General features: G+C 55.1%; 47 protein-coding genes across 47 annotated transcripts; 24 read left to right on the plus strand and 23 right to left on the minus strand.

The window, feature by feature from the left end:
• Nucleotides 1–2688: 2688 nt before the first annotated feature.
• On the minus strand, nt 2689–3045 carry PHYSODRAFT_490130 (hypothetical protein; the record flags this gene model as incomplete). Its single annotated transcript, XM_009524470.1, has 1 exon — nt 2689–3045. One exon carries the CDS (start codon nt 3043–3045, stop codon nt 2689–2691), a length of 357 nt encoding a protein of 118 aa, XP_009522765.1.
• Nucleotides 3046–9436: 6391 nt separating this feature from the next.
• Nucleotides 9437–10918, plus strand: PHYSODRAFT_492501 (hypothetical protein; the record flags this gene model as incomplete). Its single annotated transcript, XM_009524471.1, has 3 exons — nt 9437–10432; nt 10514–10666; nt 10733–10918. 3 exons carry the CDS (start codon nt 9437–9439, stop codon nt 10916–10918), a joined length of 1335 nt encoding a protein of 444 aa, XP_009522766.1.
• A 1592-nt stretch (nt 10919–12510) lies between these two features.
• PHYSODRAFT_491856 (hypothetical protein) lies at nt 12511–13506 on the minus strand (the record flags this gene model as incomplete). Its single annotated transcript, XM_009524472.1, has 1 exon — nt 12511–13506. The coding sequence occupies one exon, from the start codon at nt 13504–13506 to the stop codon at nt 12511–12513; it is 996 nt and encodes a 331-aa protein (XP_009522767.1).
• A 978-nt stretch (nt 13507–14484) lies between these two features.
• Nucleotides 14485–17093, minus strand: PHYSODRAFT_312886 (hypothetical protein; the record flags this gene model as incomplete). Its single annotated transcript, XM_009524473.1, has 3 exons — nt 14485–16113; nt 16162–16984; nt 17029–17093. 3 exons carry the CDS (start codon nt 17091–17093, stop codon nt 14485–14487), a joined length of 2517 nt encoding a protein of 838 aa, XP_009522768.1.
• Nucleotides 17094–18466: 1373 nt separating this feature from the next.
• Nucleotides 18467–21174, minus strand: PHYSODRAFT_312887 (hypothetical protein; the record flags this gene model as incomplete). Its single annotated transcript, XM_009524474.1, has 2 exons — nt 18467–18495; nt 18531–21174. 2 exons carry the CDS (start codon nt 21172–21174, stop codon nt 18467–18469), a joined length of 2673 nt encoding a protein of 890 aa, XP_009522769.1.
• Nucleotides 21175–21375: 201 nt separating this feature from the next.
• On the plus strand, nt 21376–22632 carry PHYSODRAFT_494163 (hypothetical protein; the record flags this gene model as incomplete). The annotated part of the gene is made up of 2 exons (XM_009524475.1): nt 21376–21654; nt 21721–22632. 2 exons carry the CDS (start codon nt 21376–21378, stop codon nt 22630–22632), a joined length of 1191 nt encoding a protein of 396 aa, XP_009522770.1.
• A 47-nt stretch (nt 22633–22679) lies between these two features.
• On the minus strand, nt 22680–24600 carry PHYSODRAFT_350488 (hypothetical protein; the record flags this gene model as incomplete). Its single annotated transcript, XM_009524476.1, has 10 exons — nt 22680–22856; nt 22936–23060; nt 23129–23228; nt 23305–23373; nt 23449–23787; nt 23849–23965; nt 24049–24138; nt 24219–24311; nt 24384–24521; nt 24589–24600. The coding sequence occupies 10 exons, from the start codon at nt 24598–24600 to the stop codon at nt 22680–22682; spliced, it is 1260 nt and encodes a 419-aa protein (XP_009522771.1).
• Nucleotides 24601–24829: 229 nt separating this feature from the next.
• On the plus strand, nt 24830–26131 carry PHYSODRAFT_345380 (hypothetical protein; the record flags this gene model as incomplete). The annotated part of the gene is made up of 5 exons (XM_009524477.1): nt 24830–25213; nt 25293–25529; nt 25611–25671; nt 25707–25816; nt 25895–26131. The coding sequence occupies 5 exons, from the start codon at nt 24830–24832 to the stop codon at nt 26129–26131; spliced, it is 1029 nt and encodes a 342-aa protein (XP_009522772.1).
• A 179-nt stretch (nt 26132–26310) lies between these two features.
• PHYSODRAFT_354260 (hypothetical protein) lies at nt 26311–27774 on the plus strand. The gene is made up of 6 exons (XM_009524478.1): nt 26311–26865; nt 26931–26981; nt 27061–27159; nt 27238–27273; nt 27354–27384; nt 27468–27774. The coding sequence occupies exons 1-6, from the start codon at nt 26330–26332 to the stop codon at nt 27468–27470; spliced, it is 756 nt and encodes a 251-aa protein (XP_009522773.1). The 5' UTR covers nt 26311–26329; the 3' UTR covers nt 27471–27774.
• Nucleotides 27775–28788: 1014 nt separating this feature from the next.
• Nucleotides 28789–29529, plus strand: PHYSODRAFT_365986 (hypothetical protein; the record flags this gene model as incomplete). The annotated part of the gene is made up of 1 exon (XM_009524479.1): nt 28789–29529. A coding segment is annotated over one exon (741 nt), but the record flags the coding sequence as incomplete, so codon positions are not given.
• A 128-nt stretch (nt 29530–29657) lies between these two features.
• Nucleotides 29658–31001, minus strand: PHYSODRAFT_264554 (hypothetical protein; the record flags this gene model as incomplete). The annotated part of the gene is made up of 2 exons (XM_009524480.1): nt 29658–30671; nt 30771–31001. 2 exons carry the CDS (start codon nt 30999–31001, stop codon nt 29658–29660), a joined length of 1245 nt encoding a protein of 414 aa, XP_009522775.1.
• A 493-nt stretch (nt 31002–31494) lies between these two features.
• On the minus strand, nt 31495–33495 carry PHYSODRAFT_489952 (hypothetical protein; the record flags this gene model as incomplete). Its single annotated transcript, XM_009524481.1, has 5 exons — nt 31495–32268; nt 32323–32605; nt 32681–32908; nt 32984–33279; nt 33415–33495. 5 exons carry the CDS (start codon nt 33493–33495, stop codon nt 31495–31497), a joined length of 1662 nt encoding a protein of 553 aa, XP_009522776.1.
• A 682-nt stretch (nt 33496–34177) lies between these two features.
• PHYSODRAFT_328219 (hypothetical protein) lies at nt 34178–34944 on the minus strand (the record flags this gene model as incomplete). Its single annotated transcript, XM_009524482.1, has 2 exons — nt 34178–34573; nt 34708–34944. The coding sequence occupies 2 exons, from the start codon at nt 34942–34944 to the stop codon at nt 34178–34180; spliced, it is 633 nt and encodes a 210-aa protein (XP_009522777.1).
• A 236-nt stretch (nt 34945–35180) lies between these two features.
• Nucleotides 35181–36818, plus strand: PHYSODRAFT_328220 (hypothetical protein; the record flags this gene model as incomplete). The annotated part of the gene is made up of 1 exon (XM_009524483.1): nt 35181–36818. One exon carries the CDS (start codon nt 35181–35183, stop codon nt 36816–36818), a length of 1638 nt encoding a protein of 545 aa, XP_009522778.1.
• Nucleotides 36819–37146: 328 nt separating this feature from the next.
• PHYSODRAFT_489243 (hypothetical protein) lies at nt 37147–38076 on the minus strand (the record flags this gene model as incomplete). The annotated part of the gene is made up of 1 exon (XM_009524484.1): nt 37147–38076. The coding sequence occupies one exon, from the start codon at nt 38074–38076 to the stop codon at nt 37147–37149; it is 930 nt and encodes a 309-aa protein (XP_009522779.1).
• Nucleotides 38077–39480: 1404 nt separating this feature from the next.
• On the plus strand, nt 39481–40212 carry PHYSODRAFT_264453 (hypothetical protein; the record flags this gene model as incomplete). Its single annotated transcript, XM_009524485.1, has 1 exon — nt 39481–40212. One exon carries the CDS (start codon nt 39481–39483, stop codon nt 40210–40212), a length of 732 nt encoding a protein of 243 aa, XP_009522780.1.
• A 1375-nt stretch (nt 40213–41587) lies between these two features.
• Nucleotides 41588–42517, plus strand: PHYSODRAFT_496725 (hypothetical protein; the record flags this gene model as incomplete). The annotated part of the gene is made up of 2 exons (XM_009524486.1): nt 41588–42087; nt 42142–42517. The coding sequence occupies 2 exons, from the start codon at nt 41588–41590 to the stop codon at nt 42515–42517; spliced, it is 876 nt and encodes a 291-aa protein (XP_009522781.1).
• Nucleotides 42518–43201: 684 nt separating this feature from the next.
• Nucleotides 43202–43873, minus strand: PHYSODRAFT_264462 (hypothetical protein; the record flags this gene model as incomplete). Its single annotated transcript, XM_009524487.1, has 1 exon — nt 43202–43873. One exon carries the CDS (start codon nt 43871–43873, stop codon nt 43202–43204), a length of 672 nt encoding a protein of 223 aa, XP_009522782.1.
• A 172-nt stretch (nt 43874–44045) lies between these two features.
• On the minus strand, nt 44046–45569 carry PHYSODRAFT_328225 (CopII vesicle protein; the record flags this gene model as incomplete). The annotated part of the gene is made up of 5 exons (XM_009524488.1): nt 44046–44135; nt 44216–44328; nt 44397–44457; nt 44523–44605; nt 44687–45569. 5 exons carry the CDS (start codon nt 45567–45569, stop codon nt 44046–44048), a joined length of 1230 nt encoding a protein of 409 aa, XP_009522783.1.
• An 807-nt stretch (nt 45570–46376) lies between these two features.
• On the plus strand, nt 46377–46733 carry PHYSODRAFT_495059 (hypothetical protein; the record flags this gene model as incomplete). Its single annotated transcript, XM_009524489.1, has 1 exon — nt 46377–46733. A coding segment is annotated over one exon (357 nt), but the record flags the coding sequence as incomplete, so codon positions are not given.
• Nucleotides 46734–46912: 179 nt separating this feature from the next.
• Nucleotides 46913–47882, plus strand: PHYSODRAFT_488903 (hypothetical protein; the record flags this gene model as incomplete). The annotated part of the gene is made up of 3 exons (XM_009524490.1): nt 46913–46992; nt 47061–47279; nt 47366–47882. 3 exons carry the CDS (start codon nt 46913–46915, stop codon nt 47880–47882), a joined length of 816 nt encoding a protein of 271 aa, XP_009522785.1.
• Nucleotides 47883–47916: 34 nt separating this feature from the next.
• On the minus strand, nt 47917–49830 carry PHYSODRAFT_543563 (hypothetical protein; the record flags this gene model as incomplete). Its single annotated transcript, XM_009524491.1, has 1 exon — nt 47917–49830. One exon carries the CDS (start codon nt 49828–49830, stop codon nt 48052–48054), a length of 1779 nt encoding a protein of 592 aa, XP_009522786.1. The 3' UTR covers nt 47917–48051.
• Nucleotides 49831–51162: 1332 nt separating this feature from the next.
• PHYSODRAFT_558599 (hypothetical protein) lies at nt 51163–51962 on the plus strand (the record flags this gene model as incomplete). Its single annotated transcript, XM_009524492.1, has 2 exons — nt 51163–51722; nt 51807–51962. The coding sequence occupies exons 1-2, from the start codon at nt 51312–51314 to the stop codon at nt 51960–51962; spliced, it is 567 nt and encodes a 188-aa protein (XP_009522787.1). The 5' UTR covers nt 51163–51311.
• Nucleotides 51963–52222: 260 nt separating this feature from the next.
• Nucleotides 52223–54019, plus strand: PHYSODRAFT_490868 (hypothetical protein; the record flags this gene model as incomplete). The annotated part of the gene is made up of 2 exons (XM_009524493.1): nt 52223–53588; nt 53679–54019. 2 exons carry the CDS (start codon nt 52223–52225, stop codon nt 54017–54019), a joined length of 1707 nt encoding a protein of 568 aa, XP_009522788.1.
• A 2405-nt stretch (nt 54020–56424) lies between these two features.
• On the plus strand, nt 56425–56664 carry PHYSODRAFT_465360 (hypothetical protein; the record flags this gene model as incomplete). The annotated part of the gene is made up of 1 exon (XM_009524494.1): nt 56425–56664. A coding segment is annotated over one exon (240 nt), but the record flags the coding sequence as incomplete, so codon positions are not given.
• A 318-nt stretch (nt 56665–56982) lies between these two features.
• PHYSODRAFT_264509 (hypothetical protein) lies at nt 56983–57439 on the plus strand (the record flags this gene model as incomplete). The annotated part of the gene is made up of 1 exon (XM_009524495.1): nt 56983–57439. A coding segment is annotated over one exon (457 nt), but the record flags the coding sequence as incomplete, so codon positions are not given.
• Nucleotides 57440–59427: 1988 nt separating this feature from the next.
• Nucleotides 59428–59763, minus strand: PHYSODRAFT_414580 (hypothetical protein; the record flags this gene model as incomplete). The annotated part of the gene is made up of 1 exon (XM_009524496.1): nt 59428–59763. A coding segment is annotated over one exon (336 nt), but the record flags the coding sequence as incomplete, so codon positions are not given.
• Nucleotides 59764–62363: 2600 nt separating this feature from the next.
• Nucleotides 62364–63328, minus strand: PHYSODRAFT_264525 (hypothetical protein; the record flags this gene model as incomplete). Its single annotated transcript, XM_009524497.1, has 2 exons — nt 62364–62790; nt 62934–63328. The coding sequence occupies 2 exons, from the start codon at nt 63326–63328 to the stop codon at nt 62364–62366; spliced, it is 822 nt and encodes a 273-aa protein (XP_009522792.1).
• Nucleotides 63329–63962: 634 nt separating this feature from the next.
• PHYSODRAFT_328233 (hypothetical protein) lies at nt 63963–65488 on the plus strand (the record flags this gene model as incomplete). The annotated part of the gene is made up of 3 exons (XM_009524498.1): nt 63963–64302; nt 64402–64484; nt 64664–65488. The coding sequence occupies 3 exons, from the start codon at nt 63963–63965 to the stop codon at nt 65486–65488; spliced, it is 1248 nt and encodes a 415-aa protein (XP_009522793.1).
• A 4285-nt stretch (nt 65489–69773) lies between these two features.
• Nucleotides 69774–70511, plus strand: PHYSODRAFT_264493 (hypothetical protein; the record flags this gene model as incomplete). The annotated part of the gene is made up of 3 exons (XM_009524499.1): nt 69774–69984; nt 70017–70365; nt 70496–70511. 3 exons carry the CDS (start codon nt 69774–69776, stop codon nt 70509–70511), a joined length of 576 nt encoding a protein of 191 aa, XP_009522794.1.
• Nucleotides 70512–78516: 8005 nt separating this feature from the next.
• PHYSODRAFT_264492 (hypothetical protein) lies at nt 78517–78930 on the plus strand (the record flags this gene model as incomplete). The annotated part of the gene is made up of 1 exon (XM_009524500.1): nt 78517–78930. The coding sequence occupies one exon, from the start codon at nt 78517–78519 to the stop codon at nt 78928–78930; it is 414 nt and encodes a 137-aa protein (XP_009522795.1).
• Nucleotides 78931–80464: 1534 nt separating this feature from the next.
• On the plus strand, nt 80465–81069 carry PHYSODRAFT_264549 (hypothetical protein; the record flags this gene model as incomplete). The annotated part of the gene is made up of 1 exon (XM_009524501.1): nt 80465–81069. A coding segment is annotated over one exon (605 nt), but the record flags the coding sequence as incomplete, so codon positions are not given.
• Nucleotides 81070–82452: 1383 nt separating this feature from the next.
• On the plus strand, nt 82453–84123 carry PHYSODRAFT_298350 (hypothetical protein; the record flags this gene model as incomplete). Its single annotated transcript, XM_009524502.1, has 4 exons — nt 82453–82914; nt 83102–83456; nt 83562–83674; nt 83707–84123. The coding sequence occupies 4 exons, from the start codon at nt 82453–82455 to the stop codon at nt 84121–84123; spliced, it is 1347 nt and encodes a 448-aa protein (XP_009522797.1).
• Nucleotides 84124–87980: 3857 nt separating this feature from the next.
• PHYSODRAFT_328238 (hypothetical protein) lies at nt 87981–91157 on the minus strand (the record flags this gene model as incomplete). Its single annotated transcript, XM_009524503.1, has 5 exons — nt 87981–88082; nt 90488–90544; nt 90633–90804; nt 90889–90996; nt 91132–91157. The coding sequence occupies 5 exons, from the start codon at nt 91155–91157 to the stop codon at nt 87981–87983; spliced, it is 465 nt and encodes a 154-aa protein (XP_009522798.1).
• Nucleotides 91158–95122: 3965 nt separating this feature from the next.
• PHYSODRAFT_264535 (hypothetical protein) lies at nt 95123–95782 on the plus strand (the record flags this gene model as incomplete). The annotated part of the gene is made up of 3 exons (XM_009524504.1): nt 95123–95221; nt 95286–95738; nt 95774–95782. 3 exons carry the CDS (start codon nt 95123–95125, stop codon nt 95780–95782), a joined length of 561 nt encoding a protein of 186 aa, XP_009522799.1.
• Nucleotides 95783–104348: 8566 nt separating this feature from the next.
• PHYSODRAFT_408591 (hypothetical protein) lies at nt 104349–104768 on the plus strand (the record flags this gene model as incomplete). Its single annotated transcript, XM_009524505.1, has 1 exon — nt 104349–104768. A coding segment is annotated over one exon (420 nt), but the record flags the coding sequence as incomplete, so codon positions are not given.
• Nucleotides 104769–108174: 3406 nt separating this feature from the next.
• Nucleotides 108175–108495, minus strand: PHYSODRAFT_328240 (hypothetical protein; the record flags this gene model as incomplete). Its single annotated transcript, XM_009524506.1, has 2 exons — nt 108175–108407; nt 108477–108495. 2 exons carry the CDS (start codon nt 108493–108495, stop codon nt 108175–108177), a joined length of 252 nt encoding a protein of 83 aa, XP_009522801.1.
• Nucleotides 108496–111724: 3229 nt separating this feature from the next.
• Nucleotides 111725–112030, minus strand: PHYSODRAFT_496102 (hypothetical protein; the record flags this gene model as incomplete). Its single annotated transcript, XM_009524507.1, has 1 exon — nt 111725–112030. One exon carries the CDS (start codon nt 112028–112030, stop codon nt 111725–111727), a length of 306 nt encoding a protein of 101 aa, XP_009522802.1.
• Nucleotides 112031–113274: 1244 nt separating this feature from the next.
• On the minus strand, nt 113275–113487 carry PHYSODRAFT_465859 (hypothetical protein; the record flags this gene model as incomplete). The annotated part of the gene is made up of 1 exon (XM_009524508.1): nt 113275–113487. A coding segment is annotated over one exon (213 nt), but the record flags the coding sequence as incomplete, so codon positions are not given.
• A 916-nt stretch (nt 113488–114403) lies between these two features.
• On the minus strand, nt 114404–115038 carry PHYSODRAFT_490915 (hypothetical protein; the record flags this gene model as incomplete). The annotated part of the gene is made up of 2 exons (XM_009524509.1): nt 114404–114894; nt 114969–115038. 2 exons carry the CDS (start codon nt 115036–115038, stop codon nt 114404–114406), a joined length of 561 nt encoding a protein of 186 aa, XP_009522804.1.
• Nucleotides 115039–115142: 104 nt separating this feature from the next.
• On the minus strand, nt 115143–116795 carry PHYSODRAFT_496942 (hypothetical protein; the record flags this gene model as incomplete). Its single annotated transcript, XM_009524510.1, has 2 exons — nt 115143–116559; nt 116689–116795. The coding sequence occupies 2 exons, from the start codon at nt 116793–116795 to the stop codon at nt 115143–115145; spliced, it is 1524 nt and encodes a 507-aa protein (XP_009522805.1).
• A 490-nt stretch (nt 116796–117285) lies between these two features.
• Nucleotides 117286–119362, minus strand: PHYSODRAFT_462719 (hypothetical protein; the record flags this gene model as incomplete). The annotated part of the gene is made up of 6 exons (XM_009524511.1): nt 117286–118071; nt 118123–118578; nt 118681–118867; nt 118930–118985; nt 119074–119149; nt 119223–119362. Coding segments are annotated over 6 exons (1701 nt in total), but the record flags the coding sequence as incomplete, so codon positions are not given.
• Nucleotides 119363–119434: 72 nt separating this feature from the next.
• On the minus strand, nt 119435–121840 carry PHYSODRAFT_460966 (hypothetical protein; the record flags this gene model as incomplete). Its single annotated transcript, XM_009524512.1, has 7 exons — nt 119435–119836; nt 120088–120147; nt 120222–120310; nt 120383–120966; nt 121033–121277; nt 121373–121664; nt 121764–121840. Coding segments are annotated over 7 exons (1749 nt in total), but the record flags the coding sequence as incomplete, so codon positions are not given.
• Nucleotides 121841–123387: 1547 nt separating this feature from the next.
• PHYSODRAFT_328245 (hypothetical protein) lies at nt 123388–123786 on the plus strand (the record flags this gene model as incomplete). The annotated part of the gene is made up of 1 exon (XM_009524513.1): nt 123388–123786. The coding sequence occupies one exon, from the start codon at nt 123388–123390 to the stop codon at nt 123784–123786; it is 399 nt and encodes a 132-aa protein (XP_009522808.1).
• A 588-nt stretch (nt 123787–124374) lies between these two features.
• Nucleotides 124375–125731, plus strand: PHYSODRAFT_558605 (hypothetical protein; the record flags this gene model as incomplete). Its single annotated transcript, XM_009524514.1, has 2 exons — nt 124375–125521; nt 125585–125731. Exons 1-2 carry the CDS (start codon nt 124430–124432, stop codon nt 125729–125731), a joined length of 1239 nt encoding a protein of 412 aa, XP_009522809.1. The 5' UTR covers nt 124375–124429.
• A 1236-nt stretch (nt 125732–126967) lies between these two features.
• Nucleotides 126968–128197, plus strand: PHYSODRAFT_264516 (hypothetical protein; the record flags this gene model as incomplete). The annotated part of the gene is made up of 2 exons (XM_009524515.1): nt 126968–127075; nt 127163–128197. The coding sequence occupies 2 exons, from the start codon at nt 126968–126970 to the stop codon at nt 128195–128197; spliced, it is 1143 nt and encodes a 380-aa protein (XP_009522810.1).
• A 1514-nt stretch (nt 128198–129711) lies between these two features.
• Nucleotides 129712–131579, minus strand: PHYSODRAFT_558610 (hypothetical protein; the record flags this gene model as incomplete). The annotated part of the gene is given in 2 exon segments (XM_009524516.1): nt 129712–131466; nt 131481–131579. 1 exon segment carries the CDS (start codon nt 131455–131457, stop codon nt 129712–129714), a length of 1746 nt encoding a protein of 581 aa, XP_009522811.1. The 5' UTR covers nt 131458–131466; nt 131481–131579.
• Between the last annotated feature and the right edge of the window lie 129 nt (nt 131580–131708).

Below are 131708 nucleotides of genomic sequence, written 5' to 3' on the forward strand. Positions count from 1 at the left end.
TTTCGAAGTTGCGGTGCGGACCAGTGCGTCTACGTGAAGGGCACGGACGGCAGGTATGTGTACGTATGCCTCTACGTGGACGACATGATCATCGCGGCCAAAACGAAAAAGGAAATTGAGGAAGTCAAGGTGGCGCTTAAGAGCTCGTTCAAGATGAAGGATCTGGGCGAAGCTTCGTTTATCCTCGGGATGGAGATCAACCACGACTACTCGACCAAGACGCTGATGATCAGGCAGACGCGTTACATTGACGACGTGGTGAAGAGGTTCAACCAGCAGGACGCCAAGGTGGTGGTAAACCCATGTGAGTCGGGCATGAAGCTGACGAAGGCTCAGCAACCGAAGACTCCAACCGAACTTTCGGTAATGCAGCCGAGACCTTACCGAGCACTCGTCGGATGCTTGTTATACATCACCACGTGCACTCGTCCGGATGTGGCTTACATAGTCACGCAGCTGTCACGTTTTCTGGAGAATCCCGGGCAGCAACATTGAAGTCCGCGATCCGAGTACTGAGGTATCTGAAGGGCACCCGAGACCGAGGTATCGTTTACAATGGCAACGAAGGCGAGGTTTCGGTTGAGGCGTACACAGACGCGGACTGGGGCATCAATCTCGCCGACCGTCGCTCGGTGTCGGGAACGATGGTGATGATCAGTGGAGCGCCGGTGGTCTTCAAGTCGAAGTATCAGCGCACGGTGGCGCTAAGCTCGGCGGGGGCCGAGTACATGGCACTCAGCCTATGTACCCAGGAGGTGTTGTGGGCCCGCGCCATGTTGAAGGACTTGGGTCATGAGCAAGTGGGAGCTACTCAAGTGTGGGAGGACAACCAAGGTGCGATTGCGCTGGCGAGCAACGCTGGCTACAATGCTCGGACGAAGCATGTCGACATCAAGCATCACTTCATCCGAGAGAACGTGGCGCGAGGCATCATCAAGGTGGATTACGTCTCAACGAAGGCTCTGCTTGCGGACATGCTGACGAAGGCGGTGGGGACCAAGCGCCTGTAGTATCTACTCGAAGCGAGCGGAGTCATCGGACAGAGTTCTCAGGCAGAGGCTTCGGACCGAGGCTTCGGCCAGACCGCTCAGCACTAGCGGCGAGTGGGAGTGTTGGCTTTGAGCGTCGCCAGTGCACGCGAGAGTGACGAAGGTACGACCGAGGACTCATGCAGAGATGACTACAAGAAGAACGAAGTGACGGCAGGCATGACACGTGCCTGGCCACGATGTGATTGGACCAACCGAGGACTCACCGAAGTCTCGGTTGGGTATACCATACTGGAATCAAGTCAAGTCTGGCGGGCGCTAATCAATGTGATGAGAGGCAACAAGGAGAGCAAGGTGGACAACGGGGAGAGGAGGACAGTAAAGTTGATTTAGGCTTAACAGTAAATCTCACTTCGGCATTTGCCCTCTTCACCACAAGCAACAGCAAAACCAACAGTTCCTAATCATTGTTCAATGAGGACTGCGAATCTCCCCGCCGTGCCCCCAAATTCTACTTGGCTACGCCTACAGCAGGAAAACTGTGCATCCAATTAGTGAGACCAGGGTAATCGTCACCATCTCTGTCGCTACATGTCACCATCACTGTCGTTACGTATAGAATTTCTTTCGACAACCCGATTACGGCGATGTGAGCCACAAGTCTATCGGGTACATACAGTTTTGCTAGGTTACATGCTCAATTTCCTTACGGCGTTCGAGTTTATACTACCATGGAGTATTCCGACGTTTCCATCAGCTCATTATCGGGTAACATGGTCAGAGAAGGCTATGTTGCTGCGCCTTTTCAAATCACTTAGCACTCGTTTCTTCACGTCCCACATTGATGCATTCGCAATATGCTCCAAGCATTTTCGAGGACAAGAACAACCACGGACGTTTGCTTGCTGCATTCACCGTCCCATAATGGGTGCATATTCCCTTGAGGCAGAGCATATACCCCACATCCGTTGATGCACGAACAGCCAGGTGCACCGATTGCTTGTTAGATGCCACCGTTAGCACCATGTTCTCCTCTTACATGCAGTTGCGACTGACTCGGCGGGGTAAGGCAATGCACGTGCAACCACTCGTAGATGCAGTCCGTAGATAAATATTTACTTGGAGTACATCCGCTGACATTGAGTTTTCATCTTCAAACTCACAATCTTCCCCGTCCAGGATGGAGGTGGTCTCGAATTTATTCTTCACTCGGACCAAGATGAACGAAACCCGTTGGCCAGAGAAAATCGGGATCACCACAGCGGAATCCTTGTGATCTCGACGAAGCACACCAGCAGCTCGGCGACCCAGCAGCATCCACAACATCTCCTCCGTGGGTTCTTCGAGCAGGTCAGTGAATTGAGCAAAACTCATCTTCCAGTGTTTTAACTAATCCAACCAAGAGGACTGTTCCCCAGAGAGCATGACCCCACAACGCGAACTCACCAGCCAGAGGAGGGAATGGCAATGTTTCCTCCGTTCATACTCACGCACAATTTGGACGTCTTTCAACGAGATCCCAAGCCAAGGACGAGCGCTGCTGTATCCACCTACACCTACGAGATTACCGGAATATATGCATTTTCTGCAACCACGGATTTCGTGCAACAACCGGTGTAAAAACTAAAACCCCGCCTCAACCAACATTTGCCCTGCAGCAAACAATACTATTTAGGTGCAAATTGCGACTGAAACATTTTTATTTGGTAGTCTTAGCCTTAAGTTGGGCTGCTGGTGGCTTCGTAACAGTGAAACGGCCATCACTAGTGCGAGGGCCGATCGGAACAAGGCCGGCTTTCATAAAACCTCTCCTAATGGTAACATCAGAAATGGACTCCCACGCTTTCACTACTATCGACGTGATAAACTTACGCCGCTCTCGGGGGGTTGTGCTGTGGTCGCTGTCGCAGTGCTGGTGGGCGTACAGCTCACGACACTCGCGCTTGAAGCCAGCCATCACGGCCACGTCCATGGGCTGGGCCAGCATCGTGGCGCCTGGCGGGACGAATTCCACGTCGGTCATGGCGTCCTCAAGATGAGTACGCACGGTGCTCATCTTGTGAACCTCTTTAAGCTGTCCAACAGGAGCACATGACAGAAGGTCACTGACGGCTTCCATACCTAAACCAATACAATTTCAATTAGTAAGCAAATACAAAAGCAAAAACATTAAAATAATATTTACCTCCTTGATCCACTCCAACATGACTCGCTCATCGCAATATGCATTCTTCTGCACTGCTAACACGACCTCGCCTTCCTTGTGCAGAGTGTTCATGTGCACTTCCGCCTCGACCTTGCACCCCTGCACCCCGGCAAATACGATGAACGGTGGCAACTTCACGCCCACACAAAAAAAACACTTGCGCGGAATGAGTTTTCCGACATTCCTACCCCATACATAAAAAGCTAAAGTTAGAACAAAAAAATCTAAAAAAATGGAGATCAAATTATCCATACCTTGACCAACGTCAGCATCTCGATCGCCTTGGAACGTGATCGTCGTCTTGGGGTTCATGTCCACGTAAATTGAAGTCTGGTCCATGTTAAAAAGGTGCTTGTATTTCTCGTATCCCTGTACGCGCTTATTTCCCGTCCGCTGTACAAAACGTTTATTCTGGGATAGCAGTAAAGCTGCTACATCCGATTATTTGAAGCCGATCAGATGAAGCCTCTCGTTGAAGTAGAGCTTACTCTGACTGAAATAACACCTCAATAGTAGCCCCTCGCAGTCACTATCAAGAAATTTGTATGGAAATAGCTCGAACCCTATAAAATGATTTTCGGTCGCCTTGAGACGTTGTTTCGGTCCGAGGAAGTCGAATCTCTGTATTAGGACTTTGTATGGGCTCGTCATCGGAAGCAACTTCTTTTTGCTGAAACAACATTTGGCAGTTATTCTGTGTTAATTGGCCAATGATCGACCACCTTGGGTAAAACAAAGGTAGTCGACAAATTTTCTGGAGAATTTTAGATTTGATTTTTTCTGAGGACTATGGTGACTTTTGAAGTGGGATCATACCAAAAAGTACGAGTTCATACCAGAATCTACGAGTTAATACCGAACAGTACGAGTTCATACGAAAATATACGAGTTCATACTAAAACATACGACTTCATACCAAAAGGTACGATGTGTGTGTACAATAAAGTACGACCTGGTCGGCTTCTCGCCACGTGTTCACTTTCAAATCGGCGCGATGGAAGCACACTTTGCGGTGCTTGGCCATGTTCGACTTCGCCACGAGCTTAGGGCACGTAGGGCACTTGCCCTTCGGTGGACCTTTCTACGACTGAGAGCCGGAACTCCCATTCAGGATTCCTCGATGCTTAGTGGTCAATATTATTTTTGGCTGATCTCGCATATGATTGGCTGAAATAAAATGTTATTTGGCGTTATTTCAGGGAAAGAAGTTAACATCAAAAGAAATGGGATACAGTGGAATCAGGTATTTAGATACTTAAATAGATCCGAACCGATGGTTTGTGGACGTTGGACATGCAAAAGGAGTTGAACGTGCTATTGTGCCTGGCGAGCATGGTCATTGGCGCAGGTTGGAGGTGCTGCAGTCGCCGCTGTGGCTTTGCCAGCGCTCGCTCGCGACGTCACCAGAACTTCATTTCACGGATAAGGTGCCGATTGCTAAGAATTATTTGTTTTTTAAGAATGGTTTAAAAGCCATATTACTTATATTTACTAGTGTATTAAAAATTCTGCAGACCGTTCCCATTTCCACAAGGCCCGTGCTGTGCTGCAGAAGCCGAAGCTCTCCATCTTTTCGCACACCATCGACCTGCCCTTCATCGGTGAGAGATCAGAACTATCGATATATTTTTGGTAAATATGGAGCAAATATTTTGTCGTAGTGAAATACCTTCGAGATGCGTCGACGGAGTCGCAGGGGAACAATCGCCAAGATTCCCAAAAAAAGAAGAACACGACGGTGCGTATACCAGCGTTAACGCCTTGTTGTTGCATTTACTTGCATTTGCAGGTGCCACCTACTGTCGCTAGTACCACCCGGACAAGCAGACAAATGAAATGCGCGAGGTCATGAAGGTGGAGTTCATAATGGAGACTCCACCAGCAGGGTTTTATTAAAAACAATGGATGATCGGAGCCAATCTTCATCATGGTCACGGGTGGCGGATCGTGAGAAGCAAGACGCGCTTGGGGCATCGCGTACGTGGAACTGTTCCTTCGAGCTATTATTTTATGGGTTTATGCTGACAGTGCTGCGTTTTTGCCGTTCGTGTAGCAATTTCGGTGAGGTTGCTCGTTTCGCAAGACGACGTCGAGGGCTCGCTGATGAACTGGGTGGTTTTCATGGCGGCGCTGGCGTGGGCATCACCCCGATCCTCGTACGTATTAGCTGCACACTGTCAGTGGTCAAGGTGGCTGGTGCGAGACTGCTATTCTTCTGCGGGCAATGCCCGCAGAAGAAGCAGTCCTCGCGCATTCAATCGAGAAGGTATTTGGTACGGTGACTGCATGCTTGCTACGCAATGTTCCATAGAATTGACTTTATAGTATTATTTCGGAGTATTTTCTGTGAGTGTGCAGTTGGCCAGAGTATTTGGCGAAGTAACCTATGGCGTATTATTTACTCCATAATGTTAGGATTAACAAGCAAAACGGATACAGGTACATTTTTCCCGCTTTTATACCAGTAATTGTAAAGTACAGAAGTCACTCTGACGCTGTGACTTGCTACCCTTCAACTCGCCGCGCGATTTTGTGAAGTTGTCATGCGAACTACCAAGCTATCCCAGCCTACACATAGCTCTAGTTGATCCAGACACTGACCTTTAATTCCAGCAGGAAACGGTATCGGACCTTGCAGGCTCGAAACTGTTGCTAGGTCGACCCATACAGCTCGAGAAAGAGCTACAACAAGGACACAATGTACGGCGTCGCGGCCGTATTGTGTCGATTCGGACTGCGTCCGCATCCCAAACCGGATGTAGTGACGCGAGGCGGCAGATTTCATGGACGTTCTCAGCTACGCTTCCTACACGAACGACAGTCATATCACGAGCTACCCGTCAGAGACTGCTCTAGCGTTTGGCGCGACACACTTGTGGCATCAGCTCCAGTCGAAGTCTCTGGAGAAGCACCTCTTACCAGCTCTCTCGGAGTTGCTAATGCAGCTAGACGTGGAAGTCGGTGACGGCGGCGAGATCGCTACTTATATCTTCTTGTTGCTGGCGATGGACGCGACTACTTTGCGTGGCTACAATAGGAAGCGTAAAAGCGAAAAAGGATTTTGTGTTCGCGGGCCAATGGGGCACGGTGAGGTCGTTTCTCGATATCCTGACCACTTCAACTACTACCTTGTTCGGTGGCGAAACTGAGCATGAGCGTTCCTCGTTGTGCATCGTCGAGTTGGTGGCCACCAGCACCAGACTAATGCTACCATGGGTGTTTTTCCGCTTAAACAGCGTTTCATTCCGAGGCCTTGTGCAAACGTTCATAGTCTGGCTTCCCAAGTACGCACCCCAGCGATCTCGCCTCGTCGGCAGCGATAACAAGCAACCGATTGTGGGGATCGTCACATATTTCGCTCCGATCAGCAGTAGCTGTGTGTTTTGAGCCACGGATGCTCGCTTGTCAGCTTCCGTATCGGTGAACAAGTCTAGCCATTGCCTGTCCACCTTGCCCCAGTGCTGTTGCGCGTACTTCCAGGGTGGGGCATTTCATCAAGGAAAACGAGACGGTTCGTCAAGGCGATTTGAAAACGGTGGTTCATCAAGGGCGTTTCTATAATCGGCCATAAATCGAGTCAAAAAGATCATCCGGACAAATTGCTAGACTTGTTCATTGCCCGATGGGCTTCATGCATACCAGGTGAGACTTCGAGATGAAGCTCTTGGTGTCGTGCAGTCTCTGCGTGGACATCAGGTAAAATCTCACTGACGACTGCGCAGCGATCAGAGACCAAGTGTAAACCGCGAATATTCACTGTAGTCGCACACCAGCGCAGAATGTGCTCCATCTCGTCGACGTCGACGCAGTCGCGCGAATGTGCATCGGCCTAGGCCTGATAAGCGGACTCCGCTTATCAGGCCAACTCCGCTTAAAGCGGAGCTGCGCGTTGATCTACTTGTATCACAGGGTTGCCAAGGAAGGAATTTGCTGGCCTGCCATTGCCGTCGCCTACAAGTTCATGGAAAGCAGGCCCTAACAGGTACAGCCCAAAGCGCAAGCAACGCGTACATGTACAGTGGGGCTGGTAGCAACCATCAGCGGTGTAAACCGCTCCCAGCGGGGGTCCCACTTCCTAACTGATCAACCTTCGAAGTGCTCGTTTAAATCTGCTGTGCCGACAATAACGGTGCCTTTGTAATCGATTGTATGCAGGCTAGGAGGCATTCCAAGCTACTACAATAAAAAATAACATTGAGGTTACTCTAACAAGTAGCCACCGAGCAATACATATTGAAACTTTTCATGTTTTACGCTGGGCCTTTCGGTCGCGACTCGTGACAAGGAATGCCACTCATCATCTCCTCGGCATCGAATGAAGGCGGGGATCGCGGTGGGAGCAACTTTTAGACTGTGCGTGCTAGAACAAAACCACCCTGGACATACAGCTAGGTTCAGTACGAAATATTGCCCCTCAGCCCCGTTATATACCATTTCCGTTGTTGCTGCGGGTACCAGGCTAGCCTAAACGACTCCACCGTCGAATGTACCCTTCTCGCGATGCGTGACGGCGAATTCAGCTGCAGGATGCAGCGTTGGTTGCCTTCCACGCATGTACTTGACGTTCAGGTGTCATAGTTCTCTGTTGTACACTGCAATTCGGTAGACTGCCGCTCACAGCAAAACTTAGCTACATGTATCACAATACCATTCCATGAATCTTGCCGGTAGTTATCAAGCATATCGGACTATTGTTCGACACACACCGTACGTTGCGCTTTTATTCTTTGCTGGGAGACGATAATTAATGCTGCTGCGATGCCCAGCGGTATAATTGGCGACAAGCCCAATGCGTGCCAGTTTTCTCGCCAAGTATAACTGACTACGGACGCGGTATCCAAATGTGATGGCTCGTTGGAGATAAGTGTGTTGTTATGTTGTCGATATCCATGATAGGCAGGTCGTATCCTAAGCGGCTAAGCTAATACCGCTCGATAGTTGGGTAGCTCGAAGGCCGCGACAACGGCTACGGACGCAATGCTGATGTGAACAACGAGAATAAGGTGGGCGGCTGACCGCGGCAAGCGCCTCGGGGCTTGGCTCCGTCATCAGGTGCTTGGTCTTGCAGTACAGCCCGCATGGGAAGACCAGCCAGACTGCCTTAACGGTGCTGCGCTGTTGGACCTCGCTGCTAATGCAAAGTCGCACGGTCTCAGAGCTACTCATGTGAATCGCGTCTCGGTGACGCGCTCGAGTTCAACTAACTAACTATCAGGACGACAATATGGTCAACTCCTTTTACGGTTGCAACATCGATTCGTAGCAGTAAGCTTACAGATACAAGTTGTTGAATGTTGCGTCATTATTAAATACAATCTGTCTGGCGCGGCTGTAGTGTATGCGGGTCGGACGAAAAGCAGGTTGGGCTTACAAGCTCTTGAAGAGGTACTGCATCAACGCACTTGGCAGCTTCAGGTTCGGGCTCATCCGTTTGACGGGTGGCGTAGACCTCCCGCACGTCCGCGAAACACTCGTACAAGCAAATTTGGCCAAAGATCATGCAGGCTGAACGTCAACAGCAGTACGGCGATGTTCGCCTAGCAATGTGGTAAAGAAACTTGATGGACGACCGAAATCCTCATTGGCGCACTTCCGTCATAATGCGTTGATGAACCTACTCTGCTATACAAATCCTCGACGAGCCACCCTTTTTTTGCGGTCCTTGACGAGCCGCCACGATTACTCGATGAAAAGCCCGTCCCGTACTTCCATGTATCAGGCAGGCGTGTAGTTAGTTCTTCATTTGTCGCTCGGTCGCCAAAGAAGAAGTCTGCTAGGTGGGGGCGTCGCCAATGGGAATCCCGGCGATTTTTGCTCGTCGCGAGTGCACACGTACAGCACCCGCTGAAGGACCAACGTTGAGCGCAGCAGCCGAGTCGTTCGCTGTCATTTTGACCAGCTCGTTCAGCATCCGACTCTTAACGAAGCCGGAGCTCTGCGTCAGCGACGTGCACGGAGCCAAATAGTTGCTCGGCTTGTTCTCATAGGCCACCCAGACTGGGCGTGCATTGGTGCCGACCACATCGATCGATTGATGGTTCCTCGCGAGCTGCAGCACTCAAGTTGAAGTGGTCTTGTTCCTTATACCGACCATTTACGTTACTGCGGCTTCGCAAACAAATTCTTCACCCCACTATTGCCCATACTGACTCCAAGTCTGCTCACCTTGAAGTCAGTTCTACCGTATCCCGCCAGTTTTCTGCCGATTTGCATCCATCATCACCACCATCACAGTTCAAAGATGCAGGCCGCGTCCAAGCTCCCGTCGCTCGCCCCCGCGCTGCGCCACGCGCGCGGCATCTCGCAGCGCGTGCGCACGCTGCCCCCGAACGTGTTCGCCGAGTTCTCCGCCTTAGCCGCGCAGCACGGCGCCGTGAACCTGGGCCAGGGCTTCCCGTCCTTCGAGACGCCGCAGTTTGTCAAGCAGGCGGCCATCGACGCCATCACGGACGGCAACAACCAGTACACGCGCCCCGGCGGCCACGTGAGCTACGTGGGGACGCTGGCCGAGATGTACGCGCCGCTGCTGGGCCGCGAGCTGGACCCGCTGCGCGAGGTCGTGACCTTCAACGGCGCGCAGGAGGGCATCGCGTCCATCATGGCGGCGCTGCTCGAGCCCGGGGACGAGGTGCTCACGCTCGAGCCCTACTTCGACGCCTACGTGACCGTCTCGCAGCTGCACGGCGTGCGCGCGCGGGGCGTGCCCTTCCGCTTCGCGCCGGCCAAGCGCGCGGCCTTCCTGAGCCAGGACGCGCACGTGGACGCGACCTTCTCGTCGCGCGACTTCGAGCTGGACCTGGACGCGCTCGAGCGGATGATCACGCCGCAGACCAAGATGCTGGTGCTCAACACGCCGCACAACCCCACGGGCAAGGTGCTGTCCAGGGAGGAGCTCGCGCAGCTCGCGCGCGTGCTCGAGCGCCACCCGAACGTGGTCGTGCTGGCCGACGAGGTGTACGAGTTCATGACGTACGACGGCCTCGAGCACGAGCGCATCGCCGCGCTGCCCGGTTTCTTCGACCGGACCATCTCGCTCTTCAGCGCCGGCAAGACCTTCTCCTGCACGGGCTGGCGCACGGGCTACGCCGTGGGGCCGGCGCACCTGGTGGGGGGAATCATCAAGGCCCACAGCACTGTGCCCTTCTGCGGCACCACGCCGCTGGAGGTGGCGCTGGCCTCGGCGTTCCGAGAGGCCAAGCACAACGGCTACTACGACGAGCTGAGGGAGACGCTGCAGGTACGGAGGATACATTTACGTTAACGTATTCTCTAGAGTACACTTACTAACTAACATTACATGCCGATTACTTTGCTGCAGGCCAAGCGCAACCGCCTGTGCGACGCGCTGCAGGCGTACAACTGGCGCCCGATCGTGCCGGAGGGAGGCTACTTTGTCTGCTGCAACGTCGAGGGGCTGCCGTTCTACGACGAGTTCCGCGGCATCGAGATCACGCCGGACACGCCCAAGACGGTGCGTTCCTACTTCGTGTTTGTTGGTTTGTGTCAGGGTCATGAACCTAACTCGTTGGGTCTGTAGGAGTTCCCGGACTACCAGTTCGCGTACAAGCTGGCGAAGGCCGGCCACCTCGCGGTGATCCCGACGTCGCCCTTCTTCAGCCGCCCGGAGAACCGCCTGGCCCCGGGCGTTGTGCGTCTCGCCTTCTGCAAGGACGACAAGACGCTGGACGACTCCATCCGCGTGATCGAGTCCCTCAAGAACTAGGCGCTCGGCCAGAATCGCACATAGAGCAACGTAGATGTCGCATCTGTAAGCCTCGCCGTCACCTCCAGTCTTGAGAAATGCTGCTCAACGCCGCTCGACATTTTGTTGGAAGTACTACGAATCTTCTCCGCTGTTATCTTTGAAATCAACAGCTGCATCCGTCTCCAATTCATCATGTTAAGCGCTACTTATTCGAATCGATCTTCGAAATGTGATTGACACCACTATCTGGATGCTCTACACCTTTGCCCGGCCATAGTTGGCCTAATTTGCAAGCAAAGTTGTCATGAATATTGGAGGTACCAGAGAGTACATTACATTCCCTAAAGTATGACTTTCGTTTCATTCAAAGTTGTCTAATTCCCATCGAGAGGTACATGCACCACATGTAGCCGCAAAGCACGTCTCACCCCCTGCTCAGTGAGGGGCGGTCTCAACGCGCCCCCATGTTCCCCTCCTTGAGAGATCGCGCGCGTACAGCTGCCGCTTGATGAAGGGCATGCCGACGCGGATCGGACACTCAAGAAGCTGCACGCACGCACACACGCCTTCGCCTTCGCCATCTTGCCTCTGTGCTGGCGTCACTTCGCAGTGCGAAGTTCGCACTTTATCAGAGTACGCCAAAGGTCTTGAGTTTGCGAGGGAAAATGTGTATTACGTCAACAGTCGTTGGTGGGAATTAGACAACTTTGAATGAAACGAAAGTCATACTTTAGGGAATGTAATGTACTCTGGTATCTCCAACATTCATGACAACTTTGCTTGCAAATTAGGCCAACTATGGCCGGGCAAAGGTGTAGTCATGGCGAATTCAGACGTTTCCAATAGCTCGGTCGCGGGCAACACCGACAAGTGATCTTTAGAACCCGAGTTGCTGCGTCGTTCCAAATCACTTGCCACGCGCTTCCTCACATCCCACCACGCTGCATTCGCAAGCTGCTCGAGGCATTTCGGCGTATTCTTCGACAAGAATGCCCACGGACTTGAGATTTCGGCGTCCACGCTGGTACGTGTCTGACATATGCCCCCAAGGCAAAGCGTGTACCCAACAGCATTGTCCATTACCTTCGTCGGTACGTTTGCCTTTTTCGCTTGCCGCGCTCAAGTTTTGGTCGCGGTTGCTGGTACCGATGCGCGTCATATCCACGTACATCTGAGCAGGAATCTTGTTCGTGGGTTTATCGCGCAGATCAATACTGACGTGGATCACATCGCGAGGCTCTATCTTCGCCCACAAACTCTCGTTATGGGGCACGCAGGCCCTCCCCTTAATTAAGTCGCTGGCCTCAAACTCGTTGTTCACTTGAACTGAAATGAAGGAGACCCGTTGACCGAAGAAGATCGGTTAAAACAATGGAACCCTTTTGGTCACGTCGAAGCACACCAACAGATCGGCGGCCTAGCAGCAGCCAAAGCGTATTCTCCGTCGGCTCTCGAGCAGGTCAGTGACTTGCACAAAGCTCATCTTCCAGTTTTCCCACTGATGCATCCAGGCGTCACAATGCCTCCTTTCATCGTGTGCGACATCATCCAACGACAAAGTTTTCAGCTTTGCCAACGAGTCGAATTGGTCAGAGCATCCAGAAACAATCTCACTGTGCAAAATTGGCCTGCGAACACGAATTCTGCTCCGAATTCCCTTCGCCATTGTGCGTACGCATAGTAGTCGCATCCATTGCTGGTAAAAGGAAGATATGCGCCGCGACCTCGCCGATATCACCCGTTTCCACGACCCATTGCATGACCATTTCCTCGAAAGCAGGTAAAAGATGCTTCTCCAGCGATTTCGACTTCAGCTGATACCACAGACGTGCCGCGCCAAACGCTAAAACAGGTTCCGACGGGTAGCCCGTGATATGACTGTCGTTCGTGTAGGATATGTAGCTGAGGACGCTCATGAAATCGGCCACCGCGCGCGTTGCTAGATCGGTTTTGGGGTGAGGACGGAGTCCGAGTCGGCGCAGCAGTGCGGCGACGCCGTACCGTGTGTCCTTGTTGTAGCTCTCGTCGACATTCATGGGTCGGCCCATCAAAAACTTGGTAGCTGCGAGGTCGGAGATCGCTTTGTGCTGGAACTGGACGTGGGTATCCGGCTTTATAGATGATTTCCAAAGTGGGCGCCCCATCGACAAAAGCGCGTTCCATTGCTCCGTTGAGTCATCACTGGTAACATTGGTCCTGTATGAGCGTGTAGCGGATTCTAAGCTTTGTCGAAACACATCCATCGTGTGCGTCAGTACAAACGCGGGAATTAGTGCCATCCCCGCCTCCGGCGCGATAACTCGGGAGGAGGGGTCTGACTTCATCGAAGGAAATACATTGTGTACGCTCGAGTTCGTGTCGACAAGTACCATAAAGATGCCACCACGGGAGTTCTGCTTGAACAGAGTTTCGTTCGCCCTCTTCAGAGCTCTGCGCACGCGTCGGTGGCACGAGTCTCCGTTGAAATCGCACTTGCGCAGAAGTGATCTCGCTTCATCGACAGCGACAACAAGCAGCCGATCCTGAGAGTTGCCACAGCACTTGCTCAGAGCGCCAGAAGGTTTACGGATGGCAGCGGTAGCGCTCGCATCAGCTCTTTGATCCATGAACAAGTCCGGCCACAGATTGCCTACCTCATCCCAGTGTTCTTGCGCGTACTTCCACGTGTCTAGCAGTCGTGTAGTTAGGTCCTCCTCAGTCAATCCGTCGACGAAAAAGAAATCTGCTAGTCCAGGCGTGGACAACGGATAACCGGAAGACTTGTGCTCATCCCGAGTACACACCGCATGCTAATAGAACTTTCTGCGCTGGCCAAGTCATCTGCCGTCATCTTGGCCACCTCGTACAGCAATCGACTCTTGACGAAGCCCGAGCTCTGCACCAGCGTCGTGCATGGGGCCAAATAGTTGTTTGGGTTGGTCTTGTAAGCAATCCAGCATCGCACGAGATACGCGTGAAAATCCACATGTGCCGCGCCCTTGTACGTAGCTTTGAAAGCCACCTGGAGACGCTTGAGCTCAGTCTCGCTCAGCAACGCAGTTGAAGCGGCAGTTGAGGCGGATGCCAACAGCGTTCTTGCGTGGACTGTCAGAAGGTTGCAAACTTCCACTGTGGGGTTTATGCTGTCCGCAAGATTGTACTTAGTGATGATGGAGCCCATTATGTTGGTTATTTGGTCGGCAACGGATTTCTCCCTTGCAGCGTCCACCTCGTCAACCTCCAGCAGCTGCATCCCAATCCCCTCGACTCTTGGCACACGCTCGTTCAGCTTCTTGAACACAAACTGCGACAGCGCGCACGAGAAACTAGTTTCCGCGTCCATGGAATCTGGCACTCGTCTCTTTGAGCAAACTTTTGTAAGGTGGGCGGTTCTCGTTCCTTGAAACTTGAAGGAAATTGATCCCCCGGAAACTGATGTAAATAGGCCCCCGCTGAGGGAGGCGCTGCAGGTTGGAATACCTTTACGTTAACTTATTCTCTAGAGTACACTTACTAACTAACATTACATGGCGCTTTAGTTTGTTGGCTTGTGTCGTCCCATGACGCTCATACTCGCCGTCGCCTCCAGTCTTAGAAGATGCTGCTCAACGCCGCTCGACATTTTGTTGGACGTGCTTCCGAATCTCCTCCGCTGTAAGCTCCGAAATCCACGGCAGCATCCGCCTCCAATGCATTTCGTTAAACTTGAGCACAGGCACCTGCCCCGCCGCGAAGTTCTTGAAGCGAAAACTCAGCGACAGCGCACTGCCCAGCGACAGCGCGGGAATCGTGCGGAAGAACTGGAGCCGCGACGCAAAGTCCGCGTCCAAGCCTCTGACAACCGCGCCGCTGAAATCAGGGCGACACTGGCTCGGGGATGGCAACTCGTACCCTTCCGCGAGCTCCTGGTGGGCGAGTTGGTGCAGTTGCGCGCACAACGACTCGATACGGGGCTGGACAACTACGGTCACACTCGGACGCTGTCTCAATCGCTGCATCTCCGGTGAGTCGCCTCCGTCGTGGACAATCGCCACGATGATCTTCTTGTGCATCGCCAGCAGTGTGCCGATTCGCCGGCTCTTGACAATGTTTTGAGCTGGAGCCGATAGAGCCAACTCATGCAGTTGCTGAAGTGTCAGGAACACCACGGCCGTGCGCACACTGAGCAGAGCGTCCGCTTCCAGTGAATCCTCGATGGCAACGGTGCACTCGCCATGCTTTCCCGACAAAAATGTAGGAAACCCGCCAGATCGCGAGAAAGCCGAGCTGGTGAAGATTATCCACTTTGGCTGGTTCGGCCCAGGCTTGGTCGACTTCTGCGCTGTCAGATCAACGGTAGGTGTCGCGGGGTGACGCACTGTCTGAGGAGGAGGAGGGGGTGCCTGCCCACCCTTTGTCGATGATCCCAACAAGCTAATTGAGGGGGCAGCTACTTCGTCCTGGTGTGTCTCCGTAGACATCAGAGCTGCAGCAGAGGTAAATTCATGCTCACTGGCACCGTGGGAGGTATTTGTCGGCTGAAAAGTTTTCGCGGATGGCGCTTGCTGTTGAGGCGGATGCCCTTGCGCCTGCCGCAGTTTCGCTTGACGCCGTTCTTCCAACTTCTTCAAAGCCTTCAAGCGATTAGCTTCGATCTTCTTCTGTAGCTCATCTTGACCTGTGTCTTGAGTGCGACTCACAGATTGGGCAGAACCCACAGCTGGCACACCCGTACCAGATCTCGGTCTCGTCGAAACAGTGCTGGTAGCGCTCGGAAGAGATCCGTTAGCACCAAGCAAGCTAAAGCTAGGTGGAGCCACCTCTGAATCCACAACCCCGCCATCGCTCTTTTCACTCGCGTCTTCGTCATTCTCTTGGATACTTTGGAGTGGTGCGCCAGCCAGCAAGTTAAAGCTGGGGGAAGGCTCCGCCTCTATCGCACTGTCGTCTCCATCTGACTCAGTAACTGTAGCTGAAGCGCTAAGCGGAGCTGACAACCCCGGCGGGGTTGCTGCGGTGTTGCCGGGGGTCACGGGTGCACGAGAGCGAGGACGCGAGCGCGGCCTTGGGGACGGCGTTGTTTCCGCTTCACTTCCCGGTCCATGGTGCATCTCCTCCAAGCAAGCGCGAATGATTCCATTCGACGGAAGAGCTCCCAATTGCCGTCCACCTCGACGAAGCAACAGAGGCGAGTTCTGCGACTCAAAAAGCGACCGGGCGTAGATGGCGCGCATGTTCGGGCTGTACTTCTTCCGCTTCTTCTTCGTCTTCCCGCTGTCGTCTCCAGTGACTTCAGGAGATACCACCGACTGCGAGTACAGTAGCTGCGACGAGTCATTAATGAAAGAGTCGTCGGCCGCGTCTCTGTAGTCATCACCATAGTCGTCTTCATCATCGTCATCATCGTTCGCTCCGCCTCGAACATCCGCCGTATCATCAATATACGCAGCCGCCAGAGCTCGAGACGTTTCTCGACGTCGCTTTGACCGTCTGATGCGCTTCTGCCACGGCGAAGTCGAGGCTGGGGATGCCTTGGTTCCTGGTTGTGAGAACATTTGCGATTGAGTCGCATCGTACTTCCGCTTCAGTCGCCGGAATGTCTTGTACTTCTTCTTCGCCTCGGCAGACGAAGGCGAAGCCAACAGGTGGCTCGGAGACGTCATTTTCGTCGCGGAAGTCGGAAGTGGGGGCTTCGGCGACCGAGCTTTGGCTGCTGGCGGAGTCTTTTGGTTCTCCGGGACATTTATCGGTGCTGTGGAGTTACGGTGCAGCGGGCAGTACGCCAGGAAAAGCGTGCCACTTCCAACGTCTTCTTCGCCAGGAGGGTCCAGCTGGTCCATTCGATAATGCGCGTAGGCAGCACAACTTACATGAAAAGCAGTTAGGCATCGCTTGTGCGCGCACTGGATAATTCCTTTCCCCTTTTTGGAGTGACACAAGGAGCAGTCGAGCGTCGCGCGGTCCGGGTCCAAGCTGCTCAGCGCTCCAAAAATCAGCATGTCGTCTTCACCCTGCTCCACGCGAAACTCGGGGATCCACAAGAAGCACTGCACGTGCACCCACTTCCCGCACTGGGTTCGTTTAAACGCGCCTCCATGGAGCGGGCAGAGCTGGCAGCGCGGCCGGCTTTTGTTTGTTTTCTTTCCATTAGCCCGGACCTCCGTGCAGACGTCGCAAAACCACTTGTCACTGGGCACGACTCGGATCCCGTAGCAAAATTGATGGACCGACACATTGCACCCGTCACAAAACACGATCGGGTCATCGTCGTACGACTCACTCTCGAGGCAAACAGCGCAGCAGCCTTCGTCATCTTCTTGTTCTGGCTCCGCGATCTTCTGGGTTGGTCGCTGAGAGGCGACGACGTTCTCTGCTTCTTGAATACCAGTATTTGCTGGCACCACAGCTTCTTCTGGCTGTACCTTCTCCTCCACAACAGTTGGACACTCCTCCTTCTCCGTGAGATCGACGATGGTCGCATTTTGGTCAGGTTTTGCCGTGATCTCCTCCTTAATCGAAGATTTCGTTTCATTCTCCGTGAGATCGACGATGGTAGCATCTTGGCCAGGTTTTACCGCAATCTCCTCCTTAATTGAAGGTTTTGTTTCATTGGCTTCGTCCACTTCATCGCCATCAGTACCATCTTCGGCCGGTTGGGACCCTCCCTCTTGCGGAGCCGCAACTACAGGGTTTTGCGACTTGCAAGACTTGCTAGGAGAGGCCTCCTCCGTTGTGGAGAGAGGAGGAAGCAGTGCAAAGGAGAATGCATAAGGTTCCTCTTCGCCTTGGTCATCATCGTCCGATCCACTCTCGGCTCCATTGCCGATACCCGAGCTGGTCGCTTGAGGAGGGAGTAAAGCGAACGAAAATGCCGGGGCGTCTCCGTCATCCACCGGCGACGTTGCATCCTGATCTGAAGACTGTCCATTATCCGGAGCTGGGGGAACTTCCAGATGCCCCGAGCCTTGCTTTTGATTTGATTCGTCTCCACCCATGTCGTCCTCATCAAATTGCAACTGCCGCGTGCTGCGTGGACGAGGGGCACTCGAAAGCTGCTGTGTAGCCTCTGTGGCATCACTCACTTCAACTGGCGCTTCTTGGCATATAGTGTCGGGCACGCGAGAAGGGGGGCGTGGGGAATCAGACGTGAGAGTTTGAGATAACGTCGCCGACATTTGCTGAGAGTTCGCCTCGGCCTCAGGGTGTGTTGCAGTATCGTGATCATCAGGCACGCTAGGCACATTGCCCACAGGCTGCACTCCTTCTGCATCTGCAACAACCTCACTTGTAACAACCACCCCATGCTCTTGCGTTACGACTTCTTCACTCGGGTCGACCTTTTGCTTCTTTCCTGTGGGACTTTCGCCTTCTAGCTGACGCTTGCTGCTTTCCTTGGGCTGTTCAATCTCCTCGACAACAGGAGCAAATTGTGTTGCAGAATCAACAAACTGGGGGCTGAAGTGCATGTCAATACTACCCAATGACTCGTCCATAGCGCTGAAGGACTCCTCGGGCTTATTCTCAATGTCACCACCATCAGGGGTGCTTGCTTGACGCCAAGGAGAGCCCATGCCACTGTCAGTATCTGCATCAGCATTCGTAGCCACGCTAGACCTGCGTAAGCGCTTGCTTGCCTCCTTCGTAGAGTCAGGCTGTGCTGCGTTGCTCGAACCCGCTTTGTTTCCAGCATCATCACTCTTGTCATCGTCATCCGAATCTGAGTCCATAACCTCTTCCACGCCATTTATCTTCCGCACCACAGACTGGAGAATTAATGAGCGAGCAGAGTAACCTACTCGAGAGCTCACGCCTTTCCGCCCAAGGCATCGCGGCTGGCGTCGAAGTAAATGCTTTCGGTTAGCCACGACCGGAAACAGCTTATTCCTTGAGCTTGACGCAAAGTTTGGCGGGAAGTACTTCATCAGCGCTACTGCTCGCTCCGCATCGCTCAGCTGCCATAGATCAGGATCGACTTGTGGTGTCGCAGTCTTACCACCGACCTGGGACGCATGAAAGGTTGGGATATTCATCTCCAACTCTTTCAAAGCCGGGCAAATGCCGGTTGGTATCATACGAGGGCACTTGGAATACTTGAACTTGTTCTTGTATGTTGTCAGCGCGCGACTCACAGTCTTGGCAGCTGACGCACTCCGCGCCAACTTCTTCTGCTCGTCACCTTCCGTTACCAAGATGATGACCCTGCCCACGCGCTTACGTCCGGTTCTTCCCATTCGTTGAATCATTCGTACCGGAGAGGTAAGTGCGTCAAATGATACGATGAGATCAACCTCGCCAATATCCAGACCCTCCTCAGCAATGCAGGTTGCCACCAGAACGTTGAACTCGCCCAGCCGAAACCTGCGCACGATTTCCTGCTGCACCTTTTGAGTTTGACCCTTGTTCTCTTTGGACTTGCCTGACGAGCCTTGGCCAATGAATGGTTGCACATTCAGGAGCGGCGACAGCGGGCGCAGTAGCGCTACAATCTCCGACACACTTACTCGGTACTGCGTGAAAACGATCGCGCGCGTGCTGGATCCAGCTGCGGAATGGCGCTGAAAATGCTCCAGGAGGACCTCACGAAGCTTGACAAGTTTGGGATGGCTCGCAGTGTTGGCAGAGCTGGTGGCTCCTTCAGTGACTCCCAGACTCAACTCAAGAGACTGAAACTCCGACGACTGCAGCATCTCCCTCTTTGACCAGGACATCTTGCCCTTCTTTCGCTCCTCTGCCCAATTCAGAATCTGGTCGCGGAAGCTGCTGAGTCCGTGGCCTGTCAAGAGGCTTTTGGCGTGCAAAAGGCTCACCAGCAGCGCTAAGTCGCTTTCAGCGCTGCGACTTGAGGCGTAGCTGGGGCTCTTGCGAAATCTCTCGCGCGCTTGCAGTACATGCCAGCTGGAGAGCTTCTCGGGGTCGGCGAACGGGATGATGTTGCCTCGTAGAAGTCGCTGGATGATCGGCGTGAAGCACTTCAAGAACATGGTCTTCACCTCCACGATCTGAGCTCCGAGACGACAGACAATCACCTCCTCCTGGCGCGCGTGCGTGTATTTCTTCACGTCCGGATCGTCCGCCGAGCGGCTCTCGATGTGCGAGATGCGTAGGTTGGCCACCACGTCTTGGATCACGTCGAACTTGGCGCCGGGGGTGGCAGACAGCGCCAGGATCCGGAAGAACGGCGTCTTGGCCTCGATCATCTGCACCACGCAGCAGTACGCGTAGTTGCCCGTCGCTCGATGAGCTTCGTCCACCACAATGCACACGAACTTTTCTGCAGCACAGACGCCTTGTCGTAGGTCGTTCTGCAAGCTCTGTGGGGTGCAGAAGAACACGCGCCGGGAGTTCCAGAGCACGCGGCGCATCGTCGGCGGCACGTTGCCCTGCAGCTCCGCCGTGTCGGGCAACGGAATGCCCATGATCTCGTGGCAGGCCTTGATCTGCTGAGCCACGAGCGGCTTCGTCGGCGCCATGAAGACGATCTTGCCGGTCGGGAACCACCGGTAGAAGTTGTACATGACCACGGCGGCCACCAGCGTCTTGCCCAGCCCCGTCGGCAGCGACACGAGCGTGTTGTGGTACAGCGCCTTCTCCGCGATCGTGAGCTGGTAGTCGCGGATCGAGTAGTTGGTCGGGTACACGAAGTGCTGCGCCGCCTCGTAGTCGATCTGCGGAAAGTTCGACCTCGCCACGACGTCCAGGTACCGCGTCTTGGCCTGCGCGTCCTCTCCTGCCGCGTGTCTCGGCAGCTGGACGGGCGACTGTGAAGCCGCTCTAGTAGCTGCTGTAGTGCTTTGGCCTGAGCGTCTCGAGGTGAGCACGAGTCCCGATCCTGCGGCTGCGGGCGTCAACGTCGTCTGCTGCGAGCTCCGCACTGGCTGCTGCTCTCTGCTAGAGAACGGGGACGGCTCGATGCGTGTCACGTCCTGTTCGTGTGGCTCTTGCTGCTGCTGCTGCTGTTGTTGTTGCTGTCTCTGCTGCGAGGGCGGCACGACCACGGGCGCCGAGGTCCCGTCGAACGAGAGTCGCGCCTGCACGGTCTTCCTGCCCGCTGCAGCTCCAGTCACAGAGCTAGATCTGGGTGGCGACGTCAGCGCCTGGTACGTCTGGCCGCGCGGCGTGCCGCATACTTGGCACGCGGCGCTGGACGCCTCGTTCCGCAGCGTACACGAGCGGCAGCTCCATGGCGCGGCAGTTGCTGGTGCTGGCGCTGCAGCTGCGGCTGAGGGCCCGCTCTGGTGGCTGTGGCTCTGCAGGTGGCGCGTCTCCAGCGCCGCGATCTCCGACAGCAGCGCGTCGTCCCACTCGTCCTCCTCCATGCGCCTCCAGCGGCGGTCAGAGCGACTCAAGCGAGCACCTTGCCTTGCCTTGTCTGGGTGGAGTAATAAGCCTTGCTCTTGCAACGCGGAAATATTTTGACCAATCATATCCCTAACAGTAGGTATCCATGCCTAAATTTAGCCAATCGCCAGTCGGTTACCGGGCCAGCTCACTATCGGATCATCAGCGTAGCATCGAGCATGGCTCCTCGGGGCGAGCGCGAGTGCGGCGTGCTGTGCCGCTACTTCTTCCAGCAGATGCTGCTGGAGGCGGACGACGCGCGGCTGGAGGAGTTCGCGTCGTCGCTGCTGCTGTCCGCGCGCCCGACGCTGGGCGAGCTGCGCCGCAAGTTCCCGTTCGAGGGCGCGTACCACTTCCGCCTCCAGGTCGACCTGGACGCCAGTACCTACTGCTGGAGGGACCTCACGGACGAGAGCCGCCCGCTGCCCGTGGCCAGCAGCGGGGAGATCCGCGTCAAGGTCCTGCAGCTGGAGACGGCGACGGCGGCCCCCGGTGGCGCCGTCGCCGACCAGACGCCGCCTCAGCCCGTGCAGGAGGAGCTCGTGGACGTGCCCGAGGACCGACAGTTCGGCGCCTTCTTCCACTGGCAGAACAAGCCGCAGGTGGAGCAGGGCTACCCCATGCCGCAGCCTCAGCAGCACCAAAAGCAGCACCAGCAGGACGTGGGCAGCGTGCTCTTCGGCGTCAAGAAGGCGCTGGCCTCCAAGATGAAGGGCTCGGCCGTGGCGCAGACGCTGCAGAAGCACTCGGCGCAAATGTGGGAGAAGGTCACGGCCGCCGCGGGCGTGGGAGGGGCCTCAGGCAACGCGCCGCCGACGGCCGCGTCCTTGGCGCAGCTCGCGAAGCTCATTGGAGCCATGAAGGCCCCGCTGCATCCGGGCAACCCCGAGCATGTCGAGATGCTGCAGCGACTCTGGACCTCGTGCTTCGACACGCAGCCGTTCGCCATGACGAGCGCGGAGTGGAATCGACTGGGCTTCCGCCACGGAGACCCCGTGAGGGAGTTGCAGTTTTTGCTGCCGCTGCAGTGCCTCGTATTCTTCCATGAGGTGCATCGCACCGTGGCTCTCCCCATTCTGAACGACCAGAGCGGACCGGAAGCCTACTCCTACGCGATGGTTGGGTCCCAGATCACGTACGTGCTGTTGGACCTGCTGCAGCTGAGAGATGGAGGCTGTCTGGGATCCGAGCGGCCGTTCTGGAGGCTGTTTGAAGACCCGATGGCGTTCTTCGAGCTCTTCTGCATCTCGTTCCGGGCCTTCGATGCATCCTGGAAGCTCAACTCGACCAACTCGTCCGACATCAGCTTCCACCTCAACTACGTTGGCGACTTCGCGCAGGAGCTGCTTCGTCGGGGCCCCGAGAACGTGGCCAGTCTCGTCGAGCACGCCTACCAGTTGCAGAACTGCTATGTAGACACACACGAATCCAACTGAACTAGCGAGCGTGATAAACTATGCAATATATACCCATTGATTCCACGTTATGGCTGCACGGGGACGGCCAGCATTGCACCAATAAGCTCCTCCATGGTCGGCGTTGTTGCTGTGGTGGACGCCACGGATCCGGGGAACGCGTCACGGAGCTTCTTCATGATCGACTCGCGCTTCTCCGGTGTGTCCATCTGAGCAAACACTGCGCTCTCCCTCACTTTATCCGCCTGATAAGCAAAAGGTGAAACCAAGAGTTAGTTAGTTGCGTGCGTGGACACCCTGTCAAACATGCGTATCGTGTCGTACCAGAGTGGAGTCCCGCAGACCGCGGATGAGTGTTTCCTGCACGTCTCGGAAGACAAAGAATGCTCCAGAAGTGCTGATGCTGACGATGGTGGGGTCAACCTGGGTCGGCGACTCACGGATGCCCACTACATAGAGGAAGGTACGACCTTTAGTACAGCTGCGTTCAATGGGATCAACGCGATAAACAGCTTACCGCAAACCAACGAGCAGCCGGGTAGCAGCATTCGGAAGCGCACAAGTCTTCGCTCACTTTGGATAGCGTAGATCTGCCCACTCCAAGTGCAGACCACAATCTGCAAGCACGAACCAATCCAGTCAAACTTCAGTCCCAGCGGTAAGAAGCATTTCACGCTTCTCCTCGTGACGTACCGCGTCCTGACGGTCTCCTCCCGGTGCAGTCATCTCGAGCCTGTCGGCATTCACCACCGCCTCTGGCAACTGAGCAAAAGATAATGAACTGTAATCAGACGCCGAGCGAGCACACGCTAGCAACACGACACTTATCTGACGCACCTGAAAATCCCATTGTCTCTCTCCGGACGACGAGAACAGCGACACCAGGCCAGTCATAGACACAAGGGCAATCATGCCTCGCTCGCCGCCCAGCTCGATATCGCCGACCACAAAAGTGATGCCGTCCCTGTCATGAGGAGGGCCATTCCAAGGTGTGATCTCTCGCTTGTCAGCAGGTTCTTCCGCGCTCGGTCCACGGATACAAAACACCTCTCCCGAGAAGCACCGAGCCAAGAGCTGAGGCGCAGCGTCCGGATTCGATTGGGTGGAGTGCAGCACCAGCAGCGTCTCGATCTCGTCATTGATCTCCATCTGAGCAACCTGCGAGTACTCTGCCAGCTAGAAAAGCTTGGTAAGCTTATATCACTTCCAACAAAAACGGATAGGCTCATGCACACACCTCGTCGGGGTCTCCATGGTCAACATTAGGCTTGTAGACGTACACTCGCCCATCGCGCGTCGCAGCGACGAGCTCGTCCCCAAAGTGAATGACGTCGCAGATATTGAGGGCCACATTCTACCCAGTAGGCCAAAAATGCACAGCGAATCAGTCGACTATTGCACAACCCACACAACAACCACACCCGTTTATCGTCGTACAAACTCCGAGCACAGCTGCAGCACGTCAGCGCCCTCCACCGAGCGGAACACGGAGCATTTCCCCTCCGCCGTCGCCACAATAACTCGAGTCTACATCCGCAATTACCAACCGATAAAACACATCCGCACCGCTTTTGCTCCTCCACCATTAACAGCCCTGTGTCACTCACGTCGCCTACTACGAACGAGTCGTCCAGACAAATGGACGTCACGGATCCGTTCACCTCGCAGCTTCGCCACTGCACGAGTCGGTCCCCCTCAATCTGCAGCAGCCCCCCAGTCAGCAGTAGTTAGTGTGCTAGTTAGTGCAGTGTATGGGGCAGCCTGCAGCGCACCTTGAAGACCGAGACCTTGCCCAGGATAGAGCCGAAGAGCAGCTCCGTGGCGCCGTCGCCGTCCACGTCCCCCACGGCGTGCGCCATGGGCAGGATCTTCCCGTCCAGCTGCGCCGCATACGTCGGCGTCAACTCCAGCTGCACGCAGAGTTGCGCCGCAAACGTCAGCACCTGGGGCCTCGAGAGCGAGTACCATACCGCGTACCTGTCCGCGCATTATCGGAGCTGCTCGTTCGAGCCAAAAAGGGCCCGTTACAATCGACGTGATCTACGCGATCTTAGCGGTATATCCGTTATCACAGGTCACTACGAAAATTCTTACTATTGCTGTACACCATCTTGAAGTTATGCGTTCTCACAGTCAACGGTTGCACAACCACCTCGGTCGGTCATTAGCTCTTCCGCCGCTCGCCGCGCACGTCCGTCCGCCCTCCTCCTCCTGCCCGATGCTGTCGCTCGCGTTCAAGCTCCGCCCGGCCGTCCGCGCGCCTCTGCTGCGCGCCGCGGCGCTCTCCACGACCGGCGGCAAGGGCCCGTTCGCCCGCTCGCGCAAGCAGCAGCAGCACAGCGCCGCCGCGTCCGCCGAGCAATCGGAGCTGGAGCTCACCCGCCTGGCCGTCATCGGCGGCGGCAACATGGCCGAGGCCATCATCACGGGCGTGCTCACGGAGGGGCTCATCCCCAGCTCCAAGGTCGTGGTCTCGGACCCGAACCCGGCCATGCGCGGCAAGTACGCCAAGCTCAACGTCGAGACGCACACGCGCAACAGCTCGGCGGTCAAGGACGCGGACGTGATCCTCGTGGCCGTCAAGCCGCAGGTGGTCGACGACGTACGTGGCTGCAATGCTCTATGATACAGCGTTGTTGGCTGCTTTATTCATTGGTGTCGCTGTGCTGCGCTGTGGCTAGGTGCTCCGAGCGGTGAAGGCGGCCATGGACCCGGAGGCGCTCGTGATCTCGGTCGTGGCCGGCCAGAGCATCAAGCAGCTGCAGAAGATGCTGGGCCAGAACAGCCACATCATCCGCACCATGCCCAACACGCCGGCCATGATCGGAGAGGGCACGACGGTCTGGGCGCAGTCGGCGGAGGTCACAAGCGTGCAGCACGAGCTGACCAAGCAGATCCTCGGATCCTTTGGCGTCGAGGTGCGGCGGCTGACCTGACTGGAGAAGTTATGTCTAATGTTTCTGCAGTGACTCTAATCGCTTGTGTATTGTTTGGTGCAGGTGTTTGTCGACGACGAGAACGCGCTGGACATGGCGACGGCGCTGTCCGGATCCGGCCCGGGTGAGTCTCATACTGCCTTGTGTTCATTGTCGCAGTTGCGCCCGTATGCCAACACTTCAGTGATGACGCAGCCTACTTCTTCCTCGTGGCGGAGGCAATGATCGACACTGGCGTGCACATGGGCTTCTCCCGGCCAGTGGCCACGGTACGGACCCTCCTCCTCTTGCCGTGTTGACTAGCGATTGAGTTGTAAACGAACGACATTGTCGGTTACTCTCTGCAGAAACTGGTGCAGCAGACGATGCTCGGCTCCGCGCTGTATATGCAGTCGGAGGACGTGCACCCAGTGGAGCTGCGGAATAACATCACGAGTCCCGGCGGCACCACGGCCGCGGGCCTGTACCGCGCCGAGAAGAACGGTTTCCGCGCCGTGATCGCCGACTCCATCTGGGCCGCGTACGAGCGCTGCCTCGAGCTCGGCTCCTCCGAGCCCATCCAGCGCCAGCGCCCGCGCTCCTAAGGCTGAAGTATTAATACCAACCAGCTAGAAAATGACCCCATCGTAACTGCCAAATTGAAGTGGGGTCCCATCGCGCCCCATCATTGGTCACTTCCGACCCCCCCTGCCGCATACTCCATGCGCTAGCCCAGTTTGCGCGCCCTCGCCAGCCACAAAACCGCCATCACCCCTCTGACCTCCTCGTCCCTCGTGGCACTAATGGGTCGTCGCTCCGCCTCCCCGCGCCGCAGCCGCAGCCGCAGCCGCAGTCCGCGCCGCTCGCGCCCGCGCAGCCGCAGCAACAGCCGCTCCAGGGACCGGCGCCGCCCGTCGCGCTCCCGCTCGCGCGACCGCCGGAGAGAGCGCAGCCGCAGCCGCGACAGACGCGGAGGAGGCGACCGACGCGGACGCTCGCGCTCCGCCGACCGGCGCGGAGGAGGCGGCCGCCGCCAAGAGCCCATCAGCCTGCTGGTGCGCAACCTGTCGCCCGAGACGACGCAGGACGAGCTGCGCCGCGCCTTCTCGCGCCGCGCGGGCGACATCCTGGACGTGTACATCCCCAAGGAGTACAACTCGAACCGGCCGCGGGGCTTCGCCTTCATCGAGTTCGCCGACTCGCGCGTGGGCCGCGACATCAAGTTCGAGATGGACCGCACGCAGCTCGGCGACCGCGAGATCGCCGTGCTCTTCGCCAAGCAGCACCGCAAGAGTCCGCAGGAGATGCGCCGCATCCTCAACCTCCCGGCCGAGGGATCGTACGTCGTCGGCTGCTGTGGATGTGTCTGGCAATGTATTGATCTTTATGTGTCTGTCCTTCCAGGCCGAGACGTTCGCCGCGCCGACGCTCCAAGTCTCGCTCGCGCTCGCCGAGGTGGGAGCTTTGCCTTGTCTTCCTTGACCCCCCCTGTGTGACGTGTGACTGATGTGTGTTTGTGTGTTTATGGATGCAGACGCAGCGCCAGTCCTGGAGACAAGCGCCGGTCGGTTTCTCCTCGAGGCTCGCCGCGCGCGTCGCCCTCCCCGCGTCGTGCTTCTCCGTCGCCCAAGCGGTGAGGATTGCCTGCTTGAAAGCGTGTGGTTTGCTGCGTTGCGTCGGTACTGACAGTGCTGTGTGGTGTTCAAAACAGTGACGAGAGCATCGCTGGCCGAAGTCCCTCTGCTGAGTACGTACTGGGATGAGAGAGAAATTTCTGGTGTCTGGAGAGATACTGACGGTTGTTGTTGTGGTTTGTTGCGTCTACAGGGTTACTAAGGGCGAAGAGACTGTGTCCGAGGTAATGAATGGTCGTTTGGATGTACGGTGGTGCTGTAAGCTCTGTACTAAGCGTGTTGCTGTCGTGTTGGTGTCTACTTGCAGTGAGCTGGGATCTGTCCATAAGCAGATTGCATCCCCTGGACACGATACTCCTATAGCGCGGATTCGACATGCTCAAAGGATGCCGCAGGTCTCAACGAGATCAAGGCGAAGATGAGGCGGCCCAGCAGAAACAGGAACGGGGAAAGAGCCTTGCATTTTAACTCGATCAAGAATGTTTCATGACGATGCTTGCGTTCGAAGATGGCGCCGCCAAGGTTCAAGATGGCGGTGTTTGTGCTGACCAAGAATGTGAATCAAGGGCAAGGCAACAGCAACAGGTTGATCACAACGGACAAGCTCACGCCAGCAGCAGAGGCCCCTATGTGCTGGACGTCGACTATTATCTCCCTCGTCGTAAGCGGAGACAACAAACGGCACGGAGCACGCGCGCACTAAATGTGCGGACAGCTTGTAATCCGGCGCTCCTAACTCCAATAGCATGCCTGGCTTGGTTGCGAGCTCTCTTGCGAATTGATCTTTGCCACCGTGTGGTAGCGGAACCTGAAAAAAATGGCATAGAGAATGCTGCTTGTGTTTTGAACAAGTCATCAACTGGCCTAGAGAGGAGAATTATGCACGGATGTCCGACACGTTATCGTGTTAATGACGGCAGTAACATGTGGGTTCCCTCAGTCTGTGCTCGCTCACAGAAATCGTTTCACAGTACGGTATACCGCGGTGGAACCTGAGGGAAATATTAGCTTGGGGGTGGGCGTAGTAGAGCGCCTGCTTCAGCATGATAGACTTACAAGCAAAGCCTCGAGTCGAGGGCCTCGACTACATGTATCAATGATAGTCGCGGCACAGTCGGGCTTCACGTCAACAGAATTGGCTCACGCAATCCTGAACACAACAAACCGCATCAACAATTTCGGCGTGAAGTTGATGCAGCATTGTGATTTCAGGACATAAGCAAACCGCAACTGATCACGTGTACTTTGTTATTTCTACCGAATCCTCCGCAGTTCGCAATTTGGTCAACTAGAACAAAGCCCCCAGGATAGGAATGCTGGGAAGACCCGAGATGCGAGTGTACGGGGGTCCCCCACAGCGGTTGCCCCCATTTTCAGCATTCAACCTGCTGGAAGAAGCGAAGAACGAAGACGAGAGCTCGCCCCGACGTCTTGCCACACTGTTCACAAGGAAACGCGACGTGTTGGGCCTGTTTGACACCGAAGCATCAGTGGTAACACCCCTCCCCGAGCAGCCTGCCATCTTCACACCCGTCATCATTCCAGCCGGCGATACAATGGACAAGAGGAAACCAAGTCCTGGAGTCAAGAAGCCCAAACCGAAGCGAGTTCGACCCCAGACAGAGCTACGACGTGAACAGTGCCGGACTAGCCAAGCTCGATACCGGAGCCGACAACGCGACTTCGTTGATGACCTCAAAGAAAATGTCCGAAGCCTTTGTGAGGAAGTGCAGAAACTGAGTGCCCAGCACCACACAATCTGCTACGGCATCCATACCCAGCTCAACGTCTGGAGCATTGCCGCTGAGTACTTCCGCCTCCTTTGTTATGGGTTTATCCTGCCAATGAACGGGATGGAGATCGCCGGTGCATCGTCGATTTCTTCACACATGCCCACCCTTCAAGATCAAGATAGCTTTTTGAGGGCCGCAGTGTCACCCCACGTAGCGCTCGGAGAGATGAACGCAGTCGATGCTCTACTCGAGCAGTGGCGACGCTATTCGACTTACTTCGGCAACCTTCACCTCAAGCTGATGCAGATGGAAGAGCAATCTCTTGGAGCCTTGGCCGTCTCGGCCGTTTTGAGTATTACAATCAAGGAGATAACGCTGCGGCGCGTGTTTCCTCATCTGTTGGGGTCAACACGCACCAATGGCGCCGACCCTGGTTCGGGAAATCTGTCGTTGTGCACTCGCCTTCTTGGCCAGCGACTCGAATGCCGCTGCTCGCTTCGCTTTCTGTGGGATGAGTCGACCGCACAAGTAACACGATTGGATTCGACGATGGATTTGGTGACGCCTTTGCTCTGGGTGCTTGGTAACCTTCAAGATGTCAGCGTGGTGCTTGATAAGGCTCTCATTAGTTCGGAGAACGCGATTATTGATCAGTAGTGAGGTGCACGCGAAATGATTAACGTAGTTTGCTCGAGAATGTAGCGTTCGTTCAATGCACTGAAGAAACAATAATCGACGCATCAACGATATATCCATTTAACCTGCTACCCTCCGATGAGAATCATCGGGCGGTTCTTCGCTTTTGACAGGCCATACATGTCTCCATGACCGCCTAGCGCAAACTTCTTCCGCTTTACTGCTACGTCGACAATAGCGCGGATGTCCTTGTCCGCGATGTTGTGACGCATGGCGTCCCGCAAGCTGACCTCGGTGTTCCCGAAGAGGCAAACCTTCAAGTTCCCATCGGCAGTCAGTCGAAGTCGATTACACGAGCCGCAAAAGTGTTCACTCATAGACGTGATAAAACCAAACTGCCCTTTAAATCCTGGGACGTGGAATGCTTTCGACGTGTCATTCGCGCCATCCTGCAGCTTCTTCACGGTGGGGAACTCGGCCTTGATAATGTCCATCATCTCCTTGAACGGGACGAACGTCTCGTCATTCCACCTGTTGCTGTCGAACGGCATCCACTCGATAAAGCGCACGTCCACTGCGTGCTTCTCCGTGAAAGCCACAAAGTCCACAACTTCGTCCAGATTGAAATGCCGCTGCACCACGCAGTTAATCTTGAGCGGGGTGAACCCCAGCGTCTGCGCTTCCATAATGGAATTCATGACCCGCGTGAATCCTCGACGCCTCGTGATGTGAGCAAACTTCTCCGGCTGCAAGGTGTCCAAGCTGATGTTCAGTCTATCCGCGCCTGCTTGCTGCAACGCCAGCAGCTTTCTCTGCAGCGTGATGCCATTCGTCGTGACCCCCACCGACTCGATGCCCGGAATCGCTCTCAGCTGAGTCACCAATTCCACCAAATCTCGCCGAAGCAGCGGCTCGCCACCCGTGAGCCGAATCCTCTTCACGCCAGAAGAGGCAAAGAGCTTCGCCAATCGGATGATCTCGGGCGTGGTCAGGAGGTCTCCTGTGGGCTGCAAGGGCACCCCCTCCTCCGGCATGCAGTACCGACACCTCAAATTGCAGCGCTCGGTTAGCGAAATACGCAGATAAGTGTGAGCTCGCCCGAATCGGTCCACTAGCTGTGCAGGTGCTGGTTCTTCTCTAGACTTCAATGCACAGCGAGTGAGTCAAACAGTCCGTCAGAGTGTCATTCTCTCGCTCTTGTTAACCTCTTGAGCCCCCCACTGAGTGTATCAGAGCCGTACCGATTGTCGGATCTCTGCCAGAATCTGGCGGATCTGCTGCAGCGATTCTTCTGGGCTTGAAGTGCTCGGCTGGACCTGTGTGCCGCTGGAGTTGCCCTTGGGTCGACTGTTCGAGAGGAAGTCGTGCAGACTCAGACCTTCCTTCACCTGGCGCTTCCATTCGGCGCGAGTGCTGAGAGCAGCGCTGCAGCGAGCGGTGCGTCTTGGCAAGGCCGAGACTAGGCGGTGCATTGCGTGGTGTCCAGTTCTGGGGGGCGTGGGGATGTGGCCGGCGGAGGGAAAGTGTTGAATGCGAAATTGGTAAACGAGGTGGTAGTACTCGTTGTGTAGTACTTTGAACTATAAAGTACTCGGATAGTATCGACAACTAACTGTATAATTTGATCAATTCGAGCAAGCACTACTAGTACTACTGCAAAATCTACTACTATTGTTAAAATACGAATTAATACTATCGAGTTGCTAATGTTCATGGTGCAAAACGACAAGCCCAAACAGCTTCATCATGCATGTGCTTATCTAATTCACGTGGAGGACGCAGGAACAAGTGGACAATGTGTCCTGCATACGTGAGACTTCTTGGCACATGTAGAAGTATGTACTCACAATACTATGATACATGTGAATATTAGCGCAATAGCAGATATGATCCCTTAATTTAAAATCATGCCGTATTAGTCATACGATATGAATCATAACCCATGCCTTTCAAAAAGCGTCAACATTACACTGCACCGTAATCGTCTTCAAGCCGCTGACGCAGCAGCAGGCGCTTGGTGAGCTTCGCCCAGCGCTTGAGCACAAGCTTGCAGTTGTGCTCAATTGCCTTCTCGATGGTCTGCTGCTGTCTCTCGGCGTGGGCGTCCAGCAGCGTGGCCTCGTGGCTCTGTGCCACAATGATGCCTGCCACTTTGGGCATGGTGCGTCCGTTGCGCACCTCGAAACCCACCACTGCCGGCGCAAAGTCGATGCCCAACGACTCAGCAATGGTATCGATGCGGGGCAGACGCAGATGGACCGCGCCTCGAGGAACGTGGGCCGAGCTCCAGATCTCGATGTTCCCGTACTGGTTCTTGGGGACGCGGCCGTCGACCATGGGCGGAGGCTCGAACTCGGTCGTCTGCCATAAGCCGAAGAGCGCACCACCAGCACCAGATTTGCCGTCTTCGCCGTCACTGCCATCGCTCTCGCCGGCGGGTTTGGAGCTGGGGTCGCTGCCTCGTGACTTCCACTTGGCAGGCTTCTCCCGCTCGCTCTCCTTCACTACACGGCCGAGACGACGCCATTTGAAGGCGGACTGCAGCGGCTGTATATGTTCCCGCAGAAACACAGGCTGGCCGTTGAACAACCCCACCACCTTCCGTGGATGAAGACACTCGAGCTGTCCGAGATGGCGCTCCAGGCAGTACAAGTGGTGCTTTCGGAACCCTTCCACGCTCGTGGGCATGCCCTCGTCGAGCTTCAATGTCTCCAGCGACTTCTTCTCATCCTCGAGAGCCTTCTCCACGTCTTCAGGCTTCAAAAAAGTCGCCGATGCTGTTTCTGCGGATACACCACGTTGGATCATTGCGTCGTCATTGAACCGCTCGATCACTTGCTTCAGCCACGAATCAGCAAGACGCAACTCTAAGCTCTTGCTCCATTGCACTGTATATCGGGAAGTTACGTCCACCAGCAACTCGTTATCTTGGATGCTGATAACATACGAGAAGCGCGCTGCCTTGCCTCGCAGCGGCTCAACCTCCTGAGGCCGTCCAACAAGCCGACGCACAACATCCACGTGGATCCAGCTCTTGGTCTTTTCGTCCAAAACTTCACACCACAGCCAAAACACTCTGTCGACAGCTGCTCCACTCTCCGGGTCCAACTCCTCCTCGACTTCTTTCTCCTCTTCATCGCCGTCATCCGACCCGATCTTCTTCTTCTTCTTTAGTATCGTGTCTGCGATCTTCCGTGCCCGTCGTCGCTTGGTTGGTTTCTGCTTGAACGACGACTCGAACGCCTTCCCCTTTTGCACCAACAACGGGTCCAACGCACACGTCAAGCGATAACGCAACTGGAGAGCTCCACACAACGCAGCAAACAGCACTGTGAGCTCATAGTCGCGTCCTTTTCGAGCGAAGAAGAAGTTCATAAGGCTGGACTCCGTCATCAGTTCCCCCTGAGCAGTCTCCTCCTGCACCTCATCTGCCAGTCGAAACTCGCGATTGAACCACCGAACCAGCAGCTCCAAAGAGTAGGAAAGCGGCTGCTGCTTCATCTCTGCGAAGAAATCCACATCGCTGCCGGCGGTCAGAGACAGCAGCAGACCCCGCAGCAATTGCGAGCGGCTCACTGTGCTCCATTTGATGCGGGTGGCCAACAGAACCAATAGATGCGTCTGGTGCAGCGCCTTCTCTCGCTCCTTCTCGTCCTTCGTGAGACGGATGGGCGCCCGTCGCCTTTTGCGAGCTACTGAGGCTGCGTCCTGTTCGGCCAACGACTGGTTCACTTGGTCCCAGTCAATTTGCTGCAGAGTTGGCGCCGACTCGGACGTCTCAGGCGCAGCGTCGCTGGTTGGGGCGGTCTCGTGGGTCTCTGGAGGGGAATTGGGGGCCTCCGGCTGAGAGGTTGGAGGGTCAGAGGCGGGCTGCGATGTCTGGACGTCCTCCCAGTCCACGTCGTCCTCTTCCTCGTCGTCCAGCTCGCCTTCAGAGTACGCGAATTCCTCCTCGTCGTCGTCCATTGTGCTGGTACTGTAGTTCGTAGCCATCTTCAGGAGCACATGGAAGTTGTGTAGAATCAGTTAGTTTTGTGCCAAGATGTTGAAATACAGTACATTCCATCATCACCTCTTCGGCATAGGTTCTGCGGTGGTGTTGGGCAGACTGGTGCTTGAGTCGCGCTCGTCAAAAGCTCCTCGGCCTGCTAAACGAAGGACAGCCGCTTCAAGCTCTTCGCGAGGCGCGGATGGGCCTTGTGTGCTTCTACGTGGCCTTCGGAGGCCGTGGACTCAACGAAGCGCTGCTCCGCCGCGTGAACGAGTCGGTCAAGGCGTTCTCATCCACTCGGTTGTGGACGGGGTGCACTTCTTGCGTCTGGCCTCGACATGGACAGTTCGCACATTGATAATGTGGTGGGTTTGCTCTCGAAGGTAGTTGCTGAAAACTCAAAGTGGCAGAAGCTTCGGAGAGGCATTGCATCGAGTGTGTAGACTCGGTTCATACCATAATATTACCAACATGGCAACACGATCTTCTTTTCCCGCCCTCTCTTTTTATTGTTTTTGTTGTTATCTATTGTTTCTGGTTGTAGTTTTTCCCCTCTTGTTTCTGCTGTGCTTTCTTATTGCCTTCAAATGCAGTTATGTGTTGCTTCATCGGCTTTTGCTAATACCAAGCCGCAATACTGTGATCGGTAAGATCGTTTTAACGAGCCCTTCCCAGCTTCATGTCCACACGGAGTCTCTGCACGCGCTCGCTGAGCTGCTCCAGAACAGGCGTGTCGTCTTCGTCAGCCAGTGTGCGCTGGCACTTCTTTATGGCCTGACCCATATAGCGCGTGATCCGACGAGTGGCATCTCGTCCGAGCGTCTCGTCGTCGCGCTTGGCATCCAACAGGTAGCTAGTGAATGTTGTGTTGTCACGATGACCCGTAAGCGAGTCGCCGAGGAACTTCCAGACCGCTCTGCCCTTGATGCAGTTCGTGCTCGAACGCGTAAGTGCCAGGTTGTCAAGCTCGTTGACAACATTGTCTCGAAGGAAATCCGTGGCCAACAAGAAGTCATCTTCCCGGCGAAGCTCGTCGAGCTGGAGCGCACGTGGCTGTTGGAATATGCAATCAGACAGTGTCAAGTCCCAGCCCGAAGAGACGACGACCGGGGCGCCTGTATGGTGTAACGGTCTAACAAGCTATGTTCTACAGCTATGTTGTGAGTTCAATCCCCGCGGCGCCCTACCTTTTCCAACAGTGGCGATCGCAAGTTCAGCGCCTTGCGGTTGTAGATGTCTTTGCCGCCATTGCGGGCGACGACGTCGTCTTCAACTCGAGCACGGAGTCCTGGCGCGATCGGGTCGAGCACATGAGGGCGGATCAGGCGGATTGACGGGTCATGGGCCGCGCAGCAATAGTCGTAGTCGAGTTTGGCGTGGTTCGTGCATGACTTCCGCGTGTCGACCTCGAAGCCTTGGCGCATGGGGCGGCCTTGCCAATCGTGATGGCGGCAATAGCCCTGATCGTCAAGCCCCCGGTCAATCTTGCAACGAACCCCGTTGGGCTTACATCCCTTGCAGACTTGGACCATCGCGCTGCTGCTGTCGTCCTAATCTCGACTTGGGAATTTGAGAATGAGCACTGCACGACTCCTCACTTCAACTTGTAACCGTTCTGTGCCCATTCTCCCAATTGTACCCCTTCGGTACAAAATTCGTCATGCCCTGCCGCGGCGTGACCACGCAGGGCAAGCCGTGCGCCATCTCGTTCGGCCTCGACGCCGACGGCTACTGCAAGTATCACGCGCGTGACGCTGCGCAGTGTCTCGGCATCGCCCGCACCTCGGGCCAGCGCTGCCGAGTCAAATGGGACCTCGACGAGGCCGGCTACTGCGCGCACCATCGGTCTCAAGCGCCGGTGCCTCCCGTCTCCGCCACCCCCGGCGCGTGTCATGGCGTGACCAAGCGCGGCTCGCCGTGCTCCGTCACGTGGAATCTGGACGCCGACGGCTTCTGCAAGTACCACGCGCCCAACGCCAGCCAGTGCAAGGGCATCGCGCGCGCCTCTGGCCGCCGCTGCAAGGTCAAATGGGGGCTGGACGCCCGCGGCTACTGCCAGTTCCACCAGCGGGTGGACGCCCCCGTCACGGGACAGTGCGCGGCCGTGCTGCCCAATACAGGACGGCGCTGTCCCCAGACGGTGGGGATCGATGCCGACGGGTTCTGCACAGCTCATCGCGTCGTCAAGACGGAGCTGCCGCTGTGTATGGGGGTGCTGCCGGGCTCGGACCAGCGCTGTAGGAATAACGCGAAGACAGGGTACGACTACTGCTGCGCGGCGCACGACCCCAAGTTCGCGGCGTCTTTTGTGCCTCCGAGTCTGTTCAACGACCCGGGACTCAGGAGCAGCGTGGAGGCGGATATCGTCAAGAAGTTCAAGGGGCGGGACCTGTACCATGGAGACAAGCTGGACTTGAATACCGTGGGGGCAGTGGAGCTGGACCATATTCTAGAGAAGCAGTGCTTCGCGTACGCCTTCCAGCGCGTTGAGTTCCGAGCTGGAGAGGAGGAGGCACAGGATGTGGCGTTCATGCTGCGGGAGGAGATCGTCAACGAACTGCCGAATTTGTGTTTAACGCGCGCGACCACGAACAAGATGAAAGGGGCCGCTATCTCAAGGTTCCTCGACGACTCGCTGACGGGCCACCGAGGACTGAAGATGTTCACGGACTACATGCTGGCCGAGAAACGCGACGACACTCGTCTCGCGCGAGACGTGACTCGGAGGATTCGAAGCGAAATGGGCTCTGCCCTTCGAAGGTGTCAGTGGAAATTAGCTGACGAGGGGGAAACGCCTGCTCTGGATGCACTTAGCGCTGAATTACAGCAGTTATACGTGGATATGGACCTCCACACTTCACATACTGGCAAGACAAAGCCAAAGACGGCCGTGGCGGTGGAGACCAAGGCTCCAGTAGAAGACAAAGATGAGGAGTACGTTCTGGTTGACTCAGCGACAGCAGACACCTGGACTGTGGTGGACATCAAGCGCTCCGTTAAAGTTGAAGTGACTCAGCCCAAGCTAAGCGCGGATGCAAAGCCGTTCGTACCGGGGGCAGTTCAATCGGGTTCAAGCTCTATAGTGGCTGGCGTGGCAGTCGATCACATCAAACGCGAGCCAGACAAGGTTAAGAGCGAAATAAGTGTGAATATTGCCTCGGGAAGGGATAAGGCTGACTGCATGAAGACGAATCAAGCGACAAGGACGCCGAAAAGTGAAACGCAGGACAGGCAGCTTGCATCGGAGCCGTCCCCTGAAGGTGAAATGAAAGAAGAGAAGAAAACTGCACAGAGGTGAACATGGGAGTAGAACATGTAGAAATACATGAAGGCGATGCACAACATTTTTTTGCCAGCTCTCACGAGCTGACCTTTTTATTTAAGTATTTGGTTTTCTTGTGATCTTGTTTTTCTGGGGTTTCTTTCTCTTCTAATGCAGTGGCCCGCGCACGGGCCTGTGACGATACCGGCTTCTGTTCATTGTCAAGCCGACGGACAAGATCGGTGAGATCTCTGTACGGCGCTTCAACGAGTTCCATGCACTCATAGAAGTTTTCGTGGCTGCTCACACGGCAGCAACATCCACGACGACTTGTGGTCGCCCATTGCGCTCCAACTCAAAGAAATTAGCACGCGTGTGGCACGCTGCAGATGGGGAGCAGCTTGGAGATTTTGTCGAAAGTTGGACGATCCTCGGGCCGCTGGCTCCAGCAGCGCTCGATGATTCGCTTCAACGCGGGCGTAACCTTCTTGTCGCGAACCTGCGGGCGGTTCCCCTCCTTCGCGAACAGAACTGCAGCGAACGGACCCTTGCCCACGAACTGGCGGAGGTTCTGCTGGTACGGCTCCTCTTCGTGCAGCACCTCGTTCATCAGCACGCCGAACGAGTACACGTCCGTCTTCTCGTTGGCGATCACGCTCGAGCTGAGCAGCTCCGGGGCCATGTACGCCGCGGTACCTCCGGTGATGCCCTCGTAGTCGACGTCGTCGTCGCCGTCGCTGCTGGCACCGCCGAGCATATGCGACGACGTGGTGCTGGCCGCCTTGGCACGGAACGTGGCGAGCCCGAAGTCAGCAATCTTGGCGTGGAAGTCGTCGGTGACCAGCACATTCTGCGGCTTCAGGTCGCCATGCGTGACGTTGCACTCGTGCAGCTGCGCCATGCCGTAGGCGATGGCCAGCAGGATGTTGAGCTTGACGCGGCCGTCCGTCATCTTGGCCTCGGTGCGCGGGTCCTCGCAGTAGTGCAGCAGGTAGCTGAGACTGCCCTTGGGCACGTACTCCATGACGAGGCTCACGGGGTTGAGCGTGTAGCCGTAGAGCTGCACGATGTTGGGGTGGTCGCCGAGCATACCGAGGATGAGCGTTTCGCGGACGAACATCTTGCGCTCCTTCTTGGTGAGTTTGGCGGCGTGCAGCTTCTTGACGGCCACGTCCTTCGCGCTCCACTTGCCCTTGTACACGGTGCCGAAGCCGCCGTGGCCGAGCGGCTCGGCGTCCTGGTCGATGTCCAGGTCGTTGTCGAAGTCGAGCTGCGTGACGCTGCTCTTGGGCATGAAGCTGTCGTCGCCGGCGTCGTCGTCCACGTTGGCGAAGGCTTCTCGCAGGTTTGCGGTGGCACGGACTGGCTCGGGCTCGGAGACCATTTCGACGGGCATGTCGCGCTGCTGCTGCATGAGGCGGTCGAAGAGCTGATCCTCGAGGCGCTTGGTGTTGTAGTAGTCGTCTCGCTTGTCCTCTTGGGTCAAGGCCGGTGATCCCCCGATGAAGTGGCGCGCGACGGCCTTGGTCATGTCCGGGGATCCGTCCTTGAGGCATGGGACCCATGCCGGGAGGTCGTCGGCTGGGTGCCAGCGTTGAGCTTGGCTCTGGACCCAGTCCTTGGCTTTGGTCGTGCGCAGGTCGGGGGCTCCAGCTTTCGTGACGGGGACGTTGGTAGGGATTCCCTGCATTCGAGTCTGTGGCTTCGCACCCTTGCAGTTCTTGGCTCCGCGTTTGGGCTTGTTGCCAGAGTCCAATGCAAGCTTCTCCATTTTCGCGACGACTTCCCGAGACGACTTGTACCGCATATCCAGCGCTCCCGACTTCGTGTAGTGTAGTCCACTACTGGAAGGCGCTGGGGGAGGGACTGCAGCCGCCTTGTTGAGCTGCTGGGCGACTGCTTGAGAGCTCTTGTACCTCATGTCCAGCGCGCCTGACTTTGTGTAGTGCAGGTTGTCTGATGGTCTCGCAGCCGGAGCTGCAGCCGCCTGCGCGACGGCAGCGCGTGAGCTGGAGTAGCGCATGTCCAAGCCGCCGCTCTTGGTGTAGTGCAGCTCCGAGGCGGACGAGCGACTGCTCGTTCTCGCGGGCTTTGAGTAAGAAGACGAGGTGGAAGCGCTGGCGCCTGCGTAGTAGCCAGACGCCACCGCGTCGCGGGAGCTGCTGTAGCGCATGTCCAGGGCGCCGCTCTTGGTGTAGTGGAGGCCTGAAGAGGAGGAGGAGGAAGAGGAAGATCGGCCGCTGCGGCTGTCTCCCCCTCCGTAGCTCGAGTAGCCTCCTCCCCCGCCGCCGGAATACCCCGAAGAGACGGCGGCGCGCGAGCTGCTGTAGCGCATGTCGAGCGCCCCACTCTTCGTGTAGTGGAGGCTCATGCTGGCGGCTGGCTACGTAAACTTGCTGAAGTTGCTGCTTGGCTCAGGCTTGACGGGCTTGGCTTGGGCGCGGATGGGAAAGTGAGGCTCTTGCGCGATGCTTGAGCAAGCGGAAATGACAGGGATTTGTGTAGCCATATGTCAGTCCGCTTCAACATGCGAATCAGATGCCACTTTGCATCACTTGCTGGAGCTTGATGGAGAGATTGGTCTTGCCATGACTACGCGATGGAAGACGTCGCCCATTCCTCATTCTGCCAGCAGAAGCAAACATCCAAGCTAAGACACTCCTTCGTAGCGCTCTCGCTCTCTCTCTCTCTACTCGCGATGCTCAGCTCGTACTACCTGGCAGAAAAGCACGTGGGCCACTGGTTCGCTCGCGTATTCAGCGACTGCCTCAAGGGAAAGCATGAAGACGATGAAGAATCGTACGTGGAGTGGGTCTCCTGCGTGAACAAGAAGGTCGCTAGCGGGATCGCGCTGACTCCAGTGCCTCCTATCGGCATTTCGCCCGTTCACCTGCAGCCTTGCACCCCCGCACTGGTATTCAACAACAACAGGGCTGGCACTCCATGTCCAGAGAAGGACGTCCTGGACGCAGCGCTTTGGACCGAAACCAATCGGCTGGTCAACGCTGCGGCGGCTTGGCAGATTCGCCGCGTCATGCCCATTGAAGCTGCTGCGTTGGATGAGGCTGCATTGGCCAAGATGACTTCGCCGGAGCTTGCTCGGCGCTTCAAGATCTTCCCGATCCTCATGGTGCTGCGTGGAGACAACGAGATGCTACGCCAGCTTCCACTTGAACTCTTGTCGTCCGAAGCCTTTGCGGGGCTTACGCTACTTGAACGACGCGCCATCCATAACGTGCTTGCGGAGCGGCCAATCGGATGGACTAAGGCTCAACGTTCGCTTTACGCTGATCGAGAACGCGAACTAGTTGCTGCTGCTACGGAACATCCAAGTGGGACATCCTACGAGGCGCTGTACTCGAATGTCCACCTGTCAATTGCGTACTCGGCGTATGCCCAAGAACCGCGTGGGTGGCACAATGAGATGTGAAGGTGATTAGTTGGTAGTGACCATTTCCGTAAAGCAGCCACTCAATGAATGAAGTCAGCAGCAGACCCTTCCTTCGTCCTTACGAATAGTCCTCCAAACTGTGGACAGCTTGCTGTCCTCTCGTCCTCCGCATTAATATGGTGGACATTCAGGATAAGACCCGGGGGTTTAGAACTGAGGAGATCTCGAATATCGACAATGAATCCCAACACTCGATGAGAGTGATCACTTCCCGATTTCCAACGAAGCAAACAGCTAAGCTAACAGCAAGACCTTCTTCTACAGACACTCAAGCCCACCAGGATCTGCCAACATGAGCGATCTACACTACACGAAGAGTGGAGCTCTGGACATGCGCTACAGCAGTTCACGAGCTGCAGTGGCCGCGGGGTATTCATCCTCGTCAAGCTCCTACTCGACACCAAGCTACTCGAGACCGAGTTACAGCAGCTCATCGTCGTCGGGTCTGCACTACACCAAATCGGGTGCCCTGGACATGCGCTACAGCAGCTCCCGCGACGCGGTGGCGTCTGGCTACTACGCAGGCGCCAGCGCTTCCACCTCGTCTTCTTACTCAAAGCCCGCGAGAACGAGCAGTCGCTCGTCCGCCTCGGAGCTGCACTACACCAAGAGCGGCGGCTTGGACATGCGCTACTCCAGCTCACGCGCTGCCGTCGCGCAGGCGGCTGCAGCTCCGGCTGCGAGACCATCAGACAACCTGCACTACACAAAGTCAGGCGCGCTGGACATGAGGTACAAGAGCTCTCAAGCAGTCGCCCAGCAGCTCAACAAGGCGGCTGCAGTCCCTCCCCCAGCGCCTTCCAGTAGTGGACTACACTACACGAAGTCGGGAGCGCTGGATATGCGGTACAAGTCGTCTCGGGAAGTCGTCGCGAAAATGGAGAAGCTTGCATTGGACTCTGGCAACAAGCCCAAACGCGGAGCCAAGAACTGCAAGGGTGCGAAGCCACAGACTCGAATGCAGGGAATCCCTACCAACGTCCCCGTCACGAAAGCTGGAGCCCCCGACCTGCGCACGACCAAAGCCAAGGACTGGGTCCAGAGCCAAGCTCAACGCTGGCACCCAGCCGACGACCTCCCGGCATGGGTCCCATGCCTCAAGGACGGATCCCCGGACATGACCAAGGCCGTCGCGCGCCACTTCATCGGGGGATCACCGGCCTTGACCCAAGAGGACAAGCGAGACGACTACTACAACACCAAGCGCCTCGAGGATCAGCTCTTCGACCGCCTCATGCAGCAGCAGCGCGACATGCCCGTCGAAATGGTCTCCGAGCCCGAGCCAGTCCGTGCCACCGCAAACCTGCGAGAAGCCTTCGCCAACGTGGACGACGACGCCGGCGACGACAGCTTCATGCCCAAGAGCAGCGTCACGCAGCTCGACTTCGACAACGACCTGGACATCGACCAGGACGCCGAGCCGCTCGGCCACGGCGGCTTCGGCACCGTGTACAAGGGCAAGTGGAGCGCGAAGGACGTGGCCGTCAAGAAGCTGCACGCCGCCAAACTCACCAAGAAGGAGCGCAAGATGTTCGTCCGCGAAACGCTCATCCTCGGTATGCTCGGCGACCACCCCAACATCGTGCAGCTCTACGGCTACACGCTCAACCCCGTGAGCCTCGTCATGGAGTACGTGCCCAAGGGCAGTCTCAGCTACCTGCTGCACTACTGCGAGGACCCGCGCACCGAGGCCAAGATGACGGACGGCCGCGTCAAGCTCAACATCCTGCTGGCCATCGCCTACGGCATGGCGCAGCTGCACGAGTGCAACGTCACGCATGGCGACCTGAAGCCGCAGAATGTGCTGGTCACCGACGACTTCCACGCCAAGATTGCTGACTTCGGGCTCGCCACGTTCCGTGCCAAGGCGGCCAGCACCACGTCGTCGCATATGCTCGGCGGTGCCAGCAGCGACGGCGACGACGACGTCGACTACGAGGGCATCACCGGAGGTACCGCGGCGTACATGGCCCCGGAGCTGCTCAGCTCGAGCGTGATCGCCAACGAGAAGACGGACGTGTACTCGTTCGGCGTGCTGATGAACGAGGTGCTGCACGAAGAGGAGCCGTACCAGCAGAACCTCCGCCAGTTCGTGGGCAAGGGTCCGTTCGCTGCAGTTCTGTTCGCGAAGGAGGGGAACCGCCCGCAGATTCGCGACAAGAAGGTTACGCCCGCGTTGAAGCGAATCATTCAGCGCTGCTGGAGCCAGCGAGCTGGTGATCGACCCACTTTCGCTGAAGTCGCCAGATTGCTTAGCAAGTGCAGTGTCCCCCACGCTTGCTAAGTAACCGGGAAGTCGCCCCAAGCAATGCGACCACTTCCTTTGACAGCGTGCTGCCCTTCGATGTCTTGAGAGAAGCTTGGTATGAAATGTCGAATGTAAACCCATAACGTTTGTTAACCCTTGCCAGGTTGTTGACTTGACGATGAGTCATTCTTCCAGTCGCCCACGGAGCTCCGAGAGTGACTTAGTACCTTTCGAAGACGGAAGGCTGTGGTGGCCACGCGCAGGGTTGCTCGACATCCATGCCTGCTCGCCTATCAGCCACATCCGCGGATCCACCCTTAACTGCCGCTGTGACTGTCCGCGTAGAATTCGATCCAGCGTCTGCGCGTTGATCCTCTACTGTTGCTTGAATGTCATGCATCTGGTTTTCTAGACGACCGAGGCGGGTTTCCACACTAGACATCTTGCCCATTAGCGCGCTCGACATCTCGCTCATCTGGCGACTGAGGTCACTGATGGCCTTTGCCAACTTCTCTGTATCGTGCGAGCAACTGCATGGCTGCTGTTGCTGAGGTAACTCCACTCTGCTATCTGCTTGCACTCTGTCACCTCCAGCGAAACTTCCCTCGCTCATGCTCCGCGCACTCTCACTTGCAAACCTCACACCAACCTACATGCACCACAGCACAACAGAGATCCCCGTCAGCTCAGCCCTTGCATCCACTCCTCTTATTGTCCACTTCAACGTACAGGTGGAGCACTGCCGCCATCTTGCTGCACCGCAAAGGTTGGCGTCGGCGGAGGCACCACTCGCTCTGCAGCCCCATTAACTTGCACTGGCGTCTCGCTTGACGCCCGTCGGACGCGTCGTCGAGCCGTCTGCTCTCCTTCACTCTGCTGCTGCTTGAGGTGCTGCAATATGCTGGCTGCGTGGTTGGCCACCGCGCTGGGCAGCACGTGGTTCTCCACCGTCGGCTGGAGCTCTCGCCGGCCCCTGGCGGCCGCCTGGGGCGGGGACCACACGGCCTCCTCCCTGCGCTTGAGTCTCTGCAGCTCCTGGCGCTTCTGCGCCACTGCCGCCGCCGCGTCCGCCACGATCGCGAGTCTGCGCGCCACGAACTGCTTGGACAGGAACTGCGGCACGCTCAGCGACGGGAAGCAGCGGAACTCGTCGCGCAGCAGGCGGAAGGCGCTCTCCACGAAGCGCGCGTCCGTCTTGCCGTACAGGTCGTAGCCCCTGTCCACGAGGAACTGCGCCACGGCCCGCGACGAGTCCAGCAGCACGAAGTGCAGCACGCGCAGCAGGTCGGCCACGTCCCCATCCTCGAGGCGCAGCGCGCTCAGCTGCGGGTACTGGGCGGCGCGCAGCAGCTTCCGGAGCCGCTCGGCGGCATTGCGCACTTCCTCCCCCATTTGTAATATGGGATTATTGTATGTAGGGGTAATTGTGTACTTAAGGAAGCATATGTTGTGGACAACGGAGGACAGAACAACATGGATTTTGAAAAATGTGAATCGACAGTCTATGGCCATTGGCGTCCTTCGCTACGTAGTACTTGTATTCTGCTGCAGGGGATTGATTGCCTTAGCCGAACTTGGTCGCGCCGCTGTTGGTGGACACACGACGACGCACGTGCAGCGAGTTGTACATGAACGAGTCCACGAAGCCCGCGATCTGAAGGAAGGCATGACGCAAACGAAACAAGTGTGAGTGCGAGAGCGAGCGGCAAGTTGCTGTAGGAGCCCAGAACGCACCGAGATGACTCCGCCGACGATGGCACAAACCTTGGTCAGGAAGTGGGTGAACGGCATGCGATCGTTCTCCACCTTCACCATGAATGGAGACAGGTCAAACACGAAGAAGGTGCCTGCGTAGTCCGCAAATAAGTAGGTTAGAAACAAGATCATGATTCGCGAACCCAGAGGCATTTCGTACCAGGGAGCGACGTCATCTGACCGCGCGGGTTCAGGTAGTTGCCCTGCTGGGTGACGGAGAACTGGCACAACAACATTGAGGTTAGTCAAAGGGCATTTAGAGTGAGTTGAGGGCGTTGTGACGCACCTGGTACGAGTGAATCGTGTTCTCGTCGATGTCGCTGTAAATCGTAGGCACAATCTTGATGTAGTACTGGAACACGCCGCCAGCTACATATCAAAACACGCACACGAGATTCAGATCGTCAAAACGCCACCTGTCATCGCACAAACAACGCCAAGTCCACTTACATTGCTCCGCGATCTTGGAGACGCCGTCAAGGGGCCCTGCAACTCCTGGCATCGGCTCGCCGAAGGACAAGCTGTGGATGATGTGACTCGAGTTGTACGTGTGTTCCTGTCCGGGACGGAACTGGTGCACGAGTCGTCCCTGGCGGTGAAACGTGCGTCCGAGAGCGACGTGGAAGTTGCCAGCCACGCGGTTCACGAACATCTTGCCCGTGAACCGGCATCCCTCACCGTCCTGCGCGAGCTTCTCAGCCTCCATTATCTCGCGCACGCACTGCTCCTTCTGCTCGGCGTCCTCAAGCGAGAAGTCGCTGTAGATGAAGGCCTCCTTCACGTCCTCGCACGTGTTGCAGCACTCTTTGCCCGCCGGGTGCTGAGCCCCGTGGCAGCTGCCGCAGTATCCCTCGGGCAGCGCAGTCTTGGCCTGCTCCTCCGCGCCCTCGTCCGTGATCATGGAGATGGGGCGGCCGATGGTGTTGCCGTCGGCGTCCAGCCGCGTCTTGACGACGGTCTGGTGCATATTGACCTGCAGCTCGCCGGCCACGTCCATGGCGTTGATGTGCGCGTCGCGGCAGTTGACGGCCAGGAAGCTCACGTCCAGGTTCACCTGCAGCTTTTCGCCCAGCGACGAGTCCACGACCATGTGCTCGTGCGTGTTGAGGCTCCAGTACGCGCTCAGCTCCGACAGGAAGAGGATGGCCATGACGATGCCCGCCACGATTGACACCGTGGCGCCGAACTCCGTCTGCACCTTGAACTCGCGGTGCATCTTCGGGTACACGTCCACCTTCTTCAGCACGCGGCGCGCCGAGCGGGTCACGGCGCTCTCACCGTCGCCCAGGCCGCCGTCGTCCACGTCGCTCTTGACAGCGCGTTGCCGCATCATCTTGGCTCCGGTCGGTGGTCACTGACCTTTTGCGGCCGCGTGGCTCGGATTTTGTATTGGGATCCGTTGAAGCGACATTCGTGCGACATATCAAGAGTCAGACGCGGTGTGGGCCACACTGTTGTCTTTGTTCGTGCAACACGCCAGCGTTTCCCACTGCAGCTCACTATGAGCCCAATTGCTGAGCGGCCGCCGACGGAAGAGGGACCTGGACGTCGCTGCGTGACCGACTGACCGAAGAATTGACACGTGACAGTTATGGCGTCGTCCGTGCCGAGAGAGGAGGAAGAAGATGACGACGCGTGGGCGCTGGAGCTCGAGGAGGAACTGGACCTCGCAGGTACTTTGCTTTAGTATCGGTCGATCTGGGCATGCTGTTGATCTCTTCGAGATGGAGACGAACTTAAGGGCGGCTGCGCAATATATTGCAGGTACGGCAAGTGCGGGCGATGCAGCTCATGGCTTGGAGATGAAGCTGGAGGAGAAAGCGAAGGCGTCGGCTCGACCTTCGGTAGCAGCCTCGCTGCCGCAGGAGGTGCTCGCTCTGATCATCAGCTTCGGCCAAGTGGGGCGGGTGTGCAAGTCATGGAGTCTCGCGAGCGTCTCCGTTGCGCGACGTCGCTTCTCTTCCAGAATGACCGATATTCTGCGTCCCTTGGACTCGAACGCCGTGGCGGTGGCGCTGGACGTGGAGGCGGAGCTCTACGCTGCCTATGGACAAAGGTGTGAGGGATATTGGGGATATGAGCTTGGATTAAAAGGCTAACTTGTGTGTACGTGGTCAACCGCAACAGCTACTCGCTGACGAAAGCGTACGCGCACAAGGCGCGGACGCTGTTATTTAATCTCAAGGACTCGCGCAATGTCGATCTGCGCAACCGCCTGGTGTCGGGCGAGCTGCCCTCGCACAGCCTCGTGCGCATGAACGGCCGCGACATGGCCAACCCGCAGCTGGTGCGCCAGCGCAAGGAGTGGATCAGGAAGCGCACGCACGAGGTGATGCGGGACGGCCGCGAGGCCGAGGGCTTCGAGTCGGACCTGTTCGAGTGCCGCAACTGTGGCAGCTCGCGCACGCGCTATCGCCAGTGGCGCCGCAAGGCCGTGGTGGATCGCACGCGGATTATCGTCATTTGCCTCCGTTGCCCGAACCGATGGGAGCTCTAGGTAGAACACTTGTAGAATAAATGCAAAGGGGTCGACTGGATCATAGCATTGGTGCCAGCTTTGGGCGATGTACAGTAGTTTTACCATGTTGAAGTGTATGAAGTGGCACTAAATCGTCGTCGCACAGTACGGACAGATGGGTACACAGCCCAGCCTCACTTGACGACCAACCCATGGCCATGAGTAGCTCCCCGCAGACGCCGCAGCAACCCGATGACTACGAGGACTTCTTCAGCACGGACCTGTTCGTGAACCGCGAGTGCGTTTCTTGCTGTCTTTGTTGCACTGTATTCCTCGTTCTTATGGCTGACTTTTGGTGCCGCGCAGCTACGAGACGCAGGAGTTCGACTTCGGCGTCGTCAAGCAGCAGCTCTTGTGCTCCCATGCCGCCTCCACAGACCACGACCTGACCGGCCAAGTGGTGTGGCCGGTCTCGGCCTTCCTGGCCTGGTACCTCGTGACCCACCGCGAGGAGATCGCTGGCAAGACGGTGGTGGAGCTCGGCGCCGGCGCTGGGCTCAGCGGACTCGTCGCCTCTCAGTTCGCGTGCGTTGACTGCTGCGTTGGGATGCCCTGCTCATGAGTACTAGTTGACGTGCGGGGCTGTGTATCTTGGGGGCAATAATTTGTAGAGCCCACACCGCTCTAACGGACGGCAACGACATCGTGCTGGAGCTGCTGGAGGAGAACGCCGAAGCCAACGCCGACTCCAGCAAAGTGCAGGCGCTGCCGCTGCTCTGGGGCGACCACGAGAGCGTGGAAGCCTTCGAGCGAGCGTTCCCGCACCCCGTGGACGTGCTCATCGGCGCCGACGTCGTCTGTTGGCCCATTCTGGTCAAGCCCATTCTTCAGACCATCAAGTATCTGCTGCTTCGGTCGCGGAACCCGCTGGAGACCAAGTTCTGCTGCGGCTTCGTGTGCCGCGCGCAGTCCACCGAGGACCTGCTGTTCAAGGAGGCCGTGGCCTTCGGCTTCCGCTTCGAGCGCGTCAGAGACGACGATTTCCTCCCCACGCCGCGACCTGCAGACGTCACCTCGAACCGCGAGCTGCAGCTGATCGTGTTCTCGCTCGACCCGCAGAAGCCCAACTGGAACGAACCTGTGCGCTTCGCGGACGCGGAGCTCACGAATCTGCAGACAGCATGCTAGAGCTAGCTACACTAGATACACGTGGATACTCGATACATTTTCACTGCGCCGCAGCTCGATGTATAAGTTATGGGCTGGCTCATTAGCCCCCCGTTAAATAGTGGAAGCAGGCAGCATGTGCCGCCTGCCACCGCTCACATCTACAAACGCTCACTCTCGCGTCTTCAAACTAAACTACCTCTTCGTCCGAGAGCTGCTCGTCGCACGAGCTTTCGTCTTCGCTGACGTGGCCCTCACGGATTCGTTGCTGCCGCTTTGCCTGCCACACGCGCTCCTGGTAGACAGCGGTGGCGATCAAGCGCTTGGCTGACTCGTTGTCCACGCTGTTGTCACTGTACGAGATCTGGGAGAGAACGGGGCACACCAGCTTGCCGACGGTGCGGCCCAGCATCTCCATGCTCGTCGACGTCAGGTAGTTCATTTCAATCCCCAGGAAGCGAAGCTTGCGCAACTGCCCGCTCTCCATCGCGTACAGCACGTGGTGGAAACTCGAGTCAGTGATCGTATTGCCGCCCAAGCACAGCTCCGTGAGGTTGGGTGCGCAGCCGTCAGCCAGAGCGTGACACAAGCTGCGAATCCCGTCCTCGCCGATGAAGTTGCGACGCAAATCCAGCCTCGTAAGCTTCGGGCAAACCTGTGAGCGCAGCATCTGTGCCACCTTCGTGGCTCCGTAGTCACCGAAGCTGTTGCCAGGAAGACACAGCTCCTCTATCCGCGGGCAACAGCCCAGCATCAAAGTGTTGACCAGGACGTCGGCCTCTCCGTCCGCCTCCTCGTTCGTGAACAGACACGTGATACTCAAGCGGGTGAGTCCCGGGAACGTGTTCTGACGCATCTGCTCCGCCATTGACAGCACAATCTGCTCGTGGTCATCGTGCGTCACGACGAACCGCTGCGGGCAGTTCATCGCCCGCATCGACAGCTTTCCAAACGTCATCCCCGCTGACAGCGACACGATCTCTAAGTGCCGCAGGTGAATGCACTCGCGAAGAATCGAGGCCTTACCATCCGTCCGCGTGGCAAGCGCCCTTTGAACGGCGTTGCAGCTCAACTGCAGCGACGTCACAAAGAGCGGGGCCAGCGCGCAGGCAACGCGGCATACTGCGCGCGAGCGCATGATCTGCACGCCGTCCACGTAGCTCCAGATGATCTTGCTCAGCTCCTCGTATCCGCGGAACAGCAGCACGCCCAGTTCGATCGGCTTGCGCTTCTCCTCCAACTCGGTCTCTGGCTCCTCCTCGGGCATCAGCGAGATGCGCATCCGCTTGCGCGCGTCGTTAGCATCCGCGCGGCGTCCGCACGGGTCCGTCTCGTCCAAGCTGCGCTTGTGGATCAAGTTCGAAATGCGCGGCAGCGTCCGTCCGTTGTCGACTACAGCGGACGGCGACGCTGCGCCAATAGACGACGAGCTGAACGCCCGCCCCGCCATCTGAGCGGCCTGCGTCGGGTGCACCACAGGCGACACCGTCGGCGGGCAGCGCGCGCGTGCGCTGATGTTCCCAGCCGGCGCACACATGGCGGGTGTCGGCATCGCTCTTGCTGGAGCTGCTGCGCCCGTCTCGCTGGCCGGTGGCGTGGTGGCCGTGGCTCGGCGGATCTTCTTGTTGACGATGCCGGCCGTCATCGCCTGCACGCGGCGCGCCAGACTGTCCATGTTGACGTACTCGAGCAGCGACGCCGAGTGGATGAACATGAGCACCTCGAGCTTGCGCGCCAGCACCCACGTCTTGCTGAGGTCGGCCGCCGCGCCCGCGGCCTGATGCTGCGCGAGCACGAGCTGCGCGTTGCGCGCCAGGAGCTGGCCGATGCGCGTGAGGATCGTGCGGCGGTGCATCATGTGCTCGCGGCGCTGCCACGTGAGCGGCCGCGGCAGGCTGCGCGCCGCGAAGACGGCGTTGTTGGGCTGGATCTCCAGCGGCGGTAGGAACGCGCTCGCGACGTCCGCCATGGCTCCTGCGTCCTGATGTGGGTCCTGTACGTGCTGAGGTCCTGTGCCTGTGGGTATGCGGCCTAACTGCCTGCGCGCCGGTCGGCGGGAGTGCGGAGGCGGCGAGCGAGCTGCGCTGTCGATGGCCCCGTTCAAGATGTGGCGCCTGCGAAGCGGGCCGGAACGCGCGAGACTGGCTTCCAGTATCGCCCATAGTCAAACCAAGTCGGAGAAGGTGTTTAGACACGCGCACCAGCCGGTTTCACCCGCACCGGGGCCCTGACATCGGTCCTCGCTCACCGCCGACATTTGAGCCAACAAACTCACTTGTACATTGCCTCTTGGCGCAGCTTTGTGCAGGTAGGACTTCCTAGCGTGCGTGTGTCCATGCAGCCACGCAGGGACATCTACATCTAGCGCTGCAGTCTCGGTGCTTTGAGCTGCCCTCCCTCCTCGGCGGAGATTTTTCCACATGCTGGCGAAATGTTAAATAGCGGCCGTTACTGACGCCGCCGAAATCGTATTCGCCCCGAGTCGTGCGGCTGGTGAGGCAAGCCGCGCCTGGGGCATAGCTGCAGGGAGCAAGCCGCAAGGCAGGTTCATTAAGATGCAATGAAGGGCTTCTCTGTCTAGGCCACAGCAGCGCTTGAGGCCAGCATGTTTGGATCACCGTCAAAAATGCGCGACATGCCCGCTTTGGGGCGATCCGTTCGCACGGAGCCGCAGTCTTTTGATCTTTGGCTGGAGACCGCCCCCACCGCCCGCTTGGTACATGTATGAACTGCAGAGTCCTACTACCTGCACAGAGACCCAGTACTCTGGATCTGGCCGCGCTGTTTCGTGGAGTGCACCAGCACGTTCACGTGAGCTCCTCGGACAGAGATCTCGGCCTTATACGTACCTCCGGACGCGTGCGGGCGCCTCGTAGGCCTTCATCCTAAACCGACATCGGCTCCCAGCAGCTCAAGATTCATGGTTTAATCGACGCTTTCTTCTTCCTTAATCCTGCCCCTCCTCCTTCTTCTTGCCGTTCGTCAACAGAGCAATACCCACCAACTTTACTAGTTGAACCGTAAAATTAGAAGGTACATTCTAGAATCTGACGCTTCAACTGGAGAAGAATGACACACCGCTCGATGGGGTCCTGGCGGCGCTTCCTGCGCGCGCTGCTGCTGCTGCAATCGCTCGCTGTAGCCGCCGCCTCCAGCGTGTGGGAGCACTCCTTCCCGGCAGACCAACTGCCGCATACGCAGCGAGCTTCAGCTTCAGCTTCAGCGCCCGCCGCCTCCAACTACAACGAGAGCACGGCCGTGTACCTGGCGCACGTGACGTCCGTCTCGTACTGCCAGGAGCAGCATATTATCCACTGGAACTGCCAGCCGTGCGCGTTTGTACCGCCGCTAGAGGGCGTCACAGTGGTCGAGGACTCCAAGGACAACTTCCAGGGCCTCGTGGGCTACTCGCGGCTCTACGACGCGCTGGTGGTCGCCTTCCGAGGCAGCATGGACGTCAACAACTGGCTGGACAACCTCACGTTCCTCAAGAGACGCGCCTACGCGCAGTTCCCCGGCGTCATGGTGCACGAGGGTTTCTACTGGGCTTACCGCTCCGTCGCCACGCAGGTGCTCTCCACACTGCACGCGCTCCGTAAGCAGCACCCCAAGGCGGCGCTCATGGTCGCAGGCCACTCACTGGGCGGAGCAGTCGCGGCGATCTGCGCCTTCGAGCTCGAGTACATAGAGAAGATGCCGGTCAAGGCGCTCTACACTTTTGGGAAGCCCCGAGTGGGCAACACGAACTTCAGCGGCAGACTACGCAACGCCAGCATGGAGGTCTACCGCGTGACGCACTTCCAAGACGCCGTGCCGCACCTGCCCCCAACGTGGACGGGGTTTGAGCATCCAACGGAAGAGGTGCGTGTGGTGGCTTGACTGTTGAGCTGCACAAACTCTGGAGCTATAATAACTGTGTGGTTGTTGCTGTGGCTGCGCTTATAGATCTTCTACGACGAGTTCTCCGCTAGCTATCGCAACTGCAGTCAGACGGACGGCGAAGACCCGAAGTGCTCCAACTCGTGCTCGCCGTTTAGCTGTACGAGCATCGTGGACCACCTCACCTACTTGAACATCACGATGAGCCATCTTATCTGCTAAAATCAACGAAGCCAACTCCGGAACGTACACCACCACCACCCACACTTTGACTACCCTGCCCAATCCTGCAGACATTTGTGTGGATTTCCTGCTGTAGGTTCCACACGGTCCTGAGGAGCCATATTCCTGGAAGCGGTAAGTGCGGAAGAGCTATATTTGATCGATTGGAAAATGCCGGCTCCATTCGCCGGCTACAACGAGACCTGCCACGGCAGACACACGCGGTTTGCCCTCATCGTACCCCACTACTAATAGCGAACATGTCGATGAGGAAGTCTCCTGGCCTTCGGTTGCAGACATCGATCGTGCAAGATAATATTCCAGTGGAAGTCGCCGCCGGTTTGTTCGTGGGTTCCATTCACGCCGCCTTCAACGTCGAAGCTCTCAAGGCCAACAAGATATCGCACGTGCTCAATCTCGCGGGCAGCTACGCGACGTTCCCCGAGGACTTCACGTACCTAAGTCTAAGTATCCGTGACAAGGAATACGCCAGTTTACTGAGCTGCCTCCCCATTGCTGCGGTATTTATCGACGCTGGACTGAAGCAAGGCGGCGTGCTTGTGCATTGCGCCGGCGGACGTTCAAGATCCCCTGCAGTCGCGATGGCGTTCCTGATGATGAAGCAGCAGATGTTGTACTCCACTATTTCAGCTCACGTGAAGGCACTGCGGCCGGTTGTGAGTCTAAACGTTGGCTTTGACGCTCAGCTCAAGTGCCTCGAGACCGCGAGTGGTGACGTTTTCATCGCAAACCAGCATCTTCTCAAGGCGCGCTTAGCACGGCTGGCCCAACAGCACCAAGACGGCGAGCTTAATAGCGAGGTGGCCAGGAAGCGCCGCCAGTCGCAGCAAGCGTCGGATCCACCCCCGCTCTTGAAAAAGCAGTCGTCAATTGAGATGTTAGCCTCTGGCTGTGACGATCGAGGAATGCTGGGCGAAAGAGTACCGAGCGGATTCTGTCTTTCGCTTCCCCGGGGGTCAAGATGTTCCAAAGCGACACCAGAGAAGCCTGCCGCGTCCTTTATTCCAGCGTTGCGCTCCATGGGGACCATGTATGGCTGTCAATCGTGCGGAGAAAGCCTGTTCTGCGCGGGTGCCATTGTTCATCACCACGACCTGTCGAAACTCACGGGCAAATCTTATTCTGATGGGGGTAGCACGTGCTTTTTGGGGGCTTTACGGGGACAGGTAGACGGCAATGGCACGAGCGGTTCACCAACGAATTCGTCGACTGGTGAAGAGCAAGTTGTCGTCACGACAAGAAACACCGTCACGAAGAAACCATTGCTCGCCAAGCTGCGTCTAAGGCCTCACAGCCCCAGCGTAACTGTGGGAACTGGTTCACACACAGGACCCTCCGACGATTGTAGCAAGAGAAAGAGTGCGTCACCAGTGCTCAGTAAACCGAGTCTCGATCCTGAGGCAGAAGGGCAATCGGGAACCTCCCCTCAGTCGCTGCAAATTTTGCAACCTGCTCGACGCCCCGCCACGGAAGAAAACAAGCGAACGAGTTCGGCGACGTTTTCTCCGAACAAAGTGAACGGCGAGCCCAAAAAGAAGTCGGGAGCTGGTTTGTGGCGTTCTCTTACGTCTTTCAAAGCCCAAAAACGCACTGCGAAGGATCCGAGTTGTGAAACCCTCCACAAGGGAATCCCCGAGCTGCAAAAGCCCAGTGTACCTCCTTTCATTTCCGAGGACACAAGACCATCGGGGGTAGGCCAAACCCCCGCCCATTTGATATTCCTGAAGCGCAACGCCGTCGACTGGCATCGGAACATCCAGCAACTTGTGGAGGTCAGTACCGTGTCTCAAGCTCATAGCGGGTCTACAGAGGAACAAATGACACGGTTAGTTGACGAAGACTCGACAGCGATGGTGGCATTGAACGACTGCAAGCAGTGGTTTGTGGATCCTCAGCCCTGGACACTTGATCAAGCGACCACACACACAGAGGGGGCAATCCATTGTCCAAGAGAAGAATGCAAAGCTATCGTTGGCGAGTGGCGGTGGGAAGGCTTAAGGTGCGAGAAAGTTGCTTGGTATTTTGCTGCCGAATGAAAAGTTCGCTAACTCTTTTGATCCGCAGATTCGCGTGTGGTGGCAGTGTCGCTCCCGCTTTCGTCATGAAGCGAGATGCTGTCTGCGTTTTGGGAAACATGACCTCACAGTCGTCGGAGCTCATGGTCATTGCCAGTAGCGAGATGCACCGAGAAACATAAGCTCATTATAAACCTGTTCATCCTGGCTATTTTATTCAAAACACCGACCTAAGAATGCTATGCAGGTTCTCATCAGTTTGCAAAGCGCATCATCTCACTATGATTATCTAGAGCTTCATCTTCGTCTGCAGCGAACTGTTGTGCTGGATAATTGGTTTGTGGTTTCGAGATAGCCTTCGACTGCTTGAATCTTGACATGGGCATTGCTGTCCCGAGTGGTAGCAACACGCTCTCACCTAGCAATCCGTCATCACTCGGTCTGAACATTGTCGATCTTTCGATAAGTTTGTGGGTCACGGTGATTGAAGGAACCAAATACAGCACAACGCATACCCAATTCGTTGTTGGGGCTCTGTTGCATGTTTTTCGAGCGGATTGTCTTCGTTTGATGCCTGATAGCATAGCATAACATACATGTTATATGAACTGCGGTGAAAACATTTACTATGCCGCGTACAGCCCCAGAACCAACCTTGTCTGTGTCCGTCCTTGCGGGTGAACCTAGCGAAAGCACAGAGGGCGAGGTTTCCTCTTGATGGATGAAGTTTGGCTTCATGTATGTACTCTGCATTCACAGCTCCACTTTAGCTTCAATCTCAACAACGAAGACATTGCAGAACACAAACCTGAGCTTTGGTGTGTCTTTGCTTCGCCGCTAAGTCTAGCTACGCAAGTACGTTCAAACACAAGAACCACGTTATGTACATTGCATGAATTGCAACTGAAAAGGTAGAAGCGTTTGTCAACCTCGGCTGTAAGTCGGTGAAGCGCTGCCAAGTCCTCGTAAAAAGCGACAGACCGCGCACCGAATCCGGGCTCCCGGAAAACAGACTCGAAAATGGAGGGTGGAGAGCTAAAACTGGGGGTGTATGGCTCCGATCCTCCGCAACTCGAGGGCGTGAAGGCCGAGTTATCGTGCACAAGATCCGGTGCAGCTGCTCCTGCACTAATCCCCGCTGTGGTCGCTTTCGTCGGTGACGCCAGCTGTGTTCCCTGGTGCTGAGGGTCCACCACCGGCACATGCCGCATTACGTCTGTACATTGGGGTGATTGGGCGAGCGGAGGAAAATCAGGTGCTGCCTGCTCTTGCTGTGGATGGTGCTTCCTGCTCGCTGCTTCTCGTTCACGCTCCTTGGTGCCAAGATGCCAGTCAGCCGGTGCAATAGGCCAAAGGACACAATTGACCGGACAATTCCCTCACCAGCATGTCCAGCTCCTCGCGCTGCTCTTGCTGCTTGCGCGCTTTCTCCTGCTCCTGCTTAGCTTGTTTCTGTAAAACCTGCAAAGGGGGGGGATTGGTTTGGTTACGCTCTCTGTTGTCTAATGTTGTAGATACGATTCACGTAGCACACGTACCTGCTCCTGGAGCTGTGCAGCGTAGTCTCGTTGCTGGTTAGCCTTTTCCTCCCGCTCCCACGCAGAAGCTCCATGTAGCACATTGCGACGAGCCATTCGGCGTATATTTTGTTAGTTGAAGCGGCACTGCACTAGGATCAGGATTTGGCACACTACCAAATTATTCTGGGCTCAAATTTAGTCTGGCTTCAAAATTAGTCAGGGCCAGACTAATTCGTGTCCGAGCAAAAATTGACGTCTTCATTTTTAGTCTGGCTAAAACTGTTCATAATTAGTATAAGGTAAGGTGCCAGTTTCGTGCCTACAACCAGTTCCGTGCCTACTTGTTTTAGCCAATTAGCATTTTCTCCTTGTTAAACTCTCGTAGTCTATTGGTAGATTTTTCCAGCGTCACATGCAATTTCCGGTGATGAGCCTCCTAGGATTTGCATAGCATACAAAAATGCTATCAAAAAGAGGCAGGAAACTGGCAGCTCACTCCAAATCAACAAGCTTTTCAAAACAATAACAAGAAGTTCTGCAAAATTTACACGGACCAGCGTGAAGTACATAAATTCAGCCCAATCGCGCAGATTTAGCGGGTGCAATCAGATTTCAGAATGGACAATTCAATGAAAAGTTATGCCACAGCAAGCCCGCAAGTTCGAAGGACGGCACGAAACTGGCAGAAGACCTTACCCCGATTCTAGTCCATCTCTACCTAACCCCTTAGCTACCAGACCATTCCTGAGGGGTCCACTTGGACCTCTTCCAGAGCCTATCAAATCGTTGCATTTGAATTTTTAAACTAATCAGAGGGATCACGAGAATGGCCGGTTTCCTTTGAAATCAACATCCCCCTCAAATTTGATTCCCCCTCGTGTTCTTAACATGGAGGACGTCGAGAGCTTCGAGAGCGTCGAGAGCATGTGCGGCTGGTGCGGCGCACCGGAGTGCGACTGGCTGCGCTATGGTGGCGAGCTCGAGGAGGCAGGAAAGCGTCTGCAGGGCAAGCTGGCGAGAAAGAGGCACCGCAACCGTGCTATCCGCATATCGCTGCGTCGATTGTATCTCTATGCTAAAAACGGAAACATGAAGGGGGACGCCCCAGCATGCATCACTCGACGCCTCAACCAACTTTGGCCGGACAACACGATGGTGGGTAAATTACGTGCAGCAGCGACTGCATACGGCTTGATCCACCCATTCTGCTTGCGGTAGGCGGAGCCGGCTGCGCCGTGCTCTCCTGCAACATCGCGGGGCTGTGATGGACCGAGCTGCGCTTGCGCGTCGGCCGCGCCACATTGCATGGTCAGTGGTACTGTTGAGACGCACACCACCAGCATCCCCGAGATACACACCTCCAGCATCCCCGAGATACACACCACCAGCATCCCCGAGATACACGTCCACAGCGCCTCCTCGATGCATGGCCACTGCGCCGCAAACTGCACCGCCTTGTAGACTGCTAAAAAAAATAATCAAGGTAAAATAACTGTAAGACATCGAATTGATTTTAATCGATCTAAAAATATTGAAGGTTCTGTAATTAAAATTTTATATAATCCAAATCGTTCTGCAAATATTGCCTATATTAAAAATGATTTTAAATCTTATTTAATTTCAGCACCAGAAGGTTTAAAAATTAATCAATATATAAAAAGTTCACCTAATGCTGAATTAAAAGTAGGTAATGCTTTACCATTACAAAATATACCAATAGGTAGTTTAATCCATAATATTAGTTTATATCCCCAATCTCGTGGAAAATTAATAAGAAGCGCTGGTACTTCTGCCCAATTAATTAAAAATAATAATAATAAATATGCTAGAATTCGTTTAAATTCAGGTGAATTAAAATTAATGTTATCAACTTGTTATGCAACATTAGGTATTGTATCTAATATTAACCATAAAAAATTAAATTAGGTAAAGCTGGACGTTCACGTACATGGGATTTACGAAAAACACAACCTTATGAAGTTTATGATCAATTAGAATTTGATGTACCTGTAGGAACAAATGGTGATTATTATGATCGTTATTTAATAAGAATTGAAGAAATGTGACAATCAATTCGAATTATTTTACAAATACTTAATAAAATACGTCACTGGCGTCGGGATGTTCGTCATCAGCGCTGTGTTGCTCGTCGTCAGCATCGTCGAGGGTGGGATCTGTATGCACTAGGCGGTCCCAGTCTTCAACGAGCGCTTCAAGTGCAATGCCCTCGATGCTGTAGTCCTGTTGAAGCTCGAGCGCGTCCCAATCTCCGCCAACTCCTGCTTCCATTGTTCCGATGTGCTCGCCGGTCGCCAAAAACCTGAATGGCATTTATACCGTTGGTATCAGCTTGTTACGAACCGAATCCGTTGGTCTGGCTAGCACACGGTAGGGGTCCCAATGGACCCCTGTCCGATACGAGTATGGCTCGTCTTATGGCCAGCAACATTTCGTCCAATAGAAATCGTGGATTTGCCTCTCTTACGGGTCCCTATGGACCCGTCGGTGGTCCGGTAGCTAAAGGGCTAATAAGTACTTTGGTTGAAAAACGAGCCAATTTACCAGATTTCGTACACACAGAACCTGATATCTGCAAGTTGTAATAGATACCTGAATGAACAAGGCATCCAACCCATAGTTTAGCCTTCTCTAACCAATAGAGAAGCAACATCTGCGATGATTTAGTCTTTTTTTCTTCAAAGCCACGATAATATATAGCTATACTATTAATACATACTACCTCCGGTCCGAAAAATAATATACATTCACCAAATTGAACTATTAGTGACAGACCAATCAGAATGAAGGTAATATTTAGGCTTAATATTACCGCTACCAAACCGACGTTTTAGGCTAAAGCATCGACAGCCGCAACCGCCTCAGCCGAACACGGCAAACAGCGAGGCAGGCTACCATTCCTGGTCAGGGCATCTTTTCTCAGGTGTGGGATGTTGTCCAGCAATAGATGCCTCAAGTACGCTCTGCAGCGTAGGGAAGCACTTGTTGGTGGTGGCACTTGACATCTCCTCAAACGCGGCATTCACGGCCGCGATGAGCCCATCGACGTCCTGCGTCTGCTTCCTGTACTGCAGCGACTGCAGCGAGCAGAACCAGCTCAAGTCGAGCACGTTGAAGTCAGGGCTTCGCGGCGGCTGGTTGGCGAACTTAATCGACCAGCCCCCGCTGCAGCCGCTGCTTTCACTGCATTCCGCTCCGAGGCACGGTGAGGCGGGGCGTTGTCCTGCTGTACGATCACCTCTTCCTTACCTATATAAAAATAGTTCTAATAAAAATAGTCAGCATAAAACATAATAAATCAAGTTGCAAAACAATTACCTGGCCAAACTCGCTTGATCGCGGGGATTACGTGCTGCGTCAGCATGCGCTCGTAGACGTCCTTCGTCATCTCGACTGGGGTCGTGACCGGAGTACCCTTCGGGCGGTTCTTGCTGCTGCGGACAGCCAACTCGGTTTCCACCACGGGCCACAGTCCCACCTTTCCGTCAAAGGTCATGCGCTGGTGCTCGTCATACCGTGGCCGCGCGACCGCTACCAAAAACATTACCTTTGTTCGGTGGTTCTTGTTCTTGGTGACGGCGCGCGACGCAGGCTCGTCGCTCGTAAGGTAGTAAGTGTTGCGGTTCCGGTGCACGTAGAACTACTTTTCGTCAACATGCATCACATTCTGCATGTCATCGAATTGGTATCCGCGATCACCTAAATGACAGACATTACATTACATATCGTCAGGCATTACACATATTACTCGTAACAGATAACTAGGCAGTCAACGCTCTTACCAGGAATCTTCGTCACAAAAGTCCGAACAAACTGACGGCGCTGCGCCATGTGCTCCGGCGTGAGCAGCGGCTTCGGCACAACCGTGACTCGCCTGACCACGCTTCGCTCCTGCAAGCGTCGGAAGAGCTGGGTCCGCGGGATACCTGTGGCGGCGGCGAGACCACGCAGCGTGGTCCGACTCTCCACCGGAGCCGACGCAATCTTGGCCTTGATAGCCCCATCTGTGTAGGCCCGGGGCCGGCCGCGGTTGCTCGGCCGTTGCACGGCAATAGTGGCGCGGCCACTCCACAGCTTGTGCACTGTGTTGCGATGGCAACCAAATCGTGCTGCAGCCTCCGAGATGCCCCCCCGTGGAAGCTTTCCACAGGTGGCCATGCCAGAGAGGAACAGCACGATCTCCAGCTTCGTAGCAAGCGACAGATCTTTGGCGTTAGGGGTGCGCGGCATCTTGGGGGTCCTTGGCAGAAATTGGTTTGTGGGACTGTGTTTTGGCGCGAGTTGCGCAAGGAGCTTTGGAGCCACCAGGGCTGCAAAAAATTAATGGCTCAGAGTCAACAAATTAAAAAATATAATTTTGTCCAATCGGAACGTAAAACAAAATTATGTGTACACATCATAGTTGAAGTGGCCATTGTTTTTCACACCGGAGGTAGTACTACGTAGTATAAATACTCGAAAATGCGTAGAAATGTATCATTTCACAAAAATATAAATTTTCTTACTGGAAAACGGACATTTGTAGATATTCATAATTAGTCTGAGTTCAACATTAGTCTGTCACTGTTGGGGTCAGACTCATAATTGTGAGCAATGAAAATCTGCTATTCAGATTTAGTCTGGGCCAGGCTAATTACTGTAGGTACTGTAGTGTCCTGCAGAGTAGCGATAGTAGCGCTAATATCACTATTATTGTTATAGTCGCTGGGGTCTGACCCTCTTAGTAGTGATATCGCTATAGTAGCGAGGTAACTACTGTAGTAGTGATAATACCGCACTTAACAAAAAACTGTTTTTTGAAATCTTGAAACTGCACTCATCTTAGCCAAAAACTTTAACAAAAACTGCAATTTTTGTGTTAAGATTTTGCACAATACTGCAGTCTTTTTGTTAACACTTATTTTGTGAAGTACGGTAGTAGTGCTAATATTACTACTACCTTTCCGAACTGCAACCCACGTAAGATCCTCAGTTCCTCGAGTCCTCTGTCGAGCGAGGTCTTGAAGGAATAAAACAGAATGAATGTCGGAAGAGTTCCAAAATGATTTAAAACGATTAGCTTTTGTCCCCCCACAATCTCAATCCGATCTCGATACTGAGAAAACTAAATCGAAATGAAATAAAAAGCTACTGTGAAAACGCCTGCTACAAGTCGCGCATGGCGTCTGAAAATCGGCGTGCGGGACAGCAATCACGTTTTACCCATCGTTGTCGTCGTGGCATGGGTTGTTGCGAATCTCTTCGTGATCTCAAAGGTTGGAGCGTAGCCGTTCGCTCGTTAAGCACGGAAATAAAAACGTTCTGCTCGTTTAGCATGGAAATGAGTCGGTTCATTCTTTTCAATTCCAGCTCGATTTTGCTTCCACGCTTCCTGTTCCTCTTGGCCACGAGTGAGCTTGTCCCAATACCTCTGCTCCTGACTCTTGATCAATGCCGTGTGGGTTTGAACACGTGGCGTTCGTCGTTCTAAGAGTGTACCCCCGATGCTGCTAGCATTCTTCAAATGCTGTCCGTTCCTAGGCTCTTAGATAAATGTTGCGTGCTGCATCAGTCTCCGACACAACGTTAATAGAAGACGCGGGATGACCGTCCGCTTGAACGACGCGATGACCTTCATCTTGCGTACTTCTCAGCTGCGAGCGAAAGGCCTCGACAAAGATCTCAGAGATAGCAATGACCATTGCCTCTTGTCTCCGGTCTAACTCTGCAATATGGCGCCACGTGGGCCCTTGCCAGCTCCTTCCTTCTCTGAATCGGGCGGGTATTGCCATTGATTTCACTTTTTTTCAGCGCCGCAGTCATTTCTGCAACGACAGAGGATTCGATAGCAGCCAACATGTCTCGGCAGTCTTGGAACGTAGGAAACTGGTAGCTGTTGGGAAGTACACCGTAGGCGACAGTGTTCATATTGCAACGAGTGAACTTGGTAGCTTTAGCGAATAAAACGTTCTGGTTGTCCGCTGTAACGGAGTTACACGCACAAGTGGCTACAGTCACTTGTTACTCTAACAGATGCGATGTCTGTTAGAGGTTTGAACACTTCCTCGACCTCGGTGTAAGGTACACCAATGGCTACATACATTTACGACCACCACGACGGGTGGTCCATACACATTTAGGATTCCTATTGGCTGAAAGCAGCATCTTTTAGCCAATGAGTGACTTGCATGTTAGCAGATCACACATTGGCTAAAAGATGCCTTACACCGAGGTCGAGGAAGTGTACATTTAGAGGAAGTCAGAAACACAAAACAAAAATAGCAGTTCTCATCTTTTACCAAAACCCGCTACTTGTAGTCTTTATCTTGTTTAAAGTATACTCGTGGATCTCGAGTATACTTAACTCAAGTAGAAGAAACCTACGCTTCTTCCTACACGTGCGCATACGTGTAAGCCGTAGTAGTGAGCCAAGGTAGGCCCATTACACCTGGTTGCACTTTGTAGTCCGTCCAACGACCGACTACCTGAACGTTCGTACGGAGCTGTACGAACGAGGAGCCGATAACCTTTTCACGTGCCCAGAAGTGCCCATGGAAAGATCCACTTCGCCTGCAACTCATGTTGCACGCGCTGACTGCCTCCACCTGTCGGACCCAGAGTGGGAGGCACTCCAAAGACTAGCAACTATGTCGGAAGAGAGGGTGAACCTCTCCTCCGGTGGCTTGTCGAACTAGACACTGCCATTGCAGCTCGACGTATCGTCGACCCGTTGTCCAAGGTTGCGTTCGCCATGTTATGTCTTGGCGGACGAGCGAGAAGTTGGGCGTATGGGCGCCGACTCTCTGATCCTACGTGCTTCAGCACGTACGAGGGTTTCAAGGAAGAGCTCAGACAAGCGTTTGAGCCCCCGCAAAACGAGTTCCGGTCGAGGGCAGAGTTCCTCGACCTACAGCAGGGTAAGCATGATGTTCATGCGGGAAACGCTTGTTTTGGGCAAGCTTGATCGTTCCTTGCGGAGGCAAAACAATCTTCTGCTTCTTCACTTGCTTCACCTCCTTCTTAGTCGCAACGCCCTTTGCATAGCCCGATCGGTCCGTCTGGATGGTGCCGGTCAAGTACAGGCGTCGGTGCAGCAGCTCTAGTGCTAGCTTGACCGACGTGTAGAAGCGATCCGTGACTACTAGACGCCACAGTGACGTCGTCGAGGGCGGGCAAAGCGCATTCATGTTTCTCAGAACCGCAGCTTCACCGGTGTTGTTGTCCTTGGGCACTGGCGTCTGTAGATGGGTCTTCGCTCCGCAGTAGAATTCGATTCTGTAGTACAGCAAGCTTATGTCAGCTTATGGTGAACCAAAGCGATGAATCAAAAGGTACTTATGGTGACTTGGAGCCAACATAAGCACTTCAGCAAAACAAAAGCTGAGGAAGGCTAACCTTCCTCAACTTCAGTCACATACCTCAGACAATACGCTGTTTCAGCACACGCCGCGACGAACACCTTCGTGCCCCACTTGTGGCGCTTGTCCTTGTTGAATTGACGCGTCGGATTGTAGCGAGAGCGAGAGGGTAGTGTGGCTTCATCGAAGCTGATCACTGGGAGCACGCGATACCCGCGAGCAAAGGTTCGCTGCAGCACGTCCACCACCGGCCGAATCTTCCACGCGCGATCGATGCTTGCCCTTGGCGACTTGTTGTTCGAGAAGTGGAGGTAACCCATCACGTGAAAGATCCGATTCTTGGGCATGAATAGGTAGAACCGGTTGGAAGGGATCGCCCCAACTGGCTTCGTCGACCAGTGCGCCGCAATACCTTTCCGAATGGGCATCAACATGCGCGCGATAAGCAGCCCCATCACGGTGACAACCTCCTATGGCTGGATCTCCGGCACCCGCGCAAGCCGACGCCGAATCTCGCCCAAATCTCCCACTTGCACGCCGGCGCGTCGCTGCTGCGAATGAATTGCTCTCGCTCTCTGTGGAATCGACTGCGTGTGGTACGTGTCGCTTTCCTTGGCAATCTGCGTCCACAACTTCGGCGGATAAAGTAGAACAGTAGCGCTAACGGATCGTCCCCCCACGTCACTTGGTCCGTACGGCCTATCGTACAAGTCCTTGTAAGTGGGGTCTGGGCCTAACTTGGCTGGGTCTAAAACGAACAATACAGAAGTTAGTTATGTTCACCCTTAGGTTGGATACACCGAACATGTCTATGCATTTATGTTGGATATGAACAACATAACCCGTCGTGGTGGTCGTAAATGTATGTAGCCTTTGGTGTGTCTACACCAAGGTCGAGAAAGTCTTTCGAACCTCTAACAGACGTCGTGTCTGTTAGGGTTACAAGTGACTGTAGCCACTTGTGCGTGTAACCCTGTTACACCCCCCCCCCTTAAGGTTAGACGCGCCGAGTCACGGCACGTAAATCAGGGAATTGACCATTCGTCAATTCTTCACGTTGGGAGAAAGAAAACTCGAGCTCATTCCGCAATGAGCTCGCCTCAGAAGAAGACCGACGCTGCAGCAGAGGGGAAGTCCTCCGCCGGGATAGAGACTCTCTCTATCCCCGAGTACCGCGAGCGTCTCAAAGCAAAGCGTGACGCTCTTGCTACCAAGGCTGCGGCGGGGACAACTCAACCAGAGATTGTCCTCGAAGGTTCATCTGTAGTCAACGACGCCGTTGACTTCGAAGACGACGACGTGGAGATGGAAGAGGGCGAGGCCTCTTCTAGGAAGCGCAAGGAGTCTATCGACAGCGATAGTCTCGACCCGCATGCCGGGTCGAGACGCCCTCGTGAAGGAGACGACTCGGACGCTTCGAGCTCGAAGCGTTCGCGCGGCGAGAGCGACACTCTGCTCTCTGCTGCTGGGGCTTGAAGCTCCCCGCGTGAGGTGGCGCCTTCAAGCTCTCCGCGCGCTGCCTGAGCAGCGCGCGATCCGTGGATGCCGTCTGCGTCAGAGATCGCAGACCGTATGGGCAACACTGTGCCTCCAAACGAAATCCCGCTGTACGTATGTAGCGGTATCCATGACGATACTGTTGCGGAGGAGCAGCACTTTGATCCGTTAACGAATCAAAGGCGCGATTATTACATCGGGCTCTTCCACGAGCTCCAATAATTCTCCAGCAAGAAGACTTCTTCTCGCAGCAGAGCGCCTGACTTTGTCAAAGTTGGAACGCTTTTGTTGAGAACTTCAACAAGAAGCCGGCTGCTTACCGCGAGCGGGTTAAGCATGCCCGTGAACGCTTCGAGACATTCTCGACGCGCGGGCGGCTGGAGCAGCTCCACAGATCCTCTGTGGACGCTGGTATTCCATGCGCTGTGCCCGAAGGCCAACAGTGCACGTTGTGTCTTCCGGGTGCGGCGCGCTTGAGCGACCGCGACCTAAACGGGCACACGACGATTCGTGTACCTGCGAGTCTCAAGGATCTCCGTGCCAAGTTCTTGGCACGTGAGGAACGCGACGATCGTGGGACCTCGGGCGCTGTAGGTGACCACAGCGCTCGCACTACCTTCGCGTCGGCAGTGCGTGGTGAGCTTCGTACGCCCTCACCATTTCCGGAACGTCCTGCAGCAGGACGTCCCGTGGCTCCCATGTATCTTGGTGGGGCGGAAACCCTCTCCAACGAATACGATAACGAACCGGCTGCCGGTTCGTTTTCGGGATACTATGGTTCACAATACGCTCAACAATCCAGCGTGTTGAGCCGCGGGCGTCGCGGATCGGAGGCGGCGGTGGTGGGAACACGCCCCGGGTATGGTCAACCTGGGGTTGACCTTGGCCCGACGCTCGAGGAGCGGGTCGCTGCTGTGGAACAGAATCAGAGCCGGAACTTCGCCGCTCTGAAGCAGGAGGTGGCGATCCTGAGGGCTCAAGTCGCTCAGGCCTCGCAGACCGCGTCGGACATCTCTGTCGACGTGGGAGGTCGCGTCGCACGCTTGGCCCAGCGCGTTCACGCGCTGGAGCAGAGGTTCGCTCCCGCTGGGGCATCCGCTTCGGGCCAGCCAAGCTAGGTGGCTCGTGCTGCCGGTATGGCTTCAGCCGCCCGACGTAAAAGGTCGGATGGATGCGCATGCTAGATGGAATATCTAGCGTGTAGGCGTTGCCGTGCCGTACCAACACCGTGAACGGCCCGATGAAGCGCGGAGCGAGCTTGCTCTCCCCGAAGTCGGAAACGGCATGTTTAGGCAGGTTTTGAGTTGCTAACAAAACCAATGAACCCTTCTTGAATTCATTAGTGTTGCCCCTACCATCATTGTCTGCGTTCAGCTTCTGTCGGTCGACAGAAGCTGCGATAGCGTCTTGGACAAACCGAATGACGGCTTGTCTGCGCTGCACGAAGTTGATTGCGTCCGAGCTGAACGAGTTCAGCTCGTTTCTAGCAGTAGGCCCGGCCTCTGCGTTCGTCTTCGAGGTGTCTGTGCCCTACACAGACCCGTTCTTCTCCTTCTTCTTGCTCTTGTCGGCGTCTGTGCCCTGCACAGACGCGCGCTTCTTCTTCTTCTTGCGCGTAGTCGCGGCTGACACTGTACAAGTGTCAGCGGCATTCTGCGGCTGCTGCGTTGCAGTCGTAGATCCTCCCCCACTTAAGGAAGGAGCCACCATCCCGGGTAGACTCGGGAGGCGTGGGTGCCTGATGGCATTCACGTAGAACGGTGTATGCCCGGTCGAGGCATGTACCGAGTTGTTGATGGCGAACTCTGCCATCGGCAGACACTCGCTCCAGTGTTGGAACGAGTGAGCGTAGCTCTTAAGCACGTCAACGAGCACGCGGTTAACGCACTCGGTCTGCCCGTCCGTCTGCGGATGGTCCGCAGTCGACATCGAAAGTTGACTCCCAAGAAGTGTAAACACTTCTTGCCAAAAGTGTGCAGTGAAGCGCGGGTCTCGATCCGAGACAATGTCGATCGGCATGCCATGGTGTTTGAACGCCATGTCAACGAACAGACGCGCCGTCTGTTTCGCAGTCACTTCAGCGGGTACCGCAGCAAGATGTACCATCTTGCTGAAGCGGTCAACAAAGACCACAACGCCCGTGTTCCCCTGGCTGTCCGGGGGAAGACCGAACACGAAGTCCAAAGACATGGACTGCCAACACTCCCGTGGAGTTGGTTGTGACTGCAAGGGAGCCTGCGCGAAAGGCGCAGGCTTCACACGTTGACAAACCTCGCAAGCACGGACGTACTTGCGCACCCAGTTATACTGGTGGGCCCAGTAGAAGTCTCGCGTGAGAAGAAGGTATGTCTTCTCACGGCCCGGATGCCCCGCAGTCGGTGCATCGTGATACTCATACATGATCCTGAGTCGCAGGTCATGGTCATTGGGTACGACAACGCGGTCCGCGTTGTCGTCGACTGCACTGTAGAGTAATAACCCGTCGTGCACCCGGTAACGGTGTGCACGAGCACGAAGACGCTTCGGCAGCTTCTGATGAGCTTGGTCAGAAGGCGCTGAGCCGTAGGCCAGCAAGAGCTTCGCGTCCGCGTCGTGCGCGTACGCGACCTTCACGTCGTCCAACAGTGACGACGTCGGGGTGCTCGATCGCATGGCGTCAATGGCATTGACGTCGGCATCAGTCGTGACGTAGTCAGGTCGACGCGAGAGTGCGTCGGCCACCACATTGAGTATTCCGGGTTTGTACTCAACCCGGAAGTTATACTCGGCGAAGAATGAGAGCCATCTCGCCATCCGTTGCGAGATGTGCGGCGACTTCACAGCCGTCCGCAGCGGCGCGTGGTCCATATAGACCACGAACGGCTTGCTTCCGAGTAGATACACTCGGAACTTCGCGAGTGCGTACTTCATGGCAAGGAGTTCCTTGTCATGCACCGGGTAGTTGCGCTCAACTGGCTTCAGCTGACGCGATTGGTAGTAGACGACACGATCACGACCCTCGTGATCGTGCTGCATCAACGCACATCCGATTGTGAAGTCGGATGCGTCACACACAACGTGGAATGGGCGATCTTGGTCGGCCACCGCCAAGATCGGCGCCTCAGTCAAGCCCCGCTTGACTGCATCGAAGGCCTGCTGACACTCAGCAGTCCAAACCCACTCGGCGTCCTTCTTCAGGAGCTGTGACAGCGGGCGTATCATGCCCGCGTAGTCCTTCACGTACTTGCACAAGTACGCGACCAAGCCAAGGAACTGCCGCAGTTCCTTGACGTTCGACGGCGTTGACCACTAATTGATCACTCTGACCTTCTCAGGGTCAGGGCGGACACCGTTCTTCCCAACGAGACGCCCGAGCACGAGTATCTCGCTCGCCCCGAAGATACACTTCTTCAGGTTCGCATAGAGCTTGTGTTTGCGCACGAGCGCAAGCAGCTTCCGGAGATGCACCTTGTGCATCTCAACATCGCTCATCCCGTCCGCAGCCCGGCTGTGGACGAACACATCGTCGAAGTAGCTCGATGCGAAGTCGCGCACCGAGCGCAACAAGTGCGTCACGCACCTGTTGAAGGTCGCAGGGGCGTTCTTCAGACCCTGCGGCATCACTAGCCACTCCCAGAGCATGCCGCTCGGCGTGCTCACAGCCGTGAGAGGGATATCGCTCTCATGCATGAGGATCTGATAGAACCCATCGCGCAGATCAAGAGCACTGTAGATAGTGCTCCTGGCCATCGAATCGATGATGACATCTTTTCGAGGTATCGGTGTCTGCGCCGGTATCGTCGCATCGTTCAGCTTGTTGTATGCATGAACGATGCGCCAGCCGCCCTGTGGCTTCTTGACACAGAACGTCGGAGCACTGTGCGGGGACTTCGATTCCCGCACTTGTCCAGCTTTGCGACGACTCTCAAAGAAGTCGTCGATCGCCATGACCTGCTCTCGCGGCAGTGGCCACTGCCGCGTGACACAGTACTTCGTCCCCGGCACGAGATCAATTTCGTGCTGGATGCCCTTGTCCTGCGGAAGCTCCGCAGGGATCTCTTCCGGAAGCACGTCCGCGTGCTCCCGTAAGATCTCGTAGTAGGGACTCGTCTTCAACGAGTCCCAGCTCTGCGCGCTCCTTCTTCGTCTTCGCACTGAGAGTGTCCTCACTCTCAGTGGTGGTCTGAATAAAGAACTGCCTCAGTTCTTCATTCTCGCTCTTCGTTCTCTCGATGTCCGAGAGAATGCATATTTGCTCGATGCGTCCATCGTGCAAGTCACGCGCGAAGCGTTTCCAGCTCATGACCGGAAGCGAAGTCAACTCCGACGCTTGCGTCGGAGGGTTAGCGAGAGTCATCTCCCTGTACCGGAACCCGGCACAGGTACGCGTCAAGATGTTCAACGCCTCGATGTCCGGCTTCTCAGCCTCCGTCTGCCCGGCAGACATTTCTTGTAGCTTCTCGGCCCCAGGCCGAGACTTGCGCAGCGACCTTCGCATGCGCCGTCTTCTTGTTTTGCGGAGCCCGGCTCCGCTTGGTTCTTGACCTCGTCCAGGCCCAGCCGTGGACAGGCGTTCTTCTTCAGTACCGCCGGCGGGTTCATCCCGCGGGCGAGCGACTTCAAGCCCGGCTTGGTCGCCCGGCGCTTCGTCGTGCAGCCCGGCTGCATGACAGCATGCAAGTTTTTCCGGTGCGGGACGTTTGCAACTGTCCGCGCCGCCTGCAGCGTCGGCTCCCGGAGCCGACATGCCTTCTTCACCTCGACGCCTGTTGTTGGCGGAGCCCTTCGTTACAAAGGGTGCGTCGACTCCCGGAGTCGACGCGAAACTTCTTTTCGCAGCGCCGGTTCCCGGAGCCGACACGCCATCTTCACCTCGACGCCAACCATTGGCGGAGACCCCCATTACGGAGGGTGCGTCGGCTCCCCGAGCCGACGAACCAAATTCACCCAAGCTATCGACTCCCGGAGTCGATGCGACTTCAATACCTCGACGCCAGCCATTGGCGGAGTCCCCCATTACCGAGAGTGCGTCGACTCCCTGAGTCGATATGATTGGCTCGTCGACTCCCCGAGTAGACGGAGCATCGTCACCCTTCCCCCTTAACCCCTTACTTCCCAACGGTTGCACCGTAGATCATAAGGGGTGTATAGCTCCTGTCGGTTTTTTCGCAACGTCTCTGTTATGTTGGAGGGTACAACATAAGAAAATTTAAATCTTGAAATTTGTATGTACGTACTGTCACTGCATACCCATAATGAAATCAAGATAATAGGTTGAGTAGAAAATGGCCATTTGCACAGGTCTAGGTGTCGCTCAGAGAGATTCGGTTGAAGGTGATATAGATTGGACTTGTCATCCACCTCAACCCCAGTGGCCGCCATCCACTCACCACTCATTTCAGAAAACACTGCGGCGAGAGCAAGATGGTCGGCGCGTCAGGCAAGACACCACGCTACGAGCTTACAGCGCGGGAGCGGCAGCTCTACCTGGAAGGGCTGCTGAGTGAACGGCACGCGCGCCGTGTCCGCCGCGCGCAGGAGAAGGGCGCGCAAGGAGGCGGCAAGACGAAGCGGGCGAAGAAGGCAACGAGGAAGAGGGCTGCCAAGCACACGACGGCGGCGATGGAGACGCGCTGTCCAAGGAAACACCCGGTGCTATGGCGGCAGCGGTGGGCGTGTCGATGGCTGCCGCCGAAGCGAAGGTGACGCCGCAGAACGATGAACCCGCGCGTGTCGCGGACGAGGCCAAGGAGACGGCAGGCAGCGAGGAGGCGACGCCGGAGCCTGTCGTGGAGGAGATGCTGTCAGACATGCTGGCTGCTGTTGCTGATGCAGGCATCGCTGCTGCCGAACGGACCCCACCTCCCGTTGGCAACCCGCGCAAGCGACGCCGAGCGCTTCTGCAAGAAGAGAGCGCAGACGAGGACGGCGCTTCGGGCGGCGACGGCGCTTCAGATGTCGAGAGGGCTTCGGCTGGCGGTAGCGCAGCGGTGGACATCCCGCTTGCGCCTCTGTCGTGTGTTGTCGACGGTGATGCGAACATGATGTCCGCGGGGGTCGATGCATATACGTGTTTGAATTCCGACGAGGACATGTGTAACAGGGTTACACGCACAAGTGGCTACAGTCACTTGTAACTCTAACAGACACGACGTCTGTTAGAGGTTCGAAAGACTTTCTCGACCTTGGTGTAGACACACCAAAGGCTACATACATTTACGACCACCACGACGGGTGGTCCATAGAGACTTAGGATTCCTATTGGCTGAGAGCAGCATCTCTTAGCCAATGAGCGACATGTATAGCATTGGAATTCTGCCAACCAGCCGTTGGCAGATTCCTATCTTAGAATATTACATTTAGACGAAGTCAGAAACATAAAACAAAAATAGCAGTTCTCATTTTAACCCAAAAACATTATTTGGATCGTTTATTTAGATTAATCTATACTCGGAGGCCCGAGTATAATTAACTCTAATTTAAACTAAGCTACGCTTCCTCACATACACGCGCACACGTGTAAGCTAAAGTAGTGGGCCAAAGTAGGCCCATTACACCTGGTAGCACTTTGTAGTCCGCCCAACGACCGACTACCTGAGTTTGTACGTCACCGCACGAACGCGGAGCTGAGAAACTTCCCATGGATACAGAGGTGCCCATGGAAAGCTCCACTACGCGTGCAACTCACGTTGCACGCGCTGACTGTCCCCACCTGTCGGATCCAGAGTGGGAGGCTCTCCAACGACTGTCAACAGTCATTGGTGAGACGGCTGTTGCTACGATGCTGCGTACGCTAACGCCGACAGAGCAACACGGCGTTGCTCTGGGTTTCATCCTGAAGGAGCAACGCGATGTTGCTGCTACTACCACGGTGTCGTCCGGGACGACACCACGCGCGCAATCGCTAAAGCTCAATGTGAGTAACTATGTCGGAAGAGAGGGTGAACCTCTCCTCCGTTGGCTTGTCGAACTCGACACTGCCATTGCGGCTCGACGTATCATCAACCCGTTGTCGAAGGTTGAGTTCGCCATGTTATGTCTTGGCGGACGTGCTAGAAGTTGGGCGTATGGACGCCGACTCTCTGATCCTACGTGCTTTAGCACGTACGAGGGTTTCAAGGAAGAGCTCAGACAAGCGTTTGAGCCACCGCAAAACGAGTTCCGGTCGAGGGCGGAGTTCCTCGACCTGCAGCAGGGCAAGCATGATGCCCATGCTTTTGAAGGGGCTGAGAGATGGGCCTGTGAAGACCTATCTCTTCCGTGAGTACCCGAGTACTCTCGAAGCTGCAATTACTCTTGAAATGCAGGAGGAGTTTAGCCTGCGGCAGGCTAAGCTGCATGCACACGTGCCGAGGCCACAGCCACGCCCGGTAGTGAGGACGGGAGGCCCAGAACCCATGGATCTCTCGAGTGCTGCAACTGCTGGACCCCAGCAGTCGCAGAGAAACAATGTGCGATGCTACCGTTGCGGTAGAGTCGGTCACTTTGCTCGGGAGTGCACGGCCCCCGTGCGCCAGCAGGGTGGCTATCGCGGCGGTGCCGGGCACCGTCGCAACCAAACAAAAAACACTGGACGCCAGTAGGCGCGGGGCGCCCTACTGGTAATGCCGTTCCGCGTGCCGACCTTGGACACGCGACACTGAGGACCGCAGCCCCCAGTGAGGTTCATTCTCACTGCAAGAACCAAGATGACAAGCCTGACCTTGTCATCCTGAATGTGAACTCGATGAGAGCAAGCGGCTCTCTCCGTGCTTTGATAGATTCTAGCGCGTCGAAGAACTTTGTTCGACTGCGAAGTCTATCAAGGCTTGACTTCGAGGATTTATAGATACCTCGAAGTATGTTGGAAGTACGACTGGCAACGGGTGCCGTCGTGAAGACCGAGAAGCGCATGGTACGCGTATGAAGATCAAGAGTTTGTCGAGACCTTTATCGTCCTGTATTGGCATGCCGTGGCTTGCACGGCATGATCCGGTCATCGATTTGGAGAAGCGCACTCTCGTTCGTTTCGGTCGCGACAGCGAAACAGTGAGCGATGGACCTGTTGCCGCTACGCACGCACCGACAGGTGCGCGCGACTCCCCACTCGAGACAGCGCCTAATGCCGCTGTCCCGGAGCGAGCACGCGCGCAAGAGCAGCTAGCGTCGGCGATGCCGCCGGCAGCTAATGAAGGAAATGTGTTGACCTCGGAGGTCGACACCCGCTTTTTAGCGAATCAGAATACGTCTCCAACCTCAAGGGGCGTGGGTGACGCACATGTGTCACATATGTCAGTCCCCACGACTGAAGGGACGCGGATGACGTAAACATTTTCCATGTTTCAGCCAGAGAGGCTGAAGTACGGATTGAGGCGAAACTGATTGGATCACCACTGAGAGCGAGGACACTCTCAGTGCGAAGACGAAGAAGGAGCGCGTAGAGCTGGGACTCGTTGAAGACGAGTCCCTACTACGAGATCTTACGGGAGCACGCGGACGTGCTTCCGGAAGAGATCCCTGCGGAGCTTCCGCAGGACAAGGGCATCCAGCACGAAATTGATCTCGTGCCGGGGACGAAGTACTGTGTCACGCGGCAGTGGCCACTGCCGCGAGAGCAGGTCAAGGCGATCGACGACTTCTTTGAGAGTCGTCGCAAAGCTGGACAAGTGCGGGAATCGAAGTCCCCGCACAGTGCTCCGACGTTCTGTGTCAAGAAGCCACAGGGCGGCTGGCGCATCGTTCATGCATACAACAAGCTGAACGATGCGACGATACCGGCGCAGACACCGATACCTCGAAAAGATGTCATCATCGATTCGATGGCCAGGAGCACTATCTACAGTGCTCTTGATCTGCGCGATGGGTTCTATCAGATCCTCATGCATGAGAGCGATATCCCTCTCACGGCTGTGAGCACGCCGAGCGGCATGCTCTGGGAGTGGCTAGTGATGCCGCAGGGTCTGAAGAACGCCCCTGCGACCTTCAACAGGTGCGTGACGCACTTGTTGCGCTCGGTGCGCGACTTCGCATCGAGCTACTTCGACGATGTGTTCGTCCACAGCCGGGCTGCGGACGGGATGAGCGATGTTGAGATGCACAAGGTGCATCTCCGGAAGCTGCTTGCGCTCGTGCGCAAACACAAGCTCTATGCGAACCTGAAGAAGTGTATCTTCGGGGCGAGCGAGATACTCGTGCTCGGGCGTCTCGTTGGGAAGAACGGTGTCCGCCCTGACCCTGAGAAGGTCAGAGTGATCAATTAGTGGTCAACGCCGTCGAACGTCAAGGAACTGCGGCAGTTCCTTGGCTTGGTCGCGTACTTGTGCAAGTACGTGAAGGACTACGCGGGCATGATACGCCCGCTGTCACAGCTCCTGAAGAAGGACGCCGAGTGGGTTTGGACTGCTGAGTGTCAGCAGGCCTTCGATGCAGTCAAGCGGGGCTTGACTGAGGCGCCGATCTTGGCGGTGGCCGACCAAGATCGCCCATTCCACGTTGTGTGTGACGCATCCGACTTCACAATCGGATGTGCGTTGATGCAGCACGATCACGAGGGTCGTGATCGTGTCGTCTACTACCAATCGCGTCAGCTGAAGCCAGTTGAGCGCAACTACCCGGTGCATGACAAGGAACTCCTTGCCATGAAGTACGCACTCGCGAAGTTCCGAGTGTATCTACTCGGAAGCAAGCCGTTCGTGGTCTATATGGACCACGCGCCGCTGCGGACGGCTGTGAAGTCGCCGCACATCTCGCAACGGATGGCGAGATGGCTCTCATTCTTCGCCGAGTATAACTTCCGGGTTGAGTACAAACCCGGAATACTCAATGTGGTGGCCGACGCACTCTCGCGTCGACCTGACTACGTCACGACTGATGCCGACGTCAATGCCATTGACGCCATGCGATCGAGCACCCCGACGTCGTCACTGTTGGACGACGTGAAGGTCGCGTACGCGCACGACGCGGACGCGAAGCTCTTGCTGGCCTACGGCTCAGCGCCTTCTGACCAAGCTCATCAGAAGCTGCCGAAGCGTCTTCGTGCTCGTGCACACCGTTACCGGGTGCACGACGGGTTATTACTCTACAGTGCAGTCGACGACAACGCGGACCGCGTTGTCGTACCCAATGACCATGACCTGCGACTCAGGATCATGTATGAGTATCACGATGCACCGACTGCGGGGCATCCGGGCCGTGAGAAGACATACCTTCTTCTCACGCGAGACTTCTACTGGGCCCACCAGTATAACTGGGTGCGCAAGTACGTCCGTGCTTGCGAGGTTTGTCAACGTGTGAAGCCTGCGCCTTTCGCGCAGGCTCCCTTGCAGTCACAACCAACTCCACGGGAGTGTTGGCAGTCCATGTCTTTGGACTTCGTGTTCGGTCTTCCCCCGGACAGCCAGGGGAACACGGGCGTTGTGGTCTTTGTTGACCGCTTCAGCAAGATGGTACATCTTGCTGCGGTACCCGCTGAAGTGACTGCGAAACAGACGGCGCGTCTGTTCGTTGACATGGCGTTCAAACACCATGGCATGCCGATCGACATTGTCTCGGATCGAGACCCGCGCTTCACTGCACACTTTTGGCAAGAAGTGTTTACACTTCTTGGGAGTCAACTTTCGATGTCGACTGCGGACCATCCGCAGACGGACGGGCAGACCGAGTGCGTTAACCGCGTGCTCGTTGACGTGCTTAAGAGCTACGCTCACTCGTTCCAACACTGGAGCGAGTGTCTGCCGATGGCAGAGTTCGCCATCAACAACTCGGTACATGCCTCGACCGGGCATACACCGTTCTACGTGAATGCCATCAGGCACCCACGCCTCCCGAGTCTACCCGGGATGGTGGCTCCTTCCTTAAGTGGGGGAGGATCTACGACTGCAACGCAGCAGCCGCAGAATGCCGCTGACACTTGTACAGTGTCAGCCGCGACTACGCGCAAGAAGAAGAAGAAGCGCGCGTCTGTGCAGGGCACAGACGCCGACAAGAGCAAGAAGAAGGAGAAGAACGGGTCTGTGTAGGGCACAGACACCTCGAAGACGAACGCAGAGGCCGGGCCTACTGCTAGAAACGAGCTGAACTCGTTCAGCTCGGACGCAATCAACTTCGTGCAGCGCAGACAAGCCGTCATTCGGTTTGTCCAAGACGCTATCGCAGCTTCTGTCGACCGACAGAAGCTGAACGCAGACAATGATGGTAGGGGCAACACTAATGAATTCAAGAAGGGTTCATTGGTTTTGTTAGCAACTCAAAACCTGCCTAAACATGCCGTTTCCGACTTCGGGGAGAGCAAGCTCGCTCCGCGCTTCATCGGGCCGTTCACGGTGCTGGCACGGCACAGCAACGTCTACACATTCTAGTATGTGCCTCCATCCGACATTCTACGTCGGATGGCTGAAGCCATACCTGCAGCACGAGCTACCTAGCTCGGCTGAACCAAAACAGAAGACTCGGCGGAAGCCGTCATCCTCTCCAGCACGAAGTCGCGCTGGAGCAGCGGGTCGAGCTAATGGTCCAGCTCGACCGGAACGATCGAGGCGTTCTGGGAGGCCGCCGCAACCTGAGGATACTTCAGAGCGCCGAACCCAGCGCTCTGGAACTACTCCACGACCGGAACTCGGTCGTGGGGAGACGCGAGATCAGGGTCAACACCAAGTTGACCACACACGGGGCGTGTTTCCACCACCACCACCGCCAATTCGCGACGCACACGGCTCAACTCGATGGATAGTTGAGCGGATTGTTGATCACAGTATCCCGAGAACGAACAGGCAACCGGTTTGTTTTCGTATCCGTTGGAGAGGATTCCCTCCCAACCAAGATACATGGGAGCCGCGGAACGACTTGCTCGAAGACGTCCCGGACGTGGTGAGAGCGTACGAAGCCCACCATGCGCTACACAATGGAAAGTAATACGAGCGCTGTTGTTAACAACAGCGCCCGAAGGCACTTCAAGGACAGGCTGTGGGTCCTGCCCCCGTGGCAGCGACGCGCTTCGCACGTTGCCGCGCATTATACGCAGCAGCAGAGATGTCCTCCGCTGCTGCGCCAGGGGTCTTCAACTTCGACGTGCTCGTTCCATAACGAGCACGCTCTCTTCAAACGTCACGCATTGACCAAACGGTCAATGGTGGTTGACGTGCCGAGACCGGCACGTCTAACCTTGACGGGGGGATGGTGTAACGGGGTTACACGCACAAGTGGCTACAGTCACTTGTTACTCTAGCAGATACGATGTCTGTTAGAGGTTTAAACACTTCCTCGACCTCGGTGTAAGGTACACCAAGGTCGAGGAAGTGTTCATACCTCTAACATTTACGACCTCAACGACGGGTGGTCCATACACATTTAGGATTCCTATTGGCTGAAAGCAGCATCTTTTAGCCAATGAGTGACTTGCATGTTAGCAGAATCCTGCCAACCAGCCGTTGGCAGATTCTTAGTTTAGAATATTACATTTAGAGGAAGTCAGAAACATAAAACAAAAATAGCAGTTCTCATCTTTTACCAAAACCCGCTACTTGTAGTCTTTATCTTGTTTAAAGTATACTCGTGGATCTCGAGTATACTTAACTCAAGTAGAAGAAACCTACGCTTCCTCATACACGTGCGCATACGTGTACGCCGTAGTAGTGAGCCAAGGTAGGCCCCCTACATCCGCTAATCGGACTGCTCTGCTTGGTACATCTTCCATTCTGTCGCTGCCCTGGTCTGTCGCGAGCTACTTTCATTGGATTTGGAAGGGTATATATTACACACCAAACATACAATAAATTTTGGTTCATCATATCTGAGAAGGGTGCTGTAAAACAAGACGTATAAACTGGGAGTTTAACCCACCGGCGACGGTTCTTATCCCGATTTTGCAGGGATAAGATTAATATAGAAAATTGTATACCAGCGGGATAGGGCAAGCGAGGTCCCCAGCGGCCGGCGCCGACCCTTCGGGCTCCATCGACTTTCAATCTCATTGGTTAGATTTATTCAATCAAAAGTCGGCTAAGGCCTTAATTCTGAGCGGGTTCAACACTAAGCATGAAAAACCTTGGCGTAAATTGTCCTAAAGATCAAGATATTCCCATCTGTAGAGAATCCAAATCAAATTGTTGTGAAACATGAGCGAAAAATTGTGGCACTAATAAACTCACCCTTGCAGCTACAAGAGCCCTGTTGATCTTGCTCTGGATGGCCCTGTTCAACAACGCGGCAGTAGTCCCTCACGAGCCTGCCGATACCGCGGCGTCAAGGTTACATCGGTAAGCTGTCGTTATAGTGCGGCGGAGTGACCTAGATAACACCAGCGATCTGTCCATTTAGAGCATTGGTGTATCACATCGACGGAGCGGGCGCATAGAGCCCTTCTAATATAAGCGCCTAGAACGATTAGAAAGCGCTGCGCAAGTGGTGCAGCGTCAAAATATAGTGTGTCACATGGAGCTGCCATTATTATTCCGCCACCATGCATGCTCCCCACGCGTGTGACCGGGTTGCTGTTACTCTTGATTCTCCGAGACTTTTGCACCATGATCTCTAACCGCTGTTTGTCTTAAGCACAGGTTGGCGCCTTCCTAATATGCAGTTCCGATGTAAGGGTATGCTACTTTGCTAGCACCAGTTTCATGTTTGAGCAGACCGCAAAAGCTGCCGAGTCAGAGGCGACAAGCTAACAAAGCCTGGATTAGGTTTTCTATGCGACCTCTTTGGCCTATACGAGAGATACATGAGAACAATCAAGCATAGCTGAGTGTCTTTAGTCGTTTCTTTCCGTCGTCTACTCTGCCGAAGTCGATGAGACACGTGCTTCTACTGATTTTGGTATGAACTTGATGAAACGACGTTGGCCGTGGCCAGGTGGTCACGTGGCCATGTCTGTTGGCTATTGTATGGTCAACCACGTTAACGTTGCTTTGCCGATTTGTCAATATTGGCATGTTTGTGTTGATCTGACTATAGGAATTGACATAGCATCAGACATGTCGACATTGACCTATTTGACTAGGTTTGTGTTTGGATTTATGTCGTGATTGACTCCGATATGACAGCAGTGAGATGTTTGGCTTGGTTTCAGTATAAATCAGTGCAAACAAGTGGGTGTATTGTTCCGATACTCCATGAATCTGATGGAGTTATCAGGGGACGCGAACGGGATGGCCGTGTCGGGCATGTTGGGGTCAGCGCGCGTGCCGTAAATATGGGAACCGCCGGTATGTCGGCGGCCACGGGCGTGCCACCCCTCCAGAGTTATCAGGGCCAAGCACGCGATGATCAAGTCGGACATGTCGAGATCGGCGAGCGTGCCGTCCGTCCCAGGCATATTAAGAGCCGCCGGGATGTAGACGGTGCCGGGCATGTTGGGGACCGCGGGCGTAGCATCCTTGGTGGGTTAACCAGGGCCATACACGGGGTAGTCGAGTCGGGCATGATGGGATCCTCGGGCATGGCGGCAGCCTCGGGTATGGCGATGGCCTCGGGCACGTCGTCCGTTTCGGGCATGGCCGCGGCCTCGGGTATGGCGTCGGAGTTGGGCATGGCGGCGGCCTCGGGCAACAGGCATGGCGGGGGCATCGTTCATGTGGGCGGTCTTGGGATGGCGGTGGCCTCGTGAATGGCGTCCACGTTGTTCATGGCGTGACCACGATATTGGAGACACTTGAGGGCTTGTCAGCGTTTTGAGAAATGAGCTACCGATACGGAGCGGCGGCGAGGTTTGGTTCCGTTCATACGCTCACGAAGCCGCGTCTCGATTCCGAACCCGGGGGAAAAATTGTAAGTAAATCTATTGGTTATTTGAGGAGTAATTGACGATCATTGGTGGAATCGTTGGAATACATGCGATGATTGGTAGACTTGCTTCATGGCAGCAGGATCCGCATGGCGCGAAAGTGACGAAGATGTGCACGTTGAAGTGATCGCGTGACGTGCATAACGTAGCTTAGATGTGGAAGTCGTAAGTGGCAGTCGTAAGTGGCAGCCGTAAGCGGCAGTAGTGCCACAAATTAGATCGTCCAGTATTTTGCTTACCAACAAAAGAACCCATTTTGGCCGCAGTGACGGACACCGGCGGCTCCTGATCACAGCCGCCGGCCGTCCTAGCTTGAGGACCACGCTCGAAAGCATGTACACGATGCAATATTAGTATTCTAGGCTGCGGCGCCGGCCCCGCACGTGTCGTGGCGCTACATGTGCCTCAACTCGTACCGTTTTGCTACTTGGCCAAAGTATCCATTTTGGCCGAGGTGGCGGACACCGGAGGCACCTGATCACAGACGCTGGCCGTCCTAGTTTGAGGACCACGCTTGAAAGCGTGTACACGATGTAAAATAACTATTCTAGGCTGCAGCGCCGGCCCAGTTCGTGTCGGCGGCGCTGAAGGCACCGCGATAAGTGGACCCATCTTATGTTTACCTGGGAGTCAACGTTGGCTTCATATCTGGTAATAAAGGTCGCGATACTATCTCAACCTGGACTTATCTCTACTGGGGATTATCTTCACTAGTAGCAAAACGGTACGAGTTGAGGCACATGCAGCGCCACGACACGTGCGGGGCCGGCGCCGCAGCCTAGAATACTAATATTGCATCGTGTACATGCTTTCGAGCGTGGTCCTCAAGCTAGGACGGCCGGCGGCTGTGATCAGGAGCCGCCGGTGTCCGTCACTGCGGCCAAAATGGGTTCTTTTGTTGGTAAGCAAAATACTGGACGATCTAATTTGTGGCACTACTGCCGCTTACGGCTGCCACTTACGACTGCCACTTACGACTTCCACATCTAAGCTACGTTATGCACGTCACGCGATCACTTCAACGTGCACATCTTCGTCACTTTCGCGCCATGCGGATCCTGCTGCCATGAAGCAAGTCTACCAATCATCGCATGTATTCCAACGATTCCACCAATGATCGTCAATTACTCCTCAAATAACCAATAGATTTACTTACAATTTTTCCCCCGGGTTCGGAATCGAGACGCGGCTTCGTGAGCGTATGAACGGAACCAAACCTCGCCGCCGCTCCGTATCGGTAGCTCATTTCTCAAAACGCTGACAAGCCCTCAAGTGTCTCCAATATCGTGGTCACGCCATGAACAACGTGGACGCCATTCACGAGGCCACCGCCATCCCAAGACCGCCCACATGAACGATGCCCCCGCCATGCCTGTTGCCCGAGGCCGCCGCCATGCCCAACTCCGACGCCATACCCGAGGCCGCGGCCATGCCCGAAACGGACGACGTGCCCGAGGCCATCGCCATACCCGAGGCTGCCGCCATGCCCGAGGATCCCATCATGCCCGACTCCGACACCACGCCCGAGACCGCCGACATCCTCGACCCGGACGTCGTGCCCCAGGACTCCATCATGGCCGTCTCCGCCGTCTCCGCCGTCTCCGCCATCACAGTCAATGTCATCCGGGACGCCACCATGGACGCCATGAATGTGACCCCCGATATGGCCGGCGCCGTCGCCATGCTGGCGGCCCCCAACAAGTTCAAAATGGTCAATATGCCCGCATCCCCACTCCCGCCCAACACGGACGGCCATACACACGGTTTTGAGCAAGCCCCAACGTACTCCATGCTCCCGTTCCAGTATGACCGGTTCTCTTGTGGCCCTCGACCAGCCTGGCACGGACGCAATATCTGTGGCCCCCAACTAGGCCGACTCGAACTCCATGACCCCGTGCCCCGTCCGCCCGACGAAGACGCCATATCGATTCGCTATCAGCGCAACATGCTGGCGATCGAATGCGTTTCATGCCATTTTGAGCTAATAATTTAGATTTGCGGAGTGACAGAATAATATACCCACTTGCTTGCATGAGAAACCAAGACAAACATCTCAATGTTGTCATATCGGAGTCAATAACGCCATAAAGTCCATACAAAAACCTAGTCAAACATATCAATGTCTCCTCATGACAATCACTGTATTCAAACCAAGACAGGCGTGTCAATGTTGACAAGTCGGCGAAGCAACGTTGACAAGGTTGACCATACAAAAGCCAATACACATAACCACCTGGCCACAATCAACGCTGCTCCATAAGCTCACACCAAACCGAAATCAATTTTGTTTCCATTGTCTTCAGATCGAGTCTTCTTTATAGATATAAGCAGCCAGATATGTCAATCACCAACGTCATGTTATTATTTTCGTGTGGTCTCTAGCAGAGCTGCTGGCCCAGCAGTTTTGCCCGGGTGTGTCCAACGCCAAAGACCGGAAGAAGCACCGTGGGCAGATTCACTTCAGGAGCTCCACGTTAGCCGCCAACATCAGCGGCGGTACGATGGGATACCCACCACCTCCACACACAACCAAATGTAGTATTTGCCTGGTCAATACAAGAAGCTTAAGACCAACCGCGCTGCGTATGTACCTAGCAAATTCCCGGTGATCACATCTACAAGCTCTCAGCGCCTCATAAACGTCATGCGTCTAGGAAAAGTTATGATCTTCTTCTCCATCTGCTCACGCGTAAAGTACTTCGTGAAAGTATGGGCAGCATTGTCCACAGCACGACGCCTACCCAAGACAAGCCCATACCGTATGGGGCCTTAGTCGAGACTTGCAGGTATGCACCAAAAGCTATGCGCCTGTGAGCGCCTAATACACGAGCGACGGTATGGCCGCATTAATGGTGATGATAATGCGCGGTCCACCTCTCGCTATTTTTCAAAACATTACATTAGGTTGAAGCGCTAAAATGTGGCGCTCATGTTGCACTTTCAAACGTAAAACCACGCGTGACACCCAATCGAGGCGCGAACGAGTTCGCGCGCGCGAATCGACCTACCACGCACGAAATCCGCAAAGCAATTCGATTGGTCGGAACCACGTCGGCGGGATCTCGAAAGGTCGCCACGCCTGTATGGCTTGAAACGGCACTTTTCCCCGAGGTTTTTCTTATCCCTGCAAAATCGGGTTAACGGTCGCCGGTGGGTTAAGCAGGCTGAAAGTGATGTCTCCGCTTTTGGAAGCCAGACGAGATAAGCTGCTGAGGGCGTGACACCACCCGGCAGAGGGGAAGGCTCTGCGCGCCACCAGCACCGCGGCATCTCCCCAAGCGGGTCAGTCATCATCATCCGCGGCGATAGCGCCGCCCGGCACCGCACCAGAGGTACCCCCGCCGAATGACGCGAGCAGTCTCGCGCATTGCCAGCCTCGCTCCCGCGCCGTCGCGGCCCGCACTCGAGGTGGCCTCCGACAGTGCTGCGGCGCCACCGTCGGCACCCGAGCCAGCATTTCCCCGCCCGCCCGCTGGCCCTGACGCCGCTCTAGCGGTAGCCCCGGCGTTCCCAGTTCCGCCGTCGTCTGCTGCTCCCGCTGCCAGTGCCAAGGCTTCCGTGGTCCCAATCGGCAAGACGCAGAAGGTGAAGCCTAAGTCCGCACCGGGGCACCACTCTAAGGCATCATCAGCTGCTCAACCGCCGAAGCCGCGCCCCACACTCGCCGCATCCATCCTCAGCTGTGCGCGCGCGGCACCACCAGTCCTGTCAGTCGAGTCCGAGAGTGGCCCGGACGACGGCGTCACTACCATGGCGAGTATCGTCCCGATGCCGCCCCCGCGCGCATCCGGGTCCGGTGCCGAGCTCGTGCGTGCTGCACAGCCTGCCACACGTTGCCTGCTGTCAGCCAGCGGTGACCATTCAATCTGACAGAGATCTTAAGTCAGTTCCATGTTGACCACCCAGCGACGCCGGCACCGGCGGTAATGGTCTCGGCCGATATCGCCCACGCCGATCATGCAGCACCTCAACACGTGTTAGACAATCTGTGCAGCGAAGTGCGCACAGATGGCACCGAGCACGCGCCACAGCTCGACCCGGCGACAGTCCATCTGCTCACCGAGCTCGCTCAGTCTTTGCACCAAGGGCCCAGCGCCTCAACTTCGACACCGCAACGGGGCACCGATCAGGGCGTGGCAACACCTACGGCAGTTTCGTATACAGTGGCAAATGCCCGCGGCCCGGAGCCAATTCGCGAGTTCCGAACCTTCCACTTCCAGCCGGAGAAAGGGGGCGCGGCGACTTCGTGCCGGCATCGATCTACATGCTCACCGCGCACCGCCTATACCCGTACCTGCTCACGCCAGAGACTGCACACGAGACACCGGTATCGTTCGTCATGGGCTGGCGTGTGTCTGCCGTCATGACATTCGCTGATTCACTGCCAATCCTGATGGCTTTGTTCGGGGCGCAGTTTGGCCAATTCGGCATTTCGATTATGCACTTCCGATGAGCCGACCGCGACACCACATTGAATGCCGATTCGTCGGACGTGAATTACAACCTCGATTTCGGTAGCAACGCGGCCCCACCAACGCCCCCGCCCTGCCGATCCTACAACGATTTGGTGAGTGCCTAATGTCTTTTGCGAACGGGCAGTGGCATGAGCCGATGGTCCATTCCTTAGGTAAAGAAGCGCCTCGGTGCGGCCTTCGTACACCTCCCGAGCGACTCACCGACGTGGTGGCGGAATTCCGCCACAACGGTCGCCCTAATCGACTACGGGTCCGTCGCCTGGGCCACGACTCAGCACAAACTGGTGGCGACCCCCGCGCCCATCGTCAATCTCAGCCAGCGCGTACCGCGCATGCGGCAGCCCGCACGAGTTTTCTCCAGGCTTTTCTCCACGGCCCATCCCAACGCGGCCGCACGCGACACAACGGGTTTCCGGAGCACATCCGGGCAATGATTCCGCGCAACGATGACGGTACTGAGCCTTGTCTCAAGTTCTTGGCTGGGGCAATGTCCGACAGCGGGACACGTGACGTCTGCGCCTTCGCCAACCTGGCCAACTGAGTTGCCAGCGGCACTCGCCGCGTACATCACCGAGCGGTATGGCCCTAGGGGCCGCGGCCCGGCGCGCTCGGGCCGCGCTTGAAGGGGATCGGGTGCAGTAGGTTCGCCTGCACTCCCGTAGTTCACAGGCAACATCTATTCGAATACATCTCAACTTGCCCCACGCCCTATCCAACCACTTTATGCCTCGTTCGGAGAGATATTAGGCTCCACGATGCTGCTACTACGCAGAGTTAGGCAGCGGCAAAGTAGATAGAGGTAGGACTAAGGAACACGTGAGTGCCGAGGCAGAACGCCACGACAGGTACAGCAGTAATCTGGCTAAGGTTCCCACTTGCGCTGCAGGCGTCAAGTCCTCCAGTGAGTGGGAACCTCCAGCCAAACTACTGCTCACCAGCAGTCAGTGTATTAACAGCAAACAAGATAACAACACTAAACCTAAATACAAGTTGCCCTTCGCAATAGAGCAGGAAACAGAGTCTTCGTGTTCCATGCCATTAATCCCATTCTCTATAGTAAAGTTTACACACTTCTGCTGTCGTTGCGCGAGATAGCCGCGTGTAGCAACCGCATGCTGAAGCGCCTTAGCGTGATCTGCCGATGCCGAGCCGCGGCACACGTAAGACTGTATCTCCCACGTTCCATCGCCGAGGGGCGCTCATGTTCGCGTCGACCGACACAGCGGCGGAACCGACAAGACGGGCATAACTAGCCCACTTGTTCCAGCATCAGGGAATCGATGTCACAGCAATCCACACCAGTCGGCAATGTCGGAGCACATTAGACGCGTTCGCCCCACTCTCCCGTAGTTCGCCGATCTTGTCTGCGGCCAGACAGGGGACGACTATCGCCCCAACAAAGCGCTGCTGTCCTCTACGCTGTGCAGTCATTTCAGGGGCTCCTCGATTATCGCCCCCGTATCGCGTCCGAAGGCATCCGAGTTGGGCTTTCACGACCCTTACCCAACAGCAGCGTTTTCTCGGAGCCCTATCAGCAGCGAAGCGACTTAATGTTTTACGCAAGAACATTTGTCGAAAGCAGGACGCCTTCCGGCGCCTGGCCCTCGACTCCGATATCATCGAGGTCTGGCCTGAGCCATTCGCGAGCCCATTCGGCTTCATTGACGAGGGAACCGGTGACCCCCAGATCGACGGCAGGGTGATACACGACTTGGCATACCCCGACGACAGCTCTGTCAACGTCCACACCGACTGCTCCGACATCGTCGCGCGTGAAATCACGCGGTGCAGGCGTGTGGACCACGTCGTAGAACGCATGGCCGGCGACGTCGCGTCCGCCTACCGTAACGCGTGCACCCATAGCAAATGCGTGTACATGTTTGCGGGCCATATCTCCGTGGACGACATCATTATTATCGACATCTCAGCGGCTTTCGGGTGGACCGGCTCGACGGGGACTTACAGCATCCTTGACGGGGCCGTCGCGCATACATGGGAGCAGCTGTGACCCCGCTCATCCCGACGACCACTTCAGCTACCACTGGGCGACAACCATGTCAATGTTCGTCAACGTGGGCCAGCGCTACAACGATGCCGACCGCTCCCTACGCTACGCGATGACGGCTGTCATGGGACCCGCGGCGGCGAGTTCACACCGTGGGGAACAAAACAAAAGGTGCTCGGCTTAGTGTTTGACATCCGCGCCGACACCGTCGCCATGCCTCCAGAGAAGACAGCGAAGGCGCAAACCCTCATCGCTCATGCCTTCAATTCCCGGGACCTATCCTAGTCCGAGATCCGCTATCTGCTCGGATCGTAGCGCCACGTCTCCACTTGCGTCCGGCCGACCCAGGCCTATCCGACAGCGCCTTCAAGTAGGTGAAGCAAACCTGCACCGACCCGCCCGTCAGCGCAGAGATGCGAGCTGACCTAACCGGTTGGTGGCACATCCTCGCAAACCCGTAACTCAACGGAGTCCCTTTCGACTACTTCAGGTCGCTACCCGATCCCGACTTCGTTGTGGCCACAGATGTATCAGATGACGCTCCGACTAGCGCTCACATACCAATTCTCACCGGCGGAACGTCAGCTGATCGCGGAGTTCCACAACGGCGTGACCAACGATTTTGACATCAACTACCGCGAGCAGCTATCATGTGCGTTCGCGGCGCCAAACGTGGAGATGAATCCGTCAACAAGCGCAACCGCTTCACATCCACTTCCCTGTAGACAGACGCCGGCCGTGGCATGGCCGTCCAAGATCCTGATCCACCTACTGAGCATGTGGGAGCACACGTAGGGCCTACGCCTCTCGACATCCCACGTGCCGGGTGTCGACAACACCATCGTCGATGCAGGTTCCTGTTCTCCGAGGTCACCAGCGGCTGGACGCATACCCCAGATCCTAACAGCGTCAGCGAGCTCGAGATCGTGTGGCACAACATCTCCGCGAACGCTCGATTGCAGATACCTCGTTTCAGCGGTATGCAAGAGAAGGAAACCAATGGAAGCTCTGGGTGGCCCTCAGCGGCACGAACTGGAAAGTCGACCCCACGGGCGATTCAAGAGTTGTCCGACTGCATCGTCGACGGTGCACTCCACGGCTTTGGTTTCGGTCAAGCCGTCCTCAACGCCACAATCATGTCCAATCTTTACGGGATCCAGCACTTCGTCCACCCTGCAGGCGGTAATTTTCCCCTCGGCCATCCACAGACCCCCATCCTCCTCTGGGGCGTGGCCCGCCACCAGAAGACACCAGTTTCCGTCGCCTTGCTTGAGACTTGTTTGCAGTACCGGAACCTACACGACACGGCAGACCAAGCTATTTGACATTGTGGCGTTGGACTCAAGCGATATCGTGACTACGGAACCAAAGGACGCCGCAACGGTGTGCATCTGTCTGCGGGAATCCAATACCATCCAGAGCGGATAGCCAGCGATGCGGATGCTCGCACGGTCAGGTTACCCGTGCGTATGCCCCGTGCTCAGAGCACTGGTGCTACGACGAGCAAGAGCGGCCCCCCCCGCGCAAATTCCTGCCGAGGTTTACGTCCAGGCGAACGGCAAACCAGACTGCGTGCCGGCCGCCAGACTCGCGCTCACTCTTAAGGAAGGCGCAAAGGCCATCGGCGACAATCCGGAGTGGTGCTGGACCATTCGGTCAGAGCAGGCGGCGCGACAAATATGTATCGCACCGGCGTCGACGCGCTCAGGATCCAGTTCCACGGCCGATGGGCGTCTGACGCCTCCAAATTTTATACCAGACTCTACTGCGACTCCGTGACCGACATCGCATCCAAGATCGTCAGTGGGCCCAGGTCATCCACGGTGCTGCAGTGACGGAGCGCGGCTACTGCACCCTCTATTAGGGGTGCATCCCAGCCTTGCGGACTGAGCTGTGGCGCAGTAGCATACACACTCCTAATGCAACACGACCTATTTGACCCCAAGTCGTTTGGTGTTTACTGTAGCGGAGATCGGTTTTTTTATGTCAAAAGTATCTCAACGAAAAGTTGAGAGCCAGCAGCTTTCCGCGGAAGACCATCAGTATAAAACTGGTTAGTAAGTATCCACTCAAAAATGGCTTGCATAAAGTATGGATTTAAAGCAGCTTTAAGAAACAGCACCCAATAAGCATGCTCGTTCTCTCCGATGCCTGCCGTTGTAAGCAGGTATATTTGCAGGTTCAGTATGCAGAGTGCAGCATTGCAGTCGATATCACCCAGGAGCGTAAAAGCTTCCACAAGATGCATTGTAATATAGTCTTGCTAAATTGCCCGTGAATATATTATCCCAAAGCACTACTCCCACATGCAATAAAGTACAACAAAGACAGAAACGTACGTAATGTTTGATATTGTATTATTTACAATATGGGTGCCATTTTATTGCTTGCGTCTACTTCACGATGTTACCAGTATTTCTATTCGTGCACTGGTAGTATATTTGCTCCTCCTCCTCCTCCTCCTCCTCCTCCTTCTTCTTCTTCTTCTTCTTCTTCTACTACTACTACTACTACTACAGTATAATATACTAAAAATTCAAATAGACTGGTAACAGGCGCAGTCGTACTATTAGTGCGGTAGACTTTGTGAAATGTTATAACAAGCAAACTTCGCGCGCACATGAGTTCAGACTGTCAACACAGTATATGATACGTTCTAAAGTACTTTCACGCAACATTAAGACCATACATAAGCGGAGGGGGCGACGATACAGGCAACATTCCTGTAATTTATGAAGTTTCTAGGGTATTAACTATGGAAAGTACCACTGTACCACACCACTTTTTGTAATGAGTGCTTAATGGACAGTCTCGTTTTACTAGCCACCACTATACTGGTATAACTTGACTAAGTTGTTGCGCTAGTTATTGGCGGGGGATCCAAATTCGACTAGATGGGGTGAATACTGGTAATAGCTCACAACAATACTACTACTACTACAGCTACTACAATAACTACAATAACTACTATATATCCAAGCAAGCAGTGACAAAGTAGGATTTACACAAAGCCAACTTTTAGAAGCGCAACATAAACCGTTTTACTAGCCGTGTCTACGCTCGCGAGTTCAAACAGTAGAAATTACTATGAAAATGAGTTGATGATGAAAACGTTACACTCGGTCGAGCTCTAAATAACAAAGTGCTACGTACATTAATATATTTGGTGCAGCTCAAAGAATAGTTATGGTAACATTGGCAACTACAATTTTCAAATCTTGCAAAATAATGTAGCACATTCTACTACAACACTAAAAAGTGGCGTACAAAATCTCATAGGCTCTCCAGCGAAGCACATAGATCCTGATAGTACGCGTTGTACTATTTGCGTGATACAATGGCAACTTGCAGTTCATTCGCTGAGAGAAGCATGCGCGCAGAGCGCGCCTTAGTTTACTAAAAAGACTGCAAATGGACATATGTTGCTGGCCTGGTGTACGGTGTTAAACACCTTGGTGTAATGACAATATCATTGAATTAAAAGGATGTTTTAAACGAGAAAACCGGTTACTGATTTTGTAGCCGTATCATCACAGCAGATAGGCAAGGGCAACGAGGTCGTCGAGTTGGTGATCCGTTTGGAGATGGAGGTGCTGCCTGGCAGATCGGAGCGCTACTCATTGACCGCTTCCGCGAGTGAGAGGTAGCGATCGGCGCGTGTCCACTCAACCGGATACGTATTTGAAGTGCCTAACCAATGGGTATGTTATCAAATCCTTAATCTTTTCTCGTGCCTGTGCGGACATAGATGGAAATTAAGCAGATGAGTTTCGAGCTGGCGATTCCATGGCGCCAGTTCGTGTTAGCAGCATTAGTGATTTCGCCAATGGTACCTGGGATCTGGACAACTGCGCGGTTGTATTACGATGTTTACTGACCTCCTGCAGATGCGTATGAGGGCAAAAAGGGTATTCACGGCAAGGTGAACGCAAAGCGATGCGCGCACGCTTAGACCACTCACCTCGATCCTGGTTATATTTTCTAGAGCGTGCATCAGTCGAGCCACCACTAGAGTTACAACGTCTGGTGTTTCCTGGTGTTGAGGGTTGCTTGCAAAATATTTCCGACGGAGAGTGGCAAGCAAATTTAGCGGCCCGTGGGTTTCTCGAATTGCTAGGCTACCTACGAGTGGTGTTTCTTCAAGTATGTGCTGTCCTATTCGATTAGGTTCCTGCTCGAATTCGCTACCACCACATCCTGGGGAAAGCTTTTCATCGTTTTCGAACGCAAGCACTAACAGGAGCAGCTAGCGCTAATCCTCCGTTAGCGATGCAACTTCAAGTCGCCATGCCGTTGCTATCTGAGCAGATTTCGCGACAACACACAGACGACATACAAGGGATCGAGACACGACATGTTCAAATTGCGCGGCTACTCTCCGAGATGAATAGTAATCTCACCTCTTAATTACGCGGGCAAATGACGTTCCAACTGATGCCAGTGGCCTATCCTATTGTGAGCAGCGGAGCTCCTGAGCATGTACGCAGCGAGGTATTAGTTCCTGGTAGCGCACCAGCAATCCTGCAAGCTCTACCATACCGCTGCACTCAATGAGCAGAGGTCTCAGCACTGTTCGTGAGCTGTGGACGGAGTGGCATGTCGGGCTATCAGACCACCCATCCATCGAGTACCTGGGCGGAGATCATCGTCAAACGAAGCCAAATTTTACTGATGATTAAATACGTACGCTCCTTAGTTAGTCGTGGCCTATCCATTGAAAGTGCACTCAACAAAGCTGACTCGGACCGGGGAAAACGAAGTATCGCTGCATTCTCAAAAACCTACGTAGCAAAAAACAATCTGAGTGTCAGCTCCGATTATAATATATTTATTTCATCGTGTACACATCGTACCACGTACCCCTCTTATTATCACGTCCCAGCTTCCTTCTGCACCTGACAGTGTCCGTGAGCAGTACGACGAAGTCACCATTTATTTCCTTCTGCACGTCTTCCGACTACATGGACCTGGACACCAAGGAGTTTCAAAAACTAGACCGTGGTGTTGCTGAAGCTACAAGAAAATGAGGACGCATTCCACGCGACGCCACACACTGCATTGATGCAGCACCTGGGCTCGTGGTTGATGCTCATGACCTGGTTACCAACTCTCCCGTAGATGCGAAATCCCCGCAGCGTGGCCCCGAGCTTCTCGTCCACCTCGTCCGTGACCAGTCCACGCAGCGCGGCGCCGAACAGCTTGTCATCTTCTCCGTGACTAGCACGCCGTAGTCCTCTGAGATGCGCTTGTTGATGTCCGAGATCAGCGGGATATTCATCTTGCCCTGGCCGCTCTCGCTACGTGGTGTCTTGGCCCAGGTGCAAGCCCGTAGAGATGGCCACGACCTCGGCGTTGATGCTGCGGAGCTGGTCGACGCTGTCGCTGAAGCTCACGATCTCCGTGGTGACGCTACCGCAACACGGTGTTCTGAGCATAAACCTCGTTGTCCTTCACAAAGCACTTACATAGCCAGATGGCGGTCAGCAGCGTGTGTTTGAGCTTCTACCTGCCCGGCCGTCGCGCTCCTTGAACGTCTTCACGTACGCCGGTAGATTGCGGGCAACCTCCATCCTCCGCTGCCTGGGAATGAGAAGTATTATTTTTCTCCATTATCTCGGGTGTTATCCTTGTGATCAGGAATACGAAGTCGCAGAACCACTGGAAAGACACCTCACTATTATTACCAATGAGCGCGTGGTATTTAGGTCATGGCCTAATCGCACTTATCCGCAGGTAACAGGCCATTGGTTCATGCCCTAGTCATGACTTTTCTCCGTTTTCCGTTTGCTTAGATGTAAACAGGGTATTCATGATAAATGTTCCGTGGAAGGATCTTTACCAAATATTCAGCGCTATCATTTCCAGTCGTGAAGCCATTGAATACATCAAATAAGGAATAGCAGCCAATCAGGTCAGGGTTATCGGAAAGTTATCATGATATAGCATATCGATTAAGTTCTGAAATTGTGTTGGGGTCGTGTAAAAGAATGTTTTACAAAATCGCGCCAATCAGGTTTCAGAATAATAATTTGGATTTCTTAGTAAGTATAAGAAATAAAATTTGTGATGCAGTAGAGTGGGCATCTTCAGCTGGCGGCGCGACTCCAAGATGGGTACCATCACTCTCTTCGTATTCAGATCCCGAGGATTGGTTGAGCAGTAGGACCGTCTCGGTGTTGCGAAGCTCGGATCCATCGGACAGGAGGGAGTTGGACATCGATTTGTCGCTTAAGGTCATGGTGCGTGGGCGTCGTGGGGGACGGAAGGGGGGAGGAGATGAGGTGCTTAGAACTTGAAAGATTTCAAAATGGCTGTTACGATCTGGTTGGAGCAATAATACAATTGACGACACAGCACCCGCGATAAGATTACAAACTCTGCGGTCAATTGTGTCGCTGACGAGATTGCGATGCTCGACACTACGGGTCTACAAACTAGCAAAGGTCTATCATACGCATGGCAAGAGCCTAACACGCAGCCACTAACAAATATAGAACAATGTCAAAACCGTTTTAATCAAAACCACAAGTGACCAACAAATATGTAACAACGACAGAGCTTGAACCACACACAAAATTGACCAACAAATACACAACAACTTCAAAACTGCAAGCGCACACAACGACAAACGAATACAAGTATCTAGTAAGTACACAGCACTCAAGCAATTACACAACAGCAATTACACAACACTAAATCTCACACAACATCCTCAGCTATATATAACATTAAAAATTATCGATCCCTTGCATTATTATTAACCCTTTTGCGATGAATATTATACTTGGAATTTGTATAGGTACCTCCCGATACAAAATCCTAAAACATGGCTAGATGCATGGTTTTGCGCCCAACCCGCAAACCAAAATCGGACCTAAAACAGGTTTTGTTCGTATCTAATGTAAAACATGCTACTTGGTCATGTTTCAGTAAGGTTACCGCCCCCATCCTTACTGGCTCCAATTATTATTCTAAAACCTGATTGGGGCGACTTTGTAAAACATTCTAGTTAGCCATGTTTTACACAGAACTATCACATATGGAGTAATCGTGTAAGCTCTTGGGGGTGATAATTTTTTATCGTAAGTTGACCAAAAATGTGTGTTGAACTCTGTTGTTCCATTTTTGACCTAAAAAAGCGTTAAATGCGTTGAGCCAAATTTGACCTGCGCAGCGGATGACCCATTAAAAAGGATATCCATACTATTTCTAAGCTAATGCATGATACCTGTTGGGATATGTAGGCGCAGAGAGAGGTCTGCAGATAGTGGAGAGAGAGGCCTCTGAACGACGGCCGGAGGTCGATTTACAGCCAAACGAGAGCAGCTTAGTGTGAATGTTATGGCAGTTTATGAGAAGGTGGTACCTCCGATCGACCGATGGCGCGTTGTCGTAAAGAGACCGGTACTACCTCCTACTAAGGTTCATCGGGCGGGTTGTAAGACCCGTCTTATTGACCGCGGTAATGCAGGGATATCCCACTACGATCACAGCTGTGACGAGGTGGTCGAGGTAATCACAATCCTTACTATCACCGATAGCCATCCCGCTCTCACCAGCGAGCTCCGCCCTGTACATCAATGGCACATTCTAGAGGGTATCTTGACCCTTACGCAGTGTCTTATTGTGACGGCCAAAGACAAAGATGTGGATGTGTGCGTCTCCACCTTGTACTTACAACTTAATCCTATACCACCGGAGACGGGAACGCTCTCAACTACGGGATCATCTAGGCGGGGACCTGCCGAAGCCAGCGACACTCGCCATCGACTTTAAATCTGGTATCATGAACGCGATTACTGACCCGTTCCTGTTAATCAATATTGTCGGGTGTCCCTTCCACTAGACGCAGGCACTCCATCAGAACGTGATCGAGCTTCGGATTTGTTAGGCTCAGATTGCCGATACCCTCGCGCCAGAAGTTTATATATATTCTGGCGATCATTGACATGTACTAAATCGCTGACAAGATACTGGCTTCCGGATAAATTTGGGGGTTGAGAACTCAGTGTTCTACATTGATTGATATTTTTTGGGCACCAGATTTATGTGCAGGTGGATTGTAATTTTGCGCCAATCTGAACAAGGATGAGATGCAGCGTTATTTTCGTAACACTTGGATGCGGGATCCGGATTTGATCTTTAAAACGTCGACAGCACGGTCGCATCTGGCATCCTTAAAACGTGTTATAAAAATGCTCTGAACACAACAAAATAGTTACAATCTTTAGAAACTTTCTGTTTTTAAAACGGTTACTAGAACCAGAATAAACACCGAGTCGTTTATTATAGTATTCTAATTAGGGCAAGTCGAGCGGGTGAGCGTTCCCTATGTGGTATCACTCAAAATGATCAAACGCATCAGCGATACGGAGCTCCATGAAGTAAAAATACTAAGGAGGTTCACGGCACTTTGAACCTCTTTAGTATTCTCAATACATGGTTCACGGTCTGAATCAGGTGCAGGAGGCGGCACCCTTGTTCCGTGGTTATCTTGATGAAGGAGAGCGTCTCGAGTCCTTGGCCGAACGATGCTACCTCGGCAGCTGTGCTTGAAAAACCATATACGATGGTATTGTGAATTTTGCAAGATTCAGTCAATGTAGTCGCGAAGCCGCTATAAGCATCATGGAGACACATGGCGAAAAACCAAATTTGATATCACCATACTGGCATTTCATGTTGAGCTGAAGAAAGCGGATTAGGATGACTATAGAAGAAAATCCGATAAAACAAGGAAAGACCGTGAGCAAGTGTCTGCCAGTCACAAAGAATTGTCGTACCTATCGGTTTACCAAACGACGTCTTCAACAATTGGGGAGCCTTAGAAAAGAAAATCAATTCAAACGTTTCGAGTAGTGTTTTTGTACGACCGCCTACGGGCCTTACGCAATAACAAAAACTAAGTTCTGCAAAACCTCGGGCAACGTGCACGCTTCGTACTGACTTTCGTGCGAGATATCTGACTAGGTTGAACGATGTGTAGGTACCGAATCGAGTGCCGGCTGACACATTCGAACAACTGCAACGGGTTCGCTACCGTGTGCATGGCTGCTACGATAAGCCTAAACGGAAACAAGCCAGAGTGCACCCTACTTTTTGTTTACAGGGTGTGGAACCAGCATGACCGCAATTGCATGCAAAACAGAGGAGGGGCTATTATGTACAATGACAATGGGAGGGGAACGTGATGTTGTCGAGAACGAGATCGTGACCACACGGATTAACATACTTTAGAATACCGACGCAACGATGCGCAGTCTCGCGGAGCTCAAGTTCGCCAAAACAGATTAGGCTGTACAAACCTGGTCGTAATGTCGTCTTATATATAATATGAGACTGCCTCGAACAAAATGATATTAAGCCACCATTTAGAGTTATCGAGATAATCTCGCTTAAAAATTGGCTGCTATTTTTCGTATCTAAGTGAAGTTTCGAGAAAGGGCCCGATTTGTGATTTGAAAACCTGAACTGTCACTAAAGCGAACGCTCCCTCAACACCTCACTCTCAAAGAAGATCTACACCACCGCCGGCATGGAAGCCCACCGCTCGACCTCCGAGCTGCCATCGCAGACCTCCAGCGGCCCCGAGTCGTCGCCCGCCGGCACACAGGCTTCCGGCGCTCTCGCGCCAGTCCGTTGGTACCTCGGAGCCGCCCGCGTCCTCTCCCTGTCAACACCCCCCTCCTCCCGAGCAGCATACGCCGTACGCGCCCGAGCAGCACCCTTCGGCAGCTCCTGGGCAGCAGCTTGCGCGCACCTCCGATCCGCAGCAGGAGGAGAGTGCCTCCGAGCTGCACGAACCACCGGCGTGCACGCCTTCTCGAACCGATCGGCAGCGCAACCAGAAAAATCGACCCCGCGTGAGCTTCCCGCACGTTGCGGCACATGCCGCCAGCGACGTCTCGTCTGAGAGCGAGGAGCCTGATGAAAGCAATGATGATGAAGATTGGAGCACGGCCGAGTCAGCTGAAGAGGATAGAGAGGTGACGGGGGACAGCGAGGGAATCGAAGACGATGAGCAAGCCGAGGAGGATATACGTATCAATTTGATCGAGGTTGATATTCACCAGAAGGTGACAGGCCTTATCAGAGCTGATAAGTGTGAGCGTCGCTGCCTTCAGGGAAAGGCTCAAGAGCTGCAGTCTCTGGTTAGTTCAAAAGTGTAGCAATGTACGTCGTCTAGCCCAGCTGATCAATCAATGTGATACTTATGTCCATGCTAAACCAAAATGATATCAATTGACAGCATGTGTCACTAATGTGAAACATCGCACGAAAGTGAAGTTTTAAGACTATTTCAATGCGAATTTGAAGAAACGAAGGGTATCATTGGATCCGCTGTACAATTTTACACCAGGGTAGCCAATAAAAAAATCATAATTTTGCTCTGGGACGGGAGATAATTTTCGCGGGGTCATATCTTTGGCTAATCTAACTCTTAGAAGTTGTGGAGGGCCTCATAAGATAGCTAAGACGCCCCTCTTTCCAACGAGGTACCTAAATACCAATTCGTTCTTTGGTTGATTAGTATCTTTTTGTTCGACGCGGTCTCATATGACCTATTACACTGGGTTATGGCTGGATACCTGAACTAAAACATCGGGAAAATTGGTTTCGCTTACTGCGGCAAACCTCTAGTAGCCGAAATGGTGTAGGACTCGCCTTCAGCAAAAGTAGAGCCTATGTGATTTTGATTACCAAAACATAAGTAGCTCCTATACCCGTTGTTTTTAACGCGCCAGGACAAGCCAAAAAATCTTCGTCGTCGACGACTACACGTACATTGCGGAGTTCGAGATACCGTTCTCTGCGATCGCGAAACTGATTAATATACGTGTCCAATATATGACGGAAGGCGAGTTGACGTTCTGGGACATCAACGAGAAGAAGCGAGTTATCGACATCACCACGCAATAGTTGAGTACTGAAGGACGGTAGTTTGCTAGCGCGAATTAGGCGTTGGTTCTTCCCAGCAAGTATGGAAATGAGAGATGTGGAAGCTTTCGGTGCGTGCTGAATGCCGCCAGATGACGAATTCCAGGATTTTTGACCATGCAACTTTCAACTTGAAGCCGTTGGTAGTTGGCACGGGAGCCTTGCGAGCATGTCTCAAAGTTGTGTCTAGGTATCGTTTAGTGAAGTTGGTTGGTTCAAGCGACAACCGCTCACGTCTCGGTTCAAACGTCACAAAGAATACCCCAGCGCGATCTCCGTCTTCTAGGCCCCACCTTCGCGCCACCAAGCAGGCCGGTCACTCCACGACGACAAAAACGGTGGGTGACGACCCCAAGCGGCTACACAACTTCGACCTGGGGTCGGGCGTCTACTCACCCGCGGGCAACGACAAACCCAGAGTATGGTATCTTGTCTACGGATTGAGGGTTTCTTCACTTAAAACGAAGCTATTCGATGCGTTAAAGCCAGTTAACTTAATCGCCACAAAACTCTGGATCTCTGAGGGGGCCGTTCTGGGTTGAAGGTTTGATCCAGAAGTGTCCTGGGCACCATGTCCTGATGGCTCTGTTCCTGCGGCTCAAAAGAATATGTTCAAGTCTGCCATTCGGTACTCCGGTATTCTTATATTAACCATCTGGAGTATTCAGGTGCACCCATGCATGCAGGATGGTAAATAAAGATGCCGATTGGTGATTTAGGCGGGCACTGAGCGATTTATATATATAATTTGACCAGAATGTCCACACTGCCGTAAATGTTCAGAGGAATTTACATGCATATCGATGGTTATTTGGCGTCGTAACAATTCCTTGAGAACGGGCACCTTTCTATTAGCTATATTCAACTGGTTTTTTTCGCGCCATCTCGGGATTCGGGCAGATCACTAACTGTTTACTGAGTATATTGCCTACTGTGTGGCATGAAAAATTGCAGCCCTAGTCGTGTAAGACAGCACAACACTTAGCTGCGCCAGCATCTAATATTAGCCAGACTACCCCCCCCCCTCCCCCCGTCTCGAAATGAAGTACGCAGTTTCAATTAGGCAATGGCATCCTAGTGTTTCCTGTACAATCAAAATCAGTGCCTGTTATAAATATATTGTGGTATAGCGTTTTCTCGTCCATCGCCGAAGTCGACTCAAACATCTCGGCGAGTATAGATGCAGGGCAGTAGCATGGATTTCGCTGGGTACCGAAGTCAGCGAGCGAAGACTTCATGGTAACACCCGCTATCCAGCATCGACGGCATCACTGCGGCAAGCACGAGGAGGACTTGGCGAGAAAGAGATTGCCGTAATCGCACAAGCCCGTCCGGTCCAAGTGTGTACTTCAGACACCGACCGGAGGAGTTTCGCCGACGCAGGATCCCAAAAATCTCAAGGGTCGGCGAGCGAGGAGTCGGCGAGCGAGTTAACTTGGTTTTAGTATTGGAGGGGCCGTAACAGCCCATTTTCATTAGATATTTGTATAGGAACCCGAAGGAAGGGTCATTGAGCCCAACAAGCAAAGATAACTACAGAGTGGAATTTTCGAGGTCCTAAACAAGCGGCACGCGGCGTCTCTTCAAGGTACGACCGCCCCCGTGGGGCTAGATAATGACCACCGCTGAGATCGGCTATCCGAAGTGACGGAAGTGTTTTCGGCCGCCCGGCGAGCCCAAGAGCGAGTGCGTGTAGTGGTTATCTGGATTCCGCCCCTGGCGAAGAGCTCGTCGAGCGTACGAGCGCGAGTTTTCGGCCCGCCCCCGACTCAGCCGGTGCGGTTTTGCATCGGCGCCCCGTAAAAGGCGAGAGCCGCCGTCCATCCTTTGGTGGAGGGCACGGGCCAAGGAGAGAAGGAGAAGGAGAAGGAGAAGAAGCGACAAGGAGAGGTCGGCGAAGGAAGGGGAGCGTGTTCTGTGCTCGTGGAACGGCTCCTGCTGGGACGACTTGGCAGATGCCTGGGTAACCACCGCACCGCTGTAAACGGACTGGGCGATCTTCGGATCACCCGACAAGCCTGCGCTCCCGTTAGTGTAGGTGTTGTTGGTGTGAGAGTGGGAAGCTAACGAGTTTTGGCACGTCTGCTACACCACAATATCATACGCATTAACTTCCAAGTGTAATTATGTCGCGTGGGGTACGGCCAACGTTTGGTACCCGTTTTGTGTGTGCGGGGGGGATTACTCTAAAAGGGGTGATATGGAAATCTAACTTCAATAGCGTTCTAAACTCATATTTACTGAGTCGATACAACAAAAAGATGAACAAAGTCGTGCCTGCGGCTCAAAGTAATTTAATACTCTACAAAGTCTCTACCGCTATTTGCAGTACGATTTCTCGTACCCAGCACGTCCTCGACGGCTCCTTACGTTTTAATGGGTTTTATGCACACTATGTACTGGCGTCCGCGAGACCTAGACTCGGATGCAGCATTCCGTAGAGCGTGGATAGCAGAAAAGATCAATCCAGTACGGGTTGGAAAGAATGATAATGGGGACGCACAAGTGGTGGTTGCATTACCAGAGCGACTGAAGGGTCAGCGAATGTGACTTTCACGAGAATATGGAAGTCATTCTGGGTGCCCGGGATGAAATCTAAGGTCCGGTCCCTGACGGTGCCGGCGCTGGCCACGGTCACGGGGCTGTCCTAACGCTCACCCCAAATCTAGGCCATCGTCTACACGTTTTTGCAGCATCAACCGTAATGGTTGCACTAACATGAGCGTTCATGCAGCATAGGTAGCTCCCTCAAATGTGCTCACGTTTGAGAAAGCGATTTTGGTTGAAAGTATGCTAGACAAAGAAACGCCACAACAATTTGTTCTTCGGTACCCTTAATAATGGTACTTTATGTGTTAGTCCAATTTGAGGGGCGACTGGGTTCCTCGGTATTCCTTGCTGTTTGCAGAAGGCTTTCACAAACATTGTAGTATGTTTATACCGATGTGCCTGGAACACTTAACAAAAGCATCGTACTCAGGTGCATAATAATAACAAGCGAATTTGGTACAGATATTTCTAACAGCTTTGAAAAGACAGAATGTATACCACGGGATATTTAGTAATACGATATGTTGGGGGTATCTGTAGAGGAAACGAATAAGAAAAAATATTATATCGGAACTGAGCTCCTGATTGCCAATAGCGCTACCTCCGGCGGTGGCGAGGGACTGAATTGTTTCAAATATAAGCAAAATCTATTAGTGAAACGTACTCCAGCAAAAAATCAATAGTGTCAGCCAAACATTTCTAGCGTACATGATACCAATGATTCGGCAACGATACGCTCTGCGTGTAATCTCGATGATGCTAGCTTATTAAGCAACAATGCTCTCTTTGTGCAACTAAAAAACCTCCTTACGCGCTTACAAAGCGTCTTCCTACACAAGTGCTCGGGCCGGAGAGCTCGGACAGGAGGCCACGTAGGTTGACGTTCGCAATACAGGTGCGGAGGTGGTGTTGCGGAAGCTGGGCCCCGCTAGTCTCTAACACTTTAACGGTTGCGATTGGTGTATGTAGATGTAGGGAACTAAGTACTCGGAGGACAGCGGGTTTTGCACGGGCTGGAGTGCTCTTCATTGTATACGTGCAAGTCGCACAGTGATATAGTAGATGCTGCGAGCTGCGGGGCTCTAATAGTAATTGCAGATGTAGATATGCTATTACATACGCATGTACAGGTGTTTGGCTAGCTGTAAGTCGGGGTGAGCACAAATTTGATAGGGTGGATGCTTTGGATGACGAAGTTCTAGCAGCTACGGTAGATGTAAAAATATTACTATTGGCGCTCGGCCTGCTGAGGCGTCGCATGGGTGGCTCGGATGGTGGCTGGTGTGGTCAAGTTCGCGCATGCGACACTTGTCGCATGGTGTCGGTTATATGGTGCAGAAGTGCTTCGTGATTTACTCAGTCAATGTATTGATGCATATTTCAGAGACATCTGTAAACTTGCTTCGGGCACCGTTCGTGCAGAGATGCGTAACTACAATAAGGCAGGTACAATAGGTTAACAGCTAGGTGGCAACCCGCAGCGAGAATTAAATAGTACGCATGGCATACGGCTCCAAACGCTAGAGCTGTATTCAGCGTTTTATACCCCATCCAACAATTGAAAATGCCGCCAATGACCTTAGTGCATGGCTTTAAATGGACAAGTTCAACTACCGGTACCGGAGAAAAGGAATCGGTTTCACCTCGAACTTTGGATCCAGCCGTGCTCCGTACCCACTACTTGCCTGAACACTGCAGTTGATCTGTCGAGTTAGAAGCCGATCTCAGATGTGGTATTTTGTCTCAGATGTGGCATTTTGTCTTCTTCGGAGGCGCCAGACCAGAAACGCTTGTTTTGGTCAGCTTCTTGATGCGTTGGGACGTACATTGGATCGTAGATGCGAACTTTAGCCTACTCGTATCACTCATGATGTTACATCATGCACTCTTAGATATAACAATATATTCCTTACGCAGCAGCCCGGCGATGCTTTGCAAAGCGCCTCCCCCAATGTGAGGAATCTTATAGTGGACGATACCGAGGTTCGTGGACTTAGGACAAGCGACAGACGTCTTCTGTCAAATATTTTAGCCCGGGGTCCTTTCATTCTAGCATCTCCAATAGCTTTCCTGTCAGCAAGATTCAAGAATTTTACATACAGCAGAGATAATTGAAGCATCAGCTCAAAAAACAAAATATTCAAGTCTTTCATATAAGCGTTGCGTGACAACAACGCAAACCGGAGGGGCAAACAGTGAGAGTGTGTTCAACGTGGACTTGGCGGTGGGTAAATAGCCACCCGGGTTTCAGAAATCTTGAGAGGCTTGCAATATTAAAGTACACTGAGCGCATAGATTTGGGAGCGTCTCTAATGCAGTGTCCGGCATTGCAGCCCAATGTGCCTATGTGATGACCCCGGTTACGTTTGGATGAAAAATACCTAACTGTCCGATCTCAACCACTTTGGCATTTTCAACCGGGCGGTGCGCCCTGTGCTGCAGCGCAGACACCACGCCTCGCCCTTCGGCGTTTTCGGTAGGGGTGTAATGTGCTACACAATGGTAGCTGCGATTATTTATCCCGGGGGACACCGTTTTTACCACGATCACCGCCATATATGGGTCCTGAGTAACTTGATCAAGATGAACATGAGTAGCCTAGTGAAGCTCCGTAGCCAGGTTGGCTGGACAGCCAATAGCCAAAAATACTATCTTTCAATGGTCCCCGTACATCAACGACACTTCGATTGGCTGGCTTATTAGGGCCGTTCGCAAACAAGACCACCAGGTAAAGAGGTTATCGGTGAGTTGTGTCGATACTGACAGCTGCCTATTCAAGGCGGTGTTGCGCCAATACAGTACGATGAAACACTACGCAATCGTTACCAGGTAACGGATAAGACCGCCAAAACGCCGTCTGCGATTATTTGCCATTTATTTCTGATAGGGTGCCATACCGTCATTTTGTATTACCAAAAAAATTGTTTCGATAGCGATAACTGTTCTAGCGATAACGTGTACCCTACTAGTACGCAAAGTCGATGTCTAGAATGTCGCGGCTATCGCCGTCCTGTTCGTCGTCCCGATCGGCCGCAGTAGGTTATCCAGGTCAGAGTAATCTCCGTGCCGGAGTCTGGAATCTTCCGCGCGTTGAAGTACACGTGCACCCGCCTTTAAGGGTCCACGTACGAAGCGATGCTCACCTTCAAAGCGAAGCGTTGGGAACGGACCAACTCAATCCCAACCTTGTTGGTGTCGTTGGCGTGCCCCTGCACAAGTAGTGTCTCGACATTACAGCGCGTCTTAGCATTTATGTCCAGACCACGATAGGGAGGGTCCAGTAGAAAATCGAGGCGCCCTTCCAGGTACATAAAATCACACCGCTCCTTCAAACGTTTCTTGACGACCGTCACTTCACGCGTAGGCAACCCGCATGGCTCGATGGGCCTTGGTAGATCCTAGAACAGCTTGTAGACGTCCGACATGGGTGTTCCATTTTTTCTCAAACTTTTTCATGGGCCCAACTTCAAAAGCGCAACTTAGCGTTTCGACTTCCTAAATAAAATCGGTCGTCGTCGTCAAGCTGAGCATGGCGTTCCTTTTTCGCCTTTTCGGTAAATCTTGATTTGCACCTCCAGGTCTCAAAACAGCTGCATACATACATGCACCTGATGGCCGTTCATAAAATTGCGCGCCCGTGCGGGAGCACCCGGGGAAAGATTACAGTCCGTTAGGCACTACTTCGCTGTATTTTGTTTGGTTGTACTTTGTGTTAAGGTATGGTATTGTTTTTGGTGAGGTTTTCTGTGTGTTTTGTCCACTTTTGATTGTGTTGTATTTTTGCCTTGAAGTTTATATCAGGTTGGGAAGCGATTGGAACATTATCTGGTCTGACTTATCCATGATGTCAAATGCAATGGTCATAGCGCTAAACATCAATCGCGTCGAGGCAATACCCGGACACTGTATGACTTGAGCTGTTGTGTACGCGTTGGTTCCTCACTTTATATTTCGCTTTAGTCAATGAAATCAAGCTTCCTACTCACCGAGAGGTTGTCAGGTCCCAGGCGTGGTTAATATACTTCCTACGCATCTCATGTATAATTCGCCACTAGCTGAACAGACTACTACCCGTTTTGAAGTTGACTGTGACACTGACCAGCCGCCGTAGCCAGTGGTGGAGTTGCCCATAAGCACTCTGGGCCGAGATACTTGCATGACATTGACGCTGTTCTGATCAAGTTAATGAGCGAGCTACCCGCGGTTTGGTATCACCAGCTCGAGTGACGCCCCCCCCCCTCCCGTTCTGAGAGTACAAGGCGGCTCTACTTAGTCGGAGTGGTTAAGGAGAGAAGTACGGCATGTCAAGGCAGTGCGGGAAAATGCAAGTTTAAATGTAGCAGCTAAGATAATGGCCTTCAAACAAAACTCACCTTTTTGCGGGTCAGCTTTTCGGTTTATAGGTATGCAGTGAACATGTAACGTCCGATTTTCTCCTTAGCATCCCCCATTTTAAATTTTGGTTTGAAATCTTCATATTTCACATTTTATACGGGTCGGAGGCTCGACTTATTTTGTTATATCGTATTTCAAAATGTGTTTTATTTATTCTATTTATATGTTTTTATTATATTGTATTTGCTACAATTTGATGAAATGCTTGTGTTTGTTTGCATCATAATCGTGCATCATCAGGATGACACGACGGCCAAGTTAACAAGCTAATGTAGACACAATCGCTCGAACGTAAACCCTCCTGTGTGCATTCGCAATGGACGTGAAAGACAGTATGTATGGTAGTTTGGACGTTCAGACTCTGCGATGAGCGTTCCGATACATATAGAAGTAGTAACACTGCTATAACGACCGGCGGAACCCTACTGAGCTACTGACTACTTGCTTCGAATCATCGGCCGATGGCGCTGTCCTGGATTAGACTTCGAATACCTCCTGTGATAAAGTTTGCATCTCCCCAACTCCCTATCCACAAGCCTTGTCGGTCGCTTTCGAATCGGGTGCTGTCAAGGTCATCTCCGGCACGGCTTTATCGTTCGTGAAGACAGCAGCTTTGAAGCAGTTCGAGCAGGCACAACCCACAGGGAAGAAGCGCGAGGAGGGGGAAGAAGACTACGCGACGATGTTGCTCCAAGGGAAGGGAAAGAAGAGGAAATAAGCGCCGAGTACCACACGTTACATGCCGCTCGTGAAAAGGGTTCCTCCGACGTCGAACACGGTCGAGCGGCTTTTTCTCAGTGCAAGCTGGTATTGACACCGCAGCGTCGATCAATGCTTCCGACCAACTTCGAGCAGCTGGCATTTCTTCGAGTCAACTCCGATTGATTGACCGCGCCGTGGAGAACGGATTTCCGCTGGAGCATGTGGAGCAGCTGCGCACGATCGTGCACGCGTACGATGTGTGGCGCCTCGAGTTGCGTGCTGACTCACCGGCGAACGTGCCGCTCCTGGAAGTGCGTCTGCAGATCGGGGCTCGCCCAGCTAAGTGTAAACCCTGCAAGTACCCGCCGCACATCCGGAAGTTCCTGCAAGAATTTAACGATCGCCTTGTGGCTCTAGGACTGGTGTACGAGAACCCCAAGAGCCGCTGGTCGAGCCCCGTTTTTCCAGTCAAGAAATCGGCCGACCTCATGGACCTCCGCCAGACTACCGACTACCGAGCAGTCAACTCGCTGACGGACGTCATGGCGGCAGTGATGCCTATTCTTTTGTTAGGTCTGGAAAACGCCCTAGGAATGAAGCATTTTGGCCTTTTTGATTTCCTCAAGGGTTTCTGGCAGTTGCCGCTTGCAGTGCTCTGCCAAGAGGTTTTCTCCTATATGACTGACATGAAGGTTTTCACGCTGTGTTGAGTGCCGCAAGGAAGCAGTGATGCTGCCATTCACTTCCAGAAAACAATGGCGGACTGTTTCTCAACCTTACTCTGCGAGCACCTTCTGATCTGGATTGACGACCTGCTATTGTACGCTGCGGGCATCGAGACCTACTTGATTAAGCTGGCGGAGCTGTTCTCACTGCTCAACCAGTTTGTTGAGTGCTAAGAAATGCAGTTTGTACCAGACCAAGGTGAAGTGGTGTGGTCGCGTTATTGATCACCAAGGTGTGCGGCATGATACCGAGCGCATTGATACTCTGCGAGCACTCCCGTACCCGCGTACTGCTGCGGAGCCGCAGCAGTTTGTATGCGCCATCAATTGGATGCGCAAGAGTATCGTTGATTTCGCGCGCCAAGTCGCACCCCTGCAGCGCCGATTGGATGCAGCACTTGCCGACACTAAACGAACAAGACGTGCTGCCGCAGGTATTGAGATCGATTTGACTGAGGAAGAGCGCCGGGCATATGATCACGTGAAGGAGCTGCTTGCAACGTCCGCCACGCTCGACTTCCCTGATGACAACGCGACCACGTGCCTGTTTTCAGACGCATCGGACGTCGGTTGGTCGTTGATCGTGACCCAAGTTGCGGAGTTTGACTCTTCCAAGCCTGCCACGGAACAGCAACACCGATTGATCCACTGCATGAGCGGGACGTTCACGGGCAGCCAACTGAACTGGTCAATTATCGGAAGGAAGCACTACCAATAGTCACTGCGTGCGAGAAGCTGGGCTATTTGCTTCTCCGCCCAAACCCTTCAGGATGTACTGCGATCATAGGAACCTGATTCACGTCTTCGCCCCACACGAAAGCGTGAAAAAGCATATCAAGGGCAAGCTTCTAAGATGGGTGATGAAGCTGATGAACTTTCGATACGTCGTAGAGCATGTGCCTGGACCAGATAATGTGTGGGCAGACATGATTTCCCGTTGGGCTGGGAACCATGTGACCGCTGTTTCCGTCAAACGGATAAAAGCAGTACGACGACAACAAGGGTCCGAGCGACACGCGTCGCCCTTGCTAAGACCTCTCGATGACGACGGCTTCACTTGGCCTACGCTGGAGGAGCTGCGCGAGATCCAAGCGAAGTTTTCACCTCCGCCGAAGCTGAGCGCGGTGAGAATGGCGTCATAACGCTTAGGAACCGCATCTGGGTGCCGCGCGAAGCTACGGATTTGATCCAGCGACTGTACGTCGGTGCGCACTGCGGAGCCCAAGGCCATCGGGGACAACAAGCAATGACAGTCCACCTGAATCGACTGTTTGCAATTGATCGCCTGACGAAGACGGTGGCAACTTTTGTGAGTGGATGTTCGTTGTGTCTACACTCTCACGGAGGCAAGATAATCCCGAGGCCATGGGGTGAGCAGATTGACTGCAGTACACGGAACGCCGTGTTACATTTTGATTTCCTATACCTGGGGCCGAGTTATGGTGCGAACAAGTACATTTTGGTCCTGAAAGACCACGCAACCCATTACTGTGAGCTGGTAGTCGCGGATACACATGAGAGTCACGTCGTGGTGGACGCGTTACTGGATTGGCACTCGCGGTTTGGAGTTCCACCTGACTGGATATCCGACCAAGGATCACACTTCAAGTGTGAGGTAGTCGCCGAGCTCTGTCGCCGCCTCCGCTCCCAGCAGTCGTTCACACCTGCGTACAGTCCGTGGGTGAACGGTTCAATTGAACGAATCAATCGCGACATTCTTCAAGTCATTCGTGCGATGATACTCGACTACAAGGTGAGCTACAAGGACTGGGTGTACCTGGTGCCGATGATCCAGTCAAATTTCAACCATACTGCTGTGCCTTCGCTCGGAAATCGCGCTCCAGTAGAGCTGTTCACGGGTCTCGAGTGCCCGACCCCATTGAAGGAGTTTTATCTACCTGACAAGAACGACCTGCAAGAAATTCCTGCAAGTGATGAAATTGATGCGTTCCTGGACACACTTCGCGCGAGTATCCAGAACATGCACAACGCCGTCGCCGACAAAAAGGAAAAGCAACGTCTCCTCAACAAACGGCGAGAACGAGGCGAAAATATGGTGAATTTCGCGCCCGGAGACTACGTGCTGCGTTCCAGAGTCGACGAGAAGCACCGCAACAAGTTGCAGGTGACGTGGGTTGGCCCTTATAAGGTGGTGCGAGCTGATATGCATTCGTTCGGCGTATAACATCTTATCACAGATGAAGAGCTGGACATGCATCCCTCCAGGCTCAAGTTTTATGCGGGCGACAGCCTGAACGTTTCCGAGGAGTTGCTGGAGCACGTGGCATCGCAAGGCATCGTGCTCGCAGTGGAGAAACTCAAAGGCCACTGCTGGAACAAAAAATCGAGGACTACGAGATTTTGGTCGGGTAGAAAGGTTTCCAGGCCATCGAAGTCTCCTACGAGCCGCTGAGTGATTTGGCTAAGGAAATTCGTGTTTTGGTGAAAAACTATGTACTGCATGCTGAGGACGAGGTGCTCGCGGAGCATTGGCAAAAGCTGCAGGGGAACACAAGGCAGAGCGCCGACGGGCAACCTGTCGATCCCGACGCTACGTCGACCGGTTAATCGCGTGTGCCACCAGGCAACGCGGGACAGGCAAGGCGCCGACTAAAACGCGATGGAGGTGCTGACCGCAGCGCTCCACAATCTGATAATGGCAATCGAGCTGGAGCAAGGCCTCTTGCTGCGAGCACAAAACGCAAGCGTCCGAAGACAAGAGTCGCAGAGGCTGGACAGCCTCCAAGTGGCGGTCAACGACGTTCTCGCCGTTCAAATCGTTTTCGTAAGGACCGTGGCCAGCACGACTAGCTTTCTTGAGGAGAAATGCAGTCGCTGTCGGTGATCGAGACGATATGAGCGGTGACACAAGCTTCGGGGGCAGTGTAGTGAATTCCAGGTCCAGCTTGGTGTCACCGCAGCATAACCCAAGTTACGATCACCCAAGTGCGTCATCAGCACCGATTGATGACAATGGATGATCTCTTCGAATTATTACTCTCGACGCTGAGGTGTCTTACGGCGTAAACAGGTCGAGCAGTTGCGTGGCTTACTGGACTGAAGTGTCCAGTCGAGCTACATGAGGATCGAGTAGGCTCAAGTGCAAGTTTATTCTGATGTCCACTTCTTCGAGCAGCAGCTGCCTTCTACACCTTTGCCCGTTCAAGTTCGCGATAGCGTTAACCAATATGGAATGGGAGCCAAAATTTGCAATTATTTTCTTAAAAAAACTAAACTTAAATTTTAGTTTGTACTCCAAAGTGGATTTAGTCCACAGCTAAGTCCCGTACTCCATGGGCTCGCCGCGGATCGCGGCCGCCACGGACAGCGCACAGTGGCGAGCCATTTTATTGGCCAGACGGAGGTCCATACATGGCATCGCATGCTCGGCTGCCTTCTCGAGTAGCTGCATTCGCAGCTCGGTCTTCTGACCGTAGGGAACATTCATCATCTCTTCGTGGCTGAGCGCAAGGTAAGCTTTGATGCGTGCTTTCAAGGTGCTGAAGCAGCCTGCCAATTGTAGGTAAACACAGCTTGTTAGAGCACACACAGAGTAAGATGTAACGTAAGCTCACGTACCTTCGATGGGATTGCACATTGGAGAATAGGGGGCCAGCCGAAGCCGCACCAGATCACATCAATCGCGGACAGGATTTTCGGTCTAATTGTGGGCAGGTGTGTTGTCTAAGATCACCGCGATATTTTTCCCACGAAGTGCTCCTTGTAGACATCGTGCTGTTTGACAGCGTCATAGATGGAGTCCACAAAGCCGCATTAACATCCATCTTGATGCTTCCACACCTCTTCTCGTAATGCACTAGTCCAACCTCAGGCGAGACAGCACACTGAAGCTGCAGGATAGCGCCTTTTGACGGCGGAAGCTTCATCACAGCACGCTCTCCGATTGGCACCCGCCCCTGGGACAGTTTACAATAAAGATTGTAATTGGTCTCGTCGTAGTACACAATAAAAGCCCCCTCCCGCTCTTGTTTTAGAAGCGCTTCTCCAAACACTCTGCGCTTCTCATTGTTCTCTGCGTTATTGCACGTTTCTGGGTCGACTCTAACCTACATACCGAAAAGCAGCATACATGTGTACATACATGTTCGTACGGGCCATCCCATTTGCAGTAGCATCATGCGTAGACCTGTTTTACTGTGTAAAGCTTGCCGCACAGCTTTCGGCTGATAAGCGACGTGCTGACGAGAACGCCAAAGTCACAGAACAGCATATCACGCATTCGCGAGAGCGTATACTGACAGTTCTCTTCGAGGTAGTCTACCAGCGCGCTCTCCATCTCCGGCGTGCACTTAGTGATGGCCGCGCGCGCCCCGTCTCTCTTCTTCAGCTCTGGTGCCCCCCGCTCGACAATATTACGCGCGATAGTGGGAGGGATACCATTGTGATGCGCTACCAGCATCCAGTCCCCGCCTTCTCGATGAGCATCAAGGACGCGCGCGCGAGCGGCGAGCGTGTGCTTCGGCTCCTTCGGCATGGTGCCGCTAGGATATACTGGCCACCAATTTGCCCTGTACTAAATCCGCTTTGGCGTAAATCCAAAATTCATTATTTTTCTCTAAATATAGGCGTTACTTCAGTTACTTCACACGAAGTTGCTCTACACTGCCGCGAACTTGAGCGGACAAAGGTGTAGAACCTTCTAGAAGCTGCTTCTCTCGTTAGGAGGCTGGTGAGGCCACGGGCTGGTTACCATCAGACCCAGTGCCTCACCCCCTTCACTTTCGATTCTTCCTAGCAATACACAGAGCCCTACTTCCATGCGGGTTGGCCCTCACATCGTTGTGTGTTGTGTTGCTTGGAACCCGGGAAATACTACACCAATCAGAAAATGTTCGAGGATTATTGGTGGGCATTTTACTATGGAGGTCAAGTCCAAGGGGTGGCGCATTTGCCGGTCGTTGTCTGTAGACCCGCGAATTGACTGTGAAACCAAGTGCTGATTGGATGGATCAAGTACACAATTAATGGTAAGGGCATCCGGCCGAGTGACAAAACTGCATTTACAGGGTTTGGGATATGACCTACTTAACTTGTAGCTTACAAATTAATCAAGTAAGTCATATCCCAAACCCTGTACATGCAGTTTTGTATACTTACAAGTTGTATTGTGCTTTGCAAAGTTTTTGGCACTTCGGACTGTCACTCGTACTTGTACGACTTATCGAGCACGACTTATCAATAAATCGTACTCGAGTCCGAATTGCTGTAAGTCGTGGATGGTCAATCAGCACTAAGTAGTGCACATGCGCCATCTCCTGCATGATCTAGCACACCAAGTGCGGATTAGCATCCTTTTGGCACTTTTAGAAAGTGCCATTTCTGAGCAAAATCGGTTTCAAAACACGATTCGAGCAGCTCGCATTCAAAGCCACTATGATTTACCGCTAAGAACGAACACTACAGTACCTACAGTAATTAGTCTGGCCCAGACTAAATCTGAATAGCAGATTTTTCATTGCCCACAATTATTAGTCTGGCCCCAACAGTGACAGACTAATTTTGAATTCAGACTAATTATGAATATCTAAAAATATCCGTTTTCAAGTAAGAAAAAACATTATACTGGGATAGCAGTGGCCGATAGGTCATGCTGCTAGGCAGCCCAAATCGGGTTAATTCGCGCCTCGGTAACTGAAGCCAGTAAACTGAGGCCGGTATCGTGGTCCTTTGTCACTGGCTGTCTTTTTCCTGGTGACCCGGTAACTGGAGCTGGTAACTGAGTCCGATCTCGAGTCACTTGACTTCAGCCATTCGCATTTTAAAGCAACCGGCACCTACGTACGTACCTATCCCCCTGCTTTTCCTTTATCTCGCGAACTATTGCTCAGTACAGCCACAAGTTCCCTACACTAGCATGGTCGCGCGTTTTTCGCCATAATTCGCCACTATCAGGTTCACTACGACGCTGAATTCGAGACGTGGTTTCGGCTGACTGTTGTAGTTGACGTCGCAGGCCGTGTCTACCTCGGCATCGCTGATAGGCGCCATGGGACTACAGCTATTGTGCAATTTCACATTCTACCACTAAACCAAGCAGCCGGCCTACGTACCTAGCCACCGCACTAGGGCCCCGCAATGGCTAGGATAGGGGTCTTTTGACCGTATCTGTAGTTGTTTAGTTTTTAGTTTATAGCAGGCTTTTTATCATTACCCATTGGCGTCTCCTGCGGCTGCGAAGCAGGCGCAGCATCTGTCTGGTAATGCGATCTGAAAAGTAGATACTGTCTAGTAAGTTTGGAGCGGTATGAGGACAACACGAGTTTTAACTACGAAGTACAAATGCAGTAGCTACAAGACCGAATGTGTGACTGCAGGAGACACTTACTCTATGTCTGTAGTATAGCCCTCAATTATATCAAACTTTGACATTGAGCAGACTATTTTTTTTAGAAATCCTTACATTCCCAAGCTTACGACTACGTTAATGGCCCCACGACCGCTACGTGCGGCGATATTGCAGCTGGGGGGGGGTATACGGCGCGCATCTTGGCGCTAGAAGTCGTGGTCTAAAGATAATTTTCAGGGTACAAACAATGCAAAGAAAACAAAACGCAATGTTAACTATGATACAAGATATTCAATGCTCCAGGTTTCTCATAAAGGTCGCCCATGAAGCTGATAGTTCTTCCTCTCACTTGCTAGGCAAGAGAGGCGACGAGTAGTTAAGCTTTGAGGTTGCGCTCGCACGCCTTGATAGTCGTCGTAATACTACTGCTGTGGTGAAAGTTCTGGCTGCCCCCGTAAATTTGCTGTCCCAGCCTATGCGTAGCCCTAGTTTTTGTGAAATTGTATGTTTATACCTATTTTCAAATATTTTTTATAGTAAGCGGCGGCACCATGCACCCCGACGCGCTGCCACACGCGACCAGTGTGAGGTGAAAATTGAGAGCAACGTCTTGGTGCCAAACGTTCTTGGAGCCTCGAACCGCCACGACACGCTTGGAGCCCTTGTTTGTCTGAAACGCTGTTTCGTCCATGTTGAACACGCGAGACGCGTCCAAACGATTCGCGACCACAGCCTTGATCAACGAGCTAAAAAACTGCTCGAGATCGCTCTTGGTCACAGCGTTGCGGGCCTTGCATACCGCCTGAGACGTTCGGGTTGCCAGCATCGGGTGTCGCCCCATGAAGCGGCGGTACCACCCGCCACCAACCGTTTGACCAGTGGCCATGGAGCTCATGGTGCCGGCTTTGAAGATGATCTCCTTGCGACTTGCGGGGTGACCGACCAGTTGGCGCCCGACAATCCACTCGACCAAGCATGCCTCCGCTGGTTGCGAGAGCAGCGGAGCCGGGCCATGACGAACAGGTGCGCGGAAGATGCCCATTTTCCCCTTCGCGACCCATTTCGTAAGGGTCCGATACGGAATTGGGGTGCTGTCGCTGACACTGCGGGCGCTGTCGCCGGCGAGGACGCGCTTCACTGCAGAATTGAGGTCTTCGATCTCGTACGCGGGCATTGTCGAGGTGGTCGCTGCGGGGTTGGTGGGTGGTTTGTAGGCTTCAGGAAATAGGAGACTGAGCTCAAACTGGCGGGAAATGTGTCTTGTTCGTATACAGTTTGGCGGGTTTTACTGGCTGGTAGCGCTTACAGACTTTTTACCAATAGGGTTCTTTAAAAATACTTACGGCATTCTAATTGGTTGAAGCTAAAGTGGCACGGAACTGGCAGATTGCACGCGACTGGCACCGTACCTTATACCTATATTTATCGTGGCTTTAAGGAGAAATAAAGACTAAATCATCGCAGATGCTGCTTCTCTAACGGTTAGAGAAGGCTATTCATTGGGTTCGATGCCATGTTCACTCAGGTATCTATTATATTTTCCAGATATCAGGTTCTGTGTGTGCGAGATCTGGTAAATTGGCTGCTGTCAAGTGCTTTTTCAAAAATCAGTATCGTAAAGTAGGTAGAGATTGACTAGAATCGTGGTCACCACGACAGACTAATTATGAACATTTTTAGCCAGACTAATAATGAAGACGTCAATTTTTGCTTGACACGAATTAGTCTGGCCCAGACTAATTTTGAAGCCAGACTAATTTTGAGCCCAGACTAATTACTGTAGGCACTGTAGCTAAATAGGAGGGCAAACTGGATGCAAAGCACAATATCTGCTATCCGAGTCAAATAAAGGCGACAAAAAGTAAGGGCAAAATTGTCCCAGCATCACATTCTTTTCGACTGGTTGCTATGTGCCCCCTTTGTACTGCCCGCCAAGACTGGTAACTTCGATAGCACCACCGGTCGAGGGGCACGAAGACCCGACGGAGCAATAGGCTGGCGGGGAACTGTGGACTGAACGCCAATCCTCGGCAGGAAAGGACTATTTCCTGCTCCGTTGCTCTTTTGTGGCATGGGTATCTTCCGCTCGTGTTCTTGGCCCATTTGCAAGTTCACTATCTGGTCGGTGGAGTCCTCCAGCATCGCAGTCTGCTTGCGCACAACCGTTTGAAGCCTCGCTACCATACGTTGAAGCTCGTCCATTTTGGCATCGTGATCGCGTAAAGTCTCACCAAGCTGCTGCTGAACCAGCGTTTTGATCAGCTCCACCGCCTCCCTTTTCATCACCTTGCGGCGAGGCTTGTATGGTGAACGACTTTGAGCGCTTGGAGACGGCACGGCTGGTTCAACGTCATGCTGGTCGCCCTCGTCCTCTTGTTCTCCTGCCTCCTCAAATCGACGCTGCACTTCATTCTCCGCCGCTTTCAGTTCAAGCTGCCTTCGTTGTTCTTTTTCTTCTTCTTCTTCTAGCGTTTGCTGCAATACCCGATCGTGCTCGTTCTCTTCCTCTTCAACGCGCTTTTGGTCTTCCTCCGCCTGCCACCGTTTGGCATCCTCAAGCTCCTTGTGTTGTAGAGCCATTTCATTTCGCCTCTCTCGCTCAAGTTGTACGCGTCTCCGCCAGAAGCACGACCACCGCATGCGAATCCACTTCTGAATGTCAGTGGCCGCTTGGTTTTCTCGCTCCCAACGTCGTCGTGCTGTGCTTTGCTCGAGCTCACGTTGCCGGCGCCTCCGCTGTCTTGAATACGCGTGTGCTGCCCACCGCTGGATGTAAACCGCAGCGACCTCGCTCAATTTCCGCTGCTCGTCTCTTCGCTGCCGTTCATGTTGTTCCTGGACAACGGCACGGTGGCGGCGGTAGGACCTCGCGATTACTGTAGCAGCGGCATTCTCTGCTTCAATCGCCATCTCAGCTTGCTCCGCTTCAGCGGCTTTGTGCGTGTTATTTTCCCCCTCATCTGCCGAGCTTTTCTCGAGCTCAGCGTCTTCAGCTCCCTGCTCGGAGCCGTCGTGCATCTGGCCTTGTTGCTGCGGATATGCTGACTCGTCGTCGTCGTCGTCGGTATCCTCTTCATTGTCAGAGGCATTTTCTTGTTGCTGGCGTCGCCGATCGGTGACCGATTCGTGTTGGGCGAGCTGTTCCTCCTCGTCCTCTTCATTTTGGCCCCGCTCCCTCCAGCCCTTCGTACGCCGTAACTTATCTCGCTCTGCCTATAGATGTATACAGCGTTAGTTGCAGCACTAAACAGTACAAACTCATGTATCGCGCATGACGAACCTGGCGTCGGGCATCTCGCACTGCGTTCGTAGCTCGCTCAGATTCCTCCAGATTCTTCCTCAGCTGAAGAACTGTTCCAATGTGACCACGAAATCCACCACGCAGCTCTTGAACTTCGTCATCTTCTTCTTCCTCTTCATCCTCGAGCTCGGGTGTGTCGGGTGCTTGTCGAGCCTCCTGCTGAATCCGTTGTCGCGAACTTGCAGGGGGTCTCGGGGTCGTGACTGCATCGACCAGTGTCTTCTTAGTACTTTGAAGTGGTGCAACGCTCCTCTGGGCCTGGACGTAGTTGGACGGGAAGAGGCCGACAGCGTTGGGGGTTCCCACGTTGTACCCGGACCACCACCCGTCATCTTGAACACGCAGCACTCGCAGCACGTCGCCTTCTCGAAAGCCCAACTCGTCCAGTTCTACCAGTTAGTTGCACAAGTGGTCAGCCACGAAATACTACGAGATTTTCATCTAACTGTTTGGCGCTTCCTACGTTCAGGCTCGTAGTCGTACAGTGCCGTGACCTGCATACTCCAGTTGCGCTCTCGCCGGCGCTCGTCCATGGTGGTAGTGCAACAATGAAAACCTTGGAAGTGATCGAGAATAACTACAGTAGACTCGGATTCCCGACTGAAATAGCCACATCTGCTACAATGCACTCTACGGTCTACGCTGCAGACGCAAAGCTCTCGCGCTGCAGCTCCTGCCACTTTGGGTTTTCGTCGATCACCTCGGTGAGCGCGTTGGAGAGCAAACCCACCACATTCTCAATGTGCCAACCGTCCACCTCAAGTCCGCCAACGGCCAGACGCAAGAAGTGCACCCCGTCCACAACGGAGTGGATGAGGAACGCCTTGCCCGACTCGTTCACGCGACGCAGCAGCGCCTCGTTGAGTTCACGGCCTCCGAAAGCCACGTAGAAGCACACGAGACCCATGCGCGCCTTCACGAACAGCTTGAAGCGGCTGTCCTTCGTCAAAAGCTCCTCGGCCTGCTGGGCGAGCGCAACCGACTGACGAATGTGTTTGCGGAGACCAGAAGCTCCGAAGCGACGGAACGTGAACCAGAGCTTAAGCGCTCGGAAGCGGCGACCGAGCGGCACCTGCCAGTCCTTGTAGTTGGGAGCCAACTGCATGAAGTCGTTCTTGAGGTACTCCGGGTCGAGAGCGAGTGCCTGGACAAGAGGCCGGCGGTCCTTGACCCAGAGCAAACTCGCGTCGAAGCTCACGAGCAGCCACTTGTGCGTGTTGACGCAGATGGAGTCGCAGCCTTCCGCGCCGTCCAGCCAGTGCTGGTATTCGGGGCACACCGCGGCCGCTCCTCCGTAGGCTCCGTCCAGGTGGACCCACACGTGCTCAGGCTGGTTGCGCGCGACAGCGATCAGCTCTCGCAAGGGGTCGATGGCTGTCGTGGACGTGGTGCCCAGCGTGGGCATCAAGCAGAACGGCACCAAGCCCTGAGCGCGATCTTCCTCCATGGCACGCGCGACGTCGTCAGGCGCCAGTCCGTAGTTGTCCGTGTCGGCCTTGCCTCGAATCACGGGCACCACGCGCAGGTGCGGAATGTCCAGCACCATGCAGCCCTTCTCGGCGATGGCGTGCGTTTGGTCCGACACGTACACGACGAGCTTGGCCGCCTTCTCCTCTCGGGCGGCACCTTCCAGCCCCTCCAGAGCCGCGTTGCGCGCCGCAATGAGCGCGCACAGCGCCGACTCGCTGGCCGAGCCTTGGATGACGCCGCCCCCGGGAGAGCTCGTGAGGAAGCACTCGGGCAGGCCGAGCAGCTTGGTCATCCAGTCGCAGACCACCTGCTCGAGCTCCGTGGCCGCCGGGGCCGCGACCCACGAGAAGCCCACGACGTCGAGCGACGAGCACAGGTAGTCGGCCAGCACACTGGGGTCGCTGCCGCAGATCTTGAAGTACGCGTGGAAGTTGGGCGACGCCCAGTGCGTGAGCGCCGGGAAGATGAGCTGCTCCACGTCGCGGAAGATGTCGGCGTAGCTCTGCGGGTCCTCGGGGCAGTCGGCGGGCAGCTGGGCCCGCAGCTCCCCGGGCTTGACCTTGGAGCGGACCGGGTACGAGGAGCTGCCGGGCTCTCCGCGGTGCGGGTCATGACGCTGCAGGTTCTCGTGGTAGCGCACCAGCAGCTCCGTGAGCGCGGCCGCAGGGTGGCGAATGGCTTCGGGGTCTTGCACGTCCAGCGGGCGAGTGGACTCGAGCGCGCGGCGGCGGGCGAGGTGCTGGAAGGCGGCCAAGAGGGCGGCGCCGCCCGCCAGGCCCGAGCAAAAGGCGGCGGCAGTGGAGACGGACGAGTCGCGCATGACGGATCAAGTGAGCAAGTTCAAGAATGAAGTGAAGGGAGAGGCAGGCGGATTGGATTGACAAGCATGGGACCCAACGAGTTTGAGAGGGTTTCTGCCTCTCATCGGGATTGCCATCTCATACGAATCATTGAGATCATGCTAGTGTAGATACTGCAGCGCTGATGAGTGTTGGTGGGCTAGGCCAGCGCGTGCAGTTGGCGCTCGGCCTCGTAGGCGGCCACGAGCTCTACGAATTCACGCCACTCTGCCCAGCGACCCAATTAATCCAACAACCATCGACTAATGAGCCAAATGCGCTACCTAACTGCACGCACCTGGTTCCTCCGGACTCTCGAGCACCGACGCCTTGACCTCGTTCTGCATACAGGACACAAGTCAAGTCAAGTCAAGTCGCAGCTCTTGCCAGCGTGGGGCGAACGTAACGTACGTTTTCCTCCAAAGCGTTGGGCTCTGCTGCCTGCACTTGGTCGGCCTTACCACTTCCAGTCGAGACGCCCTTCTTCCTCGCGATCTTCTCCATCTCGCACGCGTGGACCTTTTGCATGGCCTGGATCTGCTGTTGCGCGTGCTTGAGCTTGACGTCCGCCTTGCCCTTGGCCAGGGTGAGCCTCGCCACCTCTCGCTCGAGCTCGGACACCTGCTTCCTCTTGGCCTGCAGGTCGGTCGTGAGCCCCTGCCGCACTGCCAGCGTGATCTCCAGGTGCTCTCGCTGCTCCTGGAACTTGGTCTTCAGCGTCGAATGCTTCTTCTCGAGCACGCGCGTCGATTTGGCGAGCGTCGACTCGAGCTGGTTGATGGTCTGTCGGTCGTTCTTCAGCTGGGTCTCGAGCTGCAGGATGCGGCCCTTGCGCGACATCAGAGCCACATCGCGGTCGCCTTGGTGTACAGCGAAATCGCTCGCTTGCTGCTGGATGGTCTCCAGTACGTCCTTGGTCTTCTTGACCTCGTTGTTGAGATGTTCACGCGCGTCAACGACCGAGATCTGGAGCAGGCGATGGAGCCCGCGGACTTCCTGGACGAAGCGAAGCAGCTTGGCCTTCTCTGCTTCGTGCTGTTGAAGACAAGACTGACGCTCGCGCTCGTATCCGGCGGCCTGGACCTCTCGTTCCTGGAGCAGGCTGTGCACTCGTTCTTCCAGTTGCTGGCGTTGGAGTTCATGCTGCTGGAAGTCACTGGCCATTTGCGCCCGGAGCTCGGCGATCTCGGTTTGAGCGCGCTCGAAGCGCTCTCGTTCTTGCAGAAGCATCTGAAGCTCTTCCGAGGTGCGATCGAGCTCAGTTTTGAGCGCACGGTTCTTGGCCTCGGCGAAGCCTCGCTGCAGGACCTCATTGTTCAGCTCGCCGTGGAGTCGGTCGGTCTCGCTCTCCAGCTCCAGCTTGACCTTGGTCAGAGCCGCGATCTCGTGCTTCCACAGCTCCGCTTCAGTTGTGAAGCGAGCCTGCTGGTGCTGAAATTGCGTCTCCTTCTCCTTGGCCAGGGTCATCTTCTCGAGCGACACCTCTTCCTCACGAGCCATGAGCTTAGCCTGGAAGCTCTCCTTGACGTTGTCGAGTTGGCGAGCAAAGAGGTCGCTGGACTGCTCCGACGCTGCCAGCTTCTGCTCCAGGTTATGGATCGTCGTGCGCGCTGTGACTGCTTCGGTCTCCAGTTGCGCTTTCTCGCTCGTTAGGAGTTCCACTTGAGCCTGCAAGGATGCAAGCGCAGCGACCAGAGCGTTGGAATTCCCAAGCGGGGCGACGCCTCCACTGGCGCTCCCACTTCTGCTTCCGGTGCTGGTGTTCTCGACCACTTTCGACTTGCGGGGTTTCGTGCTCGGAACGACGGGGGCTTCCTTCGTTTGCTCGGCTGATATGCAATCGGCACGGCGTTCGCTAGTGTCGACGAGGGTTGCCGCGGTTGCTGCCAGCTCGAAGATCGAGTCACTATCCGAGTCTTTGGAAGAGACTGAGGCTTGAAGCACATTCTCTGCTGAGTTCTCCCTCTTTTGAGAGAACAGCTTCGATGCCGACGAAGTGCTACTACCAGTAGTGGAAATCGTCAACGAAGACGGTCGCTTCACCACTCGTTTCCTACGCGCAACAACTTTATTAGTGAGTTTATTGAAAAGAGCACTTAAACAACAATGTCGTACTTTGCGGTCAGGGAAGGCGAGCGGGGCTTGGTGGTGGCGACGCTTTTCCGAGCAACCTGCACAACAGCGCCCCTCTGTTAGTCACTTGGAAGGCGTATCGTGTGGAAATGTGTTGATGGCACGCACGGGTTTGTTCGGAGCTACTGCTGGCATCGGAGGGGGCGGTGCTCGCGAGGCATTAATCCTCGATGAGAAGTCGAGACGAAAGTCTGCACTTGGGCTGTCAGGGACACACATGCGACGAGTTAGCGCAATAGAAGCTCGGGGTCACTCGCACAGCCATGTCTATCTACCTCCTCGACCGGCTGCTGGAGCTGGCTGAGCGCGAGTCGTCGTCATCTTCCAGGAAGCCGAACACCTGCTGATCGTCCAGATCGTCGAAGTTGACGTCGCTGCTGCTCGAGAAGGACGACCCGGATCCTCGGCGGCTCATTGCTCCAGCTCCTGAACAAACGAAAACTGCCGTCGCTTCAAGCTTTAATGGACTTTATTATGAATACGTTCACTTCCTTGAGCGCTTCAGCGACGTGGACGGCTGACTCGACCTTTTCGCCTTGTGGCGACGGAACTTCTGCGGGCCGTCGCCGACCATGTCGCTGACAAGGGTCTTCCGCTCGATGGCCGAGTCGTCCCAGGACGAGCCGAACTGGGCTTTTCGATTCACGCGCAGCGCGCCAGCAACCATGTCGACGCTCGGGATATTCTTGACGGCCTCGTCGGCGTTGCTTTCTTCGTTCTCCATGCGCCAGAACCACTCCCGAAGATCAGCGCGCTCCTTGCACTTCGACACGCAGCGAAACAGAAGCCGGAGCAGGTAGAACAGGATGATAAAGCCTGACAGGACAATGGCACAGAGGATGCCTGCCTTCATGGTTGTGATGACCTCGCGCACGATCAGGATCTCGTTCTGATACACACGCCATGGACAAAGATACTATGAGTTCAAACGCGCCGAATCCACGACTCAAGATATTGACTATTGTACCCACCCAGAGAGCAATGTTGTCTCGCCGAACATCATCGAGCAGTCGACCATACCTCAGCAGCGTTTTCTCGTTTGCGGCCAACTCTTTGGCCACATGCTCCTTCTGCACAACAGTACGGAGCAATCAACCAATACACACCTGCACATACAGCAATGACAACGGTTTTGCCTACCAGATCAATGATCATAGTTCGGATCTCCTTGAGCTGCTCATTCAAGGACTCTTGGTTCGCCTACAATAGGGACAGCACAGAGCGTTAGAGCGTGGGGGTCGTTTCCCCTCGCTCGCCGTACGACGTATTGTTACCTGCAGCATTTTAATCGCTGCCCACTGGTGTGTATGAAATTCCTCCAGTTGTCGTCCCATGACGCTCTGGTTTACTTCCAAGGCTTGAACTGCATACAAGCGCACAAAGAAGGTCAGAAACTTGGGTGTTGTAAGAAACATGTCCTTTAGGGAACGCTTACTCTTTTTCGTAATTCGCACGAAAATGCTCTCCAATCGTCCGAGACCTTGCGTAGAAGTTGCTGCAGCATTATGAGCTGCAGGCAGTAAGGAAGCTGGCGTTGCCGCGCTACTCGGGGCTGTTGCGTTAGCACTGGAACCGTTGACCGACGCGCTGGTGTTTGCGGATGCGCCATTATGTAATGATGAGCCAGAGGACAGCGATGCACCGTCGACAACGTCCGCGTCGATGGGGTCGGCAGTTGTTGAAGCTGCGTGCTCGTTTGTGATTAAATTCGCAGCAACCTCTGCCTCGATTTTCTCCGGAGTATAGTCGACTAGGCAGCACATCCCGTGGCTCCGATAATGCTCGATCCGTTGGGGTTCGTCGTAAAACACAGCCACGACTGTGTTATTTTTCTCCATCAAGCATTGACTCGTGAGCTCCGTCGGGTCTGGGATGCGGGGCACAGAGATCTCAGCGCTGTCAGGTAGAGCGGACAGCTGCGGGGCTGGGATTGCAGCCTGCGCATCGAGAGCCTCCACTTCAGCATCGATGCTCTTCTCCAACTGAGAAATCACTTGAGTGAACGTCCGGCCGAATACCCTACAGCAGCACTCAGTGCACAGATTAGATACTGTAGCGAAAACCCACGGCACAGCAGCAACGCACCGTAGCTGGCTGAGCGTGCAGTAATACTCCGATCCATAGTGCGACAGGAAGCGGAACTTGATGTACCGCACGTGCTGCTGCGCGTCCAGCTGGAAAATCTGCTCCCCATTCGAGTGCGCAGCCGTAAAGTTGCCGAGCACGAGCCACGTGTCCGTGGGGTAGTTGACGCTGCCCAGCACGATAAAGTCCTTGACTGGCGACGAGAACTTCTCGTAGTTGGCGATGGCAATCGCGTCTGCGTGCACCTGCCAATGAGAACAAGGCCAGTCAAAACGGCGTCAGTCCAGCCCTTACCTCTCTGACAATTGTGTAAAGCATATCTTGTGTCCCCTTGACTCACATCCTCCGATAGACTGATGACGACCCACTTTCTGGGGTTGGAGCACGGCGTCAGCATGTACCGGTCCTTGTCAGGCACCAGCAGGTTCGTGGGGCTCTTGGTGTCCGGCGCGGCGTCCAGGATCGTGGCGCCGGCGTCCAGCGACGCGTAGTTCTGGCGCTTGCGGTTGTCCACGCTGTCGGCGTCCACCACCTCGAAGAGGCCGCTGGGGACGTCCAGCAGCGGGTCCACGTCCTCGTCCGCCAGCTCCGTGTCCGCCTTGGGCTCGTCCGGCTCTGCGATGCGCTGCGGGCTGGAGGCGGCGTCCGCGTCGACGGAATGCGCGTCGCCTGTTGGCCCCTCGTTCTGCGTTGGTTCGGCGGCCTCAGAGGCCGTCGAGTCGCCGCTGGACGCGTCAGCGGATGCGCTAGGCGTGGGGTCGGACGGCGCGTCGGGCGTCACGATGCCGCGCACGCTGGAGAGCGCCAAGAGCAACAGCAGCAGCAGCGCCGCCACGGCGAGCCGCATGGGGCGCATGGTCGCAGCGAGGAAGTGTAGGGAAGGACTGTGATTGGGCGAAAATCGACCTTATTTGGCTCAATCAGGATCGGAGACAGTTGTCCTCCAGGACCAGCTCTGGTCCTCACCGGATGGTACCGCCCGCCCCATCTTGCTGGACTTGCACAAATGGGCTGCTTGGTGCGCGATGACGACCCGTGGATCATCTAGTCTGCCGCCCTGGTCGGAGCGAGCGAGACTCCGGCCTGGCACGCCAACAAACGTCTCGGACTGCATCCTACATCTCGGTGAGGAGGGAGGAGGAGGAGGGATGCGCGGACGACGCAGCTCCCGAGAAAGTCTCCGCAGCCCCGCACGCTGATCTTGAAGATCATTTTCTTGCGCCGCGCGGCCGGCCTGAGGGCTGAGGCACAGCCAGCAGGGTCTTGGTGAGGCGGTCGGCTTGTTTAGATGCCAGGGCTTGCCCGTCTTGGCGCCTTCAGAAATTGTGCTGTAACCCAGCAAGACTCGATGCAAGCGCCGACGGGCTCGCCTGATCGCACTGCGGGCTGCAGCAGATCGTGCGACACCGCGCCGCGGTCCAAAGCGACAAGGGGGCGCCGACGTTGCGCCGCGTAGCAATCTTCCTGGCGCTGCTGTGCTGATGCGGTAGTGTGCGACCATCAAATCGGCAAGATGAACACCCGCTATACAGCCAACTTCAGTCCGTATCGCAATTCGGTTGCAAGCCGCAGCGCTGCCACCACCGCAAGACCAAGGCCAGCCAGCCAACAGCTACAGCTTTCTCCGCTGCTCCTCCTCAGGCAACGGACGACGAGATCATCGAGCCAGGCGCACTCGAGCTCCTCATCAGTCGATTGGTCTCCCTGACTCATTTTGATGGTGTACGGGTTCCGCGACGACGACGGCGAAAGAGGCGGTGGCTCAGGAAGTTCCAGACTGGAACACATGCTCCGCCGCGCTGAGCGAGGCCGATTTGCTGCAGTTAACCAACGGGTGGTGAGCAGCACTGCTGCGGGCGGCGCGCACCGCAAAGAGTCTTTGCCAAAGACAAGAGCTCGTTGTTTACACAGGCGGCTGAGAAGCTCGCCGTCGCTGCGAGCTGCTCGCAGGCAATCGAGTCCCGCGCAATGCAACGCCAGGTCGAGCGGGCCTCGCGCCACTCACCTTCATCCCACTTTTTCCTGCTTTTTAAACACGAGCTGCAGCTTGCAAGACCTCGGCTTCACCTCGGAGAGCGAACGCCCAGTCTGCCCTGAAGTCCTTGAAGGCAACATCGGGCGGTGATTGTCGATGCCAAGGCGGGAATCTCTTGAACTGTACACGTTAGCGGCGCCGTGCCGACCGACCAGCGAGGGCAGCTCGGAGATCCGCTTGTCGTGCCGATCTTGAAGCAGACCAACTGCAACAACTGGTGCTGCCCCCTGCTGTGGACGCACGGTGGACGTGTGCATGTACATGTGCATGTATTTTAATACAGTACATGTAACGCACGCAGAGGATGCTCCGTCTCGACAATGGGCCAATCGCAGCGACTCGTCCAGCGAGATCCCTTCCGGCTCGATGCGGCCGCGAATTGCAGGGGCGGAGGATCCGCGCCGGGATTGGCAGCCCGCGCTCACGGCAATCGCTCGCTGAGTCTTCGGAGCGCCTTCGGCTGTATCGCCACCCGAACGCGACGCCCTCCGTACCTCACGAGAGTCATCACAAAGGTGCTGCTTGCCTCCACCATGGCAGCGGCGGCGATGGCGGCTGCGGAGACGGCTGCGCGGCAGGACGGGCAGCGAGCGGAGACCTGCGACACCGAAAGCGCCGCTGCTCATCGGGGCTCTGCTCGCAGGCGCGCCGCTGGGCCGCGGCCGATTGGAGCTCGCGGCAGCAGACGAGAAGGCAGCGCGGGCCTGTTATTTGCATAGCTCCGGCCAACACGCCGACGTTCGTCTCTGCGGGCGGCATGACGTGACTCCGCGCATCGGCTCTCGCCGAGCGCCTCGCGCTGGCCAACAGACACTCGCGTGTCAACAAAGGGCGGTGTTGGCGCCCAAACGGGGCGCAGCTGGCGCAACGCGGAGAGACTCGGCGCTCGCTGACGAGGAGGGCGCCGCGCTCGCCTTGTCAAGGCGAGCTTTGCCTCGCTATGTCGGCGAGGACGCCCCACGCCAGCCGAGGAGGACACTCGTCTCGTCTGGGCCGATCGAGCTCGTCGTGCATGGCGCGTGAGTAATCCGGATGGCAGCGGCGTCGCCCCGCCCGCGATCCAAGCCACCGCAAGGGCGAGCGAGGGCGGGTCTGCCGCGCCGCGCTTGGATTGCAGAGACGTCGTGATGCCTTATGCGGCCTGCGCTTGCATTGCGAGCCGCGCAGCAAGTTGAAAAGAGATCCGGAGCAGGGCGCGCGCACTCATCCGATGTTGCTGTCAATCCTCTTTCGGCATGTCGGCGCGGCGGCGGCCACGGCCACGGCGGGATGCGCTTCCGGCCCGGCAGTTGGGCTTTTGCCAAGAGGATCACAAGCGTCGACGTCCGTAGCACGTCTGAGAGAGAGAAGGAGAAGTCCAAGATGTTGTCTGCCGTCTCGAGCCCCGGATCCCAGGCGCCGTCGCAGTGGGTGGCGCCGCCCGCCGCCTCCTGGACGAACGAGGAGATCGACATGATCCAGGAGATGTTCCTCTCAGACGAGAAGGCCATCCAGATCCGCGACATCTCCATCAGCGGCGGCAAGCTGTCCGTGGTCGAGGACCCGCTCGCCATCTCCGTGGAGCAGGGCGCCGACGCCACCAGCATGCTGCTGTCCCCCATCGGCGCGGACGATGACTTCCTGCAGCAGTTCATCGTGGACGAGAAGGACGCCATGGCCGCCTTCTTCCACGAGGTCATCGACCCCTTCCAGAACGTCCCCGCCAGCACCCAGGAACCTGCCCCCACCTCGGCTGCCCCAGGACCGAGCGACGGCCGCCCTGTCGAGCACGTGCTGGCCAAGCTCCGCGCCAAGATGGACGGGCTCAGCCGTCTCTACTACTCGCGCTGCATGAACATGTCGGGCGCCGACGACTCGAGCATCAACAAGGTCAAGCTCGTGCTCGCGATCGAGAGACTGCAGCGTGTCATCCAGGGCCTCTCCCATCAGAACGCTCAGCTCAAGACGGACACCACAAGCTGCTCGCAGCGTGGCGAGCTTCTCCTTCAGGGCTGCAGCGACTACACGGCAGAGCTGCAGCAGCTGAGCATCTCGATTGATGAGTCGGTGTGCGCTGCGGCCGTGGAGGAGGGAATGCACTCGGCGATGAACTGCTCCATGGACGGCGAGGTGCTCAAGGACCACCAGGATGAGCACGGCTGGAGCTACAAGAGCGTGGTGTCCCAGGACGGCGTGTTCACCTACAGCCTCAAGAAGGACTTCTCCAAGGACGTGAGCATGCAGGACGTGATGCACAAGACGTGGGCCAACGTCAGCAACTCCGACAGCTTCTCCGGCATCTACTACGGGTCTATCAAGGCCCAGCTTGTGAAGAAGGTCGGCAAGGAGGCGGTTGTCATTTACGACATGACCAGCCACGACGCCACGCGCGTGGATCGCGTGCTGGCGGTGCTCTTCCGGAAGAAGCTGCCCAACGGATACCTCCTGGGCGCGCGCTCGATCAATATGAAGCCTGTCGGGGCGTCCGAGCAGACCAACCTGCGCTGGATGGACTGCACGACGTGGCAGCGGTATGAGTGCAACGCGGACGGCGGCTTCTCCGTTACCTCCGGTGGCCAGCTTTCCTACCCGACGCGCGCCGACGTCGACTTCATGGCCGTGGAGATCCTGTGCCTGCACCTGCGATGGGAGAACCGCGCGGTGGGCGCTCAATTGGCCATGTAAATCAGCGGTGGCCGTCCACTCGCCAGCACGAGGCGGCGAGAGACACATTGTGTGTGAATAAGTGTGTGCAGTGTGAAGATGGAGGTGAACGGAAGATGTCCGACGTACAGCCACAGCAGCAGTAGCAACAGAAACAACACCCACCCCAACGAAACCTTGCGGTGAGGTACAGATAATTTATTAGACAAATACACGAACACTTTGTCCATAACTTGTTTGCCAAAACCCTCTTGTCTGCGTCACGAGCACGTTGCCAGACAACTCACTTGACAAACGTAGCTTGAGCAAAGCAGGCTGGTCGCTGTGCCGCCGCCAACGCTGAGCGTGTATGCGCTATCGATTGCGCAAAAGGAGGCAAGTTGTATAGCGAGGCGTAGCGGTGGAAAGCCTGCTTGTCTGGCTGGGAGCGCGGGTGGCCGCAATAACTCTACGTAGCCGGCCTCTTGGTTCATGCGCATGCACCAGAAATGCTTGGCCTCTCCTGGATTCGGCAACATGAAGCACGCATTCAACGCCGCCGCTAGCTTGGGGCAGCTACAGAACTCGGATGCCCATGTACATGTAAGTCATCACGCCACGCTCGCGTGCGCGTAAAGTGGCGTCAGCAAGCAAGAGCGTTGCATACTCGATGAACACGTGCCTGCCAAAACGAGGCGAGCCCGCATGCTCGGCTCTATACATACTTTTCGCGCCCGTTTCCGCGGAGCTTCAGTACCAGGGTAGCACAGGCAGCTTACATGTACCACGGAGTGGCTGATGGTCGAGTTCATGCGATGAATTCATTGCGGATACAAATTGTGCCATACGAACCTACAGGAAGTTGTCAATGCTGGCACGCAGCGCATTCGGATGGAGGTGTACTGGTAGCAGGTGTATTCGTTGATAGATCTAAAGAAGCAGCCAAGGACGAATCGCGCGGCATGAACAACACGCGCAGGTCTGCATGAAAAAGCACGCAATGCATGCACCGTACAGCAAGTTTGCACAGTGCCCTCTACTGTATCCTATCGGGCTCGTTGTCGTTCGCTCACCAGAGCCGCTCAATCTCAAAAAGCTGACCTCCAAAAGGCTCAGTTTTGCGCGAAAGTGCACAGTATCCATGTGACAGTCGAAAGTGCGGTTCTTCGATTGGTCGTCATCTCCTCTTGGAGTGCAATCTTTTCGGCACATTTAGTCTCACTTTAGCTATCGAGACTGACTTCCCAGCTAGAACACGCCGCTGCCGCTAAGCTGAGGATGGAGCACCCCGACCTGACCAGCGACGACCTCGAGCAGGTGCTGGCGGCCGCCGACCAGCGCACCAAGAGCCGCCTGCGCGCCAAGCGCCTCTACTACAAGAAGCGGGTGCGACGGCCGCACTCGCTCGTGCCGACCCCCAGCCGCGGCTGATTGCTGACGCTTGTGTCCTTGTTAAATAAACTTGTCCTCCAGAACCTGCTGGACGATCTCCAGCGCGACGTGGACGCTCTGGAGGCCGAGTACGAGCGGCTACTGGCCGAGCACCACCAGCGAGACGCGCAGCCGACGCCCGGTGCCGCCGCGCAGGCCGCCGAGGACGGGGCCAACGCCGCCCACCGCGCGTACGTGCAGCTGGCGCAGGTCAAGCGCGCGCTGGCCAAGGAGAACGAGGAGCTCAAGCGCCTGCACGCCAACTACCTGGATATGGAGCGGCAGATCAACCAGTTGGCCGCGGCCCAGAAGAAGGCCCAGCTACAGGCCGAGCAGGAGCAGGAACACAAGAGGCGGAACCCCGTGCTGAAGGTCAACCCGCTGACCCAAGACCAGTGCGCCGAGATGGCGCGCGCGTCGTACCGAGAGATCAAGGCCTTCCGAGAGAGCGACACGTGCTTCTCCACAGGAACGAGCGTGCTGGGCTGGCGAGATCGGCACGTGCTGCGCCAGAACAAGCTCATGTTCTCCCTGGAGAAGACGTTCCACGGCCGCGCGACGGACATGATGGCGCGGAATATATGGGAGATCCTGTCGCTGCCAGAGCCCATTGTGATCATGCGTCCGCGCGACGCCAAGGTGCACTTCCACGTCGTGCAGAGGCTCAATGAGGACGCTGTCGTGTACTACTACACACTGGAGCGCGAGCACACGGACGTGCGCATCCGAGCGTTCATTTTGGCCATGCGGGTCGACCTCGGGCCCGATGGCTGCATGGTGATCCTCCGCAACCTGGACCCCAAGACGTATCTGCAGCACGACGGAGACTGCACAGCGCCCGTCCGACGCGGGCGCCGGAAGGTGGAGCCGCACAAAGAGAATTTCTGGCTGGATGTGTTCGTTTGGAGCTTTTACGAGTACGCGGGCGATCAGCTTGACGACTGCAAGCAGACTTTCGGTGGAGAAATCGAGGGCACAGCGCTCGCAAGTACGGGGTGGTGGTCGATCGAGATCCTCGAGATGGCACTGCGCATGGAGAGTCGTGGGATTGGCTCACGAGGGCTCCTGCGGTGGTAAGGCTGGCAGCAACGAGCATGTTTGCAGGGAAGATGCCCCGTCAAAGGCTTGGATTGGCTTCAACGTCTTTTTGGCGGAAGGCAGCCGTGTGTGATGAACAAAATCTAGGAGACCACTTGGGGAGTGAATGTGCGAAGCGGGGCGAAGTGTACGATGCGAGTTCGAGCGGCCGAGCAGCGCTGTGTTTCTCGACAACTATCTGCTCAATGGAACACTGTCATATTACCGGGAACCAGGGATCCCGAAAAATAAATACGCCCGGAAATATATTTGTATTTTCGGAATCAATATTTTATTGTAGGTATACCTCCTTGGTGTATCCGGTATTTATTCCAGCTTTAGATCAAAACTTCTTGTTTTATTTCTGCGGTTGAATATATCCTTCATGATTGAGAAGTTTTTCCCCCTAATTTACATTGTGTTAACGCCATCAAATTTTCCCTTTATGCTAAAATGATGTTGTTCAGCAACCTTAACACGGATGTGGCGACCGTGGGCAGTGTTAGTAAGAACCCATGAAGGTGCAGCAATTTACTGAATAATTTACTGCGTCAGCACCGGGTCTTCAGATATTTATTTCTTCTCTTCTTGGTATACAAACAAATACGTATTTCGTTAACTTGAGAGAAATAGATATATATCGTATTTTCGGCATGCCTGCCGGGAACTGCCTTTGCAGGTTTGTAAAGGTTTGGAGTGGCCATTACGCTTGTTATTTGTTGCCAGGTCGAGGACGTCGGGCCTCAACTCGGGAACTCGGGGGCGTGGAATGCAGCGAGCGCGCGTCTGCCAGACGCCGGCTGGGAGGCTCCTCCCGAGACCCGGGCGCAAGCGCATCATGGCACATCCTGGTGACTTGGCCGCGATCATTTCGCACGGCCAGTTTCAAGCCAGCGCCGACTGTAGCCCCGTGGCGTTCATATGGTTGGGTGAGTCAGCAACACCTTCGAGTGCAGCGTGATCGGGCTCGCCCGATTCGGGCGGGGCTCCTTTTCATGGGTCGGCGCGCATGTACACATGCTCTCGACTCCAGCCTCGCGAGTGTGCTCGGTACAGTACTGCCGAGCACATGTACATGTAGTGTGGCGGCGACCCTGCTTTCATGAGGCTACGGACGGGTTGAACCGCTGCTTGCTGTCTGCCAACATGAGCTCGTAATCATCGCTCTTGGAAGTACATGTAGAGACCGAGGCCTGAAACTGCTTGATAGCCGGACTGGACTAAACGCGTTGAAGCTGGACGACGCGGACACTTCCTCGTCACGCCTGCAACTCCTTTGCCGCTCTTCTGCAAAGAGATTCTTTGCCAACTCTGATGCATTTTTGTCGCCGTCGCCGGCCTTACTTGCAGGCGCCTCATGACGCCCTGCTTCAAAACTACTGCTAACTAGGCTAGACTACTTCGACCTTACTACTAACGCGCGTTAGTCGCGACTGTATCCGCCGCCCGCTCCAGGCCCGCGGATGAACTACTACTAAACTACCTTGTTAAATATGCTCGAGCACCTCGAGCGCTCAGAGCAGCCAGTGCTTGCTCTGGCCGACAGCCTCCTGCCAGCGCACGACGCCGGCAACGAAGTCGGTGGCCAGCCGCTGCAGCACGCGCTCCGACTTGTGCTGCGTCGAGGCGCCGACGATGACCTCACACACCGGCTGGGCGTACTCGTCGTACTTGTCGAGCAGCATGAACCACGCCAGCACAGGCAGGTATGTCTCCTCGCCGGCGGCGAAGGCCTTCTGGCCCGCCGACAGCGGCACGGAGCGCATGCTCACGAGGTACCCGCCGTCGATTTGGCCGCGGGCCAGCACCACGATGCTGTGCACCACGGGGGCGTCACGGCTCGGCGCGATGCCCACGCGCACGACCACGCAGTCGTCGTTGATGGTCTGCAGCACGGCCAGGTCCTTGGCCAGCGGGAAGAGCTGCTGGAAGGCCTCGAGCACGGTCAGGAGGTTCCACGTGTTGAACACGAGCTCGCCCGACACGACGCCGGCGAAGTCCTGGGTCATCATGAGCTCGATCGAGCTCTCGTCGTCCGGCCCTTCGGCCTTGGCCACCTCCCGCTTGTCCTCGCGCCAGCCCAGAACCGAGATGGCGGCGGCGTCCGCGGGCTTCTGCTGGGCCTTGAGGGCCATGATGTCGCCGTAGCTGTCCTTGACCCAGTTGAAGGCCGCGTCGCTAGTCATCGGCTCGGGGAAGAGCACCTTGAGGAACGACGGAACGGCCTCGGTCTCCAGGCAGTAGCCGCCCGCCGGGGTGTCGATATCCTCGAGGGCCGCGCGTTTGGTGTCCGAGGACAAGGCGTCGTCGTTGTCCGCGCGCTTGCGCTTGAGGCTCTTCTTGGATCCGGCGGCCGTCAGGGATGCCGTGGCATCGATGACCAGCTCCGCCTGCACCGCTTGAAGCGCGCTGTTCTGCGAGTCCAGCTGGTCCAGCTGCTCCTCAAGATACCGTTTCTCGTCGCGGAGCTCGTCCACAGACTTGGCGAGGTCCAGGTAGGTGGCTCTGGCCGGGATGCTGTAGCCCAGGTCGCCGTCCACGCGCTCGCGAGGCACCACGTCGGCCACGGGCCTCCTGTGCGGGAGGAACTCGTTGGCAGCGGCGTTGGCGTCGCGCTGGGCGCTCAGCTCACGACGCTGGCGCTCCAGAGCCGCGACCGTGTCGCGCATGTCGCGGACACGGTCCTTGGCGGCGTTCGTCCGTCGTCGTTCGTTGGCGTTGTGGCGCTCGCGGCGCTGCTTGGCCGAGAACTGAGACGTGCGCCCGCCGCGCTGCGCGACTAGCGAGGGCGCCACGCTGCTCACGTGGGTCGAGCGCGAGGCCGAGATGGTGGTGTTGGTGAAGACGGCGGCGGGGAAGGCCGCGACCTCCTCGAGCACCTCCGGGTCGTGGCTCTGCTTCATCTTGGCCACATCTTGGTCAAGCAACTCCTCGCGGCCATTTGGCAGCGGGAAGATCTGCTGCTGCGCGCCGGCGGGGGTGTCGTGTCCGTTGCCCACGTCCAGCACGCTCTCGAGCTCGCACTTGAGCAGCGCGTCCGGGCTGGGGTCGGCCGAGGCGAGAGGAAACTCGAGCAGGTCCAAGAGCAGCGAGTTGGCTCGGCTGGGGCGAGGCTCGGCGTCGCTCGACTGCGGCAGCGTCGAGTAGCTAGGGGGCGAGCAGGGCTGCGCCGGCGCCGGCAAGTCCTTGTCTTTCGAGGGCGTGGCCGGCATGTTCAGGTCCACATAGATGGGCGGGATATAGCGCTGCGGGTAGCTCATTCGGCTGGCCTGTGAATCAAAACCTGTGTCCGGGAGATCGCGCAGTGAGTGATCTGTGCTTCCTGTCTCCACTTGCGCGCTGCGGGGAAAAGTTTCAAGTGGCGCGGTCGGTGGACTGCAAGAAGCTCGGCCGCAAAGTGAGCTGGTCCCGTGGCCCCATCTCTCGCCGGTGATGACCGAAGAAAAGGAGCTCGTGCGCCAAAGCCGGAGCGCGCCGCTGACAGCGATCTGAGCCTTTGGATACACCTTGG

This window comes from Phytophthora sojae (assembly GCF_000149755.1).
Source record: "Phytophthora sojae unplaced genomic scaffold PHYSOscaffold_3, whole genome shotgun sequence".
Taxonomy (NCBI): domain Eukaryota; phylum Oomycota; class Peronosporomycetes; order Peronosporales; family Peronosporaceae; genus Phytophthora; species Phytophthora sojae.

What these genes read in the sequence shown, in the direction of transcription:
- PHYSODRAFT_354260 (XM_009524478.1), top strand. Translation starts at nt 26,330, where the DNA reads ATGGGTCGTCGCTCCGCCTCCCCGCGCCGCAGCCGCAGCCGCAGCCGC. An exon ending in GCTTCTCCGTCGCCCAAGCG is followed by an intron (nt 27,160 to 27,237) that starts GTGAGGATTGCC and finishes TGTTCAAAACAG; the next exon opens with TGACGAGAGCATCGCTGGCC. An exon ending in GGCCGAAGTCCCTCTGCTGA is followed by an intron (nt 27,274 to 27,353) that starts GTACGTACTGGG and finishes TTGCGTCTACAG; the next exon opens with GGTTACTAAGGGCGAAGAGA.